The 133,584-nt window shown below is 43.4% G+C and overlaps 5 protein-coding genes across 12 annotated transcripts; 3 read left to right on the top strand and 2 right to left on the bottom strand.

Annotated features, from left to right (window-relative positions):
- The first annotated feature begins 16,938 nt into the window (after positions 1–16,938).
- PLEKHH1 (pleckstrin homology, MyTH4 and FERM domain containing H1) lies at positions 16,939–69,495 on the top strand. 5 transcript variants are annotated; one of them, XM_028725583.2, is made up of 29 exons: positions 16,939–17,196; positions 25,392–25,557; positions 35,464–35,526; positions 38,011–38,172; positions 38,986–39,069; positions 39,797–39,878; positions 43,482–44,467; positions 45,330–45,408; positions 45,892–45,983; positions 47,745–47,895; positions 49,188–49,330; positions 49,576–49,686; positions 50,073–50,159; positions 51,562–51,723; positions 53,062–53,142; positions 53,304–53,483; positions 53,905–54,013; positions 55,293–55,405; positions 56,203–56,376; positions 57,055–57,152; positions 57,761–57,938; positions 58,142–58,297; positions 59,163–59,263; positions 59,979–60,120; positions 62,322–62,464; positions 64,927–65,056; positions 66,677–66,763; positions 67,330–67,476; positions 68,386–69,495. In XM_028725583.2, the coding sequence occupies exons 2-29, from the start codon at positions 25,432–25,434 to the stop codon at positions 68,578–68,580; spliced, it is 4,362 nt and encodes a 1,453-aa protein (XP_028581416.2). In that variant the 5' UTR covers positions 16,939–17,196; positions 25,392–25,431; the 3' UTR covers positions 68,581–69,495. The 5 variants fall into 5 exon arrangements, with proteins under 5 accessions (XP_028581416.2, XP_028581430.2, XP_028581437.2 ...); XM_028725597.2 differs by having other exon boundaries at positions 49,191–49,330; XM_028725604.2 differs by having other exon boundaries at positions 38,029–38,172.
- Positions 69,496–73,547: 4,052 nt separating this feature from the next.
- On the bottom strand, positions 73,548–81,591 carry PIGH (phosphatidylinositol glycan anchor biosynthesis class H). 2 transcript variants are annotated; one of them, XM_028725688.2, is made up of 4 exons: positions 81,273–81,559; positions 77,389–77,598; positions 76,785–76,868; positions 73,548–75,136 (listed from the first exon to the last, which is right to left on the bottom strand). In XM_028725688.2, exons 1-4 carry the CDS (start codon positions 81,450–81,452, stop codon positions 75,056–75,058), a joined length of 555 nt encoding a protein of 184 aa, XP_028581521.2. In that variant the 5' UTR covers positions 81,453–81,559; the 3' UTR covers positions 73,548–75,055. The 2 variants fall into 2 exon arrangements, with proteins under 2 accessions (XP_028581521.2, XP_028581514.2); XM_028725681.2 differs by lacking the exon at positions 73,548–75,136 and adding an exon at positions 76,274–76,693 and having other exon boundaries at positions 81,273–81,591.
- A 26-nt stretch (positions 81,592–81,617) lies between these two features.
- Positions 81,618–99,302, top strand: ARG2 (arginase 2). Of its 2 annotated transcripts, XM_028725626.2 has the most exons (9): positions 81,618–81,784; positions 86,271–86,376; positions 87,008–87,080; positions 93,790–93,967; positions 94,996–95,155; positions 95,966–96,060; positions 96,198–96,302; positions 96,481–96,617; positions 97,479–99,302. In XM_028725626.2, the coding sequence occupies exons 3-9, from the start codon at positions 87,077–87,079 to the stop codon at positions 97,682–97,684; spliced, it is 885 nt and encodes a 294-aa protein (XP_028581459.1). In that variant the 5' UTR covers positions 81,618–81,784; positions 86,271–86,376; positions 87,008–87,076; the 3' UTR covers positions 97,685–99,302. The 2 variants fall into 2 exon arrangements, with proteins under 2 accessions (XP_028581459.1, XP_028581455.1); XM_028725622.2 differs by lacking the exon at positions 81,618–81,784 and having other exon boundaries at positions 86,152–86,376.
- Positions 96,623–107,203, bottom strand: VTI1B (vesicle transport through interaction with t-SNAREs 1B). 2 transcript variants are annotated; one of them, XM_077927963.1, is made up of 6 exons: positions 106,865–107,203; positions 105,408–105,466; positions 104,368–104,559; positions 101,563–101,736; positions 100,002–100,109; positions 96,623–98,235 (listed from the first exon to the last, which is right to left on the bottom strand). In XM_077927963.1, exons 1-5 carry the CDS (start codon positions 106,980–106,982, stop codon positions 100,044–100,046), a joined length of 609 nt encoding a protein of 202 aa, XP_077784089.1. In that variant the 5' UTR covers positions 106,983–107,203; the 3' UTR covers positions 96,623–98,235; positions 100,002–100,043. The 2 variants fall into 2 exon arrangements, with proteins under 2 accessions (XP_077784089.1, XP_028581503.2); XM_028725670.2 differs by having other exon boundaries at positions 100,048–100,109; positions 106,865–107,194.
- A 6,444-nt stretch (positions 107,204–113,647) lies between these two features.
- Positions 113,648–130,105, top strand: LOC114595368 (retinol dehydrogenase 12-like). Its single transcript, XM_028725660.2, has 7 exons — positions 113,648–113,757; positions 117,013–117,131; positions 117,707–117,862; positions 125,246–125,350; positions 126,625–126,834; positions 128,289–128,478; positions 129,850–130,105. Exons 1-7 carry the CDS (start codon positions 113,744–113,746, stop codon positions 129,950–129,952), a joined length of 897 nt encoding a protein of 298 aa, XP_028581493.2. The 5' UTR covers positions 113,648–113,743; the 3' UTR covers positions 129,953–130,105.
- The last annotated feature ends 3,479 nt before the right edge of the window (positions 130,106–133,584 follow it).

Raw genomic sequence — 133,584 nt, forward strand, 5'->3', positions numbered from 1 at the left:
TTATATTAGCATTCACTGAACGTCTAACGTTTGGTGTACTGTTTAGTTAATATCCTACAGCATCTCAAAACCCAAACAGAGACATGATTGTGTCGATCACCTGTAATAGCTTTTTATTCCATTGATCTGCTAGATAAGAGACAGGAAGTCCCCACAGTCCAGTCTGAAACCCTTTCAGATCCATAAAATTCTAGGAGCAATCAAGATCCAACCCTAGGGGGAAGACAGATCAACACACTTCTGTCACAGATGGTGAAAATTAAAGTTTGATGCAGACGATGTTGTCACTGGACCTATATGGGGAAGGACACTCTGCTTCATTTCCCAAGTTCCCACATTGTGTTTCATGCACCAGTTCCTGAAAATTGCCTGTTTCACAATACTAAACCTGTCATATGAAGAAGTACAGTGGTACCTCGCAAGACGAATGCCTCACAAGACAAAAAACTCGCTAGACGAAAGGTTTTTCCGTTTTCGATTTGCCTCGCAAGACGAATTTCCCCTATGGGCTTGCTTCGCAAGACGAAAACGTCTCGCGACTTTGTTTTCTTTGTCTAAAAACAAAGACATGTTTTGTTTATAAAGTTAATTTATTTTCCCTTCAATTTTTGAACTGCTCTTTACAGTATGTGTGACTTTAAAGAGCAGTTAATAAACTGTTGTTCTACCAAATTTGGCTTTGTTTGGACTTTTTTTGACCATAGGAACGCATTAATTGATTTTCAATGCATTCCTATGGGATTTCGTGCTTCGCAAGACGAAAAATTCGCTAGACGACAAAAATTGCGGAACGAATTAATTTCGTCTTGCGGGGCACCACTGTACTTGACATGTAGCTTCTATGTGACTGAATGCTGGCTGGAGATTCCCAAAGGAGCCTGACCTCCACAGAACAGGCTGCATTTGGACAACAGTCCCTTAGGCTTCCAATCCAGTCTTACCTTATTTAAATCCCGTCATTAGTTTTCAAGACAGGTTCTGTAGGCTCAAAATATATCAGCGGGGCTATTCACTTTGCAAAAGGTCTAGAAACATTGACCTAGTACTTTAAATACTGTGTTACTTTCCCTTGCATCCCTTCAATGGGAGGTGGTTGACATTCTAACTGCGTACAAAAGGGTATTGTTAAATGAAAGCTAATTAGGATAGGATTTCATGTTGCTAAGTGCTACAGCTTTGGTATGCAGGAGAGTCAAACAGCAAGGGCAGGGTATAAGTATCAAATGCTTAATACTGCTTCAAACTCCCCATTGCCAAGCAATGGGAAGTTCATTGGAGCCTGTATGGAGTCAATTTCTATTTGTGGCAAATAAGAGAGAACAACCCAGCAAAAGCAGCCACACATCACTATTCTGAACATGGGTTTCAAGTGCCTAAGAGTAAGAGTTTGGGTAATGTGGTTGGAAAGCAGGGATGTTTGGCCGCTCTACAGAGCATTTATCTTGTATCAAAGGGGTCACTTTAAATTAAATGAAGAAAGTAATTGTGCAGACAACAATGAAGATAGATTTTGAAAGTATTTTATTTGCTGGAGGCTTATAGCATTTTTGTAATAATCTGTTTAGAAAATTGAACAGGTAATTCAGGGATGGTTGTGAATCTCACAACAACACCAATCTAGACCACCAAAAACAGCCAGCTCACCAAGAAAGAAACAACCGTTATAGCCGTTTATGGTTTTACCATGAGATATAGAATGCAAAGGAAGTTGTGTTGGTTCATAAGAGACAAAATCAAAAATTCACAATAGGGACTTGTTAGGGCCAACCAAAATGTCATAAAACGGTGAGCAGCATAAGAACATAAGACAAGCCTGCTGGATCAGGCCAGTGGTTCCCAACCGGATGACTGTGGGAAGCCTGAAAGCTGGGAACGTGTGCAACTGCACTCGGCCCAACTGTGGTTCCCAGCAACTGGTATTAAAGCTTTTAGAATTCTTCCTCGGAATATTTGCAAAGCAGAGGATTGGGGGAAAGGGGAGGGATAAAATAAATAAAACCTAGCTTGACTTTGTTGTGATTAAGCCTACATTTATACCTTCTCAAGGTGGAGTCTGAAGTCTTGGCTGAATCAGCCTCTGCCGGGTGTTGCAGGGCCCCACATTGCCGCTAGGACCCCTGCACAAAGAAGCAAAAGCTGGCCACCATTTTTTTAAAACATCAGGGTCAGCCGTTAAGCTATTACCACTTGCATTCTTGGCAGCATGAACATATTTAAAAACCTCTGGGCTATAGCTGGAAGTATGCAATGAGATTTTGGAGGGAAAAAAGGCACCCGACACGTGGAAAGAAGCATATATCACCCTTATACCGAAGATAGAGACGGAAAAGACCCAACTTAAAAACTACCGCCCTATCTCCTTATTAAATGTGGATTACAAAATTTTTGCTGACATTTTAGCAAAAAGGTTGAAAATAGTGTTGATGGAGGAGATCCATAGAGATCAGGCAGGCTTTCTACCGAAAAGACATTTATCAGACAATGTAAGGAATATAATAGACATTTTGGAAATGCTAGAAGTGAACATTAACACTAAAGCAGTTTTGATATTTGTGGATGCCGAGAAAGCCTTCGACAATATTTCTTGGAATTTTATGATGAAGAACCTTCGGGGAATGGGGGTAGGCAAAGGGTTTGAAAATGGTATAGGTGCGATATATTCAGAACAAAAAGCAAAACTTATTGTAAATAACGTGGTTACAGATGAACTAAAGATAGAAAAAGGGACACGTCAGGGGTGCCCAATCTCTCCATTGCTTTTTATATCGGTCCTGGAGGTGCTGTTAAATATGATTAGGAAGGACCAGTTGGTTAAAGGTGTACAGGTCGGAGCGAAACATTATAAACTGAAAGCATTTGCAGATGACCTGGTACTTACTTTGCAAGAGCCTGAATCTAGTACAAAGAAAGTTTTAGAATTAATTCAAGATTTTGGTCAGGTCACAGGATTTAAGCTGAACAAATTAAAAACGAAAGTATTGGGGAAAAACCTAACATCAGTGGAAAAAGAAAGGTTTCAGAATGAGACGGGGTTAACGGTGGTTAAGAAAGTGAAATACCTGGGTGTTAATATGACTTCAAAAAATTTGAATTTATTTAAAGATAATTATGAGAAATGTTGGAGTGAAGTCAAAAGAGATCTAGAAATTTGGTCAAACATGAAGCTTTCCTTGTTGGGCCGAATAGCAGTTATTAAGATGAATGTGTTGCCTAGAATGTTGTTTTTGTTTCAAACTCTGCAAATATTGGACAAGATGGACTGTTTCAAGAAGTGGCAGAAAGACATATCTAAATTTATCTGGCAGGGCAAAAAGCCCAGAATAAAATTTAAGATTTTAACTGATGCAAAAGATAGAGGGGGGTTTGCCCTGCCGGACTTAAAACTTTACTATGAATCAGCAGCTTTTTGCTGGTTGAAAGAATGGCTGCTTCTTGAGAACACTGACATTTTGGATTTGGAAGGGTATAACAATATGTTTGGGTGGCATGCATATCTTTGGTACGACAAGGTTAAAGCGCATAAAGGGTTCAAAAACCACATTGTCAGGAAAGCATTATATAATGTCTGGATTAGATATAAAGATCTGTTGGAAAGTAAAACTCCAAGGTGGCTGTCACCAATGGAGGCCAAGGCCATTAAAAAATCTAATATGGAGGCTAAATGGCCAAGATATGGAGAAATTCTGGAACAAGAAGGGGACAGATGGAAACTGCAAAGCTTTGAAAAATTAGAAGGGAAAGTGAGAGATTGGCTTCATTATCATCAAATAATGGAAGTGTTTAAAACAGATAGAAAAATTGGCTTCCAGGTGGGGAAATCAAAGCTAGAAACTGAATTGTTAGAACCCAGTACTAAGAATTTGTCAAGAATGTATAGTTTGCTGTTGGAATGGAACACACAAGATGAAATGGTTAAGTCTGCAATGATTAAGTGGGCACAGGACATTGGTCATAACATTTTGTTTGCTGACTGGGAAAGGTTGTGGACCACAGGTATGAAATTTACGGCGTGTAATGCCTTAAGAGAGAATATTATGAAAATGATATACAGATGGTACATGACCCCAGTCAAGCTCGCAAAAATTTACCATTTGCCCGACAACAAATGTTGGAAATGTAAAGAAATTGAAGGAACATTCTTTCACCTTTGGTGGACGTGCCCAAAGATCAAGGCCTTCTGGGAAATGATCTATAATGAAATGAAGAAAGTACTTAGGTACACCTTCTCTAAGAAACCAGAGGCCTTCCTCCTGGGCATTATCGGTCAATTGGTGTTAAAGAAAGACAGAACATTTTTTATGTATGCTACAACAGCAGCAAGAATACTCATCGCAAAGCACTGGAAGACGCAAGAACTACCCACCGTGGAAGAATGGCAACTGAAGGTGATTGATTATATGGGACTGGCTGAAATGACGAGCAGAATCCGTGACCAGGGAAAAGATACGGCGCAGGAAGATTGGAAAAAGTTTAAAGAGTATCTTAAAAAATATTGTAAGATAAATGAAGTTTAGAAAAATGTTGGATTGGATATTAAGGGGTTAAAAGCAGCAAGGGATAACTGGAAGAAAATAACTGATATTGAAATTACTTTAAGAGTAGGGAAAGGATTTGCTGAAAATTGAATATGAAATTAGAATACAGAAAGGGAAGGTATGAGGAAGTCGCGAAAGTAAGCTTAAAGAAAGTAACAATTGAGCTTATATGTGTTTTATTTTTTGTATTTCTATGTTATGTTCTTTCTTCTTTTTTTGTTTCTCTTTTTTCTGTTTTTTGTTATGATGTTCGTTAAAATTTTAATAAAAATTTAATTTAAAAAAAAAAAATAAAAACCTCTGGGCTATAGCTAACAGCCCCTTGATCAGCTTCTGTTGCTCCTAGCAATTGGCAGGCTTCCCACAGGTCAAGAAAAGGGTCAGCTAATGCCACGACCATTACCATAGGGCTGGTTTGTTAAGTTCAGGTTTTTTTCTTACACTACAAACCCTCTGATGAATGAAACTGGAGCTCTTTGCTGCAACTGAATTATTAAAATGATGAGATCTGTCCCCCTTGCGAACCTATACGCCAAGTACCTATGGAAGCGTGTTCATCTGAAGACAAACGACAGAAAGCACAACCAACAGAGCAACATAGGAAGCTGCCTTACACCGAGTCAAAGCACTGCCCCATCTAGCTCAGTATCGCCTACACGGACTGGCAGCAGCTCTCCAGGGCTTCAAGCATGGGATATTCCCAGCTCTGCCTGGCAATGCCAAGGACTGAACTTTGGCCCTTCTGGGTGCAAAGCGGATACTCTGCCGCTGAGCTTTGGCTCTCCCTGGAACATAAAGCTATCAACAGTCACACCATGCAGATGATGACATGTAATCTGGGGCTGATTAATTCATGTACAGAGATTATCTGTGTGTACAGTGTCCAGGCTCTGGGCAGCTTGCAGTGCTAATGAACACATGGAGGTTGGATGTCATTCCCCTTGAAATGTACCTTATCACCTGATCTCTTGTCATCTGCTTGGCACATAAGAAGAGCCTTCACAAATCATACAGCGGCGTGCCTATCTGCTCTGGCATCCTGTTCTCACAGCAGCCAGTGAGATGCTTTGGGATGCCTGAAAGTAGGATCTGAGTGCAGCAGCTCTCTCCCAGTCCCAGCAACCAGCTTTCAGAGGCATACTGCTTTTGACCCTGAAGGTGTACATCGTGACTAGTAGCCATTGATCCTTATCCTCTGTGAATTTGTCTAATCCTCTCTTAAAGCCATCCAAGATGCATCTTTTCCATGGCGCAAGGGATTAGACTAGGTGCCCTCCAAAGTTAACCTTTCAACTCTAAAATACTGTGATTCTAAAGCTAATTACGCTGTGCAAAACTCCAAGCCAAATCTCTGGCCCTTTAAATTCCTTTAAGCCTTAGATGAGAAGCAGACCTTAGTAGTCAGGCCTGCGCGAGGACACAAGAGCTCATGCGAGTTGCTGACATTAGGTTATGTTGTGCTGTGTTATTTTATAGTGTTGTGAATATTTTGTTGTATGCCACTCTGATAATGTGTTTGAAGGTCAGTTAATAAATCTAAATAAATAAATAAAAGCACTGGAGCCTGCATCTGAAGAAGTCGATTATCTGAAGTGGCCCCATCAGTACCTCTGAACATCAGAGTTTGCCTCTTTCTACATATCCTGCATCTGAAGTTAGACATTTTTGTGCTTATTGGACATATACTCCTCTACGCATAGGGTTTGGTGGATCACGCATATGTTTATATTAACCAGATTAGTTTTCTCACCTATCACCATTTAAAAAGAGCAAGAGATTGAAGGCTTCCTGTCCTTGAAAGACCTTTAAAAAAAAAAAAGCGTTCTTACTGCATTCATGTAGGACGGGAGCAAGGGATGCTAGAAGAGGAGAAAACGGATTGTTATGGGCAAAGTTAATCACGGTGACACACCTTTTGTTCCAGGCAACCGGATTGTACTTTGAGCCATCCAGAATGTCAGGATCAACAAGTCTTAAACCAGGAGCTTTGGAGCTTAGGCTCTGATTCTCTCTTTTACTAGGGCCACTTATTGGAGGAAGAAACACTGAGCATTTCAAACCTGGATACGTACACTGGTGATGTAGGAGAGCCAGTCTCATATCACTTCCTATTGCATAGCTACAAGACTGGCAGCAAGTCTGGGCAGAGGCCAGGTAGAGGGCCTTTTCGGTAGTAGCACCCGCCCTGTGGAACGCCCTCCCATCAGATGTCAAAGAAAGAAACAGCTATCTGACTGTTAGAAGACACCTGAAAGCAGGTCTAGGGAAGTTTTTAATTGACTTTATTTATTTAAAAAAACCGAAACACTGCTTGATTGTAAGAGAACTTCCAAGTGGTTTACAAAAATATATGATAAAACATGAAAACTTCTGATTAAAAAAAACAACATTTTATAGCAGGTAATTAAAAACATTCAAAAGCCAATTAGATAAAAAGAGATAAAACACTTGTAACTTCTACATGTCTGGACGACACAAAAATGTTTTAAGCAGACACCGAAAATAATACGGCAAAGGCGCCTGCCTGATCTCAAAAGGCAGGGAGTTCCATAGTGGAGGTGCTGGCTCACTATAAGATCTATTTCTTACAAATTCAGAATGATTATTATGTGATACTTGTAACAGTGCTGGTTCTGCAAACCAAAGTGGTTGTGTAGACATATATATAGGGATGGTGATCCTGCAAGTAATCTGGGCCCAAGCTGTTAAAGGCTGTAGATAGTATGCACTTTATGCACCTGAGACACTGTCCTTGAGAGACAACAGAACTATGTTAGACAGAACAATGGTGACCTACTATAAGGCAGATCTCTATACAAGACATGCAGTTGGCAAACCACCTTTAAAATGATTTTAACACCTGACCACTCACCAGTGGCGTAGCGTGGGGGGTGCAGGGGGTGCCGGCCGCACCGGGCGCAACATCTGGGGTTAGGGCAAATCCACAGGTTAGGGGGCGCAAATCCACGGGTTAGGGGGCGCAAATCCATGAGTTAGGGGGCGCAAATTACTTGCCTTGCCCCGGGTGCTGACAACCCACGCTACGCCACTGCCACTCACTACAGACTATTGGCATGTATAGGGGGAAATAATGGCAGAATCACCTCTCAAATGCCCAGAAGCAAACGGTCAAAGGGAGCAGACAAATTTTGAATTGCATTTATGTTTGTAGTCTTACTTCAGAGATGTAATATAGACAGATACCCATCATTTCTAAATCCACTTACTTGAATTTATGACAGGTTCTTTTAAGGACAGATTATGATTCAAACTAGGCTCTGAGTTACTATTACATGTTGTTTTCAGACTCCCCGCAATACTCCTTATCTCCAGCAATAATCCTTTATCTCTTACCCTTGCTGACAATGAAATAAATCCATTTATCGAGATGTACTCCTTGCTCCTCCTTATCTCCACTGCCGTGAGGAGAAAAATTCTCCAGCATTGTGTGGATATATGCACCCTGGCAGCTGAATGCTTTAGTGAGGAAAATGTATTCACACATTAAATGCAGTGAATAAAGGTAGCCACTAGATGGCATCGACAGACAGTATGATAATAAATGTTGCCTGCAAAAGCAGCTTCTCACTTTTCTCTCTGAAACAGGAATTTAGGCATCCCCCTTGAGGGCAATGTTTGGATTCTAACTCTGGTCAGCCCCAGCCAGCAGAGACATTGGTCCGGGATTATGGGAGTCATAATTCTATAATAGGTGGAGTATACATAGTCAATCCCATGACATCCATTTTGTCTGAAAGATGGTAACTGGACTCCTCCTGAGGCTTAGTTTGAACCACTAGTCTGTCTCAGAAATTCCTTTTCAGTACCAAATCCTGGTGTGAAGTAAAAGCACAGCAGAGAGCTTCTGATCATGTGCAAAGGGTCTTTCCCTCAGCAATGAGTAACCACAGCCCACCAGCACACATTTACAGTTAGGGACAGGTATCAAAGGTGTAGAAGGCAGCTTCAAGGCAAGTTTAAGAATTGTGCATTCTTAATATTAAATTCTGTTACTCACAGAAGTGTAGAATAAATTCTTGGGAGCTGCATTTTTTAGCTCAAAATGATGGAAGGGAGGGAGGGTTTGGGGGACCGTTTCCGCACCTCAGACAGCAACCTTTGCACTTAATATTTCTTGACGATCAAGAAAATTCAGCACAGGACTACGAGCCTATCACGAAATATCACAATCCATCTTCTAATGTGATACAAACATCACTTTTCTTTTCCAACAGCCAACCATACTGCAAAACAAGCTTCTTCTGACATTCAAGGTAAAACTCCACTACGGAGACATGCAGCTGCCTTTGGCAGGGATCTAGAAAGTCCTCTGCTTGCACCTTGGCCTTCAGTGTTTTGGGGATCTTCTGTTGTACAGTCCTTGATGATTACACAATGTTTAGGGAAGTTTCTAATGTTTGGTGTTTTATTGCTTGTATTATTATTATTATTGTTGTTGTTGTTGTTGTTGTGGAAACTGCCCAGAATGGCTTGGGAAACCCAGCCAGATGGCCGGGGTGTAAATAATATATTATTATTATTAAGTAAGCACTTTTCCAAACCAGTCTTACCCTTGCCTGCTTTCTGCTGCAGTAAATGTTAATTTTGTGGGAAAAGCCCTGAGTTTCCTGGAAGCCCTGAACCAGCTGTGTATGTTTATAAGACCCCTCAGTCAGATGAGTCAGGGAGAGGAGGGCTGAGCAAGGGGGTATCCTCTCGCCTTCCTGGGAGTGAGATAATCTCCAATCACACACTTCCCTATCAAGGCCTGAGAGATAAGAGAGCAGAGAATTCAGCATCTGGCAACAGTTTGCCTGATGTCAGCATGAAGCTGGGGCAAAGGCCAAAACACTCATGGAGTGAAGCTGCTCTCATCTCTTACTTTCCCAACTTTCACGTTTCAGCCCTTTCAGTCCCTCAAAGACATTCACACGGCCCTTCTAGCAAGGGCTGATGGGGGTGGTAGGCCAAAATACCTGGACGGCCTCAAGCTGAAGGCTGCTGATGTCTTTAACTTGTGCACACACCTTGCAATGCAGGGCAGTATCATTAGGGTCTGGTTACAGAACTGGAGGGTTGATGCTGGGGATACGAGAGATAACAGAGTTTCCCAGTGGCAGAGCTGAATCTGAATGTGTTACGACAGCTTAAGTCACTGAGAATTTTTAAAAATAGCTTTTCAGAGTGAACCAGGAATCAAGGGTGCCAGCTCCTGGGGACTGAGGCACTGTGGGGGGCAATCTCTTCCTAGGGGGTTGGGCCCTCAATGTTCAGAGAGACACACACACACCCATGCGACGTCAGGCCAGGCCCTCAATCCTCCAGAGAAGATGGCGCCTCTGCCAGGAATTCACCTAACCAGAATGAGATGTTTCTTTCTGTTGTGTGTGTGTGTGTGTGTGTGTGTGTGTGTGTGTGTGTCTGCGCACGCAAATGTGCTCCGTCCTCTTGTTCTAGCCACTCTATTCCCTGCTTCCACCTGGCTGTCAGTTTTCTTCTTCTCAGCCACTCAACATTCCTTGCCATTGAGTTATTATGGGGCTGCTTTCAGGGTGTGGGCCTGCCTAATTTTCCCCCTTCTGATTATGTTCCTCCACATTTGCTATCCTGCTCTTTTGTATGTCAATGGTGTGGTCTTTGCTCCAGCTCCATTAGCATGGGAAGAATTGGCTTTGTATCAGCACACAAGATGATGGTGAAGATTCTGAGGCCTCAGGATGATGACCTTCACCTTCTTCCAAAAGTTGTGAATGTGATTTGTGATCAAAAAATAAAATTACTGAGGGAGGGGGAGCCCTGATTATAAACCTCCCAAACTGCAACTAAGATACAATAAAGGCAGGAACATTGTTTGAAAGAGCTCACTTTTACTTGAGTATAGTACAAAGAAACTGGGAGGAAAAAGTGAATCTGAGTGTGCTTTTGAGACTCTTGAGCAGACATAGGCAAACTCGGCCCTCCATATATTTTGAGACTACAGATTCCATTATCCCTGATCACTGGTCCTGTTAGCTAGGGATGATGGGAGTTGTAGCCCCAAAAGATCTGGAGGGCCGAGTTTGCCTATGCCTGCTCTTGAGGATACAAACAGGCAGGACCAGCCCTACTATGAGGCAGATGCCAGAGTTGCCACAGGCAACAGATGCTGAGCTGCAGGAAGTGGACAAAGCTGTGAGGGGCATGTGGCTGCCCTATACCCACTACACTAGCCTGCTGCCCTCAAGTGCAGTGGAGGATACTGCTAATTCACCAGTAATAGAGCAACATTCAACTACCAGTCCAATTGGCTTCTGTATGTGCCGTGGGGGGAGGGCACCATCTTGTCCTGCAACTCAGGCAGCAAAATGTCTTGAGCCAGGCCTGCTAGCAGGGGAGTCTGTGCAACTCTCCTCCCCACTGTGTCTCATTAGCATCCAGTGTTTGCAGTCAACAGGAATACACAGGGTTTAAGGCCCACAGATCTGATTATATAGTACTAACAGGGAGAGAGCGAGAGGGGTTTTTCCCATTCATTCCCTGTGGCCAATCAAGACACACAAAAGCCTAGTGAAGGGGCTTGGGAGTGCAGAGGAATCACAAAAGAGATTGCCTTGTACCTTTTGAGGGAGCACTGCTCTTGCATTCATAAAGGTCACATCACCCCACATACTTCAGTGATGCCAACCACCTAGTTCAGGGTATTTGTTAAAGTTCCCATCCCTGGCTGAGTTCCAAGCAGTTCCATTCCTTGGTTATCTTTCTTTTCTTCTGAATGCATCCATAGTCGCAGCAGCTGGGCTTGATCTTGACTTTCGGTGATATATGATGCCTGACATCACTTGCATAGCATTTACCCAGCAACCTGCTGACTCCGAGAAAGGTGCAGCAGGGAGTGCTCTGGTATGCGAGGACATCATGTACTACATGCCGTCCAATACCAGACACACAATATACTGCATAAAACTAATCTGCTAACAAGCACATTCTCCTTTCCTATGGCCTGCCAACTCCTACACCTTTGCCTCTCATTAGTTATCCCTTTGCGTAACCAGGACCAGCCACACAATAGAAATTGATTTATTTATCATTCATCTGTTTCAGTTTTAAGCTACCCAACGTAGATTAAGATATCAGCATATTTGGCAAAACAGTAGGCTTTCAGTACACAACTATAGAACAGTAATGAAGTCAACATTAATAAACTGCCATCAAAGCTGCTGTAATAATGGTACTGTGCCAGCCTATTAAGGCTTCCGTTAAGGTTGGTCTGGAATCATAGAACCATAGAGATGGAAGGGGTTCTAAGGGTCATCTAGTCCAAACTCCTGCAATGCAGGAATCTTAGCTGGATCATACATGACAGATGGCCATCCAACCTCTGCTTAAAAACCTCCAAGGAAGGAGAGTCCACCACCTTTCATGGGAGTCTGTTCCACTGTCGAAGCTGCAGCTAGTGCAGAATGATACAGTAAGTCTGCTACTGACATCAGTATAAAGCTGTGAAGGACTTGGGACCAACGTACCTTCAAAAACACCATCCCTTGTTATATCCTGCCTGGTCACTTAATCTTGGTGTGTGTGGAGGGTTGGGGAGAAACTCTTAGTATTGTTGAATGTGCCCAAGGTTTGCTTTATGCCCAGGGTCTTTATTGTGTTGGCACCTGCCCTTTGGAATGTGCTTCCAAAGAACATCAGGCAGATAATTACAGTATTGGCCTGTGGGCACCTTCTTAAAACCTGCCTGTTCACCCAGCCTTTTTTCTGAGCGGGTGATGCAGCTATGTTGTCATATTAATCTGATCTATTGATTTGTGATGTACCGGTATTTTGTACCAGTTTTATAAATGCATTTTTATTGTTGATCTTATGCTGTTCACCATATTTTTTTCTTAATGTTGGTGGTACAGTATATAAATTTTGGTATATAATTTTTTATAAATTAAAATATATACAGTTACTGCAGAATTGTGAGACTGTTGCTTTTTGAAATGCCAGAGCCACTTATTTGAAAGCCTGGCACTCAGTTGTCTCTCTGGCTTGGGCATGCTGGGCTGGTGTTTGAGGCTCTTTTGGTGAGCATCCTTGCCTGTTGCTGGACTCAGGGTTGCAAGCTGCAGGGCTCAGTTGGTAGTGCATAAGACTAAATTTTAGGGTTGTGGGTTCAAGTCCTACATTGGGCAAAAAATTCTGGTCCCTTGCAAGTCTACAATTCGATAATTCTATGATCTCGTTCCCGGGATCCCTGGCATTGTGGGCTTGGGGGTCTCCCATTCAGTGGTGATGCTCAGTGCCTCCTCTGTTGACACAACTGATATATTGGCCTCTAGTCTGTGCATTGAGGTTAGTGCTGGAATCCAAGGCCATGGCAACATGACTGACACGAATATTTTCATATGAAATACATCCATTTCTGAACTTTTCATTTTGGTGGCTCTCCAAGAGGTGCTGTATCTCTGAATGGGTCTGCATTCAGAAGAAAAGTCAATGAGCATGAAAGAAGCATGAGGGGTAATTGGGCCATACAAAATGAAGGCAAATATACTTCATAAAGAACATGAAAAGTTTTGAAGGTAGGAGAATACACTGCATTCTGACAGCTATACTTTTTAGCATAAATATTCCCTAGATGAGCAGAGAACAATGGAGCTATAATAAATGCCTCTCCAGTTCTGGACATTTTTTTTATTTGTTGCCAGACTCAGAGGTTATTTTCTTTCTCTTTTTCTCAAAAATCCCTTTGGGAAAATCCTTAGGCACTTCAGCACTGGTTATTTATTACAATACATTTGCCACCATGCATAATGATTAACATAATTGGAAAGCTCAGTGCCTCTCAGTCTGTTGTCTGCCAGGTGCTGTTGTCTGTAGAGCTAGGAATCATTGGGGAAGGGAATGCTTCCCTGAGTGTAAAATGGCAACTACGCCAGTACTAAACTCAGTTCTGTCTAGACGCCATCGTTACTCAAAGCCTGCCAAATATTTTATGTACTGTTATTTCTGGTTTTCTATTTGTGCTTGCTTGTATAGACTCTGCTTACCTATTTTTCTTTTCCACTCACAAGTTTCAGCAGACTCCTGTAGCCAACAGGGTTTAACCTTCTGCTCATTAGCTGACAATAAGGACATAAGGAGAACCACCTTGGATCAGACCAAATTCCTATTCAGCACCATCTTTCACCTAGTACCAAGACAGGGGCCTCTTGGGAAGCCCACAAGCAGCACCCAGCAGGCCTCTCCTCTTTTTTATAAATTTATTTTCCATTTTCTCATTTTATAAATATTATCACAAAAAATAAATTCACATAAGCATTTTTTTAAAAAACAAATATTAATATTTACCCCCTCCTCCCTTTCAGTCCACAAATATCCACCAGCTTCTGTTGACCAGCTTTTGAAGGCAAACATCAGCCAGCTTACATCTACATACATCAGCCTGCTTCTGCCTTGCAGCATCCATCAGCTTCTGAATGTGAACTCCACTGACTTCCACCCACCAACACCTGCCAGCGTCCATTAGGTCCATTACTAGACATCAGCCAGCTTCTGAATATGGATATCAGCAGCCTTCAAGACACAATCCCATTCAGCAAGCAAACTTGCCTTATTATCAGTCCATAGCATTCTGCTGGCAGCTGATCGCCTCCTTCCATTTGCCAGTTCACCTCCTCCAAATGGAAGAAACCTGTGCAATGCTGAATGTCACAACCATTGCAAGTTGTGTTCTACTCAAGTGCTTTGTGACATCACAAGCAGTCCACAGACAATGGCAACAATTGTGGAGGCATCATCTTCATCTCTTCAGACCTCACAATTGTGGGCACCCCATACAGAGATTTAACTTTGTTATTGTTTATTGTGGAAAAAGTTGTAGCACACTCTCTTCATCTGTACCTATCATGGGCAGGGGAGCATCATAGGGGATCTTTTCCAGCATAAGGCCTGCATTCCTTTGTAGAGGAACATCCAGGGGCTGTGTGCCAGTGTTGGACAGGGTCACAGGCATAGAAGTGGAACAACAAATGTGACGCTTATCTTTGTACCATGGGCTCCATTCCAGCTATGCAAAACCCATAAGTTTCTATGGCCTCCCATCACTCAACCCAGCTAAGCAAGAAGCACCATCCCAGTTCAAGGATACTTTCCAGGCCAAAGTACTCAAGAGTACAGAGCAAGGCTGATGAGAGGCATGGCATAAATGATAACTGTAGCTTGTTTGGGGTGCTGAGAGTTGTTAGAAGACCCATTTTCCCTACACACAGCTACATTTCCCAGAGTTCCCTGGGAAGAGAGATTGATTGTGAAACCACTCTTAAGAATTGTAGCTCTGTTAGGGGTATAGGGGTCTCCTCGCAATTCTCAGCACCCTTAATAAACTACAGTTCCAAATATTCTTCGGCAGGGGAAGCAATGAATGTTCAAAGTTGTGTAATACAGCTTTAAATGTATGGTGTGACCTGCATGTTGTGTTATCATGAATTATATCACAATTGGCACAATAACACTATTGTGCATTTTCTCCTGTAGAGGGTAGTAACACACAATGTTTGCATGTTCCACACCTGCCTTCTGTTCCTGAACTGCTTCACTGCCCTGTGTGACAGTTCTTAGGAAAGGAAAAGTAATATGATGGGTTTGGTCATCCTAAGACCTACTTCTTTGGAGAAATACCTCCAAATGACTCTACTCCCTTGAAAATATATGGGAGGAGCAACAAGAACAACAACAACAGGGTATTTAGTTTCCAATGTCTTTGTGACATAACATCACCAACCAATATGCTAGTGCATATGGGAAGACTGAGTGAGACCATACTGATAATACTAGCCCAGTATTGCTTCCCCTGTTTGACAGAGGCATTCCTGAGTTCTGGACAGGGGATTTTCTGAGCCCTATTCTGGATATGCTAGAGACTGATGCTGGAATCCTCTGTATGTAAAGCATGTGCTCTGCAACTGAATTTTGGCCATTCCTTATTCCTCTTTTAATCGTATTATTTCACCATAACACTGAACAGAGACAAATATTCAACTACTTCTGGTTCAAAAGATTGCCAAGCAACCAACAAGTTCTCTACTCATTTAGCAGGTAAATTGACTTAATCTTGTAAACAGAATCCACTAGGAATCCTTATGCTAAGTAATATATAAAAGTACCCTTGATAGCTCTGGTTTAACTCATTGGTTGCTGCTTATACCAGACTAACTGCACAATCCTAAACATGCTTATTACACAGAAGTAAGTCCCTTGGACTTATCTCTGTAAGTAAGGCTATGTACACAGCCCTCACAACTGTGTTTGAGTCACATTTGCACACTCTTGTACACACCAAATAGAGGGTAGGGAGGTTGAACCCGATGTGCATTACCTGTTTGGTTTCCCTGCCCCTACAACCCGTCATTGGCACATGGACAATGGCTGTCTCAAATGCACACACCTCAGCTTAACTGTGAAGTGAATGTGCCTTAGGTTTTCCCTTCATATTGGAGTTAGTTTAAGGGAAAACACATCAAACAATAGTATTTTTCAAGAAACTACAGGCCAGCTCTGTGTTGTCGATAACGTTGTGTGTACACAGATTCAAACGCCAGCATGCACCAGAGCCAGAGTAAATGGTAATGTGTGCACAGTCTGAATGCCTTTAGGATTGCAGTGAAGACTGAGTTGTTCCGTATATGATGCGGTGTGGTTGCATCACGGCAAGCACTACCAGTGTGGCTAAGATCCACTTTCCTTTTATAACTTAGACATGTATAGATCATATAGATAACTAAGACCACTTGCGTATTATTATGCCAACACATGCGGAAAGGGCACAATTCGTTGCTGGATATTGTGTGCTACAGTATTTGCACCAAAATGTCTTGGCTTTCCTTCCCCCCAACTCCTCCTCCCACAAAACCTTTTCATCTTTTGACATTTTAAAAAATCATAATCATGATTCTGGAACTCAGCTGCTTTTAAAAATTCTCTTTCAAATTCCTTATTTTATTTTTTAAAATCAAATTTAGGATTTGTGTATTGTGTAGGGGTATGTACATGGGTGTAGCGGGGGGGGGGGGAGCTGCAGCTGCCCCCCCATCAATAAAAATACATAGCTAGCTGAGGTTCTGTCCCGTCCCCCCAACAAAAATCCTGGTTACTTTACGCCCATTTGTATGTAGCTTTCTGGAAGAGAATGGATGCATCTAGAGTGAGTATTTCTTCTCTGGGACAATGCTTGGCCAAGCTGAAATGAAAGAAAACGTGACAAGAGTGCTTGTCGGTTCAAAAGAAGGCCATTTCCCACACAGACACACAAAAGATCACAGAGAAATCCTGTGGGTGGGAAGTCAGTTCCCTGCTGTTTTATTTTGGAGGGGAGGCCGCCTAACCTGATCTTATTGTCAGGCAAGGGGTTAAAAGTGTAGTGCCGATGATGTCAGTTCCTGTGCTTCTTTGGAGGGCTGGCTGTGCTATTTGAGCCAGGCTCTCCCGCTTGAAGGAAAAGAGGGAGAAAAGAGGCAGAGAACGGGGAAAGGCTGAATGGGACTCGAGCGTAGCTGTTGTGTGCATGACTTTCGTGAGATCCTCTCCCCCTCAGGGCAGCCGCAGCCCTCGTTCGCCTGGAGGTGAGCGGCAGGAGGATGGCAACACTCTGTTCCTGAGCACAATATAACCTTGTTCTGACCAAGAACAATACAAGGTCAGTCGCAACTTGGGGAGGGGGGGGGGGGGAGGCTTCTGCTATCTTGGCTCTTTGCTTCCAGTGCCCGGCTTGCCTCAGCCCTCCCTCCTTCTCCTCCTCCTCCTGCTGCTGCTGCTAGAGCAGCCTGCCCAAGGTGAGAGACTGTGTGAGGCTGGGGGTGTGCGGGGCGATCTCTTGTTTCCAAAACTGATTTAAGCAGGGTTTAAAACTTTAGGGCAGAAAGGGATGATTGCTATAACATGTTTGTACTGTGTACTGGAAATCACTACCTGTGGTGTTGTATTACTTTGATACCTTCTTTCATTTAAAATTACTAGGAGAGAAGGGAGTAGGTAAATGTCCTCTTTTATGGAATGCGTTATCTTATTATTACAGATGACTTGGTGTGAACTGGTTATGACCGATGTAATGAATGGGTGGTGTAAACTAGCAGCCTTAACCATTGCCATCTCTGGCAAATAGTAAACAGTTTGGGGCTTCAATTCTAAACACGTTCAGGTTCGAGAAACAAGCCCCATTGAACTCTGAGGAACTTAATTCTGCATAAACATATTTAGGATTGTGCTGTTGGTCTTTTAAAAGCAGCTGGCACAAAGAATTGGTACATTAACCAGGACTATCAAGGGTACTTTCATTTACTGCCCAAGATGGGTATTGCCTAGTGGAAGGATGAAGTTTACAAGAGAAACTTAACTCTATGGTTGCTTTACCTGCTAAATTAAGCAATTAAGATTCTCCTGAGGACTATTTGTTTAAACTTTAAATGATTACCATGTTAGCCTCATCTTCAATAGCTGAGGTGTTTGCTTATAGTTATTTCTTTTTGTTCATGTATTGAACAAAATTAGTTCTTCCAAAGCTCTAGGTGGCTTACAAAATTGATAAAATCAACATCAGCACATAAAATCAATTAAAGTAGAATAAAACATACACAAGTAACATTAAAGCAGCAGAAAGATAAAACTACAGTAAAAAGAATCCCAGTTTTAAAAAGTGCTTTGTGCTTTTACCTGAAATTTAAAATGAGACACATTGATGATTCATCTCTATGGGAACCTCATTCCATAACTGTGAGGCTACAACTGAAAAGGCCTTGTTCCTTCCCACAATTGATTTAGGTGCTTTTATAAATGGGATGCAAAGCACAGTGCATTTTACGAATCTTAAAAAGCAAAAGAACAACAAATGGGATATGTGCTTGATTTAAGGAGTGGCTCTCTGAGATATGCAGGTGCAAACCATAAGATGCAGTGCTTATACAATACTATTACAATGGAATGGTGATTGTGCCACCATCTTGTCTGGTTAGGCACACATGCACAATTGTTAAAGTGTAGTGTCCTCCGTTTGTTTCACCAACAAAACCTTTAGAGCAGCAGTTATCATATTAAATACCGTGTCCATACTAGCTCCCATGGGGTGCATGGGGTGTCAGGATAGTACCTCTGGTAGGGAACACATTGTGTTCCTTCTGGGGTAGTTTGTCCACCTTTTGTTCCCATAGATGCCGACAATAACTAGCTCCCAAAAGAGCCTGTACAGTGGTACCTCAGATTACATACACTTCAGGTTACAGACTCCGCTAACTCAGAAATAGTGCTTCAGGTTAAGAACTTTGCTTCAGGCTGAGAACAGAAATCATGCTCTGGCGGCGCGGCGGCAGCAGGAGGCCTCATTAGCTACAGTGGTGCTTCAGGTTAAGAACAGTTTCAGGTTAAGTATGGACCTCCAGAACGAATTAAGTACTTAACCTGAGGTACCACTGTACTGGGGACGCGGGTGGCGCTGTGGGTAAAAGCCTCAGCGCCTAGGGCTTGCCGATCGAAAGGTTGGCGGTTCGAATCCCCGCGGCGGGGTGCGCTCCCGTTGTTCGGTCCCAGCGCCTGCCAACCTAGCAGTTCGAAAGCACCCCCGGGTGCAAGTAGATAAATAGGGACCGCTTACTAGTGGGAAGGTAAACGGCGTTTCCGTGTGCGGCTCTGGCTCGCCAGAGCAACGATGTCACGCTGGCCACGTGACCCGGAAGTGTCTCCAGACAGCGCTGGCCCCCGGCCTCTTGAGTGAGATGGGCGCACAACCCTAGAGTCTGTCAAGACTGGCCCGTACGGGCAGGGGTACCTTTACCTTTACCTTTTTACCACTGTACTAGGGATGCGGGTGGTGCTGTGGGTAAAACCTCAGCGCCTAGGACTTGCCAATCACATGGTCGGTGGTTCGAATCCCCGCGGCGGGGTGCGCTCCCGTCGTTCGGTCCCAGCGCCTGCCAACCTAGCAGTTCGAAAGCACCCCCGGGTGCAAGTAGATAAATAGGGACCGCTTACTAGCGGGAAGGTAAACAGTGTTCCATGTGCTGCGCTGGCTCGCCAGATGCAGCTTGTCACGCTGGCCACGTGACCCGGAAGTGTCTGCGGACAGCGATGGCTCCCGGCCTATAGAGTGAGATGAGCGCACAACCCTAGAGTCTGGCAAGACTGGCCCGTACGGGCAGGGGTACCTTTACCTTTACCACTGTACTAAACTCATTGGGTTATACCCAACTTTAGTCATACTCAGACTAAACCCATTGAAATCAATGGACAAGTAGCTTCTGTCCATTAATTTTAATTGGTATGCTTTGAATATGATGGATTAGTTGGATATCACCCCCTGAGACTAGGCAAGATTTAAAACTGGCAAAGCCTCATTGAGCAGAACAATTTTAAGAGGAGCTTGAAAGTGATCTCCTTGTGAATTTCCCACCTTCACTTTCTTTCATAATTACAAATATATAGTGCTATTCGCAATGGAATAACCCACACAAAAGTGAGTATCAGTATGGTAGTGCTTTCCACCAGCTGCATACAGTTTGAGATGAAACCAGATAATATAGATATGAAACTTCTGAAGTTGTAAAGTGAAGTGCAGTCCTAAAATGTCTGTTTTCCCGGATAAATGTGTATAGCATTGCAGTCTTAATTTGAGATGGCAAATGAGCACAGGTGCCAGGAAACGGTCTTTAGTATTGCACCTTGGTGCAAGTACTGTATATATGAAACACCAGGACTGCAATATCTAATGAATTAGAAACATTTTAATTGACAAAAAGATACAGTAGTCCAGGTCAGGTCACACCAAGACAGAATAGTGTGGTCCTATGTACTTCCCTTGATCTGGACACTATATCTGTTGTTGCAACCTAGAATTGAAATTGGCTACCCCCTAAAACTCATATGATTATTCGACTAAGGGCTACCATCCAAGTAAAGAAATCTACGTAATGCATGTGTTTGTAAAGAAATGTAATTGCATTAATATGTATTTCACATGATAAAGGTACCCCTGCCCGTACGGGCCAGTCTTGACAGACTCTAGGGTTGTGCGCCCATCTCACTCAGGAGGCCGGGGGCCAGCGCTGTCCGGAGACACTTCCGGGTCACGTGGCCAGCGTGACATCGCTGCTCTGGCGAGCCAGAGCCGCACACGAAAACGCCGTTTACCTTCCCGCTAGTAAGTGGTCCCTATTTATCTACTTGCACCCGGGAGTGCTTTCGAACTGCTAGGTTGGCAGGCGCTGGGACCGAACAATGGGAGCGCACCCCGCTGCGGGGATTCGAACCGCCGACCTTTCGATCGGCAAGCCCTAGGCACTGAGGCTTTTACCCACAGCGCCACCCGCGTCCCTATTTCACATGATACACATATCTTTAAAATGCTATGTTGATTAGTTTGTATACCTTTGACATAATGAGAAGTGAAAAAAGAAAGGATAAGTAGTTAGGTTCTGCTATGTAATGGTTATGTTAGATGCAAAACCAACATTTTTGGGTAAATAAACTGTGTTTTTAAAAAGGCATATGTGAAACAGTATGGACATGTTTTCTCCAGAAAACTGCATGTACTACCATTATAACCTCTAAGATCAAGCCTCAATGCTGAATCCTTGATTACATTTTTTGCATTCCTCTCTGGATAGATGCATTCATAGTGGATATCATAAGATTGTCTGCAAATGGCACAATACACCTACTAATCTAGTACTGCCAAGTGATTTATTATTGCAAAATGGGTGGTAGGCTTTTGATTATGATGAATACAATTTGTTCTAAGCTCTTGTAACTTTTTTTAAAAAAACAAGCAGATAGAAGAAATTCAATGTTGTTTTTTCCTAATCATTACAAGGATTTCTGTACAAGTTTATCTCTTGATACAAGCAAGGACTCAGCTGGCTTTATGCCATGTCTTTCACCTCAAGCCTGTTCTCCCATGAGAAAAGAATGCTGTCCATGATTTCATTATAAGTAATAGATCCAATGTTGCCTTCCTACAATAAGGCACCATGTTCTGCTTAACAAAAGGGGTAACTAGGGGCCAGATCTTTTTGGCCTTGATATGGAATTTTACTGCACCTATGCCTGTTAGGATTTTCCCTATTGATATATATATAACAGAATCTTGCTCAGCAGTGGGTGGTGGGGTGGGCACTGGCGGAGGAATGGGTGTGCAGAGGGAGCGGACCGCCACTGGCACCACTATTCCAATAGGGTGCCATCACGGCGCCCCCCCCCCGGACATGCACCACGCCCCCACAGGCAGAGAGGCATGCCCCCAGAACACGCGCTACACCCCTGTGGGCAGCTTGCCACGCCCCCGGGATGTGCACCATCCCCCAGGGGGGGCCAGTCACACCCCCGCCAGCTCTCTGCCCCCGGTAGTGGAGCAAACAGCTTCACCATTGGGGGTGGGGTGCCACCGCTCAACTGACTGCTGGGTAGTTCTGTTGCTATGGCTTTTTGAGAAGTAGATGGGAAGGGAGGAGGCTGCAGCAAGGTTTGTGCAGTACAGATGCAGCAGCAGAACCAACTGAGTGCCTCCTTCCAGTGTGTTTCCAACCTGCCATCTTCTCTGCCACCTTGTCCTTCACCCTTTGCCACTCAGTGAACAGCAGTGATGTGACTGACCAGAGGCCATATGAGCAGGGGTGCCCCTCCATACTGTCCGATACTGATCTTTCCATATTGCAGTGAAAGAAGTAATACCGTTGTTGCTTTAACTTACTTTTGTCTTGGATGCCTGGACAGTACAATTTTCATTATTCTGTAGTGTTTAGTATGTGTGTTCCATTTCAATAGAAAGATAATGGAATGGCAGACCTGAAAATTAATTGGAGGTGGGGAGGGGCTCTCCCTTGCTGGAGTTTTTGCTGGACAGCAATCCACTGGCGATGTTCCTCTAGCTCTGGATGTCCTTCATTGAGCAGGACGCTGTACTAGGTAGCCTACAAGGCCCCCTCCGACTCCACAAATCTGTGATGATGCATATTATATAGGCAAGTTTCTTCCTCACCGTCTCCTATCCTTGGCATGTCAGGTTTGACAAGATGTGAGTGTAGAGAACCAAAGTGGAAATGCATCATCTAGCCATTCTTCAAAATAGGCTGCTCCATTCTGTGGCAAGGATGCAGTATAAAAAGCCTGCAACTCAATCCTAGACATGTTCTCTTGAAAGTAAGTCCCACTGAGATCACTTTCTGGTACACATGCTTAGGCAGCCCAGGTAATTAATGTGATAGGGACATGTGCTCAGTAAAATCTTTAAAGGGGTATTTCCTGTCTCTATACAGTATGTTCATCTTATATGGATGTTCTGTCATTCTGGATTCATGTGATGCTGTGGGCAATTAATTCAGTGCCCCCACATCAGTTCAATGCTCTGAAGCTCACAACAGCTTGATCCAATCATGAATCAGACACACCTGGTAGCGAAAGTGATCAGGAATGGATAGATTGGATAGATGGAGGGCAGCAGAAAAATACAGTGGTCCTCTGCCAAAACATTTCAGCTGTGTTCTTATGTGAGCTGAGTGTTCAGACTATATATATATATATATATATATTTGCTTTCGTAGATTTTCACGGGTACAGGAATGCAGGTTTTGGTGTCCTCGGGTATCTTCCCGTGTAAAAGTTGGGGTGTCTAGGCGACGTTTCGACGAGGTCTCACTCGTCATCTTCAGGCTGGTGCTTTCGGCTTCTTGTTACTGGAACAGAGCTCTGTTCCAGTAACAAGAAGCCGAAAGCACCAGCCTGAAGATGACGAGTGAGACCTCGTCGAAACGTCGCCTAGACACCCCAACTTTTACACGGGAAGATACCCGAGGACACCAAAACCTGCATATATATATATATATATATATATATATATATATATATATATTCCATTTGCATGGCTGACAGTACTATGTGCATTGATGGCATCCATGCAGCCCTCATTCCCACATCCAACAGGGTGGAATGGATTAACCCTCAAAGGCAGATTTCCAATGAAAAACACAAAAAACCGTGCCCTCAAGCTTTTCTGCTCATTAATTAATTCAGCTTTCTTTTTCAGCACTTTAGTAGTCATAGGTGACAGACAAAAAATTATATGCAGGATGGCCAAGGAGAGAGGGAGCATGCCATCACTTCTCTGTGGCCAACACAGAAACCAAGTGGGCTGCTGGAGGAGTGAAGTCCCTCTTTCTGCACGCATCTTAGAAATGCTGCAGGAGGCTCTCCCTCTCTCCACTGGCAGCCCTCGGCAGGCTGGTAAAAAGTATATATTGGAGGCTGTCTCCTTTTGTGGGCTTATTTGCAAGGCTGAATTAAATCACCAGAATAGTTCCAAAGATTTTAATTTCTATGCTCACCCCTCCAGCTTTTCAGCATATCTTTCCATTTCCATTCATTAAATTTGGGGACTAGCAAAAGGGACTTCCAAAGGTGATTAAAATGGACAAAGGGCCTTAGCTAAATATTTTTCAGACTGTGGCAATGAAATATAATGAATGAAGCTTTATCTTTCTTCTCTCTTACTATCTGTTTCACTTGGATAATTCATAGCCAAAGCTTTGTCGTGGAAGGGCTTCTGTCATCCATGAGGACACTTAGTGCATTGTGTCTTCTGCTGCCCACTTCAATTAGCTCATGGGCTTCTAATGAAAGGGGCATATTGGCTATGTGAATTTTAAGCGTTAGCTAAGCAACAGGCCTATCGTTCCTGCTCTTGTAGCTGAACCTACATACCAGGAGATTAAATACGCACTGACAGGCTACCAGAATGACCCTGGGAAACATTAAGAGTTAGTGCAGCTTGGTGGTCCAAAAGATAGCTAAACTGGGGGGAGAGAGAGACCATATGGAAACCAGAGTAGCTTTGATAATGTGATCTTTAGGAGCTGATAAGAAGATTCTGTTAACTCTTTCACTGCACAGTCTGGAACAACAGTGAGTTTATACCATAGTCTAAGGGCTTAGGTTGTTTGCATTTGCCTAATCTTCTAATCAGGCTTGATTGAAGCTCTTGTCCTGGAAGTCTTAGTTGTTAAAAGTTTGTTTACAGTTCGAATCTTCATTTTGGATTCTCCTAAACTTCCCGAGTGTTTAAAATTTGAATGCAGAGTTGGTTTTGTGCAAACTGACATAAACTCATTGAATTCTAGAGTTGAAAGGGTCCCCATGGGTCACTAGCCCAGCCCCCTGCAATGCAAAGTATAATGTTACCATAGCTAGATTGGAGGTAAAGGGACCCCTGACCATTAGGTCCAGTCACAGACGACTCTGGGGTTGCGGCGCTCAACTCTCTTTACTGGCCAAGGGTGCCGGCGTACAGCTTCCGGGTCATGTGGCCAGCATGACTAAGCCGCTTCTGGTGAACCAGAGCAGCACCCGGAAATGCCATTTACCTTCCTGCCGGAGCGGTACCTATTTATCTACTTGCACTTTGAGGTGCTTTCAAACTGCTAGGTTGGCAGGAGCAGGGACCGAACAACAGGAGCTCACCCTGTCGCAGGGATTTGAACCGCCGACCTTCTGATCGGCAAGCCCTAGGCTCTGTGGTTTAACCCACAGTGCCACCCATGTCCCCAGATTGGAGGAGGCAGGGGAAATTCTCCTGTTAGGGAACATCCACCCTATATGTTTAAGACACATCCAGTTCATGTTTTAAGCTCATTACTTGCCCCAAAGAATATCCAGAGGTGTAGTTTGTTAAGGGTACTGAGAATTGTACGTAACTGTGAGGGGGAAACTTCCATTCTCAGGGTTCTTTGGGGGAAGTCAAAGGAATGTGTTTTAAATGTGTATTGGATGTGCTTTAAAAAAATATCTATAAAGACAATTCATATAGCATTTTGGACATTTCTGTCTTTTTTTCTTTTCTTTGTCTTGCTCACTTAGGACATCTTGAGGTCAGTCTAGGGAGAAGAAGGCATTCAAAATGGCAGAGCTCGCTGTTGAGAATGGTAGCTGCATGGACTGGCAGAAACGATGCCTTGCATTGGAGACACAGCTCTTCAAATTCCGCCTGCAAGCTAGTAGGATCCGGGAGCTTTTGGCTGAGAAGGTGAGGCAAAAGCTACATTTTGTAACTAGTCTTTGTTGCTTATTCTTTTCTTTTTTTAAATACTTTTATTTTGCTTTAAACAAATACAGATAAATATAGACAACCAAAATTACAAAAGAAAATTCCATTATAATAATGAAAAAAGCTAAAAAAACTACAAAAAAATCAAAGTACAGGGTTGCTTATTCCTAAACCTTTGGATGAGGATAGCTAGTAAGAGAGATTGCGTGGCGAGTTCCCGCCCCCCCAGGATAAATAAAGACACGAGACACCATAATTTAAGGTTAATTGGGCGAATTAGGCCACAACTTTATTGAATTCAGGAATGAGAGGCATTGGCTTAGGCATTGGTCCTAACGACTATCCGGCTCCAGCCCATTTGCTGGAGACACGGGGAAGGGTTAACCTTATATCGGGGGAGTCTCCCGCCGAGGCACGTCGACTAGGAGCTCCCCCGGGTCACCGCTCTGGGGCGTGCCTTTGGCCCTCACCTCCATAGGCTTCGGACAGGGCCACGCCCCCCGGAGTCCTTTAACGGACCACCCTTCGGTCGATGAGCCGGCGAAAAGAGGGCAAGCCCCCTCTGTGCCGGCCCTAAATAGGGCAGCCCACACCCCCCAGCCAGCCAGCTGATTGGCTGGCTGGGGGGGGGGCAGACTCAACCGGGATTCCCCTGCTCTCGCGGGGGCTGGGACCAGCCCCCGCTCATGTGGGGTGGGCGTGAAGCCCGCAACCCCACCTCCTGGGCAGGCCTGGAAGTGGCTTTGTAATTTTTTTTTTTTTTTATAATAAATTTTTATTAGTTTTCCATAAATAAAGAAAAAACAAAGCAAAAACATAAACATAAACAAACACAAAATCGACTTCCCCATACCACCCCTTTTCTGCATTCTTGTTTCAAGATTTTTCAGCAACCCTCTGATAATAAACTTGATTATATTTCATACATTTAACTTCTGTTAATTATTAATACAACTGTAGTTCTTTATCTCTTATAACTCTGAGCCCCTAATTTTCCAAATTACAACAGTTTTTGAGATAAACTTTAAATTTGTTCCAATCTTCATCCACCGCCTCTTTCCCCCGGTCTCGAATTCTGCCAGTCATCTCTGCCAGTCCCATATAGTCAATCACCTTCGTCTGCCATTCTTCCAACGTGGGTAGATCTTGCGTCTTCCAATACTTTGCTAGAAGAATTCTTGCTGCTGTAGTGGCATACATAAAAAATGTCCTATCCTTCTTTGGCACCATTTGGCCCACCATGCCCAAGAGAAAGGCTTCTGGTTTTTTAACAAAGGTTCTCTTCAGAACTTTTTTTATTTCATTATAGATCATTTCCCAGAAAGCCTTAATCTTCGGGCAGGTCCACCAAAGGTGATAGAAAGTTCCCTCCGTTTCATTACACTTCCAACACTTGTTGTTGGGCAAATGATAGATCTTTGCTAACTTAGCAGGAGTCATGTACCACCTGTAGATCATTTTCATAATGTTTTCTCTTAAGGCATTACATGCCGTAAATTTAACACCAGTGGTCCATAACTGCTCCCAGTCAGCAAGCTCAATGTCATGCCCAATATCCTGTGCCCATTTGATCATACTAGATTTCACCATTTCATCTTGAGTATTCCATTTCAACAGCAAGTTGTACATTCTTGACAAGTTTTTAGTATTGGGTTCTAACAGTTCTGTTTCTAGTTTTGACTTCTCCACTTGGAAGCCTTTCTTTCTGTCCTGTTTGAATACTTCATTTATCTGTCGATAATGTAACCAATCTCTCACCTTAAACTTCAGTTTCTCAAAACTCTGCAATTTTACATTTTCACCATCTTGTTCTATAATTTCAAAATATTTAGGCCAATTAGAACCCATATTCAATTTTTTCACCTCTTTTGCTTCCATTGGTGACAGCCACCTGGGGGTTCTACTTTCAAACAGATCTTTATACCTTATCCAAACATTATACAGAGCTTTCCTCACCATATGGTTATTAAAACCTTTATGCAATTTTACCTTGTCATACCATATATATGCATGCCAACCAAATCTGTTATCAAATCCTTCAAGATCCAAAATGTCTGTATTCTCGAGGAGCAGCCACTCTTTCAACCAGCAAAACGCTGCTGATTCATAGTAAAGTCTTAAGTCCGGCAGGGCAAAACCCCCTCTATCTTTTGCATCTGTTAATGTCTTAAATTTTATTCTTGGCTTTTTGCCCTGCCAAACAAATTTCGATATGTCTTTCTGCCACCTCTTGAAACAGTCCATCTTGTCTATTATTTGTAATGTCTGAAACAAAAATAACATTCTAGGCAATACATTCATTTTGATAACAGCAATTCTGCCTAACAAGGAAAGTTTCAGCCTTGACCATATGTCTAAATCTTTCTTAACTTCTGTCCAACATTTATCATAATTGTCTTTAAAAAGATTCACATTTTTCGCTGTCAAATTCACCCCCAAGTACTTCACTTTTTTTGCTATCTCCAAACCTGTTTCATTCTGGAATGTCTCTTTTTCTTCATTTGTTAGATTTTTCTCCAAGACTTTAGTTTTTTGTTTGTTCAATTTAAATCCTGCAACTTGACCAAATATCTCAATCAGTTCTAAAACTCTTTTTGTACTAGTGTTTGGCTGCTGCAAAGTCAAAACTAGGTCATCTGCAAATGCCCTTAGTTTATACTCTCTCACTCCGACCTGAATTCCTTTAACCAACTGGTCCTTTCTAATCATATTTAACAAAACCTCCAGGACCAGTATGAAAAGTAGAGGGGAAATAGGGCATCCCTGTCGTGTTCCTTTCTCTATAGCTATCTCTTCCGTTACCACATTATTCACAATTAGCTTTGCCTTCTGCTCAGAGTAAATTGCACCTATACCATTTTCAAAACCTTGGCCTACCCCCATCCCTTGGAGATTCTTTTTCATAAAACTCCAGCAAATATTGTCAAAGGCTTTCTCCGCGTCCACAAAAATCAAAACCGCTTTTCTATTAATGTTCATTTCCAGCAGTTCCACAATGTCTATTATGTTCCTCACATTGTCAGACATGTGTCTTCCCGGGAGAAAGCCGGTTTGATCCTTATGAATCTCGCCTATCAATACTTTCTTCAGTCTTTTTGCTAAAATGTCTGCAAAAATTTTATAATCCACATTTAATAATGATATCGGGCGGTAGTTCTTAACCTGATTCTTTTCAGTCTCGGTCTTTGGTATAAGTGAGATGAAAGCCTCTTTCCACGTTTCAGGTGCCTTTTTCCCCTCCAGTATTTCGTTGCAGACTTCTTTCAATGGTTGCACTAAACATTCTCTCAAAGCTTTATAATATCTGGCCGTCAATCCATCTGGTCCTGGAGACTTTCCCAGTTGTGCCTTTTGAATGGCCTCCTCTATTTCTTGTTCTGTTATTTTCTCATTCAAAATCAGCTTGCTCTGTTCTGAAATTTTCGGTAGTCCATGATTTTTAAGAAATTCTTCTATTTCTTGTTCGTTCACTGGCCCTTGTGTGTATAATTTCCTAAAAAAACTTTGAAAACAATTACTTATCTCATTTGGCTTATGAATATTCTTTCCCTCTATCTCCAAACAGGTAACTGTATTCAATTTTTGCCTCTTTTTCAATTGCCATGCAAGGAGCTTCCCACATTTGTCTGCAGACTCAAAAGTCCTTTGTCTCATTTGTTTAATTTTCCATTCTATCTCTTGATTTGTCAATTCCATATATTGCGTCTGGTAATATTTTATCTCTCTCAAAATTTCTTGAGACTTTGGTTTTGACCTCAGTTTCTTTTCTCCTTCCTTCATTTTTTCTAAAATTCTTTCTTTCCTTTCATTTTGCTTTTTCCTCTTGATTGAATTCTGTTGTATCAGGAAGCCTCTCATCACAGCTTTACTCGCGTCCCAAATTGTTCTTTTTTCAACATCTGTTCTCAAATTTATCTCAAAGTAATCTTTCAATGTCTTTAGGGCCTTTTTACAGAATTGTTCATCTCTAAATAAGGAGTCATTCATTCTCCATCTAAAGGATCCAGTTGTTGTCATTTTCATTTCCATCTTTACAGCATTATGGTCGGAGCAGGTTTTTGGGCAGATTTCTACTTTTTTAATCTTTGTCGCCATCACACTAGATACCCAGATTTGATCAATTCTTGTCCATGTCATTTTAGATTCCGAGAAAAAAGTTCCCTCTCTCTCGAGAGGATTCTTTGTTCTCCAAATGTCAATCAAGTCCATATTTTCCGTCATCTCGAAGAAAGTCTTTGGTAGTCTTCCTTCTTTAGATATTGTCTGTCTTTGTGCCTTATCCATATTTGTAGAAACCACTCCGTTCATGTCCCCCATCATTATTATTTTGCAGTCGAGATAGTCTAGTAAAGTCTCATGCAGCTTCTTAAAAAATTCTGCCTTCCCATCATTTGGTGCATATATTCCAATTATCAAATATTTTTCCCCCTGGATCTGTACTTCAATTGCCAGATATCTTCCTTGGAAGTGGCTTTGTAACCCCCCGTGATGAGGGCAGGGACATATGTTTCAAAATCAAGTCTTTATAATGAAAAATAAAACAGTTTCAACTTAAATTTGATACAGTACCCTATAAGAAGGTCTAGAGAAATTGCCTGCCATGTTTTAATTTGCTTATTAATGGACTGATTTTTAAAAAAAATAAATTTCTCTAAGTTAACAACATTCTGAAATATACACTATAATTAATTACAGTAACACCAACTACAGTAGAATATCACAATAAAAACTACCATTAAAGCATACATTATAAAATTAATTTTAAATGTTAGCTTATACAAAAATGTATTTGGCTTAAGTTTCAGTTTGAGAAGCCTGAGGATGTGGACAAGAACTCGAATGGCTTTGAAATCATGATTTTCAGAATCTGATTCCCATCCTATCCACGTGTTTGTTATTTAAACCCCAAGCCCTCTTTCATTCATTAGAAATCCTAAATTTAAATCTTTACCCAGTCAATGTTTTCGGAAAGAATTCCAACAGAATGGTGACAGCACAATAAACTTGTCTGATTACTCCTGTACTTTGCCAAGCACCTGACGGCTGGACACCCCTGTGGAAAGGGAAATGAAGACTCTGGAGTTAATCCAGCCCTAGGGGTGTGGGTGTGTCAAGCTACCCTTTGTTGAGATTAGGGAGCAGTTTGGTTCAGTGATCAGGTTACTCTGTAACTGGCTGTATGGTTTTGTGATGTGGTTTTTCCTCTGAAGGCCAAAGAGTAAGCAGTTAAAGGCTGTAATTCAACAAAGCCTTGTCAGAAGTGCTAGGAGCGAGGGGAGGTTTTGTTCATCATTTTCAGGCTAACAGGATGGTTGCCTTAGTGCTGAAAACGAAAACTGACTAATTTTGTAAGTTAGTAAGTGATTTAGTATGTCAGTCAAACAATTTAAGAACTGAATCACACAATTCTAATACACAACTTAAGTACCAGAATTTCAGCCTTAAGGGCTAGTTCACAAATTTGTTTACTAATTTCCCGCCCCTCAACAAATTCCTAGGGCAGTTTATAGTGACTCATTTGATAACTGCAGCATCAAGTGGTGACTTGTATGTATGAATGAACAAACCACAGGATGCCCATGCATATCCCTGCATACCTCTTCAAATTCAATGGTTTTTTTGAAGGATTTAGTTCACACATTCAGCTTTGAACATTCACCTTTTGAATTGTCTAGTGATAACTTATCAAGTGACTGCACACACACACACACACACACACACACGGATGAACCTTCCCCCAAGTCCTTAATAAACATGTGAAGTATTGTTAGAATGCTGTCTTAATAAAAGTTTTTTGCACTGCGTTCTGCCATGCCTCTCTTGAGAAACTCAAAACAAATGCAATGCTAGCAATGATACTGCTCAAATGTTTTTTGGAAGCTTTCCATGGAAATTAAAGTATGCTGGAGTTTAGAATTGTATGCATTGTATGGCTTTGCTAACTGGCATTTACTTGCACTCAGGGGTTTTTTTCCCCCATGCAGTTGCACACACTGAGGAGAAAAGGGGTAATATTCTCTTGATGAGTGACATGGCAGGCTGTTGCCATGGCAGCATGATGACCCTGTTACAAATGAGCAGTGGGGCCTCTCAGGAGAGAGAGAAAAAGACTGAGAGAGAGAGAGAAATGGAGAGAGAAAATGGAGCTGAATCTAATTAATGCAAAAGAGAGTAAAAATCCAAAGAAAAATACTTTGATTCTGGCAGAAATGCCTGACTAAGCTTAGAAGTGGAGATGTGTGTACACAGGATTTCCTGGGTACTTTTCTCATGGGCTCATTTGAAGGGCGTTCATACTGACTGTTAATGCATCTTCACCCAGTTAATCTAGAAATGCGTTCAAGAATCTCCTGTCTTTAGTAACTGGCATTTACTTACACAGTTGTGCACACAACGGGAAAGAGGAGTAATATTCAGTTGATGAGTGACATAGCAGTCTGTTGCCATGGCGGCATAATTGACCCGGTTAACAAATGAACTGTGGGCCATGAATCTTTGGCCGCTCTCCTCACCTTTGAGACATCATTCTGTTTGATAATAGGGCTTTATCTTTCTACAGCACGTGGGAGAGGACAGCTTGGTGGGCGAGTGATCAGAAGCATAGGAACCGAATTTTGAACATCTCATTTCAATGTTTGTTTCACAGTTAATTAGCCGTGCAGTGCAGTTTTCTCATCAGTATTACAAAACATGATACATAGAAAGTGCAATCTGAATGCTCAGCTTATTGTTAGTTCGCCCCTGGGGAACCTTGAATAACACATGATACTCAAAAAGCACCATGAAATTAACACTCTTGTCTGATGTTAAACAGAGCAGCAGTTTTAACATCCCACAGCAAGACAATGAAGTGGTGAGAAGGAAGATGAATACTAATTATTTTTAAACTGAGTCAGACTACATGGATTTTTATTAGCTTATCTGAAGGTTTGGCAGGCTGTCAGGGGTTGCCATGAGATCTTTAATGAATACAGACGGTTTCAGTATCCATTCAGTTGGGAGGTAAGTAGAGTTCTTCTGTTCTCAAAGAACCCAGGTTTCTTGGAGAGATCAGTCTCTAAAATGCTGGTCTTGTTCAGCTTACTCATGAGAGACAGTGAACCATGCCAAAAAGTGGTCAAGTGTCAGAGTGGTACAGTTGCCATCGTTCACAAGAGCAGAAATATCACCAATAATGTGCAAATGTTACCCATGTGGGTACCCATGGTACTGCAGTGAAGCTGAACTTTCAGTTTGGGACAAAAAGGATGTTAATTTCCAGGTATTATTCCAAGTAGGGGTGTATGCTCCTTCTGGGGTAGTTTGTCCGCATTTGGTCCCCACCCGGCACTCAGCTCTCATCTGTGGCTCCTAGAAGCTGTCAGCATGTGACAGCAGCCACACCCCAGGAAAGGGCTTTGACTGACCAGCTAAACCAGGTGAGGGTAGTCAATGAGTCTCAGGCCCTTGATGAGTTAGGGACTTCCCCTGCGTGCGAAGACAGGCTCCAGCTGATTGAGCAGACAAGACCAACAGTGGGACCAAAGGTGAAGGTGGTGGTTTTCTGCACATGCTGTAGAGGGAAGCGAGGAGCAGATAGGGCTCATCAACCTGAGAAGGTTGCCCATCTAGGAAAACTCTAACCCTAAACCTCCTGAAACTCTGACCCTAAAACTTACAGGATATATTTTGGAGAATAAAAAGCTAGGGAATAAACCCTACACAAATCTGGAGTGGAGTCCATAAGACAGATGGATGGTGCCTCCTTCTAGCAACTCCTGTAGCCAACTTACTGCTCTGCTTTCCTTTGGAGTATAGCAGCGTGGCCGGGGGGGTGTGTGGGTCTTGTCATCTGGGCAGCGCAGGGCTTCCATACACACTGCCCAAGCTTGTGCCCTGGGGAGGTCACTTTGGTGCTGCTAATGCCTTCATCCCCAGAAGTGCACTCCATTCTCTTTCTCGAGACAATGGAGAAGTCACATTGATCCCTCTTCCCTTCTGGGACTAGTAACTCTACAAGGGGAGTTATTGCACTTTTACCCAAATGGGATTGCTTCTCCCCATCCAAAAGCATTGGTTTTCCTCAAACAACCCTCCAAGGAAAACGTTACGGCAATTATTAAAATTAATGAGCTCTTGTACATAAGCTTGTGAGAACAAAGAACCTATGGGACACTGACCCATAGCCCTCTTTTCCTCTCCAGCAGGGAAAGTCTGTGTGCAGATATTGTTTTCCCAAGAAGAATGTGAAAGGAGGGGAAGTAATTTAGAGGTCTTCATTAAGGCATAGGAGAAGCCAATCCAAGCCAGGGCAGGAGGAAGGAGCTGCAGACACAGCTCTGAGTTGATACAGAGAAAGCCAGACTCTTGAGAAGTTACTTACATGAGATCGGGATGTTTTTAGTGTAATTCCAGCTGATATAATATCCATGCACTGCAATGGTAGTAGATCATCAGCAAAACGAGGATCAAACAGAAGCTTGGGTATCAAATTTGAATGGGGGGAAAAACCCAGCTTTCTAAAATCCTTTCATTTACTCTGTCAAAATTAATGCTGAGTCAGTGCTTCAGCATGGTATTACCGCAGCATGGCGCTGAGTATCTCTGCCAACCTGGAACACTATAATTAAGGACGCTTCTAGGGAAAATGGGGCTGTTTCTGGCAGTGCAGTTGAACCATTATTCAAGGGCATGTTTTGCAAAAGTGAATGTAGAGCGAGAGAATATAGGACAATCAATCACTCAAGCCCATGAGGTGCGCACATGGGAGGTTGAAGTCTCCTGTGTAAATTGGGCCCCAAATGCCGTTGAATTTGCATAATATTTATGTCAATCTCATACCTGTAAATAACATGACATGGGAATATGTGAGCATTGTTACTGCTTTCCCAAAGGTTTGATAAAATAAATAGCACTCTTTGAAACAGTTTCTAGACATTAAAAGATCCTGCACATCATAGTGATTATATAGTGATGCAGAATCTATCATAAGTCTATCAAAGAGATATGGTGATTTGAATGATAATGGTGAGCTGGTGGCTTCTAAGTAAGCTGCTTATAGGAATAGTGAATAGCATGTAAAATGTACCAGAAGGTATCCTTTTCAACCATAGAATGAATGTCAAAATTCACTAATGAGAAAATGACGGGTGATAGTACTGTTAAAGAGCTATGTTTTATAATTCCAGAAATGCCAGAGATCACAGCGACAAATGATGGGTTTGATTCTAAAGAAGTAGTAGAAGTAGTAGTACTAGCATTACTAGTACTACTGGTAGCACAGCATTTCCATGTGCTCTGGCACTCATCATGGTCTTCCATGCGCCAGTAGCGGTTTAGTCCTGCTGGCCACATGACCCGGAAAGCTGTCTGTGGACAAACGCTGGCTCCCTTGGCCTGAAAGTGAGATGAGCTCCGCACCCCATAGTTGTTTTTGACTGGACCTAACTAACCCGGGGACGCGGGTGGCGCTGTGGGTAAAACCTCAGCGCCTAGGGCTTGCCGATCGAAAGGTCGGCGGTTCGAATCCCCGCGGCAGGGTGCGCTCCCGCTGCTCGGTCCCAGCGCCTGCCAACCTAGCAGTTCGAAAGCACCTCCGGGTGCAAGTAGATAGATAGGGACCGCTTACTAGCGGGAAGGTAAATGGCATTTCCGTGTGCGGCTCTGGCTCGCCAGAGCAGCGATGTCACGCTGGCCACGTGACCCGGAAGTGTCTCTGGACAGCGCTGGCCCCCGGCCTCTTGAGTGAGATGGGCGCACAACCCCAGAGTCTGTCAAGACTGGCCCGTACGGGCAGGGGTACCTTTACCTTACTTTAACTGTCCAGGGGTCCTTTACCTTACCTTTACCTTTTACCTTAGTAGTAGTGGTAGTAAACCGTTTTTCATGTCTTATTTTCTTCTGAAGATGCAAGAACTGGAGCAAAGAGTGGTTGAGGCAGAACAGAGAGCCCAAAATGCAGAGAAACAGGTAAGAGCTTCTCTGATATCACTAGTCCCATAACATGTGAAAACCTTTACAGCTGGACGGGCACCCCAAGATTTCTAATTATACAAAGGTTTTCAGTTTCAGGTGACACATTTACACCTTACAGTGCTTATAAGCTTTTAATCATGCTTCTAAACCTTGCTGTAGCAGCGGGAGAACTGTGTTCTGTGGGCAAAACCTAAAAAGTATAGCCTTTGAGTCCTTCTCCAACTCATATCCATACCATACATTTAGAACCCATGTCTCTCCCCCCCCCCCAAAAAAAAATAAAAAATCATGGGAACTGTAGTTTAGGAGTGCTGGGAATTTTAGCCCTGTGGGGAGTACAGTCCCCAGAATTCCTTGGGAGAGGTCATGACTATTAAAGTGGTATAAATGTGCTTTAAAAACATCGTGTGGGTGTGATCACAGGGATTCTGTGGCGATTATTCCCACCATTTTTAGTTGCTAAGCAATTTTTGGGACCCACACAGAATCCAGTTAAGCTACCAAGGATACTATTCTTCAGCATCCCTTTTTAAAGGGGGAGGGGAAAAGGTGAGTGGAAAATTACAGTCCTGGTTGGGCCGCCATATCCTGGCCAAACTTGGCGGAGTGAATCAGGCCCGGAGGCTTGGAGTTTGCTGCTGCCTGTTACCAATGGCACCACCCAGCTTGTTATCTAAGGGAAATGGAAAGGCCTTTCGAAATGCCTTAATTAAATCTGACAGGCTTAGGAAGTGGTTTAATACATCATGTGGAGCTGCCACCCCACAAACAGGTATATTGTGCAGGGAAGCAAAAGACGTCTAGGAAATGAAATGACTTGTGTGCTGAGTCCTAAAGCTGGGTGTGTTTTTTTCAGCCCCCGAGTTCAGGGTTTTGGATGGTGTCTTCAATGTGCTCTTATCTTCAGATAAGGAAGGCAAAATGGTTACTGTCCCAGCTTGGAGGTTTCAGTGTAGAGTCACCACTCAGGCATCAGGCAGCTGGGAGGGGCTCTTTCCTTAGACGGTAATTATTCCCAAGCTCTGATCCAAACACCGGCAGCTTGGCAGGCTAAGCTTTCTGGTTTGGGGTGCCACACGCTTGCCTTTCAGGTTCAGCGTAGGGGAGAGACTGTTTGCCTCTCTCTGTCTAATGTAGACAGACAGGAGGACAAAACACAGCTTTCTGCAACTCGGGGGCCAGGAATGTCCGCTGGAGCATAACCAGCTTTCATGAAGAAATTGGCACACAGACTGGGAAATATCCCGCATGGCATTGCCAATCTCAATTTGAGGCCTTTGAGGAGGAGGTCAGTAGGCTAGGGCCCCGGCGCCGTCAACATTTTAAAAGAGAAAAGCGGAGACTACATTTGAGAAGGTACTCTCAGGCACAACCAAATTATTTATGACATCCCTATAAAGCTTCTGTCCAAAACCCTGGAAGGGGACGGATAACATAGCTGCTGGGATGGAGAGAGGGAGAGACATGTTCATAGAAAAAGAAGGGGCAGGTGCAGAATGCCTGCCAAGTGGAGATTCAGTGCCCCACTTATATGTACCTGTAAGACATGTTTGATGTCTTATTTCTTGTATACTTGGGACCATCTTGCTGTCTGAAGATGGCAGGCCTTCCAGGCATTTCTTTTAATTACCGTATTTTGTGCCCTATAGGACGCACTTTTCCCCCTCCGAAAAGGAAGAGGAAATGTGTGTGCGTCCTATGGGGCGAATGCAGGCTTTCGCTGAAGCCTGGAGAGCGAGAGGGGTTGGTGCGCACCGACCCCTCTCGCTCTCCAGGCTTCAGGAAACTCTGCGCAAGCCGCGGGAGCCCTCCCCCGGCTTGCGCAGAGCTGCCTCTTATCCCGAAGCCCCGGCGCGCTGCGTAGTCGCGCTGGGGCTTCGAGTAGCTCCGCGCAAGCCGTGGGAGGGCTCCCGTGGCTTGCGCAGAGCCGCCTCTTATCCCGAAGCCCCGGCGCGCTCAGCAGTCGCGTCGGGGCTTCGGGTAGCTCTGCGCAAGCCGCGGGAGGGCTCCCACGGCTTGCGCAGAGCAGCCTGTTCTGGGGGCTGGGGTCGGGGGAAGCTCGGGCTTCCCCCGCCCCAGCCCCGCACCTTGGGGGGAAATAATTTTTTTTTCTTTATTTCCCCCCCAAAAAACTAGGTGCGCCTTATAGGCCGGTGCGTCCTATGGGGCGCAAAATACGGTATCTTCTGAAAAATATATTTTCCTTGAACCTTTGAATATTTATGTTGTATATCCACTTACCTGGAAGTGGGACTTACCTCAGGCTAGGCTGAGCAGTGCTGCTAATGTGATATTTTCAACATCAGATACCAGCGCTCTAGTGGATGGGATTATACGAAGGGACAAATGTGTGAGAGTTCTTTAAGAAGAATCTGCCCTGCCCCAAATAAGGGTCCATTAGTGAACAAGCAGTCTATTCCCACAAAGAGTCCAATGTGTTTCCTTCCCTTTCCCCACCCATTGTCATTACAATGAAAGTGTGAGGGAATCTTTCAGGTGGAAGTTATGGAAGAGAAGCTGAAACTTGCCCACATGAAAACAAGCGGTTCAAGTGTACACAAGAAATACCAGGAGCTGGTGAGCAGAGTGCAAGAAAAGGATGAACTGATTGAGAAACTCGAGACACAGCTGGAAAAGCAGGTAATTAAGCTATTTTTAGCTGGGACACACATCTTGCCTCCGCAGCCAGTGGGAAAGGTACCATATGATATTATGGCTTCTCTTCCTGCTTCTAAAATGTCTCCCCCTTCTCAGGTCAATATTTATTTATTCGAAACAGTTATTGCTGCCCTTGAGTAGAGTTTCCAGAAACAATATAACATACATAAATAAAACAGGTGACATCCCAAATAAAATGGATGAACTCATGCAATGGGACTTCCTCTTTCTCCCCTTGCAGTTCCCTCATATGGCCCCCAGTCATAAATAAATAAATAAATAAATAGTTAGTTCTTCTTCTAACATAAATAAATCTAATAACTACAAACAACTTGCAGAAAGAGAAGAAAAGAAAGAGAAATTAGTTTAAAAAGAAGAAGTATGGGGCAGAAGAGTTAAGTTGTCACAGCTGGCAATAAATAACCATAGGAAACAGCTATGTGATTTAAGTCAATAACAGAACATATTAGAGGGAAAAGATGCACTGAGAAGGCTCTCTCTGTTTGCCACCAATTTTACTTTAGATGCCTGGAAAACCTGGTGGAGAGGCTCTAAATAGGACCTCAGCACATAGGCAAATTACTACGGGGAAAGTGTTCCTTCTGGCACCTGAGGTCTGTGGTCTAGTTCTGATTTGTAGGGCAAGTTTCCACAAAGGCTCCAGAATATTCCTTACTGCTATTCAAGAATTGTGCAAGAATCGTGAGCTGTTGCCCATGGCTACACCTGCAATTTCTTCAAGTCAAATGGATCTGCTGCTGTCTTATAACATTTGTCTATTTCTCTTCTTCACAGAAGCAACTGAGAGCGGATGATGCTAAAATTGTCCAAGAAAAGGCTGCCAAAATTAAAGACTGGGTGACAGCTAAACTAAGAGAGGTGATGGCCAGTTTGTTTCTTCCACACTCCTAGTTCATAGAATTGTACAACTGCATTGGCATGAAAGGGGTGCTTGCAGTGACACCTCAGTAGGGATATCCTGCTCTGCAGTGACATGTAAACTTCTGCATTGCACTGTTGGAGAAGACAATGTGTACAGCTGTGTGCCTTCTTTTGTGTGCCAATGGACTGTAGAACTGGGCCAGTAATGACGCTTACAGTACAACCTATGTACAGTGGTACCTCAGGTTACATATGCTTCAGGTTGCAGACTCCGCTAACCCAGAAATAGTGCTTCAGGTTAAGAACTTTGCTTCAGGATGAGAACAGAAATTGTGCTCTGGTGGCACCTGCGGCAGCAGGAGACCCCATTAGCTAAAGTGGTGCTTCAGGTTAAGAGCAGTTTCAGGTTAAGAACGGACCTCCGGAATGAATTAAGTACTTAACCCAAGGTACCACTGTACTTGTTTAGTAATTTAGTTAGTGAAGTCCAAGCTTATTGGTTAAGCAGATCGTCATACTGTTTGGCCGTAAATATACAAGACAAAGAGAACTCTTTCTAGAGATAGGCCTTCCTTTTGAAGAAGGTAGGAATTTTCAATTAAATTTCTCTTAATTTTCTTGAAATTTTATTAAAGCCAAAAGTCTGGACAGAACTGTTTGTAAAAGAATTATACTTCAAATGATTTTTTTTAAACATAAAGTGTTTTCTTCTACTGTTTCACAGCTTGAGATGGAAAACCATTACCTCAAGGGTTATAACCTGAAGCTGACTGAGCAGATCAAAGTCCTTCAAGCAACGCTGCAAGGTAAATATGTAATTTTTAAAATAAATGTCTAGGAACCAGCAGGGAAAGTGAAAAGAAGAACCCTCAGATCTCTGTGCAAGTTTCACTTTAGCCATTTGTGGTTTCCTTCTAGTACACAGAGGCAGAATGAGCAGAATATAATATTTCCATTTTCCATCATATATATATATCAGTTTTTAAAAAAATATATACTTTGAGGCAGGCTGTCTGTGAGATCTCTGTTTCTTTCTCCATACTAATGGCTGGTCTATTAATTCAGCTGTAAAGGCTATAAGTAATGTCAGTGGCAGAAAATCCATTACCTTTAGGGGGGCAACATCAAGCTTTAGATATTATCCTAGGGGTGAAGCTACTTTCTGAAAATCATAAGCAGATTTTCTTTTTTTACTACGCACTTGGTCATTTCCTGACATGTTTGGATGCTCTGGCAAAGTTCATGGGTCCACCTAAATGTGGATTGTAGATGTTCCATGGATGTTACTTTGACACCAATGTTGTTCTTGTACATGCTAAGTACAAGAACTGCAAATTCTCATTAACCTCTCCGTCCCAAGTACGTTCTTGTACAACTAAGAATAGCCCCACCCTTTACGTGGCTTACGCAATTGCCGAGGACCAACCAATGTATCTGTGCTACATTGTTATTTCCTGCAGCTAGTAAATAAAACCCAGATGCGGATTCTGTGGCTGCCCTCCAGTTGTTGTTAAACTCCAAACTCCCATCAGCCTTAGCCTGCAAGGCCTATGGTCGGGGATTGTGGAAACTGTAGTCCAGCAAGATCTGATGGGCCACAGGTTCCCCATCCCTAACCTAAAGTAGGGGTAATGTTGCTGTGCCTTTTTAAACCTGTGACTTGTATAATATGTCACCCAGCCCAATCATGCATTACGTTTTCTATGGGCTTGTTCACATAGTGTACAATTCATACTGGGGCATGATGATGAATATTGGGCTCCCATACCTTTCAACTGCACATAGATACATTGAAAGTTACTGGGGGGAAGCCTACTTTGCATTTATAGTGTTTGTTCACACTCTGTGCAACTAAAGATATGGGTTCTTTGTACTGGGTCCTGAAAACTTCATTCCTCACTACAATATGATTAACATTTCAAATGTAAGGGAATTGTCTTTTCCAAATTGCGCTCGCTCTCTAACAGCGAAGTAGGCATAGCCATCATGTATAGGCAAGCAACCTGGAACGCAGGAGAATTGTATGTATGTACATGGAGGTGCCAATCCTGTGCCAATATTACCTGATTGGCCTCAGTTCTCTCTGCAAGCGCAAGCACCTTTCCAGTTGAAAGCTTTGCAAACAACTTCCCATCCGTTTTGATTGCTAGCAGAATGAAATGGTTGCTATAATAACCTGGTATTAAGTGTTCCCAAAATGCCACCAATCAGACAGCTCTGAATGATACATTGACTCCTGCACATAATTGTACTGTCTCATTGTGTCTGATTCAATTCAGATTCTCCAGCATAAGGGCTAATTTGAACCAGGGTTTAATCCCTTGTCTTCCATGCTCAGCATGGCAATGTGACAAGTCATAATGCGTAAAACATTGCCTTTGAACATATGCAGAGTGGATTTTCTTCACTTTTAAATAGCCACAGTCTCTCCTCTACGTACCCAAGTGTGTTTGGGATTAACAGGCAGAACTTCCAAATAAGAGGTCCAGCCTTATGAGTCTCTCTAGCTCCTCATTTATTTATTTTTTTGTAAATTTAACCACTACTCTGGAAATAAAATCAATCTCTTGCAGACATCTCTACTGATTAACAGATTTATCTACTGTTTTGTTTACCTGGAAAACTGCAGGTACATTTACCATGTCTTTTGTGATACAGATCACTTTTGACAGCATTATACTGATTATTGATTTTGCTGGTTACAAAGGAATCTTTCTCCTTTAGTGTACAAATGAGGAATGCCATTTCACTAGTTTGTTGCTCAGAATAGACCCGTAAGAGCTATTGGGGGTGTTATAATCTGAACTGTATTACCTGGCCATATTTGTCCTCTAATTACAGATCACCAGAACCATCAGCATGGATGGGTAGGAGGGGTTTCAAATGATTTGGGCTTAAAGATGATAAATTCCTGTTTTTAGAAGAGTGGTCTAATGGAACAAGTTTTCTACATATGATTTTATAACGATTTTTGGCTGCAAAGTGTAATAATATACCGTATTTTTTGCCCTATAGGACGCACTTTTTCCCCTCCAAAAATGAAGGGGAAATGTGTGTGCGTCCTATGGGGCGAATGCAGGCTTTCGCTGAAGCCTAGAGAACGAGAGGGGTTGGTGCACAGCGACCCCTCTTTCTCTCCAGGCTTCAGGAAGCTCTGCGCAACCCTCGGGAAACCGTCGCAACTTCGCGCTGGTCTCCTGAGGGCTGCGCAGAGCTGCCTGCAGTCCCGGGCTTTGCGCAGCTCTGCGCAGCCCTTGGGAGCCCGGCGCGAAGTTACGCCGGGCTCCCAAGCGCTGCACAGAACTGTCTGCAGTTTCGGGCTTCCCTAGGCTCTCTAGGCTTGTGGATAGCAGGCTGTTCTCGGGGCTGGGGTCGGGGAAAGCTCGGGCTTCCCCCACGCCAGCCCTGCGCCTGGGGGGGAAAATATTTTTTCCCCTTTATTTCCCCCCCCCCCAAAAAAACTAGGTGCGTCCTATGGGGCGGTGCGCCCTATGGGGCGGTGCGCCCTATGGGGCGAAAAATACGGTAATATTAATAAAATTATTATTATTTTTAAAAAAGTTTACAATATTCATTGGATATTTTGATCCAGTATCCTGGGAGTATTTAATTAATGAAACCAAACTCTTCAGCTGAAATAGTGGCTTACAGATCAAATTTTGCAAAAGAGAGTCACTGCCCAGACTAGCAATCTAAAAGACATGACACCGAAGACCAAAGGGATGGAGGTGGAGGAAGAAAACAAACAAACCCAGACAGACGCTCCTAATTGTTTAGATATATACAGGGCACAATTTTTGCCATGATAAAGAAGTTTGTACAAAGTTTATAAAAAATATCTATATACCACTATATCACAAAAAAAACCAAAGCAGTTTACAACAGTAAAAACAAAGCAAAACTACACAGTAAAAACATAAAAGTTAAAAACAGGTTATGGCACTTGGGTTTTTTTAGGTTGGAGAAAAGAGGGACATGGTAAGAGGTGCATGAAATGATGGAGAAAGTGGAGAGGGAAAAATTGTTCTCCTTCTGTCATAATGCTTGAACTTGGAGTCATTGAAAGTTGAATCTTGGTAGATTCCAAGACGGACAAAAGAAAGTACTTCTTCACAAAGAACATGATTAAAGTACAACATTTTGTCCCAGAAGATGTAGTGACGGCCACTATCTTGGCTGGCTTTGAAAGAGAATCAGCCAAATACATAGAGGATAAGGCGATTCATGGCTACTAGTTACAATGGCTGTGTTCTACCTTGAGCATCAGAGGCAGCAGGTCTATGAAACATCAGTTGTTGGGAATCACAAGTGGAGAGAGTGGTGTTGCACTCAGGTCCTGGTTGGTTGTGAGAACAGAATGCTGGACTAGATGGGCCTTCTTATGTTCTGACGTCTTTTCCCAATTGCAGATTTGATGGCTGTGCCTTCTGAAGAATCTGTTTCCAACTGCAACATCCAGCTGTTTCGAGACCGATTGTCCTGCCTCCTTGAGAACTCAGACCAGGATTCCAGGATTCTTGCAATGGACATCAAACAGGCATATCAGAGTGTATCCATGAAAGGGGTTCCTTATATAGCAAGTGTAGTATTTATGAATGATGCCTGTGTAACGGGTGAGGTGAACAAATCGGTGCCTTCTCGGAGCTCACTGAGGCTTATCTCTGACTTCCCAGACTACCAGAACTCTTCGGTAAATGACCTGGTCCCCATGGCACATACCCAAATCTGCCCATCATCAAACCACCAAGCTGAGACTGTGAAGTTTCATGGAGCTTTAACTTTTCAGTCTCCCCTGGAGGAACTGCAGAATTCCATTGGTGATTCAGACAAGACATTATCTGACTTGTGCAAGCCAGCAGATGGACTGAGTGCTGACTTCAGAACTCATAGGTTGCACTCATCCTCATCTGGGGAAGTGAAAAATGTTCTTAATGGTTCTCTTTCAACGTCAACTCCAGCCCTGAAGTTGCCAAAATCCATTACTTCAACCTCCCACAATTTCCCAGGAAGGGAAGCTGGACTAGGTAACAGCATGACCCTCCCCAAAGTTCGGACTCCTAGCAATCCAAGGGACAGCATCCTGCTCGCCAAGCGGCATTATAGCCAACCACAGTCAGGTGCAGATTCCTTCCATCATGTGGCGAACAATGATATCGGCACTTTTAAGCCTATAAGTGCTGCTTCACATTGCCGGGGACAAGTGGAAGAGACTGATATAGATGAGGAAGTAGCTGAGAACATGGAGATGGAAGACTGTTTGGGGGAGGAGGCAGGGATGGATGAAGAGATTCACCAGCAATCTTGCTGTAATAAGGAGACATGGACTTCTGAAACCAGAGTGATGGACCCAGGAGGCAAGCCACCCACTCCTCCGCTGCACAGATTTCCATCTTGGGTAAGATATTCAGAATACATGCCCAAGACTTTAATTCACTGCATTTTTTATATAAAAAAACCCCACCAACAACAAATCATTGCAGCTTGGAAATAACTTGGAAATAACTCTGCATATTTTAATCTAATATTATATATCCACATGTTATATATTAGGGACAAATTCTATTTGCCATCAGAACTGGAAACAATATCTAAAATAAATATACAAAAACTCCTAAACAATACTCCAACCCAAGTTGTAGCAACAGGAAGCCGAGATGCTTTTGTAAATATTTTTTCCCATATCTCTGCAAGAATTTTCATATCTTTGTTGTTCTTTCCTTTTTTTTTAGATGTATGTAGGTATTGAGAATGAACATATATAATTTTGATATGAACTTATTTTCTCCTTTCTGTTCTAATTTCTTGCGTGTTTAACAGTTGCTTCAGGGTATATATCAGAGATTGAAACTACACATTATCAAGCCAATACGACTATGACCACTGCTTCCCTCTTTCAAACAGAATTGGAGGTGCATTATTTGTAGGGGAGAAGCAGCTGGTAAAAAGAGTGTGCTCAACACCTCCCTTTCTCTTGCAGCTCCTCTTCCCCCATGCACCCCATCCTCTTCCCTCCCGGTGTGTGCTTCCAAGAAGTCTATTTACAATTAAACTGTAGGTGGACCTTTTGTGTCTCTATCCAAAAGACAGCTTATGCGTTTGTGCCACCTGAGAGATATGCTTGTAGCTCAGTTGCTAGAAACTCTCTCGTAAAGACGACAGGACCCGAAGAAGGGACAAAGCAGCCCAAGTTGCCTTAAGTTCACCAAAAGTTACATTTTTGCTTTGTCTTTTCCCTTGATCTTTCCCCCTTGTTTTAGGAGAGTCGGATCTATGCAGTAGCCAAGTCTGGCATGAGGCTTTCAGAAGTGGCTCTTGGGAGTGACTCTTCTAGCCGGAGTAAGTACTAGCCAAAATTGTCCCAAAGATTCTATACATGAGCAGATACCACTAGTGTTATCCGGTGGTATATTTTCAGAACATTTGGTCATGTAAACTCTTCTGTGATAAATGTACTACGGACTGAATTTATACCACATTTGCTGGTATTCTGTATGTTTGGTGATAAAGGGCATTTAGTCACAGGCACAACAAGCAAATTTAGTGCTCCACCAAAGGGCACCTCCATCAATTATGCTTTCTTTGTGATGGAGATATGGGAGATGAAAGATGGGTAGCCTTTACCAACACATAGTCTTTCAATGTGGTTTCAGATATAATGGTCATTTGTTAATCTTGGTCAGAGCCCCTGTTACCACATAAATGTTGATTATCCACATAGCCCCATCTAGCTAATTTAAACCCATCCATTTAAACATGCTGTGGGGATGCTAATTGCAGCTTGTCATTTTTCTTTCTTTCCTTTACGTATAAAAATCTCAGCTTCAAATTCTTCAAGCTATTCACCCGCTGGAACGTTCACCTGCCTCATTTACAGAAATGTCACTGTGCCTGTGTACACCATGCTGAAAGGGGTAAGAATGATGACACTTGTGTTAGGACCAATATGGGAAGGTGGACAACTCTGTGGGAACAGATGTGGAAAGCAATAAATGCGTAGGAGAGCTCATAGCAGAGATGGAGGAGAAATTTGTTCAGTCAACATTTTAAAGAGAACTGATCTAATTCTCCAGTCCTGACCCATATGCAAATCTGAATGCAGGTATCAACTGAATTATGCACTTCTCTGAGTTTTGTGATGCAGTTTCAGTACAAACAAAAATTGCACACAGTAAGGTATATTTTATATTAAGCATACCTATAAGTGCATATTTTATGGGGAAATGCTTTGAAAAGTATACAAAATGTATATTTTAGGGAAAGAATGTGCACAAAATGCATATAACAGGTATACAAAATGTGTGCTCCAGCGTTGTGTGAACAATTTACACACAATTTTGGTTCGTGTTTTTCTTAAACCTGCCAAGAAACTAGACAGAACAGAGCACATGCAAAGCAGACATGTGATGGAAATAGGTCCCTGGAAATCTAATTTCTTATTACTGGCCGAAAACCATAAGCAAAAGTAATTACATTTGTAATAAAGCTATTCAGTTTACTGAGGAAGGTTTACTGAGGAATCAAGCGAACATTCAAATCAGGCAGATGACCATCATGCATACATACATACATGTAATCTAACCCCCATGTAAACTTTGTGCAAGCAAATCAGGATGAAGGCTCAATCAATAGGTTGTCTGCAGGTCTATCATTCAGTCCAGGTCAGTCTCCTTGTATGCATGAAGATGTCTCATACTCGCATGGCTACACCTTAAATTGTCTAGATAGCCGTTAAGTGAATCTTGCCTGTGCTGTATGTCTGCACACACACCACACACACGCTACCTGGTCTCATCCTCTTCCCAGAAGTCAGAAAAACCTCAAGCTAGGCTCATATTTGCATTTGAAATTACAGGCAATGATCACATTAAATGCATCCAAATGATGCACAACCCAGAAGTAGGCCCAAAATAGCATAAAGACGTCATGGGAAAAGTGGGCTTACTTCCCCCCCCCCCCCATGAGATACTTTTTCTGCCACAACCTGTTAAATACTAATTAAAATAAGACAATGTTGTTGCACGCCAACCCAATCTCCAATCAGTGCAGGATTCCAGGCGTTCCAAGTGCTTACAGTTTCCTGAGATTGAGGGACAGCAGAGACTGTAGTGTCTTAAAGAAACAGTTTATTTACACCCTGAGCCTACGACAGAGGGGCTCATGGCATTAACACCACAAGAAGGTCTTGCTTCTCCCATAGCCACAGCCTTGGATTCAAGCAGAAATGATGTGTATCTCTCCTTCCTAAGCTTCTGTCTTTTTTCCCCTAACCCTAATTGCCATTGGTAGGGCAGGCATAGGCAAACTCAGCCCTCCAGATGTTTTGGGACTACAACTCCCATCATCCCTAGCTAACAGGACCAGTGGTCAGGGATGATGGGAACTGTAGTCTCAAAACATCTGGAGGGCCATGTTTGCCTATGCCTGCTCTAGGGCATGGAGAATGAAATGAACAACTAGAGGGGCTTGCTTCTTTTGATCTAGGGGCAGAGTGTAGAGACAGAACAATGTAACTGGTTTTCTTGTGCTAGCTCTTTTTTTTCTTTCTCGTAAAATGTATATGCTGCTTATCTGTAGAAACAAAACTAAAAACCTCAAGGCAGTTTACGAAAGGTTCTTGTGAACTGTGATGCCTACGTTCCCTTTCATCCTGACTTTGGAGGCTTGTTTTCCAGAAAGCTACCCAAATCAGCAACGTTCCTTTCCTAGACGAGTCCTCCGGCTCTGATGATGACTGCAGCTCTCATGTCAGCTTCAGAACCTCCAATGCAGGATCTGAATGCAGAAAAACAAGCATACCAGGCAGTCCTCGTGCAGTGAAGCGAGGTAAGAGGAAGGAAGTGCAGGATTGCTTTCTGGATTGCTGGGAGAAGAAGCTTTAAAATGATTTAAAAGCATCTGCAGGTAGCAGACCAGAATCATCAGGGAATTTGGGGTTTCAACTGTAGTAGAACTAGCAGCACAATTCTGGGCACTTCCACTTCAGTGGAGCTTACTGCCACGTAAGTGTGTTTTAAAAAACCAGTCTAGAGATTATCTTTTATCTGCTATAAATTATAAGTCAGCTCCCCAGCATATGGTGAAAAGTTCATAAACTTTACTGCAATCCTTCTGTTAGTCCAGCTGAAATCTTGCTGCTTCAGCTCTAAAAAAATGAACATCTCAAAACAGGTCATAACTAGGGAAAAGGCGTGTCAGTTTTGCCTTTGCAATCAAGGCATTTTGCTAGTAATATTAATTTTGGGTTATTAGATGACTGGTAATTAGGCTATTTGGGACGCAGGTGGCACTGTGGGTTAAACCTAGGACTTGCCGATCAGAAGGTCGGCAGTTCAAATCCCCATGACGGGGTGAGCTCCCGTTGCTCGGTCCTTGCTCCTGCCAACCTAGCAGTTCGAAAGCACGTCAAAGTGCAAGTAGATAAATAGGTATCACTCCGGCGGGAAGGTAAACGGCATTTCCGTGCGCTGCTCTGGTTCGCCAGAAGCTGCTTAGTCATGCTGGCCACATGACCCAGAAGCTGTACACCGGCTCCCTCAGCCAATAAAGCGAGATGGGTGCCGCAACCCCAGAGTCGGCCACAACTGGACTTAATGGTCAGGGGTAAAAAGGTAAAGGTAAAGGTACCCCTGCCCGTACGGGCCAGTCTTGCCAGACTCTAGGGTTGTGCGCCCATCTCACTCAAGAGGCCGGGGGCCAGCGCTGTCCGGAGACACTTCCGGGTCACGTGGCCAGCGTGACATTGCTGCTCTGGCAAGCTAGAGCCGCACACGGAAACGCCATTTACCTTCCCGCTTGTAAGCGGTCCCTATTTATCTACTTGCACCCGGGGGTGCTTTCAAACTGCTAGGTTGGCAGGCGCTGGGACCGAACAACGGGAGCGCACCCCGCCGCAGGGATTCGAACCGCCGACCTTTCGATCGGCAAGCCCTAGGCGCTGAGGCTTTTACCCACATCGCCACCTGCGTCCCGCAATGGTCAGGGGTCCCTTTACCTAATTAGGCTATTAGATGATTGGTAGTTTTGTGAGCCTGTTTCAATAGTTTTGGTTCTGCATGCAAGCTTGGTCTTACTGAACCAGGCAAGCATGCATGTTCTTGGCTTCTTTTTATTTCTAGCAGGTGTCTCTATGTCTTCGCTAAGCTCGGAGAGTGACTACGCCATCCCCCCTGATGCCTACTCCGTTGATGAAGATTATTCTGAACCAGAGCACAAGTTGCAGCGGACATCATCCTATTCCACAGATGGTGGAGTGTGCAGTGTAAGCTATCCCTCCCATCACCAACACCATCTGCACTTTGGGCTGTCTTAGCATCAGCCTTTTCAAATAGAATAAATCCGGTGCCTGCCAGCTGGTGAGGGGTGTGGCCTAGGGAGAGGGATGTGACTGGGGAGGAGTTCTGGGCTTGGAGAAATCCCAAAGGAATCCAGCTAAAGAGGGCTGGAGGGCCCTGGTTTGCACCTTGTCCATTGCACAGGAAAATATATCTCTTTTCTTTCATCTAGGAGCCGCTGGAGAAATCTGGCTATTTGCTGAAAATGGGCAACCAGGTGAAGGCATGGAAGAGGCGGTGGTTTGTGTTGAGAAATGGACAGATCATGTATTATAAGTCCCCGGTGAGTTAGTAGCAAATCCTCATATTCAATAGTTTTAATAAACTACTCATCCTTTAGCCATCTTTGATATGTTATTTTTTTATCCCCAATATCAGTAACAGTATCGAGATATTATTCCCTCCAAAGAACGCACACAAAAACCACCATCACTCACGGTCCTACCTACTAAAACGGGCTGTTGATTAATTTATTGATCAATGCATGCTTTCAGCCCTAATTTTTAAAATATTTATTAGCAACATTGTCATGTCATTGGTGCTTTCTCTGCTGTGAATATAGTAAAACAGCCATGTATGCAGAATGTTACCTGGAGGTTGTGCCTCACCTTTTCTCCATCCCTTATATTGTATTCCTCATTGTCTCTTGCATTTCCTTCCTCTCTCCAGAGTGATGTCATCTGCAAGCCCCAGGGGCAGGTGGAACTGAATTCTTCTTGCCAGATCATACGGGGTGAAGGATCTCAAACATTCCAAGTGAGCATTGCTTTTGACCTTTGTTTCTTATTTCTGAAGTCTAAAGGGCACTAACAGAGATTGGCAGGGAGAGAAAATGTTTTAATTGAGACAACTTTCCCTGTCATGACAAACCTGAATTGAAGTTCTTGGTTTTCATATGGTTTTGCCCTGCAGAAAAGATCAGGCAGATTAAGTTCATATACTAGAAGACCTGAAACCTAATACTCAACATAAACTTAACCTTTAATGTTTGAAGAAAAAGGTTTTGACACAGCCCACTTTCCTGTAAAGTCTCCCAAGTATTATAAACACAAATAAAAACAGAAGATGCAAAAATATCAGAAATGTCAACAGGGGCCACATATCCATTCTCTTAATTTGTCTTCAAAATCAGAAGATGTGAGGATACAGATACATTCTCACATCACACGAAATTTCGTAACTATCAGCCATATTTGACAAAGGTTAAATCCTGCTGACATCACTTATACTCAAGATGGCTATTTTCTACCTCCAGTGTCTAAGGCAGTATGCCACTGAATACTGGTTGTTGATAATCCCAAGTGGGGAGAGAGCACTGCTACACTTGGGTCCTTCCTATGGGCTTCCTGTAGGCATCTGGTCAGCCACTGTGACAACAGGATGTTAGACTTCAAGGGACCTTTGGCCTAATCCAGCAGGGATCTTGTTATGCTATTATGTCCCCTTCGTACAAAACTTGCAGTAGTGCTCCTGCAATGTTTGCAGAGCAGTGCTGCCGCTGGAATTTCTTCTGCTGCCAGTTCTTCTCTGGATATCACCTAGCCCATGAATAGGCAAACTAAGGCCCGGGGGCCAGATTTGGCCCAATCGCCTTCTAAATCCGGCCCACGGACGGTTCGGGAATCAGCGTGTTTTTACATGAGTAGAATGTGTCCTTTTATTTAAAATGCACCTCTGGGTTATTTGTGGGGCATAGGATTTTTTTTCTCTTTTTTTCCCTTTCAAAATATAGTCCGGCCCTCCACAAGGTCTGAGGGACAGTGGACCGGCCCCCCACTGAAAGAGTTTGCTGACCCCTGACTTAGCTTGATTGTTATATCCTCGAATGGCATTGAAGAGCAACTAAATTTTTAGGTGTGTGTCATAATAAACAACACACTGGCAATTCATCTCACTGAGTGCGTCGCAGTTCATCATCAATGCCAATGGGAAAAATAGCTGAACAGCTTCCTAGCTTTGTGGGGGGCAGGTAACAAAATGGATGAAGAGTCACAGTGCCTCTATTATGTTCCCAAGGCACTTTTATCTTGCCTTGAAAGGTTCTAGTGATTGTGGCCAGAAAATTAGAAAGCAACTCATTTACTGCAATAACAACATTAATATGGCAAAAGCCTTCATGCTTGGTTGTAGCAACATGCAACATTTTCTTCACCTTTAGCTTATCACTGAAAAACGAACCTATTTCCTGTCAGCTGACTCTCCTAACATTCTGGAGGAATGGATTTGTGTCCTTCAAAACATCCTGAAGGTGCAGGCGACCAGTCCTACGGAAGTCCCTCTCAGTGATGCCAAACCCACTGTGAAAGGTTGGCTCACCAAGGTACTGCATATCTGCACCAGAAACAGTGGCCTTTGCCAACCTGCTGCTCCTTAGGTGCTGTGGACTATAATTTCCATTGAGCTAATGGGAGTTGTAGCCCAGAATACATAGAGGGCACCAGGTTAGCAAAGGCTGAGATGCAACACAACTGTGGGACAGCACAGGTAGATTAACATCCACTACAGTAAATATGCAAAAGAATTAAACCCAGCATTGATAGACTGTAACAAACCTACTGTTGCAATACTTAAGTGATAGGTTGGTTCACATAGACTTTGAACTCGGATTCACCATCTCGTCTCTCAGGTGTGGGCTGAGCAGAAGAGCTTTGGCTGAAGCAGGGTCTGGCCCTTTCAAGAGCTACTTTTTCATTGGTTTGCTGCGTATACTGTAGCAGCCTGAAGACAGCCAAAGTAAAAAGCTCCTCAGAGCAAGGTTCTACTGTCTTAAGCAGGCCAGGGCTTCTCCATGTAGCTGGTTGGGGACAATTTGACATGATGGTTTCCTACATGATGGTTGGACATCCCTAGCCCCCCGGACAAGGTTTGACACTGAGGTCCAGCGCCGAGGGCCTTCTGGCAGTTCCCTCGCTGCGAGAAGCCAAGTTACAGGGAACCAGGCAGAGGGCCTTCTCGGTAGTGGCACCCGCCCTGTGGAACGCCCTCCAACCAGATGTCAAAGATAAAAATAACTACCAAACTTTTAGAAGACATCTAAAGGCAGCCCTGTTTAGGGAAGCTTTTAATGTTTAATAGGTTATCGTATTTTAGTGTTTTGTTGGAAGCCGCCCAGAGTGGCTGGGGAAACCCAGCCAAATGGGCAGGGTATAAATTAATAATAATAATAATAATTTTATTTTATTTTATTTTATTTTATTTTATTTTATTTTATTATTTTATTTTATTTTATTTTATTTTATTTTATTTTATTTTATTTTATTTTATTTTATTTTATTTTATTTTATTTTATTTTATTTTATTTTATTTTATTTTATTTTTATTGAAGCAGTGTTTTAGTACAGCAGTTTCTACAGGTTGGAATTTAAACCTAGACAGCCAAACCAAGTTGGTATAAGTAGGAACATGATCAAACTCAACAGTGTCTTATTACTAAACAAGAATTTAAATTAAAGAATCTTTAATAGGAAGCAGAATATCCTTTCCTTTGTAGATTTTCAAAACTATATTTCAAAACACAATAATCATTATGGGTTTTTTTATCAAAGAGGGAGAAAGAGAGAAAAGTGTGTGTCTGCAATTCTAACTTTTCCAGAAAAATGAATGAAGCCATGCAAACAAGTTGAAAGAAAATCTTTTTATTCCTGGGCCGTTTCTGCAGGTGAAACATGGACACTCCAAGCTGGTTTGGTGTGCGCTGATTGGAAAAACATTTTACTATTATCGCAGTCAGGAAGACAAGGTATTTTTAATCCGCTTTTATATTCAGCGTTTTTCTCATCGGTCCTAGCCAATAGCTCCTTACACAGCCTATAACCTCCTGTTTTTATTACTATTTATTGATTTAATGCACACATGTATTTTCTACCATGCAGCTTAACCTGTTTGGCCTTCTTTTCTCAGTGCCCCCTTGGCCATTTGCACCTGCGGGAATCAAAGGTGGAAGAAGTTGATCGCTCCTGTGATTCCGATGAAGATTATGAGGCTAATGGTGGGGGGCTACTTTCTTCCCATTGCACCCTGGTTATTCACCCTCCGGAGCAGAGTCCCACCTACCTACTCATTCGTACCAAACAGGAGAAGGTATTTAGGAAAATGATAATTAACAGCATTACAGAATAGATGCATTTTAAATAATAAATTCCGTTATTTAAAATGTACCTATTCTATTACATACTCGTGGGAGGGCTCCAGATTATCAGCAATGGAACATTAAGTATGATATGCTTTGCTGGGAAAATGTGACAATCATATTTTCCCAGGTACAAAATCTTTGCAATTTTAGTGCTTGCAAAGTATAAGTTCCCTCCAGTTGTGAGGGAAGGAGTGCGTCCCTGTTATAGACTGAGAAACAAGCTGCATTTGCTGGAGGCTGAAGAAATTAGCCCTGTACGTCTATCAGTGGTGCCAAATGATACACCCAGATGGTATGCTATATGTTTAAAGTTCTTAGGTTGAGCCTATGAGATTTTCAGCTCAGTTTTCTTTGCCCTTTTATTCTAAGGATACCTGGTTGTACCATCTGACAGTAGCAGCAGGAAGTAGCAGTGCAAAGGCAGGCACTGCGTATGAGCAGCTGATTGGGAAGCTACTAGATGCAGAAGGAGACCCAAGTAAGTAGAAAGGGAAATATTTTTCCCAAATAGCTTGTTGTGCTGTTGTCATTTGTCAACATGGTGGCTTCCCCTCCTCCTGATCCAAGGTTGTAACAGACAATTTTGAAGCACAGGAATTGGAAATGTTCTGGCAGATAGATACTTTCTTCCTCTTATGACATCTCCACAGTGGTGAGCAGGCTCAATGAATGTGCAAAATCCAACTAAATAGACTGTAAAGACAGTTCTTCTCCCATCCTTGCCCTGGCCAGACGTGGAGTAACAGAGCCTTAATTCAGGCTTGCTCAACCTTGGACAACCTCCAGATGTTTTTGGCCTACAACTTCCATGATCCCTAGCTAGCAGGACCAGTGGTCAGGGATGATGGGAACTGTAGTCTCAAAAACATCTGGAGGACCAAGGTTGAGGAACCCTGCCTTAATTAAATGCAGTATATTTGGACTATAAAAGATAAAAATACTAAATGGTGCTCTCCTCACAACTAAAACGAGATCTTTCTATAAGTGGCCTTTTTGCTGTTGTGTTGTGTTAATCAGAAAAGTTAGGGCTTGCCGATCAGAAGGTCAGCGGTTTGAATCCCCGTGACAGGGTGAGCTCCCGTTGCTCAGTACCTCCTCCTGCCCACCTAGCAGTTCGAAAGCACGTCAAAGTGCAAGTAGATAAATAGGTACCGCTCTGGCGGGAAGGTAAACGGCATTTCCGTGTGCTGCTCTGGTTCACCAGAAGCAGCTTAGTCATGCTGGTCACATGACCCAGAAGCTGTCTGCGGACAAACGTCGGCTCCTTCAGCCTACAGAGCAAGATGAGCACACAACACCAGAGTCGTCTGCGACTGGACCTAACGGTCAGGGGTACCTTTACCTTTACCTTTACATGCTCAGGGCACACTGCTTGAGAATGCAGGTGAGTGCCTAATATTTAAAATATATTCTGTAACAAAACTCCCTGCATGTTGAAACCTAGCAAGTCTGGGAAAAGGATTGTAGCCTGACCTTCTCCCCAATGTCCTGCATTTCCATTAGTGCAGAGTTTTTAACATGGCAGAAAATTCAAGCACATAGTTCCTCACCTGCATTTTGAAATGGGATGGCCCCAGGAGGGCTGTGCTTTGTGCTATTTTCTAACTGTGCTGAATTGCTCTAAGTCCAAAGATGCTGATGAAGTAGCAGCGTGGTGCTCTCAACTTCTGATTCATTCGCCAGAGTTTTAATATTCCTTTGCAATATCCCTTGCCCTGTGCAGCGTCTAACTAGCTTTGTCCCTCCCACTAATGCAGATTCTCCCTTGTGGAAACATCCTATGCTGTGTTACAGCAAAGAGGGGCTGCAGGCTTCCCTCACCACTCTGCCTTCAGAAGCCCTGCAGACAGAGGCCCTCAAACTCTTCAAGGTATTTACAGAGACGGCTCTCCACATATACTATTCAAGCATTTTATTTTATTATTGAAGAAAGATGAAAGGGAGAGTCAAGTTTGCACAAGGCCCAAAAGCAACTTAAAACTCTTCCCTTTCTCTCTTGCTGCCCCGTAATCTTGGAACTGCCTTTTGGAAACACCTATGCCCATTATCTTGCTTAATTCAAATCCTTCAATACCCTTTTCATGAAGCCTTTGACACAGTCCCCTAGTTCCTACGCCCTACAATAACGCAGACTGTAACTTAGCATGTGCAACTGAAACAACCACATGTTGTTTCCCTGTTAAGCCCCTGCCTCTGCTTCACTTCCTGTGCCATATACTGAATTGTAAGTTCCTTGGGGCAGGGACATGTCATTTTGTAATCTCTTCTGTAAAACGCAGTGCATGCTGATGGCCCTATCTAAATACAGTCAAACCTTGGTTTTTGAATGTCTCGGCTGCCGAACATTTCGGAAGCCAAACACCCAAAACCCGGAAGTGAATGCTTCCATTTTCAAATGCGCCTTGGAAGTTAAACGGCTTCCAAGGTGCGTTTTTCATTTTTTCCCATTGACTTTGCAACCAGCCCTTTGATCCTTGGTTTTCAAACATTTCAGGAGTCAAACGGACTTCCAGAACAGGTTACGTTCAGAAACTGAGGTTCCATTGTAGTCGTCGTCATCATCGTTGTCGTAGATTATAAACTTGTTAATGGTTGTGAGGAAAGTTTAATGATACTATCACTTCCATCTCAGTTAATGTACTTCTGTTCTCCACCCCCCTTTATCAGTCTTGCCAGCTGTTTATCAACATTCCTGTGGAAGCTCCATCTATTGATTATCATGTGACCCTGGCTCAGACAGCACTCCAGGTCTGCCTGACTCACAGTGAGCTACAGAATGAAATCTATTGTCAGTTAGTCAAACAGACCAGCAGGGAAGCTCAGAATCACTCCGTCATCCAGGTGAATGTTCCCCTGTTCAAGGTGCCGATTGCCACGTCTGAATTTAAATGACTTATTAACAGAGAACTTCTTAACATGTTTGCATTTGCGCTGGAGGCAATTGTATTTATTTCCACAGAAACCTTTTTTCTTTTTTGGTCATGTGTGATAAGTAGTTTGATTCCCTGCAGAAGGGTAACATGCAAACAAAGCCTGAGAAATGATAACTGAAAAGGTAAAGTCAGGACATACTCATTCAGCTCCACTGGATATAGAATGGAAGCCTCCACAGTGACACTGAAAAGTGGTTGATCACTGCCTCAGAAAACCTGAATACAGATCTACTCACCTAATGCCTAGCTTAGACCTTATACTGGTCTGATCGTGATGGAATGAAGTCCTTGTAATAAGGCTTCTTCATGTTTGATGGGACCTGAAGCATATTTTAAAACGTAAGGGCACCCAGGCAAGCAACCTCAGCAAATTGCTGCTCCCCTGGTAGAGTTGTATCTATTTACACTAGTATATATCCTTTGCAAAACTGGCTCCCTCCCTCAAAACTATTGCTTCGGTAGCATTTGTGATGTGTGAATCAACCATCCAGGAGAATTGGGTAGATGATATTTTTGTCTTGAGAATAAATGGCAGGGACAACAGAAATGGTGGCTTTATTCACAGTAACCCTGTTTTTCTTCACAGTGCTGGCAATTACTAGCTCTTTGCGCTCCTCTCTTCCTGCCTCAGCAACATTTCCTTTGGTATCTCAAGCATCACCTACAGCAGCATGCAGACCCCAGGTGAAGTGCTTGTCTTGTTTGGGTTAAACTGGAGTCAGTTTTTATGAATGGATCTAATAGGACGTGATAAACAACTACCTGACATTCAGAGGACATCTTAAGGCAGCCCTGTTCAGGGAAGTTTTTAATGTGTGATATTTTAGTGTATTTTTGGTTTCTATGGAAGCCGCCCAGAGTGGCTGGGGAAACCCAGCCAGATGGGTGGGGTACAAATAATAAATTATTATTATTATTATTATTATTATTATTATTATTATTATTATTATTATTTATTATTCAACTTATTCTCGCTAATGGAAGAAATGTTTAATTTTGAATCCATGGCTGCGGCTATGGGAGAAATAATACCATTTGGGGGTGTTAATGCTGTGAAGCCCTCCATTGCAGGCTCAGGTTGCATATATGTGTGAATAAACCATATATCATAAAAACACCACAGTCTCTGCTGTGCCTCATTTCCAAAAGAAAACACTGACCCTGGGTGAGCACCTGGAACCCCTGGTGACATGCAACAGCATGATAGTTATGGAAAAAGCAATAATTGCAATAGTGCAATGGGTGTTTCTGAAACATATTTTACTCCCCCCCCCCCCGATTCTGTGATTTAGAACCGAAATAGGCAAGTATGCCATCTACTGTCGAAGATCAATGGAGCGCACTTTGAAAGCTAGAGAGCGAGAAGCTAGACCTTCCCGAATGGAGGTCGTGTCCATTTTGCTGAGGAATCCCTACCACCACTCACTCCCCTTCAGCATCCCAGTACACTTCATGAATGGAACCTACCAGGTGAGACAAGAGGGCTGGGTGACTTTACACTGAGAAGATTTCAAGGCTGGGTAAAATGACCCATTATGTCCTCTTCCGCCTCAGTACAGAATTTGCCATGGGTTATGCTTGCCGATGGATCTGTACAGCTAAACTGTGTCCATGTGCTCACCCATCAGCAATGATTTTGTCTTCATGATTGTTTCTCAACTGTTTCATTTCAGGTGGTCGGTTTTGATGGCTCCTCAACCGTGGATGAGTTCTTGCAGCAGCTGAACCAGGAGACAGGAATGAGGCTGTCGTCAAACTCAGGGTTTTACCTATTTACAGACGATCCTTCTGGTAGGGATCTAGAACACTGCCTACAAGGCCCTATGAAGGTGATTACGCATGATTACTCATTATTATTATTATTATTAATTAAATTTCTATACCACCCTTCATCTGAGGATCACAGGGCGGTTTACAATATAAAAACACAAAAACACATAGTACAGTAACAAACAAAAGCGATAACCCTGCCACACACAGTTTAAAAGTCAATAGATTGTTTAATTAGCCAAAGGCGTGTGAGAAGATGAACGTTTTTGCCTGGCACGCTAGTTGAGCCTCCCTGGGGAAAGCATTCCACAAGCGGGGAGCCACTGCAGAAAAGGCCTGTTCTTGTCTTGCCACTCTCTGGACATCTTGTGGAGGAGGCACATGAACAAGTGCCTCAGATGAGAACACAAAATACATAACCCCAAAAAACCAATATAATCCAATAACCGCCCCTCCCACAAACACATTAACTGAATATAAACTGAGTAAGTATATTATCATGTATTTACTTTAGTATTGAGTAAGGATTATTATTTAACTAGACTAATGTTATGGAATTATTTTTGATGGAAAGAAAGGTGAATATTTTGTTTGTTATATATACAGCATACACATCTGTAAATATTTAATTGAAAATATGTTGGCACTGACTCTCTTGTTTATTTATTTGTTTTGTTGTCCAGAGAAATAGTTAAAAGTTTTTCATGGCTTCTAAATAGTCCCTGTTCAAATATTATCACAGTGGGTATGCTTATTTCTAAATCCTTTGCAAATTTCAGTATTTTATAAGGATTCATGTCTCACTGAAATGAGCCCAGGTTTGCAGTACTGTCCTATGACCTGTGCTGTTTTTACGCATGTCTAGCGTGAAGTTTCTATCTGTCTTCAGCCTCATTCAGTCTCCTTTATTGTTATCTTTTAAAGATCTGTGATGTCATTTCAAAGTGGGAGCAAGCTCTGAAAGAGTTGAATCCTGGAAAATATGAAGGTGGCACGAGAATCGTGAAACTAACGTATAAAAACAGGTACTGCCCACTGCTGGCTTGGGTTGGTATTGCAGCCCTATGTCTTGTGGAGCTTAAGATTTGATCCAGCTTTATATTTACTTCTGTTATTTAACTAGAACTGAAATTAATTGTGGGGGGGGATTATTGAGGAAATTCTCCTAACTGAAATTTGGATGCAGAAGTTCCAATTCAGGCTGCTTAACTGGGACTTATCAACATGTCCTATTGGAAATGCTTTTGGATGTGGTAAAAGGGCTGTTGTTTTTATTCAACTGTTAAGTACCAGATGTGGCTTTCTGGGTGGGGCGGAGCTGCCATTGCTTCCTAGGAGGGAGCTGGTGAGGCAGCTGGGAGGTTGGTGTGGTGCAAAAGCACTGACATTGGCTGGATTGGCTCTGCTGGTGCATTTGCGCCACCCTTCCCCTTCTCCTTTCTGGTAAGCAACATTGACCCATTGCTTCTGTTAAGTGTGCTTCCTTATAGCAATATAGAGAAGTCCCTGCCAAAATAGAGAAGTCCCTCCACATATTCCCTTGAAATTAACTGGAGATGTGCAGGTCTGTGCAGGAAAACTTCCCTGGGGATTGTGCCCTGAGTAATCTCCCCGATACGACATTAGCTTTAAAGCTGTAAGTAAAGACTCATTGTACTTAGACTGAGCAAGGTCTAGATGCTGTGCTAAGGTGTGGTTGGCGTGTTTCTTTTCCCTCTTTGGCATTTTTCACCCATTTAGGTTGTATTTCCGAAGCCAAGCAAAAGGTGAGACGGACCGAGAACGATTGCTGCTGGCTTTCCAGATTAGTGGGGAAATAGCCAGTGGGAGATTCCCTGTCAATAAGGAGCTGGCTCTGGAAATGGCAGCTTTGATGGCTCAGGTGAGTGGCCAAACCCTCATGCTTGTGGGTATCAAGGAGCAATAAGGTCACTGGTGGTTCCAAGGCAGAAAAAACCACATGCCCTCCCTCAAGCTAGAAGAGGAACCACAGATAGAGCTTGAATATTTTTATGTGACCGCTATAAAGTTCTCTATTCTACGTAGCATGTTGGAGTAGGCAGTGGTTCTAAGGCTACGGTTTGGTTCAAATGCACATCAAGACACGGTCTTGCTGAAGCTAAGCAGGTCTGGATCTGGTCAATGTCCTGGACTTGGAACTCATAAATGTTCACAACTGGAGGTTTAAAAGTTGTTGTTTCCATAAGCATAAGGAAGATTCATTCATAGGCATCACAACCAAATCTTACAGTGGGTTTCACTGTGGGAGAAGTGGTTAAGGTAAAGGTAAAGGGACCCCTGACCATTAGGTCCAGTCGTGGCCGACTCTGGGGTTGCGGCGCTCATCTCGCTTTATTGGCCGAGGGAGCCAGCGTACAGCTTCCGGGTCATGTGGCCAGCATGACTAAGCCACTTCTGGTGAACCAGAGCAGCGCACGGAAACGCCGTGATCTACTTGCACTTTGATGTGCTTTTGAACTGCTAGGTTGGCAGGAGCAGGGACCGAACAACGGGAGCTCACCCCGTCACGGGGATTTGAACCGCCGACCTTCTGATCGGCAAACCCTAGGCTCAGTGGTTTAACCCACATCATTATTATCATTATTATTATTATTATTATTATTATTATTATTATTATTGATTTTAAATTTCAAATAGCAAAAAAAAAATACCCATACAAAGAAAACAGGACTTAGCAGTTGTACAGAAAAGAAAGAAAAATAGCCGTCAAATGAAAGTGTCTCTTCATAATGCTCCATGAGTTGATGCAGGGTGAAAACCATGTTCGATTCTCTTAACAAAGTCAATAAAAGGCTACCCTGTTGTACAGAAAGTGTGAGTCTTCCCCCCTCAATGCTGATCAACATTCTTATTGTGAAAATGGAGTTTGTCCTTACGCACAGTGTCCCATACTTGCAAAATCCAGGCTTCAAAAAAGATTTGCATTTAGAGCTTTCTGATTTTTGACAATCACTTATCTAGCTGCAGTTGATAAATGGAAGATAAGGTCTTTATTGGTTATGTTCTTAATCCGAGGAGTAAAGATAGTAGGGCTAATTTTGGGTGTAGCGATTGTCCCATCATTTGATTATTTGAAAAACTATTGTGGGAACATCTGAGATTGGGTGCGTTTTAAAATCTCTCCTCTCAGCAGCATCAGTGCTTTACCCCAGTCCTCGGGCAGTTCTTTTAATTAGGGCAGCTAAAGCTGCCATATCAAATGGAGCTTCTGGTCTCTCTGGGTTGTTGTTTTTTTCCATTGCATTGAGCGCTGGTAGCCACATTGGAATCGGCTGTTGCTTGGGCTTGTGATTCTCTGATGATCTGAGATGGCGGTGAAAACCAGTTGTTCAGAGTGCTGCTTTGTGATCCTCCGATTCTGCAGCTCATAGCCTGCTTGGGGCTGTTAAAAATTTGAGCAAGACTTCATTTTGGATCAAAACACCATCTTGCCTCGGTGATGCCACCACTCCTCCAAGGTTTAAAAGTTTTCTTGATGAAGTCAGTACAGCGTAGGTTACAAGCTGGTAAAGCACAGCAGGGTCCACTACAGGCACCGACAAATGGCACACATGTGACCACTGGCACGTGTGCTGTTTTCAGTGCTGCAAGGAGACAGGGGTGGAATGGGGTGGGTCAAACTTCTGCGCATCCCTTTGACGCATGTTACAGCCAGGAACACAATCCCCATGCAAGTGGGGAGTTGCCTGTAGTGCAATACATGACTAGGCTCAGCTAAGATGTTGATCCAGCACTTGTCACAAACTGAGTTTTTGAGGGGGTAGGAACAGAAAACCAAGGAGGGAGAATGGAATGAATTTTCCCAGAAGAAAGCATGACAGGGCAATGGAACCCTGAAAAGGAGCAGATCCCAGTTGTTAATCTGAATTCTAGTCTACTGTTTAGAACTTCTACGTTAGCTTCTTTATTTGTTATGCCTCTGATAGTTGCTTGCCTTTCACATTCACACACACACACACACACAGAGAGAGAGAGAGAGAGAGAGAGAGAGAGAGAAGCACTCACACACTAATCACTTGCACAAAACAATTGTTTGTTTTGATGTATTCCCCCCCCCCCAAGGTGGAATATGGAGACTTAGATCGGCCAGTACCCTCAAGTCCTGGAAGGTCATCCCACTCCAAAATGCAACATCTTCTCCAGCAGGTCCTGGACAAATTCTATCCCAAGCGCTACAAGCAAAGCACTACTGCAGAGCAGCTAAGGTAAGAGTAAGCATGCCTGCCTGCTTTTTGCCATATGGAGTTTTGAGCTAAAAATAAAATATTATCTAGTGCTCATCTTGCATTGTTATATGCCGTTTTTCTTTTTAGTCTTTTCTTTTGAACTTTATTTTAAAAATAAAATTCTATATTTAAATATAAGATGCAAATACAAGGGTTGAGTTTAGCTAATTGTCATTGATCTGGGACGCGGGTGGCGCTGTAGTCTAAACCACAGTGCATAGGGCTTGCTGATCAGAAGGTCGGCGGTTCGAATCCCCGCGACCGGGTAAGCTCCCATTGTTCAGTCCCAGCTCCTGCCCACCTAGCAGTTCAAAAGCATGTCAAAGTGCAAGTAGATACATAGGTACTGCTCCGGCGGGAAGATAAATGGCATTTCCGTGCACTGCTCTGGTTCTCCAGAAGCAGCTTAGTCATGCTGGCCACATGACCTGGAAGCTGTCTGCGGACAAGCACCAGCTCCCTCGGCCTATAGAGCGAGGTGAGCGCGCAACCCCAGAGTCGTCTGCAACTTGGCCTAGGTCAGGGTTACCTTTACCTTTAATTATCATTGGATGCACACACACCTATCACTTAGAAATTCTGATTAGTAAGACAAAGCACACACTTTCATCCTATAAAGGAAAACAGACTCACAGCTTCAAATAATACCAACTTGACTCTCTCAAACTGAGGATGAGGATGAGGATGTTATTTATATCCCGCCAATCTGGCTGGGTTTCCACAGCCACTCTGGGCAGCATCCAGTACATATAAAAACATAATAAAACATCAAACTTTAAAAACTTCTCAATACAGGGCAGCCTTCAGATGTCTTCTAAAAGTTGTGTAGTTCTTTATCTCCTTGGCATCTGATGGGAGGGTGTTCCACAGGGAGGGTGCTACTGCCGAGAAGGCCCTTTGCCTGGTTCCCTGTAGCTTCACTTCTCACAGTGAGGGAACCACCAGAAGGTCCTCGGAGCTGGACCTCAGTGTCTGGGCTGAATGATGGGGTGGAGACGCTCCTTCAGGTATACAGGGCCGAGGCCATTTAGGGCTTTAAAGGTCAGCACCAACAATTTGAATTGTGCTCGGAAACCTACTGGGAGCCAGTGACGGTCCTTTAGGACCGGTGTTATATGGTCCTGGCAGCCACTTCCAGTCACCAGTCTAACTGCCTCATTGTGTATTAGTTGTAGTTTGCATGTCACCTTCAAAGGTAGCTCCATGTAGAGAGCATTGCATTAGTCCAAGCGGAAAATAACCAGGGCATGCACCACTCTGGCGAGACAGTCTGCAGGCAGGTAGGGTCTCAGCCTGTGTACCAGATGGAGCTGGTAGACAGCTGCCCTGGACACAGAATTGACCTCCATGGACAGCTATGAGTCCAAAATGACTCCCACCTTCAAAATGACTACCCCATTCAAAACCAGGTAGTCTCCCACCCCCACCTCTCCCCCTGTGGCAATACTTCTGTTTTGTCAGGATTCAACCTCAATCCGTTAGCCACCATCCATCCTCCAACTGCGTCCAGACACTCACACAGGATATTCACAGCCTTCACTGGTTCTGATTTAAATGAGAGGTAGATTCAAAGTTATGTTCCTTTTGTTAAACCTCTTATAAACAGTGTTTTCTTTGTGGGGGGTACTAAAGAGTACGCAATACCAGCACCTTTTTTTCCCTAGAAGAAAAGCACTGCTTTTAAAATTTGACACCTCTTTCTGGGTAGAAAAAAGCAGGCTCTTCGTCAGAGTCTGCCCTTTGTTAAGGATGCTTCCAGATGATCTGTTCAGTGATCATTCATCCTGATTTGTTTGCTGAGAGATCGGATAACCTTGGCTATTTGATGGGCGTTTACTCTGAATTGTTTGCAGGGGGGGTGTGGCTAGGCAATGTTGCATCAAAGCAAGTCTCTCCCACACTTCCTAGTGCATTTCCCCCTCATTTTTCCTACCTCAAAAAACAACAACAATCCGATCTTTCTGGGAAGTGAGTTTGTTGTGCAAGAGCTCCAAATCAGCTTTCATTGTATTTGCTGCTATGTGACTGAATCCCACCTGCAAACAGTGACTGTGTGGAAGTGCCGGGTCAGCAGCACAGCATTCTGAAGTGGGAACAGCTGCTGTCTCCAGTAGCAGATTAAGTGGAGCCTTGGGGCTCCTACACCCTTGTTGATTTGCAAACTTTGCATCCAAGCATAATGTCTGACTCATTTTGCAAACTTCCAGAATCAGGTGTCCACTTGTGAAATCTTGCAATTGCTGAAATGTAAACAAAAGTCTGGTGGCTTGCGCGTGAAAAGTGCTATGTTCTGCACTCTTTTGCTATACTGTAGTGACTCCACCACCTAATATTTTGAAAAGCATTACTTTGAGTCCTTTAGGTGACAGATACTATATTAATGTATCTATTTTTATAAGCCCGTTGCTGAAAAAAGTGACAGATTGATCTTATTCCTATAGGCGGCTGGCTGACCGACTGGCTACAAAGTGGATGGCCTTGCAGGGATGCTCCCCGCAAGAATGCATTCGGATCCATTTGACTGTGGCTCGGAAATGGCCTCTTTTTGGAGCAAAACTGTTTCCTGCTAAGGTAATGCTGTGTTTTTATGCACAAACACGTTTTATCGAACTATATTCCACAGAATATCATTTTGCGATAACATACTGGATTTTGTGTCATAGCTGGGAAGACACTGGGTTTATTTATTTATTTTAAATAGGGATACGGTATAGATAAGGGATGGGACGCGGGTGGCGCTGTGGGTAAAAGCCTCAGCGCCTAGGGCTTGCCGATCGAAAGGTCGGCGGTTCGAATCCCCGCAGCGGGGTGCGCTCCCGTTGCTCGGTCCCAGCGCCTGCCAACCTAGCAGTTCGAAAGCACCTCCGGGTGCAAGTAGATAAATAGGTACCGCTTACTAGCGGGAAGGTAAACGGCGTTTCCGTGTGCTGCGCTGGCTCGCCAGATGCAGCTTTGTCACGCTGGCCACGTGACCCGGAAGTGTCTGCGGACAGCGCTGGCCCCCGGCCTCTTAAGTGAGATGGGCGCACAACCCTAGAGTCTGTCAAGACTGGCCCGTACGGGCAGGGGTACCTTTACCTTTACCTTATAGATAAGGGACAGTGTTTTCAAGCTGTTAGTCTTCCTACCACTAGGGGTCGCTACATCATCACATAGCCTTTGGAAATTGCAATGAAAACTAGCTTTAGCAGACAAGCAGGATAAATGATCCAAATCTTACTTGTCAAGAGTTTTACCTCTCTGAAACTTACACACTTACATAATAAATGCAGTAAGATTTTTTGCCACTGCCCTTGAATTATTACCGTAATAACAACTTAAGCAAATGGAGGGTGCCATTAATCATTCTGTCAGCACAAACATTTCTGCTTCCTGATCTCTCCTCTCCTCCCCACGCCCTCTGTTCTGGGGTTTCTCATGACCCTCCAGAGTAGATCTGGTGGACACAGAGGGCAAGGAAGCTTCATTGTGCTGGCAGGAGTCCTGCTCACTTCCGCTAGCTCATGGGGTTACTTCCATCCAGCCCTACGATGTATCTAAGGCAAGCCAGTGAAAATCCTTATTGAGCTAAAATGGAAACTAAGAAGTTTTCCAGACAATATGACAGACCATTTTCTTCTCGCCTTGGTCTGAAATTCTGGAGAGCTGCTGCCTTTCAGTGTACACAATACTGAACTAGATAGGCCAATGGTCTGTCCTGATATAAGACTCCTGTTTTTCCCTCCTAATATTATTCCTGCAGCAGCTTGAAATTATTACAACACTACTGTATTTCATCACCATTCAGGGTTGGACCGGGAGATTTATTTGTATGGAGATACTGAATAGGTGTTTGATTAACAAAGTGCTACTAAAACTACCCAAAAAAAAGAAAACCCCAAATCAGGGCAACAACATGCATTCCATTCACTTTCCGCAGTCAATGTAACTTCCCTTGAAATAGCAAAATGCTAGTTTACCATCAGTAATAAATCTGGGCCTCTCTTGTCCTAAAGATTCTAAAAAAACTGAAACCAGCATGCATCTTCTTAAAAACAGTAATGCACACTGTGATACAGGCTTTCAACAGATATGATATAGTTAATAATGTGTACGAGATAATATGATCCCACATATACTTATCAGTTGTTATTATCCCTCCACGGTAGCATGACATTATAACAGTATTACTGTGTCTTTTTATTTCCCCAGCCTGTCCTACCTTCTCCCTTGGAAGACTCTCCACTTTGGATAGCTGTGAATGAAGATGGAATCAGTATACTGGAATATAATACTTTGGTATGTTGAGAAACAGTGGCAGAGGAATTTCAGCTCTTTTCTCCAGAACCACATTTCAATAATCATGCAGGACAGAAACTGGGCGTACATTCTGTCATTGACTCTGATTACAGAATAGGACAAAACAATTTATTTGGCTGAATCAGGTGTATTTATTAAATAAACTGTTTATAAAATAAACTGTTTCTTTAGGAAAGATAGTGGCAAATAAAACCAGAGGCAATAAGAGAGAAATCAGATGATTTCAAGAAAAAGCCGCTCTCAGTTTATGGACTTCCAGTTCATTAAAGTCACACTACTAACTGCTGCTTCAACATGGCATGCACTTAAAAAAACCAAAACTGGATTATACACATTTTATGATTTAACCATTTGTGTGGCATTCTGTTATGCTTTACTGTCATTATTATTTCATTTGAGAAATTCAGACTGAGAGACTTGTTCAAACCTATTCATGAATGAGGCTTAGACAATTCCTAAAACCGTTTAGAGGAGGGTGTAGAAGACCAATGCTCTTATGTAGCAGTTTATTGTCCCTAATCATCTTATCCTTTGCTTACATGAAGCACTTAAAGCTGGCTTACTCGTACTCTTCTGTACTGACCTTTGGAGGCTGTCACGATGACTTTATGGTTGTGGTCAGTCAAGTGAAGGACAGGTGCTCTGGCAAAACCACTCCTGAAAAACTACTTTTTACAATGGCAGCTGTAAAGGTGAGTACAAAGCAGAGTGTGGGGAATTTCTTTTTTTTATTGAACATACATTGAATATAAAACCCCAGAAGGCAGCTGATGTTCCTTTCTCTGGATAGGGCCAGAAGAAAAAGGGATATATGTGTGTGTTCTTGGTGCATCAAGCACGCAGTGGTAGCTCTGAAGTGTTGGTCCTTCCAAGTTTCTTCCAAGCCTCAACAAGTTCCATGTGGTGAAGAAAGACCTTTTTAATTTGGAAATGTATATTTAGGAAGTTACTTATTTATATATTATATTACTATTATTCCTAGTGCATAAATTGCCTTCCCTGAGCTCTTGTGTGCAGTTTGACATCTAAATTACATTATTAAATGCATAATTAACACTGCAGTACCTTTATCCTGGGTTTTATGCCCTGTAAAATCTCAGAAGTGTGGCCTGAGACTAGGCTACTCAGTCTGGGCATTAAATCAGAAACCTGATATTTGCTTTTTCACATTTTCTTCTACAGAAAGGTGTGACTCACCAAAGCATACATCCTTTCTAACTGGCCTACAGTTATAATAAGCACCTATTCTCTGTGGGAAATAAAATTCCTCTCAAAATGTTCAAATTATAAATCATACATGCATCACGTATGCACAGTGAGTTGAACAAAGAACACTGGCCAATGCATGACATCTCTGGTTAAAGGATTTTAGGTAGCTGAGTTTGAAAATATCTTTGCCCAAGGCTGTGAAGTGCAGCTGCCAATCACATGACAAAACTGACAAATGACAAAACTGAGCTGGATGGACCTGTTTATATAATAGCGCTATGTCCCATTTTATAGCATGGGGTGATTGTATCAAAAGGTCAGCTTACAAGTTGGTCCAAGAAAATCAATTTTATTGGAATACTTTTTTTTTCTTCCTTTCACCTTCCCAACAGATTGCTGAAGTGACTCTCCTTATGGCCAGCTATATTAACTACAGATCATCGACGCCACACCTGTCTCCTACGCCTCCTCCTCAGAGTGTCAGTTCACCATGGAGAACGTCATCTACTAAGAAGCTCATGGAACTTGAAAGCAGGTCTTTATTTCCTTCTCTGCCCCGGACCACTAAGGGGCCTACACTGCTGTAAGCCCTGTTTCAAGTGCCTTTCGGAGTTGTCCTGCCACACTGTGAATTGAAGACTGCTGTGATTTCATTGCTTATGTGCCCTGCTAATCAGGCAGACTCCAGGTCTACCTCCTTGGTGAAGTGCAACTTTCCTAGAGGCTTGTTTAGAGCTACACGCCTTTTCTCCCTTTAAGAACTAGAGCTGGGGGTAGGGTTACTTATTTTGAATAGAAGGGGTATCTTTCACACTTTGTCCCTGCTAGAGTTCTAGCATAACACGTCATTGCCTTCAACCACTTTTAAACCACACCCTTGGTTTCATCTTTTTGGGTGGCTTCGCTGATTCCACGCACACTCAACTGTATCAAAGCTTTTTCTTTTGCAACCAGGATTTCTCTCAGACCTCACTCCCGATTGCAAGAGTTTTGACAGCATTCATCTTCTTACTAAACATGTGTTATGATTAGAAACTAATCATCAGTTTCTCAGCTATTAATTTCTTCCTGAATATGCATTCACCAGCTATTGACCTGCAAACTTCCCAGAACAGAAAGCTTGGTTTGGGGTCTTCACCTGATTGCCAACTTTTACTCTCTTGCCTTTCCTACTCTCCCCTGCAAAAATAGCACTATTTATCTAAGATCCTATTTGCCCCCAAACCTTTTGTTTCCCTACCTCATCTTCTGAAGTGTGCTGGGTAAATGAATATGTACCATATTCCTTAAGACATTATTTCAAGTGCAAACATCCTGAGATGATAGACTGACAACAATGGCATTGTCGAACACACTGGATCAGTGAATTCACATAATATGTGGGCAACTAGAATAATATATTGAAAAATATATTATTTGAAAAAGAGCCTGAGGAGGGGAAATATGTGCTTTTCCCCAACTGCAAGGACTTTTGTTCTGCATAAGTGGGGGTGGGGGTGGGGGTGGGGGTGAGGAGAGACACCTGACTGGGGAGAACTATTGGTTGTAAAGAAAGGGCTTAGAAAAGGAAATAGCTACGTTGAAGGTTGTACCCTGGAGCCAATTACTTTTGTACCTTTTTTTCACATGCATACTATATAGTACTCTAAAGATGTGAGGAACTGGCTGGGAGGACTTGATATAGATTAACACAGGGATACCCAGGACCAAAAAGCAATACTGTCTGGATCCCAATAGTCCTACCAACTTTTGTGCAAGGTATGATAGACATTTTGTCCATACATTCCCCCATGAGGAAAACATATTTTTTTCAAAAGTTGTGAGATACAGTGGTGTTCCACACTTCTGATGTTTACACCTATTTGGGTCTTGTACAATAATGCCTCAGTTATACACAAATGTGTATTAAATCTGCAAATGTGGAATCCTTGCTGTTAGATGGTGCTGACCTTATCATTGACCCTGAGTGCCTGCAAGGCTGTTGAGATAGTCTGGACCACAGTCTGGAGTGACCTAAAGAATACAGAGGTTGCCCATTCCTGCTTTAATGGATTAGCTAAATATGGGAAATGGTTTCATGCTGAAGTGTCAGACAGTAAGTAAAAAAGAGGAAGTATGTGAACAAGTGCCCATGTTGCAAAGGGGGAAACACAAGATATAAGAAGGCTAGGTGTATCTTAACTGGGCAGCTGGAGTATGTCCAAGATAAATCTAAAAGTTTCCAAGGGTACCAGTATAAACATAAGTCAACATTGTGGTATTGTGGCAGAAATGGCCACTGCCATTTGAAGGTGCCCACACTAGTGGCAGCCAATAATGTGGAGCAGTGGGGAAATTCACCATGTGGTGATTCACATGATGAATAATATTACACATTACAGGAGAGAATTTAATATGGGGGTCCCCATTTGCAGGTACAGCTGCAGTTCCATTTCCCCTATAATATATAATTGAATTCTTAGCAAAAGACTTGTAAAGTAGAAGTATCAAAAAAATTTGGCACTGGAAAGAACTTGGGTGGAATGCTGTGTTCAACACAGTGAATGCAGATCATGCTGACATAACGGAAACAAGGCTTACAAGGATGGTCACAGGGTCTGGGAAACAAATCCTGTAGAGGGAGGCTGAAGGAACTGGGCATGTTTAACCAAAACAAAAGAAGGCTAAGGCTGGATTCAGTGCATACTTAATTGGGAGTAAGCTCCATTAAACTGTGAGACTTACTTGCAAGTAAGCATGCATAGGATCAGGACGCATGAGGAGTATATTGAAAGTTTTAAGATTATTTAAAGGATATCAAAAAATATGTGTGAAATCAATTGAGCATCCTGTGCCTCATGGCTAGGAAATGATACCATGGGCGGAAGATGGTCTCGGATTAAATATTTGGAAACAGATTATAAGAGTACTAATGGTAAGATCAATTCAGCAATAGAAAAAGTTGCCTGGACAATTTGCAGAATGACTTCTTCGTATATGCAGGGGATACTTAAGGAATGGCTGTTTAGTATTAGAAGTTTCCTTTGATGATCCAAAGGATTTCCTTGTAGCTGAACAATTGCACACATAGTACCTAGACTTTCTGAATATGGGGGGGGGGGGGGGAAGAAACTACTTTGACTAAAACATTTTCAATCCATATTTGGAGTTTCCATACATGGTACAGCATTAGGGTGGAATAATTTAACATGTTTACTTTTGAACTATAGTAAAATGCAGGTAGTGTGCTTTTGGAGGAACTGGCAAAAACATGAATGATTGCAAGAAAACATCCCTCATATATTATACTAGATAGATACTGTACCATAGCATTACACAAGGACAATCCCTTGGCTCTTGCCATAGAGGTGCATTTTATGATGCATAATCTCAGGTGTATGCTTTGAAATGTTGGAACCACTATATTGTATTTATTTTTGGATGTGTTCACTACTGACATTTGTACTAGGACCACTTTGAAATGGGAAGGCATCTGATGTTGTTTTGCCTCCCAGCTTATGGCTTTGTTTAACACAAAAAACCTTATTTTTTTTAGCAATACTTATCTTTGGAACTCCTGCTTCCTTCAAAGGGGAGTGGTTAGCAAACAAATACATTTCTAAATGCTGTCCATCTTGCCTTTAAAAATAAGTGTTCTCCTTCCAATAATCACCTATGACAGAGCTGATAGATCGATGATAGGCATTGCTGTTCAGATTATTTTTCCTGTAAAAATGTATACCTATAATGTGATTTGTACTGCATTCTTGAATAATCCACATTTCTATAACAAAAATAAGGATCTGCAGATCATTGTTATTTTATTTGATCTGCATGGCCGTTCTCCAGCATCCATGGAGAAGCCATTGGGCACTTGTTGAGTGTACCAAAACCTTACAAAGGAAACACTTCTGTCCCAAAAGAACAAGAGCCCCACCCACGCAGATCCCCTTGCTGGGTTATCGGCATATAAAGCTCAAATAATCTGTGCATCTGAATCTGCAACCTCAGCAAAGTGCACATCTGGAAGCAAAGCAGCAGCCTAAAACCATACATCAGATTCTATCTACATGGCCTGTCAACTGGCAGGAAGGTGTGTTCACATCCTGTTACCAGTGGAATTTGCTGCCAAGGAGTGTGGTGGAGTCTCCTTCTTTGGAGGTCTTTAAGCAGAGGCTTGACAACCATATGTCAGGAGTGCTCTGGTGGTGTTTCCTGCTTGGCAGGGGGTTGAACTCGATGGCCCTTGTGGTCTATTCCAACTCTATGATTCTATGATTCTACCTTTTTTAAAAAGACCATGCATATATTTGGACAGGATCCTTTTAAGGTTCCTCTTAAAAACAGGTGAGGGCTAGTGAAATAGTTACAATTTTTTATTAAAAATCTCTCTTTGCTCCCAATAATTGTTTTCATGTTGGTTGAGGCCATTTTTCCTGATTGCTGTTACAGCTGTTGGTTGTCTGTCCTCAACAACTATATTTTGACTGGTTTTATATATATTTGTGGAAAGAGTTGTGGCCACCTGAGGATGTGAATTTTTCCTACTGTACTTGAAACTTACTGTGAGAGCAAAGATCAGAAGTAGTCTACCACACTTGGACACCGTTTACTTCCAAACTATGTGGCAAAAGTTGGAATGTATGTTCCATCTACAGTGGTGCCCCGCAAGACGAATGCCTCGCAAGACGGAAAACCCGCTAGACGAAAGGGTTTTCCGTTTTGGAGGTGCTTCGCAAAACGAATTTCCTATGGGCTTGCTTCACAAGACGAAAATGTCTTGCGAGTTCCTGCAGGGTTTTTTTCCTCCCCCCCCCTTTCCCCCAAGCCGCTTATCAGCTGATCCGCTAAGCCGCCTAACAGCTGATCGCTAAGCCGCTTAACAGCTGATCGCTAAGCCGCTTATCAGCTGATCCGCTAAGCCCGCTAAGCCGCTAATGGGCTTGCTTCGCAAGACGAAAAAACCGCAAGACGAAGAGACTCGCGGAACGGATTCTTTTCGTCTTGCGAGGCACCACTGTATTTCAACAGAACTTACTTGCTTCAAAGTAATGTGTTTAGTGTTAGAGGGTTGAGAACACTGTACAATCAAATCCAAACTGTCCACTGAAAATATACTTATCTTTGGCTTGTTTCCATGGATAGTGTTAGGTATGCTCCAATACTCTCATTAATGCTGCAGATTTTCATTTTACAGTAACAGCCCAACAGTACTCCCGTGTTAGATGAGAGGCTGCAGCTGAAATATAGCAGCTTACTAGTGGATCCCAGTGAGACCTGAATCCAGCTCTCTCCTCTGATGCAGAGACTATGATGCTACTATATATTTATAGCTTATTGGCATTCAGAAAACTGTCTATTGAAACCATAACAGATTTGTAGGACTCCACTCTAGCAAAGTTTATAAAATTCAGTTGCCCTGTGCCCCTAGCTGGAAATTTGCTATAGCACAACAGTGAAAAAGAAGACTTTGTTTTCACAACTACTGTTTTGTACATAAAAAACTATGATGTACTGTAATGCAATGCAATGATGGTGAAGCTAATAAACTTATGATTATCAATAAAGCAGGAGATTTTTCTTTCATTGTTTTATTTCTTACCTAGCTTTTGGGATGGTGTAAGCAGATGCAGCAAACATTCTATGCCAAACACAGGGACCTATTTCCTCTCAGTTGAACACAAAAGGTCTTACTGAAATAAAGGGGGTTTCTGCTGGTGGAGCAGCTTTAACAGTTGCAGCTGGATATCAAACCAGTTCCTTCCACATTTTAACAAGAGAGCTGTAGTCTACAATACATTCCTTCAGTAAGAATGTACTTCTTTGCCTAGAAATCAACAGGGGAAACTGAACATGAGTTCCATCAGCGGCCTCTTCGTATGATGGCACTTCTTTGAAATCTGGCAGGCATTTGTGGAACTATTCAAGTAGCTCTCTTGACCCCATGCAGTCTGTGCACCAAACTTGTACCATGAAATTGTGATGAGAGGGGTTCTCTTGGTGCCTATTCCACAAAGGTGCAACTCCCTTGATTTGAAGACTTGCCAAAACCCATGCCTGAATATTATGTGGCATTGGGGGGGGGGTCTTCTTTAGCCTGGACAAAGTAGATTTGGGATGGTTTTAACTCAGGATAGTATTCTTATACAGTGGGTCTCTTAATTATCAGTGTTGTTTCCTGCCCAAAGCACATGCAGTAGGACACACTAAATAAGGGAATGGCATTTACTATTTGACAAATTTCCAACCAACAATTCAGGTAGCTAAGCTTAGGGATTGTGGGAGACCAGCATGACTTTTGACACTTTCCTTGGGAGGAAGCAGTTCTGCACCCTCTTCATGTCCTATGACCAAGTGCTTTGAAATTTCCCTGAATTTCAAAAGCAGTTGTCTGGTCTGTTTTTCTTTTAAGATAGATGTGAGGTTCTCTAGACTCTGGCCAGATCTTCCATGTGTACTGGAAAATGTCCCTTACAACATATGAACTTCGTAAACACAGGTTATCTTGTTACAACACAGGGTACAGCAAAATGCTTCTAAAACAACTAGTGAAAGGATTTGTTTAGCAGGCATTTGTATCACATAATATCAATTGCTAATGACAAACCTAAGTGCATAAGTAAGAATATCATACAGACACTGAAGATCTCACAATTGATTTTAGAAAATAATGTAATGGTGTTCTCAGTTTCCCATCTTCCATATACTTGTACTAACGTGGCAGTTTCCCTGTCCATCCCATTTCTGCTGAACCTTCCCTGTAGATTTCCATTCACATGGTAGAGTTAATTATTTACAGAAAGTTTATAATCATTCTTACGTCATGTTGAAAAAAGATGTGGGGCCCAGTTTAGCCATTTCTCCACCATAACATTTATTCAGGATTACATACTCAGTCCTTGCCCATGAAAGCACTAGAAGTTTTCAGTTCTCTGGTGCATTAGAATCCATGGCCATCTAGTTATCCACATGGTCAAATCCATTAACATGCTTGCAACAAGTGCCTTCTCAACTATTTTTTTAAGAAAAGCTTGGTATCTTAGCAAGTTTTCTACCCAGATAAATTCACTTTAAAAACTGGTGTCAATATGTCTTCCTCTGTTCCAGGATTTCTTGGCAGCTTTTGTATACTTGGACAAGGCAGTCTAGACGTGGCTTGGAGCTCTATATATAAAGGAGACAAGAGAGACTCAAATGGCTGAAGAACTGCAATTGAAGCTGAAAGATTAGGGAGGCTTCACCCAAAGCCAGCATGGCTACAGGAGGGGAAAAAAAAAAAGGTCTCATCTAGGGATGGGGGAGAAATTTGATTTTGTTTGCATTTAATGTGAACCTACTGAATTCCCACTTACTGAACAAAATACACAAACCAAAACAGCTATATTTTGAAATTCACACTACTCTGAATTTTGCTATGCAATTCCTCAACCAATGTCTACAAAAATGCACATCTTAGAGAAAAGTGTGCATAAAATGCACATATTAGTGAAAATGACATACAAAATAGGGGAGATTGCTCGCATAAATGTAAACATCAACATCTAACTCGGTCACACACACTTGGTGCACACAAACACTCACCTGTCACTGGCACATACACCTGACACACTCTCACCTTTTTCTCTCATACATGCACCTAGACACACTGAACCCAGGCAAACACACCTGACACACAAAGTCCCACCCTATCTTTAATTCTACAAGTTCCTCTATGTAAATCCAAGTTCCCTGATTGGCTATACTGACAAAAGTAGAGAGAGAGGAAGGCAGAACAGCCAGTTTGGAGGGACCAGCCACCCCACCAAAATGCTACATATATGTTCTGTTTATGTGCTTGTTTTGTTTCTTTTCTGGAGACAGGGTATATGTCCCTGGTTTGCTGCTGGCTAGGATTTCAAAGAGCCTATCGGCTGATTTGAGATGATGGACAAAAACAAGCTGGAAAATGAATTCTCCATTCTCTGTAAGTAAAAATGTATGGATATAAGCAATGTGGAGGACAGGGGTGGAGAAACAGGGTCGCCCTTTCTGAAGAACATCCACTGCTGCAGGGACTAGTCTGAATGATCAGAGCAGTGATGTTTTAAAAGGCCTAACTTCTTAAGTTTTATCCAAACTATGTCTTCACTGATCTGGTCAGCCACAAAATAAATAGTAGCCTAGAACACCACCCATGCTAACACAATAGAAAGGGCATAAAATTATAACTTTCTACTGCTACTGAGCTGGGCCAAAAACTAAGAAATATTTATGTATTTAACTCCTCACCTCTGCAGTAATTTCCCACTCCATCCCACCCACCCTTTGCTCTCTGAGTCCTAATGCCTTTTGAGCTGCTGAAAACAACTCTTAGTGTAAAGTCCATTTGGAAGCTCTCTTATTGAAGGTTGCCACTGAGTTTCATAGAAAAACAGGTTAATTTAGTACGTGCTTATAGAAGTGTTAATTGGCTCAGTGAGATGGTAAATTGTATTCTTTAGAGCTGACAGAACTGAGAAAAGCAAGGGCTTAAATGCACCAAAGGGTGACAAGGGTTACTGCCCCACCTACCTGGGCAAGATCAACTATCCAGAAAGTTCAGCAGTTAATCCATGCTCAATTGAGCATGTCACTGCTGCGTCTAAGGTGCACTGAATTACAAACTAACAGCCACTCTATGTTCTTGGACCCAGGATTGAAAGGAAGATCACGTAAAAAAGTGTTGTGTAGCACTGCAGAGTTCTGAAAATAAGAGGCCACAGTCAAGAGTCTACATGGCCTAACAAATATTTTCTACCATTTCTAACACTCCTGTGCACTTTGATGGACTCACCTGGAACAATGGTACTACCTCTGAAACAACATGAGGTTCCACGGGGTCTTGGAGAAGGATGCACAGGTAATAGATAACCTTTTGCTACAAAAACAAACAACACACAAATATAACAATGAGAAAGTTGTTCTGTGCTACCAATTATAAGATTACAACCCTGGTACAAGAAATCGCTACCCACATCTTTATCAGGATGATAATTTCTTCAAGAAAGGATAATGATATCCTAAAGTGGCCAGTAAGGTTTCCTTAGGTTTGAGCCACCTTATAAATTACCGGTATTTTTTAACCAACAGAGAAGAGAATCAAAGAAGTTTCTGGCCCCACCACCCATCTGCCCACTGAATTAAGAACTTAACCCCAACACACAGTTGGGCCAGGTCTGCAGCCATCCCTCTCCCACTGAGATCTGTTGGTGAGATTCCATTTAGAGTTCTTTCATTTCAAGGGGAAAGGTCAGCTGGTCCTGAAGAACAGAACAGAGCCCTTGGCATCTGACATGGGAAAATCCTTTCCAGACCAAAAAAAAAAAAAGCAGCCCTCTGGTTGCTTAAGAAATGAGATAATCAGCAGCATAGTAAAAGAAGTGGCATATTAGGCTTACCATATAGATGGCTTCATTGATGACCACATCTTTTACCTGGTTTATCTCTATAAAGGTTGTACTTTCTTTGCCAGATGCATAGGATGAAGTCATCTGTATTCCAAGTGAGCCAACAATAAGCAGAGACTCCTGGTCAATTTTCACGAAGTGCAGGTACACAAGCAAGCCTATCAGTGTGACAAATATAGCAGCAGAGAGCACCGCACTGTTCTGTAATAGAAACCAAGTCAAGAACATTAGGCCAAATCCTTTAACTGACCTGTTCTCTCAACTACTGATTTGAAGACATGATCATGTCAAACTTCCAAAGAAACTTGAAGCAGCCTAACATTCCAGCTATTGAACAATATGGAATGAGATAATAAATACACAGTAATTGAATTGTGCATTATGCATGTGCCCTTCATGTCAAAAGGTTAAGTATAATCATCTTTATGCTTAGAGATAAAGAGGGGGAAAGGAAACAAAATCAATCATAGATTAATCTTATGAAGTAGTGTAATGAACAGAAAAGAGGCCTGGACATCTAATAGTCTTTCCATAGATAAATATAAAAACAAAGAGAATGGACTTTCACCTCTCTCACCTGCACTGTTTATCTAATTGTATTTTAATGGTTCCTGTTCATATATGTATTATTGGTAAATGAAGATAAATCAATTATGTTTTTAAAAGCACATGTAAACTCCATTAGTACAGTATAATGTAAGAACATGGGGTACCAAAAAATATAAAAAGGCACCAACTTTAACAACTATAGGGAGAAATGAGATATTTTAGAGACTATGCTGGGACAGAAGACCATTTTTTGAACATATCAAACCACAGGACAGCTTTTCACTTTTTTATCTTTCTAAAAAGAACATATAGGGTTTTTTCATGTACTTCTTTGTTTCTGGAATACTCTTGTGTAATTTAATATCTTCCTGACATATCCCTTTTTGTAAGCTACAGCACAGCCTTAGGACTGTTGACATTCCCAAAAATTTGTCCATCGGATTGCAGTCCTAGTTAATAATTCTGAACCGATCAATTCAGAGACATGGTGGGTAAACATAACTTACACAGCAAGCGCTGTACTTCCCCCTGAATATGAATACTTAGGTAAAGCTCTACACAACCCAGAATTTATTTCCAGCATTTAGAAATATTATTTAGTTCAAAAAGTTACTGTCTCTGAGTAATTGACCTTCTTTTATAGAGGAGGTTGTTGAAGCTCAATATGACTTACTCCCAAGTAAATGTATACAGAATTGTAGTCTAGCTTACCTGTTGTCTACTATTTTAAAACATGCACATTCTTATACTGAGAATGTGCAGTAAATTTACAAGCTGCTACAATCAGTCCATGCTAGATTTTCAAAAATCTTCTTTCTAAATCCAGGAATGAGAGAGCAGAGAAGGAAAGGCAATACTGGATCCCACACCTAAACATACTTAACTTTGGAAAGATACACAATAGGGCACAGAAAAGGCAATCAGATAAGACACTATCAGGTATCCTGGCAGACAGGAGAGAAGCAACACACTCAAATTTCTGCTGGGGACCACCTCTTTCTGTGATGTATGTATGATGTTTGGGGGTGGGGGTGGTCTTAAGCTACAGAGTAGGCAATTCCAAAAGTCTATATAAGAGCTTGCACACCAATGTTCTGGGTCCCTCCTCCCTCCTGCTTTGGTGGGGTGTTCACCCTGTTACAAGAGTTTAATAAAGATCAGGCTTACTAGCTGCTTTGCTTCTCAATATTCTCTGGTTGGCCTCTATTACAGTGGTACCTCTGGTTACGAACTTAATTCGTTCCGGATGTCCATTCTTAACCTGAAACCGTTCTTAACCTGAGGTACCACTTTAGCTAATGGGGCCTCCCGCTGCTGCTGCGCTGCCGCCGTGCGATTTCTGTTCTCATCCTGAGGTAAAGTTCTTAACCCAAGGTACTACTTCCAGGTTAACAGAGTCTGTAACCCAAAGTGTTTGTAACCCAAGGTACCACTGTATTTTTCTCCTACCAATAGAGAACCTACATAAGAACTCTATATGGGCTCTTGGATACCCCATAAGGGGAAAGGAGCAGTTTTTTCTTAAAACACTTTGGAAAGATACACAATAGGGTCTCTCCTGTTCTTTTGCTGTGGTACTCTATTCTCTGCATGATAGGCTGCATGCTTCTAGGTACTTGGACTAATTTAGGAAATAGTGTTACAAAGGTTGCACGCCATCCCCAATCTCTGCCAAAGCAGTGCATGAGATTCCAAAGGTTCCAGGTGCTCACTCAAGGCCGTGTTTCTGATGAGAATCAAAATACGGTGAAGACTATAGTGTCTTTTAAGAAATATGGTTTAATTACACATATTTACAACTGAGTTTATATGAAAGGGGTGTAGCTCTTACAGCATTGTCATTTCAAGAGCAGCTTGTTCTTCACAGCAGCCCAGTAGTGCAGCCAGAGCCATCCTAAGCACCATCCCTTTGTTCTTGCTTCCCAGACAGCTCTCATAGCTGCTGTCCTTCAGCCCCCACATGGTGTTCTCCCTACTTCCTTTCTTGATCCCAGTTGTCCCCTGCTCCAAGCAACACCTCCCCATCTGTCTTGTATTCCAAGCCTAGTTTTTAAAAGGCACATATTTCCTGTGAGCATAGCCTGCCCCCTCCCCCGTTTTTTAATCCTAAACCTTTATCTGCTCCACAGTAAGCATAGCAACTGTTTTGCACAGACAAGGATTTCTCTGGGATGGGCCATAAACACCTTTTGTCATGTTAACAGCCTCTATCTGAGGTGAGGCTTTGGCTTGGAAAGGGAGCTTAGCCTGTATTTTTCCATTGGCCTGGAATCCTCCCTTCAATACACCAAATATTATCTAAATACGACTGTTCATTCATTTCTACCATTTACTAACAGACTCCGGTTCCCTAGAGCTATGATAATATTTATGTGTCAGAGATAAATACTATTCTAGGAACAGGACTAGATCTTCCATAGAATCCCACAAAGTCAGAGGTTTCTACTGCAATTTTCTAAGCCTACTGAGACTTTTTCCAAGTAAGCATCATGCACAGGTCTACACTGTTAGGGATAGGGTTGCTGGCGAGCAGAAGGAACTTATTCATAGTTAAAGTAAAGGGGCCCCTGACTATTAGGTCCAGTAGTGGCCGACTCTGGGGTTGTGGCGCTCATCTCGCTTTATTGGCCGAGGGAGCCGGTGTACAGCTTCCAGGTCATGTGGCCAGCATGACTAAACCACTTCTGGTAAACCAGAGCAGCGCACGGAAACGTCGTTTACCTTCCGGCCGGAGCGGTACCTATTTATCTACTTGCACTTTGACATGCTTTTGAACTGCTAGGTTGGCAGGAGCAGGGACCGAGCAGGGATTTGAACCGCCCTTCTGATCGGCAAGTCCTAGGCTCTGTGGTTTACCCCACAGCGCCACCCGCGTCCCTATTCATAGTTACTACGGAGATTAATGTGCAAAAATGGCTACACACCCCTTTTGAAAACTCCATTGGTTAACCGCATCTCAAAACTGGAGAAGCATAAAAGAACAGCGCTGCTGGATCTAGTCAAGCATGCTGTTCTCTAGCTGCCTAAGTCGACAGAGACTAAGAAGTCTCTGCCTGGCGCCTTCTGAGCAATTGCGCACAAAGAGTTGCGCTGCATGGCTGCAACCCTTATGCACCGTGAATCGGAAGTGAGTCCCATTGGATTCAATGGAACTCACTGCCATACACGGGGGTCGGGAAAGAGGGGAGCGGAAGAGTCGCGGGGTGAAGTGGCTGATGTAATACTTGGGGGCAACCCTCAAACGGGACCTTTAGGAGTCCCCGTCCCCGAGGTACCGGCACGTGGCGGAGCCCGTAGGCAAAAGGCGGCCAAAGCCTCTTCCGTACCTGGCTGAGGACGAAGAGCCCGTAGGCCACCAGCCACACGGAGCACGTGACGGCGCTGAGCGAGCGCAGCTGCAGCCTCGGGCAGCGCACCTGGAACTCCCGGCAGGAGGCGCTGTGGTGGAGGCGCTGCAGCGTGATGCGTTCCCCGGACAGGGCCAGGTACCCCTCTTCCTCCGCCATCCCCCTCTCCAGGGAGCGACGAGAACGCCCCAGCAGGCGCGCAGAACGGCCACCACCGTCCTCCCGCCTGCCTTCCGCTCTAGTTTCCGACCAACTCGATGGTAGCGAGGCTCCTCCTCCTTCTGGGCGAGGAGCTGTCTCTTGTGCTGGCCGCCCGGCGACCGCGGAGGGGATGTTTCTCTGCGAGCCTCGCCTCCCAGCCCATGATATCCGTCCGCGCTTTTCTTCTCATTCCCAGGCTACACCTAAGCTGGCCATTTGTCTGGTCACGCTTCGGCAGGGACCAGACAATGCCTGGGACTCAAAGAGACGCGCAAAATGTAAATTCTGAGGTAAAGGATGACGGATGACGTCAGCAACGAATGTTACGTAACGTTAAGAATTCCAACAAAATAAAATTTATTTAAAAAAAAAAATCCTTCCAGTAGCACCTTAGAGACCAACTAAGTTAGTTATTAGTATGAGCTTAGTGTGCATGCACACTTCTTCAGAAAGCTCATACCAATAACTAACTTAGTTGGTCTCTAAGGTGCTACTGGAAGGATTTCTTTTATTTTATTATTTTATTTTATTATTTTATTTGTTTGTTTTGTTTTGTTTTGACTACAGCAGACCAACATGGCTATCTACCTGTTAAGAATTCCAGTTTAAAAAGGAAAAGAATACCATTTTATAATTTCTCCCGTCCCTTTCTTATTCTTAAAGGTAAAGGGACCCCTGACTATTAGGTCCAGTCGTGACCAACTCTGGGGTTACAGCACTCATCTTGCTTTACTGGCCAAGGGAGCCAGTGTACAGCTTCCAGGTCATGTGGCCAGCATGACTAAGCTGCTTCTGGCAAACCAGAGCAGCGCACGGAAACGCCATTTACCTTCCCACTGGAGCGGTACCTATTTATCTACTTGCACTCTGACGTGCTTTCGAACTGCTAGGTTGGCAGGAGCAGGGACCGAGCAACGGGAGCTCACCGCCAACCTTCTGATCAGCAAGCCCTAGGCTCTGTGGTTTAACCCACAGCGCCACCCATGTTCTTATTCTTATGCAAGTCCAATTCTTCTAGCGGATTCTTGGGCGAATACTGTGGCAAAGAATTTCAAGTAGACTCTCGGAAGAAAAAGCTTAGGGCCCCACTCTCTTGTATTTCACTATTAATATACTTCTTAATTGTATTTCAGCTCAGTGGCGTAGCGTGGGGGTGCAGGGGGGGCCGGCCGCACCGGGCGCAACATCTGGGGTTAGGGCAAATCCACAGGTTAGGGGGCGCAAATCCATGGGTTAGGGGGCGCAAATCCACGGGTTAGGGGGCGCAAATTACTTGCCTTGCCCCGGTGCTGACAACCCACGCTACGCCACTGTTTCAGCTCACCAATTACTTTGATAAAATACATATTTTGTTATGTGCAAATGGCTTTAGATACCTATTAGGTCCATAAATTACCATATAGCATATATTCAGCACACAAAAAACAGCAACAATTTGTTGTTGACAAAGGACAGCTGGACATATAAAGGGCCCCATTACCTTCAGCAGCTTAGAGCCTCATTAAACCTAAATCCAGCCCTGAGCAGGGTAATAAAACCCTGAAAGAGAGTAGGCTAGTTTCTCACAAAAAAAAGTTAGAAGAATAATGCCTGGACACTTTTCCTCATGCCTCAGTTTCTGCAAAACTTGCTCTTTTTTTTAAAAAAAAGAAACAAACAAGCTGGGAATCTGGGGGTTATGGTTCCTTTGGGGTGGGGTGGGCTAACTACCCCCTTCGTCCTGCACCCTGTGTGTCATCCCCAGCTTAACTAAATCAGGAGCTCATTGGAGACGAAACTAAAGTATTTTCTTGTGGGACAACTAGCGTGCAGACGTTCCTGGAAAGATGGAGTTATGTGCAGTAATGCTATATGCACAGTTACCTGGGAGTAAGACCCACTGAATGCAGTTGGACTTACAGTACTTCCAGGTAAACATGGATTTCACTATTATTCATTGTAATCTTCTCCCGTGGATGAAACAAATAGAAGGGCTACCTTCACTGTTTAGAGTAGAATCAAACTTACTATTTACACCAAACAGCAACCTCGGAGTTTCCTACCATGGCAGTTGCATTAGTACATCTATCAGTTTCTATATTAAGTTGCATATAGACTTACGAAATTCATTATATTGCTCTGTTGTTTCAGGTTTTCTATTAACTGTAACTTTTTAATGTGTGTTATGATGTGATAGACGTTTTGCACTTATTTTGCAATTTCTATCTTGTCTGTTTTATATACTTAACAAGTCTAGGTTGTATCTTCACCATAAAAAGAACATGAAATACATTCATGTTCTTTGAAATTTACATGAACAATAAATAAATAAATAAATAAATATCCAGTGTACAATTTAAACAAAATTCCCAACACCCTTAACTAACTACAGTTCTCAGGATTCTTTGGGGAAGATGTGCTCTAAATAAGCTTTAAATGTATGGTGTGTAAACAGCTGACATCTGGAGGGTGTCATATTCCCAGACCATGAGCTACAGCCTACAGGGTAGGTTTGTTTTAATTACTCTGAATTATCCACTAGCAAGTCGTGATAATTACAAGATTGATTGGTGTTTTTCCATGTCCTGAATGGTAGGTTTCCATGAAGTGAGGAATCTAGTGCTGATTTGGAGAGTGCATAGTTGTGTCTCAATATAAGGCAGTTTCATATCTTTTAATCTAACTCAGAGGAACCTATGAATTAGGAGTATGATAACATCCAGAGAAAACTAAGTTTATGGAACTATACTGAGGCTGCAATGCTACACCATTTTTCTGGGAGTAAACCTGGCTGAGTAAACCAGTAGGACTTACTTTTGAGTGACACATTTATGTATAGAGAGAGCGCACTTTTTCCCAGGGTGGGGCTACGCAGGGGTACGCATACCCCTAAACATTTTGTGAATCTAAGTTTGGCCTGAAGCCAGGAGAGCTGGGAGGGTGCTTGCGAGTGCGCAAGGGAGAGTTTCGAACTGGGGCAATGGCAGGGCCGGAATGCTGCGCGCCTGCCGGTTCCAGGCCCTTTTGTGTGACTCAGGAGTGGCGCTCGTGTGTCAGAATGGGCGCGTGGCAGCCGGCAAGACCCAAGTTCCGGGGGGGGGGGGGGACGACGACCCAGCAGAATAGCGGCTTATGAGCTTTTCACAGCAGCGTCTGTTTAAGATGATCCATGTCAGTCGCGCCCTTTCATCGTTATTTTCCCTAGGAGAAAAATTGTGAGGCGGGTACTTTTCTCTCTCCCCCCCCTCTTTCTTTCTCTCTCTCTCTCGTGTGTGTGTGTGTGTGTGTGTGTGTGTGTGTGTGTGTGTGAACTAGGCAGTGTGCTTTGATTAGACCGCGAAACTTTGAAAAGTGCCGATATATAGAGAAGGAGTCGGGTGGGAACTGGCTCGAGGACGTTTCCAGAGAAGGCAATCGAGAGATAGGAAGTGGTCCCGGGCTCTTTATTGGAAGGCGGCCAACTTTGGTAATCGGAGAGCTGGCTGGAGTCCGGCTGCCCCGTCCCTATCTCGGGGACCTAGCGCTGGGGGCGGGGGCGGTAGAGGCGGGACTCCCAGGGCGGACCAGCGAGGGGCGACGCTTCGCACGTACGACGAGGTACTGGGTTCATGCCCCGCGCCTGCAGTCCAAGCAGCAGATTGTAGGGCGGGAAGACTTCGAGATCCTGCACGGCAATGTGTGCCACTCAAGAAGGCAAAGGAAATCTCTTTAGAAACAGGAATAGCCCCTGTTCCTCAAGCAAGGCGATAGATTTCTCTCCCACTGCAATCCTACGACTTCTAACTGGAATTAAAGTATCCCATTTCTTTAATTCTTACCTTTATTTTGATGATTGATTTCAACACGTGTGTAACATCCTTCAATAGATTTCAGGACTGGGAACAACGGAAACCCCTAAAACATCCAAGCCATAGCATTGGAAATCGTAATGGAGCAAAAATGGTTTAACAGTTGCAGCGTGGGAGTATGTAGTAGCGTTTCTTCCTTCTAGCTATGCTATCTTTTCCAATCCTCAGGCCCATGTGGATTATGGTTTTGTGAGGGTCAGTGATAAGAGTGGTTAAAGTGTTGGACTCGGGCCTGGTTAGAAACCTCACTCAGCCATGACGCTCACTGGGTGATCTTAGGCCAGCCACAGTCTCTCAGCTTAGCCTACCTCACAGGGGTGTTGTGAGAGTAAAATGGGGGTGGGGGTGGAGAACCGTGTACAATATCTTGACCTCCTGGAGGAAAATGTGGTATATAAATGGGGTGCGGGTGGATGGGTGTGTCCGAACGCACCTCTTTACTTGAAGATTGAGAGGTGATGCAATTCAGTGTGAACCGTCCAGGCTTCACAAATGGTCTTTGAAATGTCTTGCTTGACCCTTTGGACGGGCGTGGGGGGGAGAGTACAAATATATTTTAAAAAGAAATGTAGATGAGCATGGCGTGCATGGAATAACTGTGAAAGGGCAAGCGACCCGCAGCAGGAGAAGAGAGGGGTGTGTGCGGGAGGGGTGTGTGGAGAGAGGGGGACGTGCGTCCCAAGGCAGCCAAGGCAGGATAATCACGATTCTGCCCCGGGGTCTCGGCATCCCCTGGGGCACTCGGAGGCACACCTCCGCGGAGCTGCGCGGCGATTGGCCGGATGGCGAGAGCAGCCCGGGGAGGCGGCCAGGGGGCGGGGAAAGGGCCGGGCGTGTGCGCGGCCTCGCCTGCTCAGCTAGCGGAGCCGGCTGCTTATAAGGAGCGAGCGATCCGGTTCCTCTTCCTCGGTGCTTTGCACATCATCACCTCCGTCATGTCGCTTCGCAGCAGCTTCGCGCGGCTCCTCAAGCAGCAGGCGGGCTCCTCAATACACGTCCAGAAGAGACCGGCGCACTCGGTGGCCCTCATCGGAGCCCCTTTCTCCAGGGGGCAGGTGAGTGTGCACTGCGGGGGAAGGGGGGGGGAGACGAGGCGGTGTTTGGGTGTTGGAGACAGAGGGATGGGTGGGCCTTCACTCAAGGTAAAAGGCTGTAACTCTATTGCAGCTGAGCGCAGGTAGGGGGGGGACAAGGGGAGGGGAGACAGAAAAGGAAAGGCAGTCTGGTGTAGTGGTTAGAGTGCTGGACTAAGACCAGGGAGGCCGCGGTTTAACTAAACTACGTTCTAAAAGGACAGCATCCTCCCTCCCGCCTGGGGGTGATCCATGAGGCCCAAGCCCTCCTTGGGGCGAGTGACGCTTCGCCATAATGCTGGAGGAGGACCGCACGTGCTTGAAACCCTGTGGTCACTGGGCAGGGATGGAATCCTTAAGATCCCCAGAGGGATATTTTTTGGCTGGGGGGGGGGTGTTTTAAGACGCCTATATCTTTAAAGGGAAGGACGGTCGGAGCAATGTTAGCTGCGGGCGGGGGAGTGTTCCTGCGCGCACCGGGCAGCCGGCTTCCCGAGCGTAGAAATTTCCACGCGCTTCTCTTTCGGCGCTGTGACTCAGCGGCGCCCGCTTCTCCGCTTTCCCGGAGGCGCGCATAGCATCACCGCTCCTTTCCTGTTTTGTCTTCCTCCAGAAAAGAAGAGGAGTGGATCACGGTCCCTCAGCCATAAGAAATGCAGGGCTGGTGGGGAAGCTGAGTGGCATGGGTAAGTAAGAGGTTTATTTTGAAAGAAACCGCCTCTCCCGTAGGAACATAGCAGGCTGCCTTAGACCCAGTCAGACCATTGATCGCTCCAGCTCAATATTTGTCCACATAGTGACTCTCCAGGGTTTCAGGCAAGTCCCACTTGGAGATGCCGGGGATTGAACCCCTGGACCTTCAGTGTGTACCACCAAGCGACATCCCCAACAATTGCTTTTCATAGAGAAGGTAAATGAGTTCTCCCCCACCCCCATGACTGATTGAGTCTCTTTAATGCAAGAGTTAGCTGTTGGGAGACATTTGACACTCTCTGCAGAAATACAAACCTCCTTTCTTTGACAGGAAAGCCCTCTCAGTTTGGAGCCTGATATACATATGAAAGAGGTGGCATGAGTCCTCTGAGGGCTTCTCAATAAGGAGGCAAAGGAACTCAAAAGGCTCCTAGAGTGACCTTCTCTTTCCTCCTCAGGAATTTTCTTCTTTGACTGTATGCAGAGAATGAAATGCTTGTGTAGCCAGAGGCAATGTCCTTATTTCAGCTTAGATAGATTGTTTATTTTGGAATTTTGGGTTCAAATAAAAGCAGAAGCCGCCCCAAGGCACAGTTGGCTTAAGACATTTTGATGGGAGGTGTTATGTACTGAATCCTAGAACAATAGGATCCAGAATGCAGCAGTCTGATTGGTTCGCAGGAGCCACCCAATCCAGCTCCAGGTGGAAATGAATCAGCGACCTGATTGGCCTACAGGAGCAGCCCAGAATTAGCCAATCACACGGGGCCCATTGTGTAAATAATGTATATACAGCTAGACGTTTTGGGGAAAGTTTCATTGATTGCTATTATGAGCTGAATAAAGAGCATGAAATTCACACTCGATTCAGGAGGCAAACAACAAAAGTCCCCCCCCCCATCAAGATACTTAATACTCAATTTTGGCAATGGGGGGGGGGAAATCCTACAAGTGCCTCTTCCTGGGAGTAAAAATATAATAACATAATAAATTAAATGATTTAACAAATCAATGTATTGTCATGCCCCCCCCCCCAAAAAAAAACCTGTCTGGCACAGCTACCTCATTCAACTCAGTGGTATGACCAGCCAAGGTATCAAGATTTAATATTACTTTTATATTGCATTTGTGGTGTTGGAGAATCAACAATTTCCCCATGTCTATTCCAGCAGAAGTAATCTCAGAGTGACTGAAGCTGTTTATTTACCAAAACCAGGCCTAAACCTCATAGTTTTCTGCATCCAATAACTTGAATTCAGTGTGTTGAGTTGGACTTCTTTCGATGCTAAGTCTTAGCATATTCCTTTTGTGGTTTTGGTGAATGAATGAATGAGAGAGGTATGTGCTTATGAGTCTCTTCTACTGGCAGTGCCTGATTTCCAGAAAGTTATGTAATTGGCAGAACAGCTGTCATTTTAGCCAAACCCTTTTAAATGAGTGTAGTTATTTTTCTGTGACTCAGCATTAGTCACTATCTTACAGGTACCCTACCTGCAATTCACACAAAACTTGGATTTGTGCTATTATATCAGGAATGAAAAAAGTTGACTGATCAGGCATCAGTTTCCTGAAACATTGAACATCTTGAAACATTTGCCATCTGAACTGATCTTAATGTTAATTGTCTGATCTGGATATGTTTGTTATAGCCATTTGACGCATCCTCACAAACAGTGTACAGTTTTTTCATATTGTGAGTTTCAAAAACATACAGTGTGAATTGTGAAAATACTTCAAATGATTGTCAAAGCATATACAGTAGTACCTTGATTTAAGAACAGCTTAGTTTATTAACAACTTGGATTAAGAACGCTGCAAACCCGGAAGTAGGTGTTTTGGTTTGTGAGCTTTGCCTTGGAAGCAGAACATGTTTCACTTCCTGTTGAGTGTGTTTCATTTGTAAATTGAGTCCCCCACTGCTATGGGAAAGCACACCTTGGTTTAAGAACGCTTTGGTTTAAGAACGGACTTCCAGGACGGATTAAGTTCGTATACCAAGGTACCACTGTTCAATATAGATTAGGCAACTAACTATGCAGATCCATCAGCTGTTCAAAATCTGCTACAAAACTCCATGGGTGGTATTAAACTAAATAGTTACATTGTGCAGCTAAAAGTTGTTGCGCTAGAGTCACTTCCCTGCCCTCTCCTCTCCCCACATACACCCTAAATCTGCTGCAGAGGGTTGGAGGATTCCCCAGAGCAGATTTAGCAGGGGGGCAGGGAGCATGCAAGGAAAGGAGAGGGCATTGAAGTAACACTGCACAGCTAAAATCCACTGTGGTACAGTACCCTTTTAGTTGTGTACCAGCCCATTTATTTGGATAGCATTTAAAATCCAGTATGTGAAGAAAATGTGCTCATGGTACTTCAAACCAGTGGAAAATACCTGGTATAAAAAGAGGGACAGCAAACTTCCCCCAAAGGTGCTAAAACCCCAAGCAAAGCATGTGAAAACTGACTAAAAATTGGCTGTTCAACAGCTTGTAACTATTTGAATAAGGGGAAAAAATGGAGAGCTAATTTAGTAGATGCTTATATAGGAATAGCACATCATGGATAGCCCTACAGGTGGAAGGGGGAATAAATGCATTGTACTTTAATTAAGAAACTGACACATTGCAATGGACTAGTACTATTTCATTGGCATTGCTTTAATATTCAAGCTAGGACAGAAATCTTGCCATCATTCAATATATGCAGTTATTTTGCCTTCTTAGTATTGCACAAAGGTCCATAATTAAATTATATTGCCCGTTCCATGTATCCCTTCTTCCATTTCCCACTTCCAAAAATGCCCTGAAAGTAGGAGTGGAGTGTCCTCAGTCTGGAGTCAAATTTAATCTGCCCTTGGAGTCCTCTCCAGCTGTAATATGGCGAGGAGAAAGGGTTTTGGTGTTGTAATAAAGGTGCAACTACAGCTCCTTTCTGAGCAAGAAGATCAAAGCACAAGGGGAAATGTTTAGACCAACTCATGTTCCTTGCAAATACAGTCATACCTTGGTTTTTGAACAGCTTAGTTCTCAAATGTTTTGGCTCCCAAACGCCACAAAACCAAAAGTCACTGTTCCAGCTTGAGAACTATTTTTGAAAGCCGAACATCCAACAGGGCTTCCGTGGCTTCACCACGCTTTGGTTTTCGAATGTTTTGGAAGTCAAACAGACTTCCGGAACAGATTCCGATTGACTTCCAAGGCACGACTGTATGCAAAAAGTAGTCTGTGCATTTGGCAACTGCCTGCCACTGCTTTAGATAGCTATAAGTTAGGACTTGCAATTGAGCTATGCATTGGCCCTGTTTGCATTCTACTGCTGGTATTTGGGGTGGATTTGGAACATCCAAAAGTGCATTGGAAAACACATCTAACTGCTTCCAAATTTACCAAATTCTACTCTTTGTCGTGTGTATTCTTCCACTCCTTTCAGAAGAGATTGATTCTGTTTATCTGTTCTTTGAGAATAAAAAATGAACAAAAAGCTTTGTTATAAAGCAGCTGAAAAATGAAGAGTAGTGGCTCCAAGTGTATTTGGTAACTAAAAAATAAAAATTCCTGTAGCACCTTTAGATGCTTTGCCTTTGCTGTAGATTGGTACAGCTTTCCTCCTTCTGATATAGAAGTACAGACAAGATTTAACAGCAGTAGTTGCATAACTGAAAGCTCTTTCTCAGTAGTTTAGAGAAGTACAGCTTGAAAAAGCGGCTGTGACTTGTGAAGTATGGTAAACGTGATGTCATCAACTGATGAAAGTATGCTTCTCTTGAGCAATCCTTGCAACCCAGACAAGTGCAGATTTAACCTCCGAGGGAACGAGGTTAATTCTGTCACATGATTCACTGACTAATCTTTTCAGCTTGGTTATGTTAGAGCAAACCTTGCTGTTACAAATTCCAGAGCCACAAGGTATTGTTACGTATCTCACAAATGAAAATTAGATCCATTCAAAAGAATGGAAGAGCAGTTGTGACTCACTCCCAACTTATGATGAAGTGGCAAAGCAAGATGAATAGAGAACGTACACAAAAACATAGAAAAAGGGACAATTGCTTTCTATAGTGTCATCTCAACTTCCTGTTCCTATTGAGCCTCCGTCACATTGTTGTCATGCTTGCCAATGAATCAACTTATCAGTGCCACATTGGAGTTTTCTTTTGTAACATTTCTGTTGACATACATAAACGTCAGAGTCTGTTACATAACGTGCAATACACCCATTGGTGTCTCTGCATAGCTAGGAATTTTTGCCTTTGCTTAAATTGGCTTGAAAACCTAATTTACATAGCTGTCAGGCACAGGCCATTTCAGTTTTGCTTTAACCAGATTTGATAATTTGGAAGCAAATGAAGCTATAAGGTTCACATACAACTGAGATCACCTACACACCAGGCGTGCAGAGCTGGTCCCAAAATTGGGAGGAGGGGGCATTGAGCATGCATGACGTCACATGTGCAGTCCTTCCCCCCTCGGCCAGGACACACAAGTGTCCCTTTGAGGATTGCCAGAGCGCTCTGGCATTTGCGATGGGGAGTGTGAAGGCCCTCCACGCCTCCTGCACTCGCTGGAGGTGCCGGGGGATGGCAGCACCCTAGAAATATTGAGGGGGGTGAAACCCCTTCTTTCCCCTAAAGAAATATTGAGGGGGCTGAAGCCCCTTCTGCCCCTGCTACACACCCTGCAGTATTGATTAAATCAAATATTAAAGCAAGTGCCAATTCCCCCCTTTTTTGAGCAATCGGCATACAGTATTGACACATCAGTATAATTTCTGCTCAGGAGACAGCTCAAATTTCATAGGATAGATAAATGCTGATCATGGGAACATGGGTGTTTCCCTGGTTTTCCATTTATTTGGTCTTGTTCAGGGGAGAGCTGCAAACAAAAAGCAGGAGGGAGGGGGGAACCCTTAAAGGGATAAAGTCAGTGAAACTAGCTGAATATAAATGGCTTCATAATTACACTTTCTCTCTCGCCTGGCTCCTTGCCAGAAACTCCTTGTGCAGCCAACCTATAGAAGAGGCAGGCCTGGTGTCAGATGACTGTGTCTCAAGGCTTCAGCACAGTAACACTATCTGCACATGATGACCTAGTACACTGCCATTGCATCAGGTTGTGATGCAACTTTGCAGGTTTGAAGTTTGTAGACTGACTGATTTTGAATGCATTGTAATTGCCAAATGATGTGGGTTTTATCTGGCTGATCATCCTTTTGAGATAAAGAGAGCACAGTGCCAAAAATATATAGTAGGTTTGGTGACCAGTCTTCATTTTGTTAATCTTTAACTGTGTTTTGTGTGTCTGTGCTGTTATTCCCTTTGCACTTATGTAATAATCACACTAAATGTACTACATGGATTACCCCATCATTTTGGGGAGGTGGGTCTTGTTAACTGAAAATACTTATTTTATGGCTAATCTGAGAACACCGGAAGCTATAGCTTTACTGAAGCTAAGGAAGTGCGGATCTGGTCAGCACTCTGGATGCGAGATCATGGAGAGCTCAGTGTAAAAGAATGATGTGTATATAAGGAATATTTTAAATATTGATCCAATTTTCCAGTATAAAGTAACAAGCTAAAGCAAGAACTGTAAAGTTAGTTTAGGGGGATTCAGTTAACATTTAAATTTCACTTTAATATGTCTTTAATCTGTTTTTCTACTATAGTAAAGCTTTCATAGAACTGTAGAGCTGGAAGGGACCACAGGGGTCATCTAGTCCAACCCCTGCAATGCAGTGATCTTTCACCCAATGTGGGGCTTGAACCCATGACCCTGAGATCAAGAGTCTCATGCTCTCCCGACTGAGCTATCCCAGGTTTCCTATAAATGACTATACTCCCATCTGATTAAATCTTAAGTTTGTAGGAGGGCAGGAATCAAGATAGAAACAGTGGTATTATGTCACTCCTTATTCAAACGTGTAGGCAGCCATAGAATGGGAGCAGGGGCTTGCAAACACTTCACACCATATAGATATTAGGCCTATAAATAGCAAAGGCTTAGGGTTTCCCGAAGTCCGAGGGAAGATGACATTCATCAGGGAATGATGAAAGAGAGGAGTGGTATTGCAAGTCCTGGACTGCTGAGGTCCAATTACCTTAACCAAAGGAGAGGGTGTGTGTAGGAGCTGAAGCAGAGACTGGTTCAGGGGAATGCACAGACTGACTGTATTTCTAACGCAGCAGCCATGGGTGTGACCTATGGGATGGTGGCAAAGCCATTCAGTGGCAGGCCCTGTTGTTGAACACAGTGACACATCTGCCCACAAAGTCTGGGCACCAGCAGCAAATTACATTAGCACAAACTTGCTCTGCCCATGCTTCTGAATAAAGTGTTTGGGTGCAGTGAAAATCTAGACATCAGTCAACATGTCTTCTCTTACAAATATGAAGGTGGGATTATTACCCAAGTCCTATGGCAAGCTTCCTCAAACTCAGCCCTCCAGATGTTTTTGGCCTACAACTCCCATGATCCCTAGCTAGCAGGACCAGTGGTCAGGGATGATGGGAATTATAGTCTCAAAACATCTGGAGGGTTGAGTTTGAGGAAGCCTGTCCTATGGGATCCTTGAATAACGAGCGACATGGTTGCAAAGCAGCTGTTTACCTACCTCCATTAACCAAGTTAATACTAACCACCAGTATTTCCTGTCACTGGACTGGGCAAGTGCAATTACATGCTTTCTTCTTTTCTTCTTTCCCCCCAGGTTGCCAGGTGTATGATCTTGGAGATTTAAATTTCACCCAGGTGCCCAACGATGATCTCTACAACAACCTAATCATAAACCCACGCTCCGTGGGATCAGCTAGCCAAGTTCTGGCAGACACGGTGAATGGAGCTGTTGCCGCTGGTCATAGCTGTGTAACCATTGGAGGAGATCACAGGTGAGTTGGGAGGGATCCGTGAGGAAGATAGTCTCTTGAATGAAATAAGCCTCAAAGAGCTTTGGGTAAAGTTCACTCCTCAACTGGATTCGTTAGTTCAAATTCCTGTTGACTGATTGAAAGTGACAGGCCACAGTCAAGTGTTAAATTATTGTCCCCCGGTGGCAAATATGAATCATCTTCAGTCCCCTGTGAGAGCATCTCTGGGGCCACAGGATATTGCAGAGCTCTCTGAGGAAGCCCATCACTGGAGGTCTCTTATTTGCAGCCTTGTAATCCTCTAGAGCAGGGTTTCCCAAAACTTGAGTTTTCAGCTATTTTTGGACTAGTAACTCCCATTATCTCATCTAGCATGCCCAGTGGTCAGGGATGATGGGAATAGTAGTCCAAGAACAGCTGGAAACCAAAGTTTGGGAAACTCTGCTCTAGAGCTATCCCTCTACCATACCAGTTGCTGGAGAACAATAGTTGGGGGGGGGGGTGGGCTATTGTCTTCATTTGCTGGTTGCGAGCTTTCCTAAAGGCATCTGGTCTGATCCAGCAAAGCTGTCCTTATATTCTTATGAAGTAATGGGTACTGTTTATAAAAGGATGTGACTGTATGTACACACACACACACACACACACACACACACACACACACACTAAGTTCATTTAGTAAATGAACTTGTTTCATTTATTGTTCTCAGAGGAGGCACAGCAAGGTATCTATCAGTGCCTGTAAGGACCAGATATGAGGCACAGGTAAACTGCTTTAGCTTTGCCAGAAAGGCAACCTCCAACAGCTGCAAAAAGAACCCCAACAACCCTTAGGTAGAATTTATTGTGGATTTCACATTTTTTAGTATATCAGGAACCAGGTTATACAGGTTACAGGTTATACAACATACTGCACAGCTGCCAAATTCCTTTGTAAAACTCACAACTTTCTCAGTGTATTAACCCAAACTTAAATTAATACAAGAAACTTTTGAAGTAAACTGGACTGATAAAAATCTGAATCTGATTTTTTATTTTTATTTTTGCAGTTTGGCGCTTGGGTCAATCAGTGGTCACTCAAGGCAGTACCCACACCTATGTGTGATCTGGGTTGATGCACATGCTGACATTAACACTCCACTCACAACCCCATCAGGAAATCTCCATGGACAGCCAGTCTCATTCCTTTTAAGAGAACTTCAAGATAAAGTAAGTGGGGATTATGCTGGACAGCTATAAAATAGATTTTATGCAATCTGTTTTGTACCATGTTTGTAAGGCAGGCATTAAAGTCCAATCTTAACTTACCCTACAATCTTGAGCAATTTAATTTTAAATCCAGAACATTATAGAAATAACCCCCAGAAGGAGACAGGCAGTTCAATTATTATTGATGTCTGCATAGAACCTAGCTGGGAACACCAGACCCTGCCCTATGCTGGACATGATTTTAGCATAAAAGATGTGCTACTATTTCCTCACATGCAGCCCCCATTTAGAAAACAGCATATTGCAGTCGCAATAACTCCCTTTCAACTGCTAGATACTTTTTGTTCTTCTGGACTAAGATATAGGCAATCAGGGTTCAATTCTCAGCTCAGCCATGAAACTCACTGGGTGACCTTAGGTTAGAAGGAGAGAAGATGACCTGCCCACCTCATGGAGATGTGAGATCAGAATGAAGAGAGAACCATGTATGCCAACTTGTGGCTAAAGTCAGGTGGTTAACGCCACCCACCTATCAAACACAAAGTGCCACAATCACAGTCAGGTGACCCGTTTTTGCCTGTGCTGTTTGAAACTGAATTGTGCAACTGAATTGTGCAAGCAAAGCACTGTGCTATGAGGTCAGGTGTAGGACAACTGGGCCCGTATTGGCCAAAACAGCTTCAAGGTCCAAATGTGTATGTATTGACACAGTTGAGTATGGTGTTCATTATACATCACCACTACATCATCATGTAAACAAGCCTAGTGTAAAATATCCAGGACTATGTTAATTCTTCTATTCCTCTATAGGTGCCGCTGCTTCCTGGATTTTCCTGGCTAAAGCCCTGCCTTTCAAGATCAGATATTGTATATATTGGCCTCAGAGATGTTGACCCTGCTGAACAGTAAGTACAGGATATCTGAACTGGGAGAACTTTCTTCTTTTTTAAAAAAAATACGTACTCTGCCTACTGCCATCAGTAAGAGGTATGTTGCATAACATTATAGCTTTCAACATTTATATTTTTTTCTTTTTAAACAGCTATATTTTGAAGAACTATGGCATCCAGTATTTTTCAACGAGAGATATTGATCGTTTGGGAATCCACAAAGTGATGGAAAGAACATTTGACCACCTTCTGGGCAGGTAAAACTTCTTTGAGGATGGACATTTTGGGAAGTGGCGTTAGGCAAAAAATACTTAACCTATTCACATGTCAGCGAACGATCAGCTTGTCATATCCTACTGATCAGTCCCCAGTTACCATGATGTGATTTATTTCACATGGGTTATACCTGTATTATAAAGTGATTCTCCTTCACAGAGGACAAAGACCAATCCACCTGAGCTTTGACATTGATGCCTTTGACCCAACTCTGGCTCCAGCAACAGGGACCCCTGTCTTGGGTGGATTAACATATCGTGAAGGCATGTACATTTCAGAGGAAATACATAACACAGGTAAGAACCAGACAAGCACATTTTACTTTCAGCTTTGGATAACATGATACAAGTAAGCACTTGCATGGCAGCTGTGTTACAGAAGTATTCAGTGTTTATTTAAAATGTTGGAGTGTAAATGAGAAAGAAGCTCGGATTCTCTTCCTTAATTCACCCCATGCTAAGGAAATTAACAAGGATAAATTGGAATGGACAGTAGTAAGGATAAAGAGAGTTCTCGGGCGCTTTCAGACATCAAAATTGCACTTCCTTGTTAGTACAAGACAAAAACCAACTTTACTTAAATGTTAAAATTATTACAGCTAAAAGCTACGCCTAACAAACTCCCCATATGAAACGAGGCTTGCTTACAGGAACAATAGTTTTAGCTGCTCTATCATCAAGTTGCCTTCATTGAGGCTCCCTTGCAGCCTTCCATTATCAGGACCTTGGCAGCTTCCATAGCAAGGGGAGGTGGGAACCTAATATCTCTCACTTGACTCATCCAGTTTAATTATAGCTGTTAGGCACTCTTAAAACACTAAGGATCCATGTAGCAGCATCATTTAAAACATTTAACTACTTATTTGCAGTATCTCTATAACAATGTTGCATGCTACTGGCAAGAACGTAACCTAGAAACAGGGCCAAACTGGCTAGCAGTTATCATTGCTTTTGGCCTGCAGTTTGAAAAGGCAATTCAGGATAAGATTATGCTAAATACTGAAGTACTTTTAAAATGGCAATAATTTATTTCAGTCAATGCATGGCCGGAACCTTGGATTCATTCATACAAAACCCATATGCCGTTGCATATAGTGCAGACCACATCTGCCCTTGGGCTGAAGTGATGCTTTAAGTTCTGTGTCTTTAATTTCCCAGGCCTGCTTTCAGCCATGGACCTTGTAGAAGTAAATCCACTGCTTGGAGATTCACAGGAGGAAGTGAATGCAACAGTTAACCTTGCAGTAGATGTGATTGCTACATGCTTTGGGCAGACAAGAGAAGGAGCGCACATCATGTTTGATAATCTCCCAACACCCAGTTCACCAGATGAATCTGACAGTGAAGAGCAAGTGCGGATGTAGGGCCCTCAAGGATCAACGGATGCTTCAAATGGGCATTATGTACAGATCTGCTGATCTACTGAAATGGACTGGCTAAAACTCAACTATACCACACTCTGAAGTGTTCACCAGTTTTGGAGAGACTAGTTACTTTTCCCACTGCGTGACCAAACCGCTGTATTACAAGCTAGACAACACATCGGCTTAGGTGAATGTTTATTACTTTGCAATTATACAAAAACTTACCATCCCTTCACTGCCCTCTGTCTTTCTTTACAGATACATTCCCTCTCAGTAGCCCTGCAGCATTCTCAAACGAACATGCTGTTAAGACTTGACAACACACCAGTATTGTCCTTCAACTGTAGTAAATATAATCCACTCCTTTCATTGCTGAAGAGCTGTTCCTTGGCAATGATTGTAATACAGTCCTTAAGATAGATGGAAGGCCTGAAAACAGCTGTGTGTGTGTCAAGAAGATTCAGCTGAAGAATTTGTAGTATACAACACCTCCCAGAATGACTAACTCCAAAATGATGATAAAGGAGAGCAACAGTTTGTTTGTCATAACCCTAGAAGGAAAGATAAGACATGAGATTTATTTGGGTTTACAAAAAATCTTATTTGCATTTAATGTTGCCCATGGAAGTCATTCTCACTTAGATGAGACAGAAGCATCATTTCATATTTAGACAGTGAAAGCTATTGTGTATTTACGCATAAGAAAGTCTGGGACTTAGTCCCAGGTGAGTGCATATAGGATTGTATCCCATGTTGAAGAAATAATAAAAGGGAAGAGTAGCAAGAACTTATATTTGACTTCACCAAAACCGGCGTAGTTCCTGGGATTCCTTATAAAAAGCTAACTTAAAATAACATAAATGTATTGGTATCTGACTTAATATGTAAACATTCAGGAAAGCAGCAATTAAAATAAGTTAACACCTTGAAAAGCTGGTGACAATTTCAAGAAAATATTGTCACAAAAAAAGATACAGAAAGAAATTTGTAGCAAGACAAAAGCTCAATTCAGATATCACAGCAAACCATGATTCACTGCAACTGTAGTTGAGTCTATACTGCATTTTTGCTTGCTTACATCATCTGAAAGTTATGAGATACTACCCCAAACAGCTCTTCCCTGCTGTACTGCTGGGAAAGTAGCACCACATGCTGCTTTGTTATCACCTGACGGCAACCCCAAGGCAGCAGTGTATCCAATGCCCACTCAGAAACTTTCAGGATGCTTCTGTGCAATTCTGCAATATGTTCTCTCCTCATTCAGCATTCTGCCAAAAAAGTTTGTCCTGAAATGATCATAAAACATCCTTTGATTTTCAGGAACATTTCCCCATAACCTTCACCCACTCTCCCTTTCCTATAAGCATGAAGTACTTATATGCAGTTGTGTAGTTAGCCAAATAATGGGCCAGAAACTTCTGAAAATATCTGGAATATGCACCATAGAGAGGAATAGGCATGCTTCACACCTAATTGTGGCTGTTAACAGACGTATCTTGTAGTTCAGCAAGAGAACACAACTGAGAGTCACTATCTTCTGGAATACTGTCTTGGATATGTTTCCCTTTGTACAGTTAGCTCAATAATAAATAAATAAAATGTTTTCTGAGTGCATTCATTCCCTTGCTTTCTTTTGTGTTCACACTGAGAATCAATTTAGCAACTGGGATATATAAGGGCTAGGATGTACTGGGTGGTTGGGGAGATTAAGGCTGTAAAGGAACCACAGTATGAGCTGCTTGAGTGCTTTCATTTTTGACTGCTCAGAAATCTCTCTCTAGCGCAGAGATGGAGGAATCTTTTTGGTTCAGTGGACGAGATCTTTATTTTCCTCCACCCCCCACAGACCACTTTTGATAGGCTGGTGCCCCTGTCCACCTGTCCATCATATGACATGATGACTTCAGGTGACTGATCCTGCCCACCTGTCAAAGCTGACCTGTCAGAGTGGGCAAGGCAGCATCCAGAAGGACTAGACTCTACTCACCAGCTGATGAGTGGGTGTTTAGATCAGATGGCTTCAAGGGTCTGCTTCGCAAGCCTGTTTCCTACAGGGAACAACACCCTGGCAAAGCAGGTAATTGTTTGTTTTCACTTCAAGGCAGCATTCTTTTTGGGGAAATGGTACCTGCTCCACACAGTTTTTAGAAAATGCTATTTCATCAACACTCAGGATCCATGCAAGGATGAGAAGGCAGTGTTTGGACACCGGGGAACATTTTGGGACTGGCCAAATCTGTATAAACGTGATGGGCTGCATTTGAACCACACTGGAATCAGACTGCTGGTGCACTTAGTACATTAAAGAAAAACCAACCCAAATTCAATCCAAGTCTCAACTGATTATTTAAGTGGCATCTTACTTTCTTGACATGGCGCGCAATATCTTTCGACTTTTGCTTAAATTTTCATTCGTGTTCACCAGCTAAAAAGGAAAAAACAACATTTATTACTATTAGGTTGCAACTTGAGTTTGTGCTCATGGATACCTGCACCTGAAGGTCAGCAACACAAATTAAGTACACAGAATGAGGCTCAAGCAGATGCAAATTGAAGCACATTTGCTTAAATGCTTATTCTTAAGGTGCAGTCATCATAGTGTGGCATCATAAGAATAGACTTACGATGCAAGGGCATGATTAACTCTTGTTTTAAATATCTACTGCTACCATGTTCGCACAAGCTAGTATGTCTCAAGTAGTCATTTTTAACCATGGCTATGTGTACTCTGTACTAAGAATGGCGAAATTCTGTGCCCCGGCAATTCAAATGGAACATCCCCAATGGGGCTTAAGCACATGCAAATAGGTATAACGCAAGAGACATCTTACATACTGTGAGTTCTTCAACCCATAACAGTTATGCTAACTGGGCAAATTTGCGTAATTCTTATTTTGTATAATTTGCCATGGTTTTCCTCTCACGGGGAGGGCCAATGAGCTCTGAAGACACCAAAGCCCCACCAGCAACCACTTGAACTTATTCAGCAAATCTGCAGGCTTCTCAGATTTCAGCAGGCCTCAGCCACACAATTTCAAGCATCTATTCACAACCATAAGGGCTAAAACTTGCTTTTAGAAAAATGTAAGCAGAGATTCAGTGCCACAAATATTTTGTGCATTTCTTGGGTTCCTGCAGAATCTCAGTATGTACATGCAGCCCTGTTATTCAGCCAGCACAGAAACAAAATTACAGAGTTTGTACTTGTTTTAGATATACTGGCCTACATCTGCTACAACAGAAGGCTGTTTGCAGAACCAATCTCTCTCCCTCCCATCCCACATCTCCTGCAAAGTCTCCCTGAAGGATCAGAGGCTCTCCTGAAACACAGGGGTTGTGCTGCTGAAAGTGAACTGCTGAGCTGGGAAATCACCCAAAATAAGGAAGAGAAACCTTGCATGAGGGGAGCAAGGAGGCTTGAGGGAAATCAGATGCATGGGCAGACTTGTAAAAGTGCAGATCTAAAAAGGAACCCTGAAGTTTATCTTATTTTGGGGTGGATGTGAAATTACATGCTCATTACAGAGTTTTTACCAATACAGCCGTACCTTGGATCTCAAACGCCTTGGCTCCCAAACAAATCAGTTCTTGAACAATTGAAACCCGGAAGTAAGTATTCCGGTTTTCAAACGATTTTCGGAAGCTGAATGTCCTGCACGGCTTCCGATTGGCTGCAGGACGCTCCTGCAGCCAATCAGAAGCCGTGCCTTTGGTTTTCGAACAGTTTTGGGAGTTGAATGGACTCCTGGAACGCATTCTGTTCGAGAACCAAGGTATGACTGTATGCGTTTTAAAAAAGAATTCCCTAGCTTCTTGCTTTTGAATTGGCATGTGTTTATTCTGAACATGTGAAACAACAAAAGCAGCTTTCCACTCACTCTGCCTTTGGTGCGGTCCAGCTGCTCCCGCTGCTCCCCAAGTACTTCAATGATCTCTGTACCAACTTGATCTGTCTCTGCAGCAATCTGGTGTGAACGCTCTATGCTCTGAGTGGCTCGGTTCAAGCTTTCTGTTCCTTGAAGCAGCAGCACCCTCTGAGACTGGAGCTGGGTCTTAAAAGAGACAATTAAGACACATTTTTAAAAGGCAGAGAAGATATTTTAGCTTCTGATAAGGTCTGTGTGAGATGACACAGCCTAAATGGGTGACTGGCAATCTCTTCTTTATAAGAACATTTGACCATTTCCATGCTTGTTTAAGCTTTTACCATTGTCAAAGATGTGCGCATTATGCCTGACGGGGAAATAAATAAATGGACAAAGAGACATATTTTCCATATTTAAAAAGTGGCTCATGCAGGAAAAGGTATTTCCTGTCTCAATAATTTTTCTTTGATGAAAATGCAGGCAACTCATGAACAAATAATTAAAATATATTGTTACTTTTATCACAATTATACCAAACCAAGCCTTACTATTGTGGCAGTTTCATCACCTAATGTAGAAGGAGAACATATTCCTTCCATACCTGAGCATCTCTCCTTGTCCCTTCACCTAAACAACTCAGGCCCTGGTTAGAGAGCTGGAAGACCAGGGTTCAAATAATCACTTGGCCATGAAACACACTGGATAATCTTGGGCCAATCACTGTCTCTCAGCCTAAACTACCTCACAGGATTGTTGTGAGGATAAAATACAGGGGCAAAGAGCCATGTGTGCTATTTTGAACTTCTTGGGGTGGGGGAAATGGGATATAATATAGTAAATAAATACAATAATCTACCCTTCCTGCTTTATAACCGTGCATTTAACAATCAAGAGTGACTGTGGAAATCTATATACATAACAGTAAAAGCAGACTCCCCAAGTTGGCAGGAGGCAGGGATTGGAACATGTAAGAGGAGACCTCTATCATGGAGAAACTCCCTACTCCTGCAGGAAAATATGGGGAGCAGAGGAGATAACCCTATGATCTCTTGGCAAACCACCTCTCATTTGCAGTGGTCTATTCACACTGCTCTCTGCTATCAAAAAATGAATTGTTTTAACTGATTTTAATAGCGCATTTTATATAGCTGTAATCTGCCCTGAGCAGATAATTGCTGAGAGACAGGATGGGGGGGGGGGGCTCTTTAAGAAAAAGAAATGAGAGCAAAGGAATTCCTGTCTCTGTTCCTTCCTTCCAGCTCTCTCAATGGTCCACATGTAATATTACTCAAGAATAAAATTAAATAAGCAGCAGGTGGGATGAACTATTCTTTCACACATAAGTTAGTCCTAACCAATAAAAGATATACCATAACAATAAGGAGGACAGAGAACTTAGAGAACTTTCCTCCAGGTAAGCTTTAAGAACCCCAGATCCTCAGTGTTGCCTCTGGCATTGCAAAAGAGGTTGTCAAATGAAGTTTGTTGCTTTCCTGACAGACATTAAAGAAAGAGAATCAATCCTCTTTCAGCTTTAACTGCTAAATCTGACCTGGGTAACACAGAAGTCTAAAATAACATATGGCATAACTCCAATCAGGACACAATCGCAAGCCTCCTACATAAGCAAGGGGTATTTATGGCCAACTTGATATGTGGTATCTTAAATATATTTAATCCGTATACCCCTTTTTTATTTAATCTGTGAATATTTTATTGCACATACGAAAGAAGGATGTGCTCCACTAGAATTGGACAATAAATCACAACACAAATTGCATTCTTACCAGAGGCACATGCAAAATGGCAAATCTTATCTTTTTTCAAAACTGAAATTAAATCCATGTGTTAGATCAGGAGCCATATGTATAAGTATAAATCACACGTGCACCATTTTAAGTATCCCCTTCCTTACAAATATGTTAAGTGCTGAATTTGTTTGTTTGCTTATGCATTTTTAAAGTGTCTTTAAGTGGGTGCTTGTGGAAACCTGCCTTGCTCTTTTTAGCTGACTCTTTCTGTGATTAATTGTACTCATTTTGCTGAATTTAATTTAGTATTTAATTGTTGTTTATGCATTAATTGAATATTCTTTCATGTTGCATCCAGTTGTGGTACCAGCATTGATGAGTAAGCTACAAATGTTTTCAATAGTATTTGTGTTCTGTCCCATATTTATGTGCAAATAAAAAACATAAGAGGTCAAAACTGTAACTCTATCAAATCAGAGCAGCTGACAACAACCAGACTGTTCAGTCTTAACAGCTTAATGCTTTTTCTTTACAATAATAACCACAGAAAACTTATTGACAGTACTTGAGTGAAATCAATATGCCTCAAATATGCACCTTCCACAATACTGATATGGATACAAAGATTTTGGAAGCCATAGTTCAGAGATGCTTTTGGAATATAGAATATTCTATATTCTCTCTAATCCAGAATTTGTTGAGAAAGAAAAAGAACATTTTAAATATACAATTTCCTTCTAACAAGAAGCAGTGGTTTTTCTTCCACTTACGAAAAACCCTGCCTTCCTATCAGGACTCTTAAAAAACCTATTGATGTTTGTCAATATGAAAAATGTATTTAAATCAAAAAAATAAATAAATTGTCAGCCCTACTAATTTTGCACTACTGAAATTACGCTTTCTGAAGAACTTGTGTATTTTTCCATAAACTTGTATTGTTGCAATAAATACAATCACAACTCCTCTGTACATATTGGAAAGAATTAAACTTAGTAAGAACCATAAGAGCTTTGTCACCAATACAAATAAACAAAATCAATATAGTTAATTTATACCTAGTACTCACACTCTGCTCATTTTCTGTGGCGTAGATTCCAAATTTTGGGTCTCCATGTCCTCCTGGAACCACTCCCAAATCTGTACTTTTCATCTTCCTCTGAAACATGGCAAGTTCTCTTCTGTAAGTCCGAATTTTGGCCATCATTTGATTGTGGAATGACATTGGAGCATATTTCAGTTCTTCTTCCATTTCCCGTAGCTTTAGTAAGTTTTAAAAAGCAGATACCAAAATCTTTGTTAAGAATATTATCGAAAAAACATAAAAGCAATAATCAGAAAATGGATGGCACACAAAAAGTTCTAAAAATATAGCAGAATCTGAAAAGATACTGAATTTTTTTGTTTGGTACAATTTTAAAAGTATTATCTAATAGTTCTTTGTTACAGCATTCACTATTATGAGTCAGTCAACAATTTTTAAGCATGCAACCTTACCTCTTTTTTTTTATTAATTTCATAACATTTATACAGCACTTGATTGTAAAAAAGCTCAAAGCTGATTACAAAGGATAAAACAGTAAAATGTATAACCCTATATTAAAACATACAAAAGTTAAATTACTAAAACATTAAAATTACCTCAACTTTTTAAGCATCTGGGTAGGTTTGTCTAAACAAGAATGCTTTCAGCAGTGAATGCACCTGCTTGATCTCAACAGGCAGGGTGTTCCAATTGTAGGTGGTGTCACACTAAACAAGAGTGTTCTTACAAATGCAGAACAAGTATTATATGGCACCTGTAGTAGTGCCAGTTCTACAGATTGAAGAGGTGATTGAGTGGGCATATGTGGGGTAAGCAGATCTCATAGGTAAATTGGTCCCAAGTTGTTAAGGGCTTTATATACCAGTAGTAACACCTTGAACTTGGCCCAGTAGCAAATTGGCAAATCTATGAGCACAGGTGTTATATGCTGGCAAGGCCTCACTCCTGTCAGCAATCATGCTGCAGCATTCTGCACTAACTACTGTGACAAGGCCTTCCCAGTCCAGGAATGGCCATAGCTGTTCTAAAAGCCTTCTTCCTCAAATTACAATTCATATCCTTACTGTTTCATTTGCTTCTTTTTGTTTTTCATCAAATTCTCGAATCAACTTCTTCTTCTCTTCTAGAAAACATAACAGAAAACATGGAAAAAATTAGCACAACAATCAGCAAAGCCAAAAGGACTTCTCAGTGCAAATCCACATAAGAATGTATACATTTTTTTGTGATGGCCTTTGACTACCTCATTGTTTCAGTGAAAATTATTTTTCATGGTCAAACTGTATTAACTGATAATGTAAAATCACTTTAGAAATAACTACCAAAAGATATGTTATCCTCCTAGTCCTCAACCAAGCCAGGGAGCCTATCAGTTTGGTTGGTGACTAGATCTCACTTTTTCAAACAAGGTAACATGGAAGATTCAGGGGCAGCCAACAAAGTGTCCGCCAGATGATGGATTACAACCACCAACATCCCCAAGAGCTGGCAATGTTGGCTGAAGCTGGTGAGAGCTGTAATATAACAGGATATAGAGGGCACATTTGTAACACAGAGGCCTCATCCACACAATATTTCTGTCTCCTTTTAAAAAGGGGATGGATTACACATCCAGATCTGCAAACAACAGAGAGACATGTCTGCTGTTACTCATGAATGTTTCCAGAATATCTTATATTAACTATTTTGGATTTTATTACAGGAATAAAATGCATATAGTCAAGCACTCCAAAACCCTGTATAAAACTACTGTCAAACATCAGATCACTGGAAATAAACAACTATCTGACTTTTAGAAGGCATCTGAAGGCAGCCCTGTTTAGGGAAGTTTTTAATGTTTGAAGTTTTATTCTGTTTTTAGTGTTCTGTTGGGAGCCAGCCAGAGTGGCTGGGGAAACCCAGCCAGATGGGCGGGGTATAAATAATTTTAAAATTATTATTGTTATTATTATTGCTATGCTAGAGCAAAATGTGACGTTTATAAGAATCCTGTTTAAAATAGCCATTTGAACTCCACTGTGAAATATCTAGGATCGGGCCGGTAGGAGGCAACCTTCTGGGGTTGTGATCTCTGGTTCTTTTCTGAGCACCAGGTTTCTTTTTTTAACTGCATTAAATTCCACGCTGAACTTCGCCTTCCTTCCGCATTCCAACCACGCTTAGAAGCGAGGGCGGGGTCACCTATTATTATTATGATTATGATTATGATTATTACGGGTCCTCCTCCTTTGACAGCCGCCTGACACGCAGAAATCAGCGAGGAAGTTTTCCCCGGGTCACTTCGGGCTCCTTGCGAAGAGAAGCGGCCGGGTTTCTGCGTCTCGGTCAGGATGCTGCTCAGAGGCGGGTTCAGCAAAAATAAACTCAACGGCAACCCCTCTTGCAGCAACCGACGCCTAGCTGGGCGGCAGCGCTGCAGGATCCGGGCTTGTCGGGAGCGGGACAGGGTGGCGGAAGGGTCCGCGCACGGCTCGCCCCGTCCCCGTCCCCCCCGGCTCGCTCGGGCCCCGCTGCTACGTACCAACGGCCGAGCTCCCGCGCAGTCTCTCGGGGGCTCCTCGCAGCTCCCCGTGCAAGCCGCGGAAGATCTCGTGCAGCCGCTCCAAGTGCTCCGAAGAGCCGGCGCCGCGCTCCGCCATGACGCGAAGAGGGAGCGGGAGCAAAGCGGCGCCTGCCCGAATCTGAGGCCGCCCCGGTCACCGCGGCCTGGTAATCACCGGCACCTTCTCGCAGGCGCTTCCGGGAGGAGGAGAAGCGGACGGGAGCCTTTCCTCTCCCCGAAAGGAGCCCTGCTCCGCCATCAGGGGGCCTGAAGCCGCGTCGCCGCCAGGAAGTGTCGTTTGCACAGCGCCGCCCAGCCTCTGGAGGGGAAATCATTTCCATGGAAAGAGACCTTTCAATAATAATATATGTTTTAAAATAATCTATGGCAATTTTTTATAATGCAAGCCGTTTTTGTGTCCTCCTGTTCAGAGGAGAGAGGATTAAAGCAGCAGTCTTCACCCTGTTGGAAGTTAGGCTCATTTGCTTGTACTCCTCCCCCCCCCGCCCCCAATAATTTATTTGATTTTACAAGTGTAGAATTAAAATAATACAAAATACATATCCATATTTAGAGATTTCTCTGAATCTCCAGAGTTCCCTCTCCATGGGTCCAAATGTCAATTTTTTCAAATGCATATTATTTCATAATCCATATTTTATATCTCTCTGTTGTCCATGTTATTTGCTAAATTACAAGTGTTATTAGAATCCTGCTACTGTTTTCATCTGCTTACAGTGGTCAGATGATAACATTTGCTTGTACTTTTTATTCTGTATTTATGCTGATAATTGCTCATAACAGCTTTCAACATGGTTTGCACTGGTAGAAGTTTCCTTTCCAAAAAGTGCACATCCCGTAACTTTTTATACCACAAATGTTTTTGGAGGTTAGTTAGTTTGTTGTCCTGCTTTTGCTGTGCTGCAGCCCCTCTAGAAAGCGATAATGTGGTAACACTGGAGAAGTATTGCAGAACAACTAACCTAGCAGAATGTGTGGATGGTCTAGTATAAATCCACCACTTAATGCACTCTTGGTACATCAATGGCTTGTTGTTGAGTATACTCACAGAAAAATCCTGGTCTTAAGGGACCTTCCTCCCCCCCCCCCCATAGGTTTATTCTACACTGGTGCTACCTTCAGGTGCACCCTCCTGGCCTTTTCCCAAAGCTTATTAGTTGTCAAAATCTTGCTCTACAAATCAGTTCAACTCCTTATCCAAATTAAGACAAAAACACTGCTATGCCAAGCATTTCTATGCTTTCCCTAGTCTTTACAACTGCTTCCTGATTTAAGGGAGCTTCTCCAAATCAGCACCAATCACTCAAACATTTAACAAGACAGGGCTGCCAACGTGAATAAAATATTGTGGGGGCCCTGGCAAGCTCCGTCCTACATTATCACATGACACAGTGCACACACACCATTTGAATGGGAATGCCCATCAGCTTTGTGGGGGCCAGGCCCCTTCGAATATTTTATTGTGGGGGCCAAAGCCCCCATGGCCTCTAGGAGCTGGCTCCTATGCAACAAGACAGGAGCAACATTACAGATCCCAAATAAGAGTGGAGTTTGAAACAGTTCCAGACATAGAACAAGATGCTTAATTCATCCAGTGACGACGATCCATCTCTTATCTGAAACACAAAGGGAGCATAGCACCAAACAATAGTTTAGATATAGGAGGTGACAATACACAGAGGAAAGCATACAAGAAGATCCCATAGTCATCACCTATTGAAACCAATTGAGACATATATTGGCTGCCTTGCAGAAGGCAGTGTATTCTCTCTTTTTTTGTTCTTAATCTCTTTTATTCGCAAATGCCCCCTTCCTCCTAGCAAAGGCTACAGGGGCAATTCAGTGGAGTGTTAGCAGCACTAAAAATCCATTACATACTGTGCTTTCACATAAAGTTTAGCTTTACTTACTCGAGGGAGGCTAGTGGGGCTGAAAAATAACCCCTGGCTGTTATCTGGCTCTGCTGCTCATCATCCCTGGAACCAGGGGGCCCTAAGTTAGGATTACTCCCTCTCTGCCCATCTTGCTTGGTATTGTGCTGAATGGCAGCAGCATAAGGATCAGCAAGAGAAAAGGGAAGAGTGAGTTGAGGACACTATTATGATAAGGTATACAGTGGTACCTCGGGTTACATACACTTCAGGTTACATTCACTTCAGGTTACGGACTCCGCTAACCCAGAAATAGTACTTCTGGTTAAGAACTTTGCTTCAGGATGAGAACAGAAATCACGCGGCGGCGCAGCAGCAGCAGCAGTGGTAGGCCCCATTAGCTACCGTAAAGTGGTGCTTCAGGTTAAGAACAGTTTCAGGTTAAGAACGGACCTCCAGAACGAATTAAGAACGTAACCAGAGGTACCACTGTATTTGGTTGTAAAGCACTTTTATTTATTTCTGAAAGTACAGTGGTGGCACTTTATAACTAATACTCAAGATGCTTGTTGAGTACACGGGGGTTGCTGATACAACAGTAAAGTAAAAAAGGTAAAGGACCCCTGGACGGTTAAGTCCAGTCAAATGCAACTATGGGGTTGTGGTGCTCATCTCGCTTTCAGGCTGAGGGAGCCGGCGTTTGTCTGCAGACAGCTTTCTGGGTCATGTGACCAGCATGGCTAAACGGCTTCTGGTGCAACGGAACACTGTGATAGAAGCCAGAGCGTACAGAAACACCGTTTACCTCCCTGCCACAGCGGTACCTGTTTATCTACTGGTACTGGCATGGTTTCGAACTGCTAGGTTGGCAGGAGCTGGGACAGAGCAACGGGAGCTCACCCCATCGCAGGGATTCCAACTGCCGACCTTCCGATCGGCAAGCCCAAGAGGCTCAGTAGTTTAGACCACAGCACCACCCGTGTATTCATACATGTATCCATACATGTACATACATGTTTGTATGTATACAAGTACTCCATCGCAGTCCAGGTCAGCCCCAAAGAGCTTGCTGTCATAATAGCAGAGGTGCCATTTGCTATGCAACTTCAGCCAACATGACTGAGCCAAGTGGACCACACAGTGTGGTGCCATCACCACGACAATGGTGCAGTGCCAGGCTCCCAAATATATTTCATGGAACTGCCCTGAGCCCAGAAAAAGGAGCATGTGTGGCCTAGTCTACTAGCCTATTTAAAGCTAGTGAGACCAGGAGCCAAGGACGAGATGTCCAGGAGCACAGAGCTTGGCTCTAGGAGGGGAGAAGAGCAAAAGTTAATTATGGGTATCTAGTCACATAATTCCAAATAAATATGGGGTTACAAGATGGGCCATTACTACCTGCTGGTCATTATAGCTCCTTATTAGCTGTCATTGCTGTGTCAGAGTCCTTATGACAAAGACTGACATTTTGATTTATATCTCTACAGAGCAGTTCAGCTCTTGCAAGTTACCTTATTTCTTTTGGAAGCATACTTCTCAAGCACATGACAAGTTTGAAATGGGCAATAGAATTGCTTTCGAGTTGGTTCAAACACCCTCCTTTGACTCCCTAATGGGTGTTCTCCTTTTAGCCAGTGCATGAAAATAGGACATTTCTGTTCAACTTATGAACAGGTGGCAATCTCTAAGCAGTTCCTGTGCAGGCAGGGCTCATCTTGAATTTAAAGGCTCTTTTAGAGGAATATGTCTTGCTTGCCCAACGTGTGATTTTTCTGAAGGTACTGTTGTGTCCTAGGAAGTGGGTTGCAGGAGGAGTATGCAACTCAAACCCTATACTGGGAATGGGAAGTGCCTCCATATCTGGAGGTGAGACAAATCATTGGCCACTGAGAAGCCTTTTCAGTTACATTGCCCCATTGTGGTAGATGGAGCAAGCTTCTTTTCCCTTGCTATTCAGGTTACAAGAAAGGAGATTCCGACTAGACTAAACATCAGGAAGACATTTCTGACAGTAACAGCTGTTTGACAGTAGAACGGTCTCCCACAGGAGGTTGGGGGCTCTCTTTCACTGGAGGCTTTTACGCAGAGATTAGATGGCCATCTGTCATGGATGCTTTAGTTAAGATTCCTGCACTGCAGAGGATTGGACTAAATGACCCTCACCTGGCACCTATTCTCATGTCTTTTTTGATGCAAGGTGAAGCCCTTTTAATTTTCCCAGACATCTAAAAGCTGTTTTGAATTGGCTTTATTCAGCTGGTATGCTGGTATGCTTTTACTGTACTGCTTGGCTAATTATACTTCTTGGTAATTTTATTATTTTAATCTATTTCAAATGATTTGCTAGCCATTCTGGAAATAGTAATATTGAAGTGCAGGGTAAAGTAGAAGTGGAGGAGGAATGATAGTCAAGTACATTGCACAACTAGGCTTAAGCGGAGGAATGCAGTGTACTTAAACAATATGATGCAATTTACACTGATACCTGAGATTAGATTGGAATCATTTTGTGGGTGATCTCAAAAGAGTCTGCAAGCTATTGGTAGGGTGGTATCTCATAATGGAAGTGGTGTGACACTTACCTTGATGAATCCAGGACTGAGGTGTTTTCTGTTGTTTCATATTTTATTTTCTGCATAAAAAGAAATAAACCAATAATAAAAAGAGCCTATTTGGGAAGAGTTTACATAAAAAGGTTGTGAGCAATCTTATGATTGATTTTGACGTGCTAAGGATAATCATAATAAAGTTTGTGTGCTAATCAGGGCCTGCCAGCTATGAGGCAAGGTGAGGCAACTGCTTCAGGTGGCAGGATCCACAGGGACAGTAGATTCCGATGTAGGATCTTTATTTCCCCCCTTGTTGCTGATGTAGATCTTCACTCACCCCTTCTTTCCTGGAGTGTGTGTGTGGCATTTTGTGGCTCACTTCTGGTGACAAAAGTGTCTCAGGCCAGCCCTGGTGCTTAACAGCACTACATTGGTGTAGGTATTCCCAAGGCCAAACCAACAGCTGCTATGGACCTCCTCCAGCAGAAGAGACAATATAAACACCTGCTGGCACATAAGAAAAGGGAAGCCATTAAGAACACCTGAACATGACTTATTCAGGCAGTTAAATCCAATGATTCAGCCACATTCTCACATATCACATCTAGCCCACAAGGCTATGGCCCAACCATGGTGGACTGTCACATCCCCCCAGGGACCTGGGAGGCACGCTTTCAGGAACTTTACTTGGACAGCTCTGCTGAAAATGGAAGATCTAGCCAAATTATAGGAAATCTGCCTATGTGGGCTCCAGTGGTGGTGACAGAGATTAAGAACTAGGTAGCTCAGCTAAAACTGTGGAAGGCCCCAGGGGAAGTCCTAATCCCACCAGAGGCCATTAAAAACAATTTGGACTTCTGGGCCCCCACTCTGGCTTCACTCTTGACCTGCATTGACACCCATGGTCAAGTCTCCAAGGACTGGGGGCTTGCAATCATTGCCCCTATATATAAAAAGCTGATGAGATAAAACAAGATATATAGTCAACATCTATTTCTGTGTGGAATGGTGGCATTTCAGTGAGAATACATACATTATATATTACCGGTACCTGTAATCCAGAAACCCAGTGGGCTGCTGCTGGATGGACAAAACAATGTTTCTCCTCCAGCAGCAGATTGCATTGTCGGGCTTCAGAGAGAGGAAGAGAAGCCTTCAAGTTACACTATTCATACTCTTTAAAAAGTGTGTTTAAGATAGCCTCTTCTATTTTTTAAAGAAAAGCAGAAACATGGGGCTCCAATTTGCAATGCACATCTGGTTCAGAAAGCAGGACCAGACCAATTTCCTGCTAAAAATCACCATTTAGTTGCTGTTTGTGTCATAAACCCAATTGCTTTACTCTGATAGTGAGACCAAAGTACATTAACAAGTAGAGGCTATAGATCAAATCCATATAGTACAGTGGTGCCTCGCAAGACGAAAAGAATCCGTTCCGCGAGTCTCTTCGTCTTGCGGTTTTTTCGTCTTGTGAAGCAAGCCCATTAGCGGCTTAGCGGATTAGCGCTATTAGCGGCTTAGCGGTCTTAACGGATCAGCTGATAAGCGGCTTAGGGGCTTAGCGGATCAGCTGTTAAGCGGCTTAGCGGATCAGCCGATAAGCGGCTTAGCGATCAGCTGTTAAGCGGTTTAGCGGCTTAGCAGATCAGCTGTTAAGCGGCTAAGCGGCTTAGCGGATCAGCTGATAAGCGGCTTAGCAGTTTGGGGAAAAGGGGGGGAGGAAAAAAAACCTGCAGGAACTTGCAAGACATTTTCGTCTTGCGAAGCAAGCCCGTAGGAAATTCGTTTTGCGAAGCACCTCCAAAACGGAAAACCCTTTCGTCTAGCGGGTTTTCCATCTTGCGAGGCATTCGTCTTGCGGGGCACCACTGTACACTCTATTTAGAAGTTTTATGAAATAAAATAAATATAAATATCCTCCCCCCGCCTCCCCCCAAAAGACTATTCAGTCTAGGGTCTAAAGTGACCTAGCTGCACCATTGTCCTTACCTCTGCAAGTATATGAAATGATTCCAGGCTGTTTGGACTGGGATTCCGTCATGTACTGGACTGGCAACTTCAGGTTGTACAATGAAAGGAGATTTGGATATGTTGTAACAAACCTACTTTCCCCCAAGACTGGATTTTTTTGCAATAAGTATAGTGTTGGGGAAATGCACAGGAAAGTGTGGGATAAAAATTGCTTGATGCAACATTCTACCACCTCCCTCCAGATAAATCAAGATGAATGCTCAGTAAGCAGCCTGTCACTCTCTTGGTTGCTCCCAGCTATTAGCATTTGCCAACAGGTGGTGTCAAAACTTTCAGTTCTTGTAATTCGTTATTTCTAATCATGTGGCACTCCTCCCACACCTCTCCCTGTTTTATTTCTCTCCGTCAGTTGAGAAATTTCATTTGCAGAGGAGAAGTTTTCTACAATGTCAGCACTCAGGTTTGGGTTCCTTTATTTCACTAGCTATCCTATGTAGGCTTTATTAACTTGTTCTCAGAACCGCAAGTAACATTTTGCATAGGCCACATGCATTTTTGTATGCAATACTGAACTAGAAGAAGTGGACAAAACCAAGCAGGTTGCAGTCCTAAACCCACTTACCTGGGAGTCAGACTTACTTCTGAGTAGATTTGCTTAGGACTGTACTATGTGTAGATAATTTCTAATCTAATTTAATATTTGACTTTTTGCTGCACTTTTATTATGCTGGAAGTTTCCCAGAGTGGGTGAGGTATAAGTAAAAAAATATTATTATTATTTAATATTCATTGAGGTTATGATTAATATCTCCTTAGCACACTGAAATGTTGTTGTTGTTTAGTCGTTTAGTCGTGTCTGACTCTTCGTGACCCCATGGACCAGAGCACGCCAGGCACTCCTGTCTTCCACTGCCTCCCGCAGTTTGGTCAAACTCATGCTGGTAGTTTCGAGAACACTGTCCAACCATCCCGTCCTCTGTCGTCCCCTTCTCCTTGTGCCCTCCATCTTTCCCAACATCTGGGTCTTTTCCAGGGAGTCTTCTCTTCTCATGAGGTGGCCAAAATATTGGAGTCTCAGCTTCAGGGCTGATTTCCTTCAGAATGGATAGGTTTGATCTTCTTGCAGTCCATGGGACTCTCATATCTACAATTATTGCATGCATTGTGTGGCTCCCTCTCCCTTTTCCCCTCTCTCATTAATATGCTCAAGTGGGCTCTAGCACTTTGGGAAGATTTGCTTCAGCCCTCCCTAGTGACATTCTGAAGGCTAAACTAAAAAAAGTTGCTTGGAACCTTTGGGTGAAGCCATGCGCTTTAAATGTATGGTGCAGATGTGACCTTAGGCTGCAATTGTGAGAGAAAGCCTTACTGAACTTAATGGGTATTATTTCTATTATTTCTACAATTGTGCTACTGAACTTTTCCCTGGCTCCCTGTTGTTATGTATTATCTGCTATCTCTTTTGTCTGTATTGTTGCACACACCCCAATTTTTGAGCAGCAATACATTCCAGGGAGTCTGGTGCTAATCCAGGGTTTGGCTTTCTAGGAAGAAATGCTATGAATTGGGGTGAGGGGGGCAGTCCCCTTCCAGACCTGAAATCCTGTATCCAGGGCTGGTCATTAAGTGGCCACCTAGGGCACAGACTTCAGAGGGACACAGTACTGACCTTTGAGGGGCAGTTTTATATAAGTGAGTTTTTATAATACTGTATCTTATAAATTTATGATAATCTTATTTTTCCCCACAAGACCTCTGCCTTTGAAAATTGAAATTAGCAGTTTTGTTTGTGGGGGTGCAAGTAGTTCAACCTAGGGTGTGAAATAACTTAGCACTGGTTACTGCCTGTATCTGTGAGGAATGCAGAAGGCGAAGGTTGCCAAACCACTTGCTTTGTCAAGGGAATAGCTTTCGCTGGCTAGTTAGGTGGTACGATTTAACATAGCCAAAGAAGTTGCTCTGTGCCATAGAAACCAGCCTTTCCCCTCGCCTGGTTGGCAAGTAGAAGAACAACAGTCAGAGTTGTGTGAGGGAGCTGGAAGCTGGGAAACAGAGACATGACTTGCTCTGTGCTGGACTTTGGGGCTTCCCTAGAAACCATAGCAAGATCTATGGGGTTGCTAATCCTGTGAGCGCCTCCGTCTTATGCTCTAGTTGTATATGCATATGTGTCAATAAAACCATATATCCTAACAGCACCAACAGTTTCCATTGGCCTTCACTCCAAGGAAGCAAATCCCTGGGAAGCACAGGCACCTCTGGAGTCTCTCACTGCTCAGAGATTGGGGTGGTATGTAACAGAAGGTTAATGGCTATTGAGCTGTAGGATATACAATTTTCTTTATGCATATATACAACCTGAGCATAGGATGGCATGGCTCACAGCATCAACACTCCAACAGATCTTGCCTCTCCATTAGGTTCTTAGCCCCCACCATTCTGCTGCATATCTTTGGATTCAGCACAGCCTACGGAGTCAAGCTCAGACAAACCTCAAATACCAAAATTAACATCCCTGGCCTTTTTCTTTTCCTTCCTAGCATAGCATGGCATCCAGCCAGGTAAGAAGGAAGTGGGAATACCTACCTGCTCTTTGAAGCATTTACGGTGGTCATTATGGCAACACATCTATTTATTACCTAACTTTTTAAGGTGTCAAAGCCATTCTGATCCTGATTGATTGATTATTGTTGTCATCGCTACTTATTATCTGCCCTACACCTTAAGGTCCCGGGGGTGGGGGTGGCTTACGACATTTAAAATGCAATTATTGCGCAATATTAAAAACAGATCAAAATAACTTATTTAACCAAGGAACCAGTTTGACTGGTTCACCAGGTTTCCTCTTGTAGAGTATAACCTCACAGACGAAAAATCACAGGCCTGCAAGAGATCCACAGATATCATCCAGACTCATCTCCCAAACCAGTAGCAATATTCTTTCTTCAGATTTTTGCTTAATTGGTTTACATTTTTTTTCATTTAAAGGGATTTTTTACCATGCTCTTCAGGTCAAAAAGGCTCGCTGCATGTCTTAGAAAGGAAAGTCTCTGTTCTCTGGCATAGAATCTGAGGGTGCCCCCAGATTATTTTGTGGGAAAGGAGTCATGCGCACTCTGGAACTTTAGAATTCTACAGTCTAAATCCAGCAGCTCATTGTTGTTACCGTATATTTTGCTCTATAAGGCTCACTTTTTCCCTCCTAAAGAGTAAGGGGAAATGTGTGTGTGTCTTATGCAGCGAATGCAGGCTGCGCAGCAATACCAGAAGCCAGAACAGCAAGAGGGATTGCTGCTTTCACTGTGCAGCGATCCCACTTGCTGTTCTGGCTTCTGAGATTCAGAATATTTTTTTCTTGTTTTCCTCCTCCAAAAACTAGGTGCTTCTTGTGGTCTGGTGCGTCTTATAGAGCGAAAAATACGGTATATTTTTAAACAGACTTCTTGTGGTTTGGAAAGTTATGTGGGAATGCATGAGCCAAAGGAGCAGGTTAAAGGATAGAATCACAGAATTGTAGAGTCGGGAGAGATGATGAGGGTCCTCTAGTCCAACCCCTTCAATGCAGGAATCTTTTGCCCAAAGTAGGGTTCAAATCCACGACCCTGACGTTAATAGTCTCATGCTGTAGCATCTGAGCTACCCAGAGGAGCAGGCCAAGAGAAAACCTCTATTCATACCAAAGTAACATTTACGGCTGCGCTCTCTTATGTTTTAGGAAGTGGTTTGCAGGAGGAGTCTGCACATCAACAGCTCGGCTGGATGGAAAGGTGGCCGTGGTCACAGGGGCTAACACTGGCATAGGGAAGGAAACTGCCAAGGACCTCGCGCGAAGAGGCAAGTGGTCTGTCCATGCATCATCCACCACATGCCACTCAACCCAAATTGAGCGGGACATCTCTGAATTACAGAAGCCATCCTGTTTTTTTGGTCCAGTACTCTGCTGTGAGTCAGCTGGTTTGTGCCAGACCAAAAGACACTCTTTTTTTGTTTTTGTTTTTTGTTTGTTTGTTTGTTTCATGCTCTCCTGCAAATTGGCTCTCTCACACCAGAGCGCTGGACCAAAAGACACTGGCTCCCACCCCTATTTTCATACATTCAAGTGTATTTTTCTTGTACATAGTAATGGTTAATTAGACAAGGGCAACTACTTCAAATGCTTGAGGTGAGCTTAAAAAAGCTGAGTATTACTCCCCTCCCACAATGATTCACAATTCATTGCTGCCTATAACATCTGCTGGCAAAAGGGCTTTTACATATATTTATATTCACATATTCATATTGTAGAATTTTTATATTATTTTATATTTTGTTCCATTAAAAGAAATTAGTCTAGAAAGACAGGACCAGGACCAAGTTTAGAAACAGCTTGTTTGCCTTATTCCTCTTTTCTATTAATTTCCCTTTTGAAGGTGGTCGTGTCATCCTTGCCTGCCGAGATATAGCAAAAGGGGAAGCAGCAGCCCGTGAAATTATAGCCGAAACAGGGAATCAGCAAGTTATTGTGAAAAAACTGGACCTGTCTGATAGCAAATCTATACGGGCATTTGCAGAAGATTTCCTAAAAGGTATGACTGACTAAAAGTTGGCACCTGTGTAGTTACTGCATAGTTTAATTACTAGGTGGTCCTGGTCCTAGAGATAATCTATGTGGAGTCAAGAGTTTCATAGGTTTTGTTTAAAATAGAGAGGTATTTGTCTGGCTTCCCTATGTGTTCTTTAAACCAGGGATCAAAAACCATTTTAGAGCAGGGGGCACATTTTGAATTTTGAGAGAGTGCTGACTGCTCCAATGACAAAATTGCTGTACAGTAATGGGGGCCATGGCTTAACACAACATGGCTGCCATGGCATAACACAAAAGAAAAGAAAAGAGAGAACAGTCATTGCTGGTTTTCCACCCTTACCCCACCCTTGGACATCCTCATGCTTAGCACAGGAAGCCATCTATGCCCTGCTGGTCCTGATTGTAGTGACACAGCTGTTAAAGGCAAAAGATTCCTGATTTCTCCATTTCTAAACAAAGCGAAGGCTGACATCCTGTAGCCATTCACCTGGTGTTATAAGTGACAAAACTGCTCCTTTCCCCTTATGGGGTACCCAAGAGCCCATATAGAGTCCTTTCATAGGTTCTCTATCAGTAGGAGAAAATAACAGAGACCAACCAGAGAATATTGAGAAGCAAAGCAGCTAGAAAGCCTGATCTTTATTGACTGTTGCAACAGGGTCTCCCCCACACACAGGAGAGAGGAGGAGGACCCAGAACCAAGGTGTGTCCGCCCTTATATAGACATTTTAAATTGCCCGCCCTGGAGTCCAAGACCACCCCCAGAAACATCATACATACATCACAGAAGGGGTTGTAGCCCAAGACCACACACCAGATACATCATACCTACATCACAGAAAAGGCGGTCTACAACAAACCTGAGTGCGTTGTTTATCTCCTGGCAAGTTACCTGATTGCATTATCTGGGTTTTGGTCACTCTTTTGTTATTATAACTACTTACTGTTATTCCTGAATCTAGGTCACAGGCTCACACCCTGTTCATATTTTGAATGTGCCCTTAAGACAGGATTTGTGAGGAAAGAGACAAGGGGAAGGTTTCTCACTTTGACCTTGCAGAGAAATATTTGAGGTCAATTTGTTCAGGACCTTGTCTATTGGGTTTCAGACATGTGGTTTATATATACAGTTATCAAAATTTATTTATTTTATATATGACCTTAAAATTTTTATAACACTGGGAATAACCCCCACTGAACACAGAGACATCTGAAGTAGAAATGTATCCCATTATACTGGAAATTAACAATGCTGTGAATTCTTAATAAGTACTTGGACATTAGCTTCTGCACAGCAGGAGACATTCCTGAGCCTTTTTGCAAATTTCACATTTTGTATTTGCCATTTGAGGAGGGAATTATTTAACACCAACCTGCATTTATTGTGTAATATTTACAGAAAATAACTTTTAGCAGGTACCTAATCTTGGATGAGTCCACTACAGAAAAGACGCGTCCTAGTTGCTAGGGAAAAAGAAGTTCAACCTATGGAAATTCCAAGAACTGCTAGAAAATAAGACAGAAGCAGGAAAAGTACAGTAAAGGGGAGGGATAAAGAGAAACTTTTAATGACCTCAGGGATTTCTATTGCCTGGTGTCCAAACAACTTACTTTACAGTCACCACATTGACTTCACTAATTGGCCTAAAAACACTGGCAGGTGGGAGCAGCTAAGCTGATTCATTTCACAGAAATCACTTAGAAGGGAGTCTGCACATTTTGCTTCATAACTTTCTTTCTAAGAGGGCTAGAGACTTAATTTTTTAAATAGAAGCTTAGAGTCTAAGGAACCCGCCTGAGGGCACCAAAGAAGGCCTTGTGCCTGCTTGGCGATCTCCACTTTAAACCTTCCATGACACTGTTCTTGCATTTAAGAGGGGCTAACCTTTTGCTTGGAAGCTTTCCCTTGAACCTTTCTGGCACTTTGAAGCAGGAGATGGATCATTCCGCAGCTTCCGTTTGAATTTTGAGATGTCTTATATAAAACACCTGGCAATGTTAACTGTCAGAGACATGATAGATGGACCTTAGGTCTGACCCAGAATAGCTATTCTTATAATCTGTCTCATTGCACTCTTGGGCACTCTTACTTGTAGGTCTGATTAAAAGGATGATATGCTTTTGAGTAAACACATTTAAGCATGTATGCTACATTTTGCCTGAAAGGGTAATAATATATATGTATGTGTGTAGGAATGACTGTTCAGCTCCTTAGATATAATAAACCCTGCTAATGATAGTAGTGTTCTATCCAAAACATGTGTCACTCAGAATGGACACAGGGTATATTATATATTTAGCTAACAATAAAGATTTAGAGATAATTTTTAAATAAATAATAGTCCGTGAAAGTGGACTACTACAATTGCCAAAAGCCATTCAAAATGGGTATGTATGCACTCAGATACTTGAGCAATAAGGATACATATAATATTCACTGGAAATTACTCTGAGGTAATGGCCCATTCATATAATCCATTTCTTTCCCACTAGTGCTTCCATTTATTTATTTATCCTGTCACGTGGTCCAACAGGTGGTGGTATCTCACTATTTACCTAAACTAGTAGGAAATCTTGGCAAGAACCATCAACCCTCTGTCTGATAGAAGTTTAAATTCTCTCCACCTGTCAGTCCCGTCGGTTAAACTGTAAAGTTTTTCTGTAGACTGAGTAACACAGTCTAATATTTCCTCACTTAGTATTTGCTAATTATTTTAATCAATTTACTATACTGTACTTCCTTGTTCCCAACATATATATTCACAATAACCTTAAATCATAGAATTGTAGAGTTCAAAGGGATCATGGGGGTCATCTAGCCCAACCCCTGGAAAGCAGGAATGTCAAATAAAGCACCCATGACAGATAATAATAATAATAATAATAATTTATTATTTATACCCCGCCCATCTGGCTGAGTTTCCCCAGCCACTCTGGGCGGCTCCCAATCAGTGTTAAAAACAGTACAGCATTACATATTAAAAACTTCCCTGAACAGGGCTGCCTTAAGATGTCTTCTGAATATCAGGTAATTATTTATCTCTTTGACATCTAATGGGAGGGCGTTCCACAGGGCGGGCGCCACTACCGAGAAGGCCCTCTGTCTGGTTCCCTGTAGCCTCACTTCTCGCAATGAGGGAACCGCCAGAAGGCCCTCGGCGCTGGATCTCAGTGTCCGGGCTGAATGATGGGGGTGGAGACGCTCCTTCAGGTATACAGGACCGAGGCCGTTTAGGGCTTTAAAGGTCAGCACCAACACTTTGAATCGTGCTCGGAAACGTACTGGGAGCCAATGCAGGTCTCTCAGAACCGGTGTTATATGGTCCCGGCGGCCACTCCCAGTCACCAGTCTAGCTGCCGCATTCTGGATTAATTGCAGTTTCCGGGTCACCTTCAAAGGTAGCCCCACGTAGAGCGCGTTGCAGTAGTCCAAGCGTGAGATAACTAGAGCATGCACCACTCTGGCGAGACAGTTCGCGGGCAGGTAGGGTCTTAGCCTGCGTACCAGGTGGAGCTGGTAGACAGCTGCCCTGGACACAGAGTTAACCTGCGCCTCCATGGACAGCTGTGAGTCCAAAATGACTCCCAGGCTACGCACCTGGTCCTTTAGGGGCACAGTTACCCCATTCAAGACCAGGGAATCCCCCACACCAACCCGCTCCCTGTCCCCCAAAAACAGTACTTCTGTCTTGTCAGGATTCAACCTCAGTCTGTTAGCCGCCATCCATCCTCCAACCGCCTCCAGGCACTCACACAGGACCTTCACCGCCCTCACTGGTTCTGATTTAAAGGAGAGGTAGAGCTGGGTGTCATCTGCGTACTGATGAACACCCAGTCCAAACCCCCTGATGATCTCTCCCAGCGGCTTCATATAGATATTAAAAAGCATGGGGGAGAGGACAGAACCCTGAGGCACCCCACAAGTGAGAGCCCAGGGGTCTGAGCACTCATCCCCCACCACCACTTTCTGGACACGACCCAGGAGGAAGGAGCGGAACCACTGTATGACAGTGCCCCCAGCTCCCAGCCCCTCTAGACGGTCCAGAAGGATGTTATGGTCGATGGTGTCAAAGGCCGCTGAGAGATCCAGCAGAACTAGGAAACAGCTCTCACCTTTGTCCCTAGCCCGCCGGAGATCATCAACCAGCGCGACCAAGGCAGTTTCAGTCCCATGGTGAGACCTGAATCCCGATTGGAAGGGATCCAAATGGTCCGTTTCCTCCAGGCGTGCTTGGAGTTGTTCAGCAACCACCCGCTCAATCACCTTGCCCAAGAATGGTAGATTTGAGACTGGGCGATAGTTGGCCAAATTGGCCGGGTCTAAAGATGTTTTTTTAAGAAGCGGTTTAATGACCGCCTCTTTCAGCGGGTCTGGGAAGGCTCCCTCACAGAGGGAAGCATTCACCACCCCGCAGAGCCCATCGCCCAGCCCTTCCCGGCTCGCTTTTATCAGCCAGGATGGGCAAGGATCAAGGAGACAGGTGGTCGGTTTCACTTTTCCAAGCAGCCTGTCCACATCCTCGGAGGTAACAGACTGGAATTGATCCCATGTAACAGGACCAGACAGAACTCTAGCACTCTCCCGCCCTGGCCCTGCTCCCACGGTGGAGTCTACCTCCTTCTGAATCTGAGCGATTTTATCTGCAAAAAACTTTGCAAAAGCATTGCAGGAGATCTTGGGGTCCCTACCAGGCCCCGGTGGTACAGGTGGTTCCGATAGATTGCGAACCACCTGAAAAAGTCTCCTGCTGCTGTTTTCTGCAGATGCTATGGAGGCAGCGAAGAAGGCCCTCTTCGCCGTCGCCATTGCCACTTGGTAGGCTCGACGTTGAGCTCTAGCCCGTGTCCGGTCTGATTCAGAATGAGTTTTCCGCCACCGGCGCTCTAGCCGTCTCAACGATTGTTTCATCACCCTCAGCTCCGGGGAAAACCACGGGGCTGTCTGGGCTCCATGCAATCGGAGAGGGCGCTTCGGAGCCAGACAGTCAATAGCCCTGGTTAACTCCGCATTCCAGCGTGCCACCAGGGAATCAGCTGAAAGGCCATCAACTTGGGATAAAGCATCCCCTACCACTCTCTGGAAGCCAATTGGATCCATTAAGTGGCGGGGGCGGACCATCTGAATTGGTCCCACCTCCCTGCAGAGGGGAAGGGTTGCGGAGAAGTCCAGTTGCACCAGGAAGTGATCTGACCATGGCACTTCTTTTGTTTCGCTTTTAGTTAGTGTCAGATCACCAGCATCCATAGAGGTGAACACCAAGTCTAAGGCATGTCCATGGCTATGAGTTGGGCCAAACTTATTCAGGGACAGCCCCATGGAGGCCATGCTTTCCACGAAGTCCCGAGCGGCCCCTTGTAAGGTCGTGTCGGCATGGATGTTAAAATCCCCCAGGACAACCAAGCTAGGTGTCTCCAGGAGCATATCCGCCACGACCTGAAGCAGCTCGGGCAGGGAATCCTTGGTGCAGCGGGGAGGTCGGTACACCAGTAGGAATCCTGTACTGCCCCTATTGCCCAACTTCCAGAACATGCACTCAGAGAACTGGGTCTTCCCAATAGGACGCCTGGTGCAGACTAATGACTTCCTAAAAATCACTGCAACCCCCCCTCCCCGCCCACATGACCTGGGTTGCTGTGCGTAAGAGAAACCTGGTGGGCAAGCAGCGGCAAGGACAGGCCCATCTGCTTCATCCAACCAGGTCTCTGTCACACATGCCAGGTCAAATCCTCCATCCACAATCAGGTCGTGGATGGCAGTGGTTTTATTCATCATTGACCTGGCATTGCACAGCAACACTTTCAGGTCATGTGGGTTTCCCTTGCTGATTCCAGTATCCTTCCGGTCAGGACCAGACCTGGAGGCAGGGATAGTCCTCAGACAACGACTAAACCTGCCTCCTCTGTAATGACATGGTCTGGTCTTAGCGTAACTCCTCCTCCTACCCATGATCACTGAGATCGGTTGTCCCAGTGCATCCCCCCCTGTGGAACATGCCCCAGCCATTTTGTTTGCTGGGACCCACTCCCAGGCAGCCCTGACCCCACCCCTTAAAAAGCAAAATACAAACTATATAATAATTTAACAGAATAATAATGATAATAATAAAACAAAACAGAACAAAACAAAGCAAGAAACAATAGCGCTGACTAAATGCTTATCCCTCCCCAAGCAAAAATAAAATAATAAAATAATATAATATTATAAAAAACAACAACCACCATTTAAAGTGCTGCAAATTAAAAACAATTAAAACATTTAAAACCATTTTGTCCATTGCTGCCGGTAGCTGTTCAGGCCTCTTATGCTGTGGCGGTGAGTGCAGGCCCCGCCCCTAGGCCAGATGGAGTTGGCAGAAAAGGGAGCGGTCCTCCCAACACTCACGCAAGCAGCAACAGCAGCCGTGTCCCGGAGGTCTTGATGGAGGCCCTGGCAGTGAGTGCAGGTCCTGCCCCCTAGGCCGGATGGAGTTGGCAAAGGAGGGAGCAGTCTTCCCAACACTCACACAAGCAGCAACAGCAGCCGTGTCCCGGGGGCCTCTCTCAGGCCTCTTATGCTGTGGCAGTGAGTGCAGGCCCCGCCCCTAGGCCAGATGGAGTTGGCAGAAAAGGGAGCGGTCCTCCCAACACTCACACAAGCAACAACAGCAGCCGTGTCCCGGAGGTCTTGATGGAGGCCCTGGCAGTGAGTGCAGGTCCTGCCCCCTAGGCCGGATGGAGTTGGCAAAGGAGGGAGCAGTCTTCCCAACACTCACACAAGCAGCAACAGCAGCCGTGTCCCGGGGGCCTCTCTCAGGCCTCTTATGCTGTGGCAGTGAGTGCAGGCCCCGCCCCTAGGCCAGATGGAGTTGGCAGAAAAGGGAGCGGTCCTCCCAACACTCACGCAAGCAACAACAGCAGCCGTGTCCCGGAGGTCTTGATGGAGGCCCTGGCAGTGAGTGCAGGTCCTGCCCCCTAGGCCGGATGGAGTTGGCAAAGGAGGGAGCAGTCTTCCCAACACTCACACAAGCAGCAACAGCAGCCGTGTCCCGGGGGCCTCTCTCAGGCCTCTTATGCTGTGGCAGTGAGTGCAGGCCCCGCCCCTAGGCCAGATGGAGTTGGCAGAAAAGGGAGCGGTCCTCCCAACACTCACGCAAGCAGCAACAGCAGCCGTGTCCCGGAGGTCTTGATGGAGGCCCTGGCAGTGAGTGCAGGTCCTGCCCCCTAGGCCGGATGGAGTTGGCAAAGGAGGGAGCAGTCTTCCCAACACTCACACAAGCAGCAACAGATAGGTGGCCATGTAACCAAATGCTAGTTATGATAAGAGCCTTGCTCCTTAAAACATCTCAATCTTCTTATCTTTGGTATTTTCTGCTTAATACCCAATCTCGACCATTATTTCCTGTAGAGGAGAAGAAGCTCCATATCCTCATTAACAATGCAGGAGTGATGATGGTTCCCTATTCCAAGACTGCTGATGGTTTTGAAATGCATATTGGAGTCAATCACCTTGGTAAGATCATGAGACATCGATGTGATAAATGGATATATTACCTGGCTTCTCTTTGCCTTTGCTTATCTTCCCTGCTCTTTTCCCCAGATTTCACAGATTATTCCTGTATTTGTAAACCTGAATTTATACAGGAAAAGCATAGAGACAGGCTTTTTGAGGGTAACACCATGAGTATTTCACAAATTAAATTTGAACGCAAAAAGTTATAGACACACTGTAAACTCCAGTATGGACAGGCCCCAATTCACAGTCCCCTGGAGATTTAATTAAATTATTTATACTGTGCCCATCTTGGTTGAATATCATATATTTATTTGAACTAACCAGCCAATTTTTTGGTTATCTATTTCTAGTTGATTTATAGTACAGTAAAATTAATGTCATTTTGTTTGATTTTTTTAAAAAAACCATAATGTGTTTACATTATTGTGAGTACTATTTTTGTTCTAAAGGTTAGTTTTATATTATACATATGTGTGCCCATAAGCTCTATAAAAACGTAAAGTTAAAGGACCCCTGACAGTTACTGTAAGTCCAGTCACAGACGAACCTGGGGTTGCGGCGCTCATCTCACTTTACAGGCCGAGGGAGCAGACGTTTGTCCTCAGACAGTTTTTCCAGGTCATGTGGCCAGCATGACTAAGCCACTTCTGGCGAAACCAGAGCAGCGCACGGAAATGCTGTTTACCTTCTTGCCAGAGCGGTACCTATTTATATATTTGCACTTTGACGTGCTTTTGAACTGCTAGGTTGGCAGAAGCAGGGACCGAGCAACGGGATCTCACCCTGTCGCAGGGATTTGAACTGCCGACCTTCTGATCGGCAAGCCCAAGGCTCAGTGGTTTACACCACAGCGTCAGCCACGTCTGAAAGAGGTGTGTGCTGCCAAAGCCGGCATAGATAAAACTCCAAGCTCGCTGCCAGTTACAATCTTTTTGATTTATTTACAAAGTTCAAAAGAACGTTTCCAGAGCTTCAAAGCATGTCCGACCCTGTCAGCAAAGATGCCTCGCCTGGCTTTTTTTACGTTTTCTTGCCCAACATGCTAGTCGGCGGAAACCCCGCCTCTGATTTCTTCTGTTCAAAGAATAACTGGTTCCGGGCTCAGCCTCCCTCCTTCCTGCCTCCTCTTCGCTGTCAGACGACAGACTACTAATTATCTCTTTTGGCTCTCTATAAGTGCTGGTCTCTCCCCTTAGCTCTTTTGCCGTTTGCCTCTCCCTGACAACGTCCGTAAGCTCTAGTAAATAATTGTAAATCTCCTCTCCCTTTAGGGCATTTTCTCTTAACATTCCTGCTGCTGGACCGTTTGAAAGAGTCAGCCCCAGCTCGGATAGTGAATGTGGCTTCGCACCTCCATGCTTCTTGGCGGATAAACTTCAAGAACCTGCAGGGAGAGAAATACTACAATGGGTTCCTGGCATACTGTCAAAGCAAACTGGCTAATGTTCTTTTTACCAGGGAGCTGGCTCGTAAATTGCAAGGTGAGCTTTAAGAATGAAATGCTAATGGCGCACAACCACTCATATGTACGTATATAATAGGGTTGCCCTTAGCCAAAGCCTGGATGTGAGAGGAAGGGGGAAGTCACAGATTACTGAAAGGTTGCACGCATGAGAGACACCCCAATCTCCAAGCGGAGAGAGATTCTAGGGATACCAGCACTTACCCAGTGTTCAGCTTTCTTGGAATGAGCTCAGTGGAGACTGTGGTGTCTTTAAGATATATGGTTTTATTTACACATACATACAATCTCAGCATATGATGGAGGGACTCATAGCATTAGCACAGCATAGATCTTGCTTCCTCATTTATTTGCTGGGAGCCCCCAAGTTCAGCCCAGAGGTAAACATGCCTCTCTCCCAGGCGCTGCAGCATCTCCCCACTTCCCCTCTTACTCGCAAGCAGCTTTCCAGCTCTCAGCTCCTTTGTTGTCCTTTTGTCACCTAGATGCAGCTAATTTCAACATAGCTCATTCCTTTGAAGTGAAGCAGAGCACTACAGTGTCTATCTGGTCTTTGAATTTAAAGAGCTTGCCTGACTGGCTCCCAACCTCCCCCAATCTTGTAACCATAGCTGGGATGAAATTTAATGGAAGCATCAGAATGAAATGACTCTGCATTTAAAATTCCTTCTGGGAAAACTATTAAAAGTATGATTTGGAGCCGTTGGTAGAGAAAAGGTTAGGCATCACCACATCACCTCTATGTTTCTCATTGCCCCAATGAGGAATTTTAAATATTGCACATTGAAAGGGGCCATTGGGCTAACATGACATGCATTTTGTAGGCACTGGATGTCTAAATTGTCCTAATATTGTATCTTACCCGTGCCATTGCCAGTGGCTTCTAATGTTATCTAAATTAAGGGTTTTCAGTGATTTATGAATCCACTTTCCACAGTCTCAAATGCTTCTTTATCCCCAAGGATGTTTCAGCCAAGCCATCTCACTGCTGTCTTTCCTCTCAATTCAAACTCAAACTGGTTCCGAAGTGCTTATTTGCTCCCTATGGCAAGCTCTGATAAGTGTTGCTAGTTCCCAAACTGTGCTGGGCATTACACTTCAAGACTGCAGGGAGAGAGGGAGATCCCCAACCATCAAGACAGATTAATATTCTGTTCATCCCCCCCCCCCCCCAATATGTAAACCATTCATTTGGTATGCTATAACAGATTTCAATTTAAGAGATGTTAACTTTTTGCTGTTTTATTTATATATATTTTTTGTGGTTTTTTTTAATGGCTTTGTTAAACCCTCGATACTAATTGAGTGCTGCACAAGGTTCTGTGCATTGCAATGATATTGTGTGTATTACAGTGAAAAGACTGGCCAAATACTAGCTGCCTTACAGGGTACATGGGAACAATATTACTCCTTTCCTTTTGAACCTTTGGATTCATATATTTCGGTTGATGTTTCTGCTTTATGTTTTTCTAGGCACTGGAGTTACTGTCAATGCTATACATCCTGGTGTGGTTGATTCTGAATTGTCGCGTTACTCATATTCGTCAGGAATTTTTAAAGCGGTGTTTAGGTTCACGTTTAAGACACCAAAAGAAGGAGCCCAGACCAGTATTTACTGTGCAGTGGCAAAGGAACTGGAGTCAGTGAGTGGGCAATATTTCAGGTGGGTCTGGGATTGTGATTTGCAGTTTGAATACAGACATCTGGATTCAGCACATCTGGATAAAGTTTTCTGTGGTAATGCTCAGAGGTGCCCACATCAGACCCAGAAGGCAATATTAAAATGGCACATTGCACATTAAAAGAAAGAGATCATATGCAATAGCTCTAACTTAAAAATAGCAGCGTGGACATGGGTTGTGAGAAGTCTTTGCCTCTGGTACAGCAGACACAGTGCAATTGCTCCTTTGAACTAATAAAGGTAAAGGTAAAGGACCCCTGACAGTTAAGTCCAGTCATGAACGACTCTGGGGTTTTGACGCTCATCTCGCTTTACTGGCTGAGGGAGCCGACGTTTGTCCGCAGACAGTTTTTCTGGATCATGTGGCCAGCATGACTAAGCCGCTGCTGGCGAAACCAGAGCAGCGCATGGAAACGCCATTTACCTTCCCTGACAGAGCGGTACCTATTTATCTACTTGCACTTTGACGTGCTTTCGAACTGCTAGGTTGGCAGGAGCTGGGACCGAGCAACGCGGGGATTTGTCCTAGGCCCTAGGCTCAGTGGTTTAGACCACAGCGCCACCCGCATCCCATCTTCGAACTATACAGAAGCTATACAGAAATAACAAAGCTATTATCAGGAACATCCAGACAGAACAAAAGCCCTTTTCATACATAGTCGATTGGGGGGGGGGGTGTCATATACCAAAATTTGCCCCTTACTTTTTCAATGGTGGGCAGGACAGCTTCTGTATCTTGTGAACTACCCTGAGTATTTCGGATGAAGGGCAGTATATAAATTTAATAAACAACACCAACAATAATTCATTATTATTTTTTGTAACTTGAGAAATGACAAGCAGCTTTGCTGTCAGTGGGCTGGCCACTAATTCCTTCACTTTCAAATGATTCGGATGCAGCTTCAGTTGGGGGGGGGGAGCTGCAACAAAGCCATAGTGTCTCCTTATCGGCAACCACCATGTTTTGTGGCAACTGTCTCAGCCACCAATGACTGCAAAAATTAGGCAAAGTGCAGTGGACAGTGCCCCATACAAAAACAATGAAAACATCCCCTTTGTTCAGGAGTTTGAATTTGCTCTGATGTGATCACTCAGTTAATAGGTTTGGCTATTCCTCATCTTGCTTGTCAACCCTATTGAATTGTCTGAGACTTACTTCTCAGTAAACATGTATAGGATTGTGCTGCTGGGGTAACCTTAGCCCACTGTTGTCCATAAACCCAATTTGCTGTCATATTGATTTGGGAAATACGCTCAATGTTTAATCAGAATTCTGATTCTTCGATGGTTTTGAATGGCTTAACAAATGATTAACAAAGTGCCTAATAAATATTTATTTTTTTCTTTCTACAGTGACTGTAGACCAGCCTGGGTTGCTCCTCAGGCTCGTAACAAAGAGACCGCAAAAAAGCTCTGGCAAGTCAGCTGTGAGCTGATGGGCATCCAGTGGGAGTGAACTGGGGTGGGTCTGTGGTTGACATTCGTAGACAGAATGTGAAGGCAACCAGAAAGAAATAAAACTATCCTTATCTTCTCATGTGTAGATGTCAGTGTCTAGCAGGCACTTTATAAACATAGATTGTATATTAATAAAATATGTTCTAATCTACACTGAGTTCTACTCTTTGGTGACCTGAAGACAGTGATACTTAGCTGCCAACACATAACTGCTTCCCTGGGGGGGAAGTGAATCTGCCCTAATTGGTTTGTCATATAACTTTCACATGTAAACCTGTTAGATTGGTTGGATTTTGAGAAATTATCCCTACATAGAGGAGGGCAAAAGTATTTTTTTTATGTGCTGAGTCAGAATCTTCTTCCTTCACTTCACATTGAAAACTCTTTTTAAAAAACTCACAAAACACTGCACGCATTATCTGAAAATGGAAGTCTGTAGTCACATCCACACCAAACATTTAAAGCACATTTGTACCATTTTGACAGTCATGGCTCCCCACAAAGTATCCTGAGAACTGTAGTTTACCCCCCAAGCTACAATTCCCAGCACCCTTAAAATTACAGTTATCAGGAGTCTTTGAGGAAAGCCAAGCTTAGAGTTGAACCAGTGAAGGGGGTGAAGGTCCTGTGTGAGTGCCTGGAGGCGGTTGGAGGATGGATGGCGGCTAACAGTGAAAGGAAACAGTTAGGGTTACCCCAAACAGCCCTAAAAACTGTTTGTGAATTCTCCCCCCCAGCCAGGCCTTGCCTCAAGCATTTTAAAACTGTATTTCCTCTAAGACAAAAAGCATTAGCCAAGCATATTCTGCTTGCTGTAACTAAAAAAGATTGCAACAAAGGTAGAGAACAGTCCATTGTTTCCCAGGCCTTTCTCAGGCTTTTGGCCTTGCTAAAAACCACATTGCAACTTGCTTTCTGTCCGGGAACCATGCCAAAGCACAAGAATGAAACAACTGGAACACTCTGAAACCCCCTCACCCCCTTTCCTGGGAAAAGTCCAAAAATGGTCCCAAGACAGAAACTTTCTGTTCATGCTCAGGGGAACTCATGGGCAGAACTCTTGAAGAAGGAGGAGAAAGTGGGAGGGAACTGGAAGGGGATATATACTCTGTGCAATGGCTGTGAACTTTGTGCTTGTTTTGTGACTTATCACACTTGCTCCTGTGCCCACCCGGGTTGGCAGAATAAAAAGCTCTTTCTCTGGATTTAACCCTTTGGTGTCATTTGGCTCCTTTCGTCCCTGCTCGGGTGCAACATTTTCCTACCTATGGTTTAAAGGGCCTAGAAAGGCTACATTTTCTGGTGCATTGGCCGGGAAAAAGCACGTTCCCCGGAGTTGAGGGACAAAGGTCCAGGGCGTCACTGCGAGGCGAACAGCTCGGGCTCCGGGTCAACAGTTCCAGCGCGCATCCTGCCAAGTTCGTGGGAGGGACTGGCCACCCGTTCCTGAGTAGACACGCGACAAGTGACGGAGAGAAAGAGCAACGGCTGTGCAGAAGGAAGGTACCTCGAGGAACAAGGTAGGCTCCACAGGGTTTTAGGTGGGAGCAAGAAAAAAGAGAGTTTGATCAGCTCCACCAGTAGGGCAGTAAAAGGTGCCACTGGTTTTGGTTTCGCCCAGCAAAGAAGCAGTAAAGGTGCTGCTGGGCCCCCGTTGAAGTCGAAGCGCTGCCGGTTGGTTGTTGGTTTTGGTAAAGTGCCACTGGTTTTTGGTTTGCCCAGAAAAGCAGTAGAATGGGTGCTGCTGGGCACCGGTCGAAGTCTAAGCACTGCTGGTTGTGGTTTTGGTGTTGGTAAAAAGGGGGTTGGGGGAGGTGCATCGGTTTTTCTGAATGTGCGTGTGGGGACACTCCAGTGAATGTTTTGAGTGTGTGAGACGCTGGAAGCAACTTGACTGAGTGAAAAAATAACTAGGAGGGCGGAGCGTCTCAGTTTCCCAGTATCCCAGGGTCCAAGTGTTCCAGGGTCCCAGGGTCATGGAGAAAATGCAGTAAAACAACTCCCGCGACCCCCCTGCAATGTTTCCTGAACAAATTGGAAAGATGCCACTCAAGTAGAAGATTGAGGATTTAAAACTGAAGAAAAATAGACTCCAACACTTATGTGAAGTTCCTGACCATCCCCCATGGCTTAGGAAAAGTAGAACTGTGATTACCCAAGTCAAACTGTGCTCAGTACAATTACAAGTTAAAAAGCCAGCAGTTTTGCCAGTCGCAGAAGAGGAGTAATTTGGCCCCCTCCAACCTACGCACCAACTGCTCCCGTTGCTGCACAAGGGTTGCCAAATCTGGGAGCAGGCGAGGGTGAGGGCACTGGTCCTTTTTCCCCTGCCCAGAAGAACACTGGTCCTTTCCCCCCCCCCCCCCACCTTGCACAGGGTAAGGATCCCCAACTCCCAAGAAAAGAGGAAGAGGAGGAAAGTGAGGAAGAAGGTGATATGGAGAATTCAGAAGGAATTTAGAAAGTGGACAAGCAGTCCAAAAGAGTGTTTCAGTATGTAGAACCACATGTGGCTTCTTGGGATAGAAGCAGCATAATGCAAGGATGAGCATTGACAGAAAGAAACAGAGCAGAAGGCTTTGAGAGCCGCATGGGACAGAACTGTTAAAAAAAGAGAGAGAGAGAGACAATTAAAAAACCCGAGGGATTAAAAACCCCAGGATTATAAATACTGACCATTGAGGAAATCCGCAAGATACATGCCCTCAGGGCAGCGGACAATACTGACGCTGCAATTGAGGTCTCTTACCCCAGGAACACGCCCCCTTGGGATTACAATACTACTACGGGAAGGGCGGCCTTAGAGACTTATCACAAAAATATTTTAGAAGGCATGAGAAGGGCAGCGAAAATATGGCAAAATTATCTGAGGTTTTTCAGCTGCCCAGTGAGCTCCCAGGAGTATTTTTGGAGAGATTAAAAGAGGCATTCCGCAAGTACACCCCTGTAGATCCTGATGATGAGGCCCAAGAGGTGATTGTAAAAACTACCTTTGTGATGCAAGCAGCTCCCGACATAAGACGAAAAATCCAAAAGCATGAGAACTTTATGGGGAACCGTCTCGAATGGATGTTAACTCTTGCCCAGACAACTTACAATCAAAGGGGAGAAGAAGCAGAAATGCAGAGAGAAAAATACCAGACCAAAAAATTAATGGCACTAAGAGCCGGCCAGCAGCCAGCAGCCAAAAATGCAATCCCGGAGGGTGTCCACAGGAGGGGCAGAAGACACCTAGGGAAGAAACCAGTGCACCATCTGCAGGCAAGAAGGTCACTGGAAAATGGAATGCCCACAGGCCCCACTCCCCCGCTCCCCACAGGCTGGGAACAGTAACCCCATGGCCTGAACCCCACCTCACCAGCCGGGAGCACAGGCAATGGCCCAGAGAAATGAAGAAACTTACTAGGATAAACCAGGCCCAACAAACGCAGGTTCCCAGAAGCTGCCTGGCCCTGGTCCAGCTCAGCACATGGAATGAGGTTTCTGAAAATGATTACCCCCCCCCCCATCTATCTTGCTAAAAGACTGTTGCAGTGGAAAGCATGTGAACAGACTGTTTCTAACATTCATTCATGCAATAACAAGACATCAGCTTTTTTTCCCTTGAAGCAGCTTCAGAATAAAATGGAA

Source organism: Podarcis muralis, chromosome 1, assembly GCF_964188315.1.
Source record: "Podarcis muralis chromosome 1, rPodMur119.hap1.1, whole genome shotgun sequence".
NCBI lineage: Eukaryota > Metazoa > Chordata > Lepidosauria > Squamata > Lacertidae > Podarcis > Podarcis muralis.

Bases quoted from the DNA above. Each gene is read 5' to 3' on its own strand.
- VTI1B (XM_028725670.2), bottom strand. From the start codon at position 106,982: ATGGCGGAGCGCGGCGCCGGCTCTTCGGAGCACTTGGAGCGGCTGCAC. The intron at 101,737-104,367 runs GTGAGTACTAGG...GTCTCTTTTAAG, and splicing joins CCACAGAAAATGAGCAGAGT to ACCCAGCTCCAGTCTCAGAG. The intron at 100,110-101,562 runs GTGAGTGGAAAG...TTTCCTTTTTAG, and splicing joins TGGACCGCACCAAAGGCAGA to CTGGTGAACACGAATGAAAA.
- ARG2 (XM_028725622.2), top strand. From the start codon at position 86,257: ATGTCGCTTCGCAGCAGCTTCGCGCGGCTCCTCAAGCAGCAGGCGGGC. The intron at 86,377-87,007 runs GTGAGTGTGCAC...GTCTTCCTCCAG, and splicing joins CCCCTTTCTCCAGGGGGCAG to AAAAGAAGAGGAGTGGATCA. The intron at 87,081-93,789 runs GTAAGTAAGAGG...CTTTCCCCCCAG, and splicing joins GGGGAAGCTGAGTGGCATGG to GTTGCCAGGTGTATGATCTT.
- LOC114595368 (XM_028725660.2), top strand. The intron at 125,351-126,624 runs GTAAGATCATGA...CTCTCCCTTTAG, and splicing joins TATTGGAGTCAATCACCTTG to GGCATTTTCTCTTAACATTC. The intron at 128,479-129,849 runs GTGGGTCTGGGA...TTCTTTCTACAG, and splicing joins GTGAGTGGGCAATATTTCAG to TGACTGTAGACCAGCCTGGG.
- PIGH (XM_028725681.2), bottom strand. From the start codon at position 81,452: ATGGCGGAGGAAGAGGGGTACCTGGCCCTGTCCGGGGAACGCATCACG. The intron at 77,599-81,272 runs GTACGGAAGAGG...TTTCTATTACAG, and splicing joins GGCTCTTCGTCCTCAGCCAG to AACAGTGCGGTGCTCTCTGC. The intron at 76,869-77,388 runs GTAAGCCTAATA...TTGTTTTTGTAG, and splicing joins TCAATGAAGCCATCTATATG to CAAAAGGTTATCTATTACCT.
- PLEKHH1 (XM_028725583.2), top strand. From the start codon at position 25,432: ATGGCAGAGCTCGCTGTTGAGAATGGTAGCTGCATGGACTGGCAGAAA. The intron at 44,468-45,329 runs GTAAGATATTCA...CCCTTGTTTTAG, and splicing joins TGCACAGATTTCCATCTTGG to GAGAGTCGGATCTATGCAGT. The intron at 62,465-64,926 runs GTAAGAGTAAGC...TTATTCCTATAG, and splicing joins ACTACTGCAGAGCAGCTAAG to GCGGCTGGCTGACCGACTGG.